The sequence below is a fragment of the Aspergillus sclerotioniger genome (genome assembly GCF_003184525.1).
Source record: "Aspergillus sclerotioniger CBS 115572 chromosome Unknown BO94scaffold_28, whole genome shotgun sequence".
NCBI classification, from domain to species: domain Eukaryota; kingdom Fungi; phylum Ascomycota; class Eurotiomycetes; order Eurotiales; family Aspergillaceae; genus Aspergillus; species Aspergillus sclerotioniger.
The window spans coordinates 1-128,458 of record NW_020291018.1 but is presented as its reverse complement, the minus strand read 5'-3'; the positions used below and the strand labels follow the sequence as shown (position 1 = coordinate 128,458).

At 48.2% G+C, this 128,458-nt stretch overlaps 49 protein-coding genes and 1 non-coding gene across 50 annotated transcripts, besides 1 other annotated feature; 24 read left to right on the top strand and 26 right to left on the bottom strand.

The window, feature by feature from the left end:
• Nucleotides 1–12,551: 12,551 nt before the first annotated feature.
• Nucleotides 12,552–13,402, bottom strand: BO94DRAFT_538444 (uncharacterized protein). Its single transcript, XM_025612491.1, has 2 exons — nt 12,990–13,402; nt 12,552–12,904 (listed from the first exon to the last, which is right to left on the bottom strand). Exons 1-2 carry the CDS (start codon nt 13,331–13,333, stop codon nt 12,781–12,783), a joined length of 468 nt encoding a protein of 155 aa, XP_025464025.1. The 5' UTR covers nt 13,334–13,402; the 3' UTR covers nt 12,552–12,780.
• Nucleotides 13,403–16,853: 3,451 nt separating this feature from the next.
• BO94DRAFT_568476 (zincin) lies at nt 16,854–17,996 on the top strand (the record flags this gene model as incomplete). Its single annotated transcript, XM_025614679.1, has 6 exons — nt 16,854–16,987; nt 17,024–17,057; nt 17,104–17,319; nt 17,510–17,607; nt 17,641–17,685; nt 17,735–17,996. 6 exons carry the CDS (start codon nt 16,854–16,856, stop codon nt 17,925–17,927), a joined length of 720 nt encoding a protein of 239 aa, XP_025464024.1. The 3' UTR covers nt 17,928–17,996.
• Nucleotides 17,997–18,152: 156 nt separating this feature from the next.
• Nucleotides 18,153–19,164, top strand: BO94DRAFT_627122 (alpha/beta hydrolase; the record flags this gene model as incomplete). The annotated part of the gene is made up of 2 exons (XM_025617393.1): nt 18,153–18,337; nt 18,391–19,164. The coding sequence occupies exons 1-2, from the start codon at nt 18,194–18,196 to the stop codon at nt 19,162–19,164; spliced, it is 918 nt and encodes a 305-aa protein (XP_025464023.1). The 5' UTR covers nt 18,153–18,193.
• A 363-nt stretch (nt 19,165–19,527) lies between these two features.
• BO94DRAFT_t252 lies at nt 19,528–19,618 on the bottom strand. Its single transcript has one exon. It is a non-coding gene; the product is annotated as a tRNA-Gln (tRNA).
• A 1,543-nt stretch (nt 19,619–21,161) lies between these two features.
• On the top strand, nt 21,162–22,793 carry BO94DRAFT_568475 (glycoside hydrolase family 30 protein). Its single transcript, XM_025614678.1, has 2 exons — nt 21,162–22,051; nt 22,105–22,793. Exons 1-2 carry the CDS (start codon nt 21,184–21,186, stop codon nt 22,713–22,715), a joined length of 1,479 nt encoding a protein of 492 aa, XP_025464022.1. The 5' UTR covers nt 21,162–21,183; the 3' UTR covers nt 22,716–22,793.
• On the bottom strand, nt 22,770–23,442 carry BO94DRAFT_499358 (GFA family protein). Its single transcript, XM_025609372.1, has 3 exons — nt 23,352–23,442; nt 23,136–23,289; nt 22,770–23,069 (listed from the first exon to the last, which is right to left on the bottom strand). Exons 1-3 carry the CDS (start codon nt 23,415–23,417, stop codon nt 22,876–22,878), a joined length of 414 nt encoding a protein of 137 aa, XP_025464021.1. The 5' UTR covers nt 23,418–23,442; the 3' UTR covers nt 22,770–22,875.
• A 1,512-nt stretch (nt 23,443–24,954) lies between these two features.
• On the top strand, nt 24,955–26,294 carry BO94DRAFT_588879 (ankyrin repeat domain-containing protein; the record flags this gene model as incomplete). The annotated part of the gene is made up of 2 exons (XM_025615913.1): nt 24,955–26,212; nt 26,275–26,294. The coding sequence occupies 2 exons, from the start codon at nt 24,955–24,957 to the stop codon at nt 26,292–26,294; spliced, it is 1,278 nt and encodes a 425-aa protein (XP_025464020.1).
• A 593-nt stretch (nt 26,295–26,887) lies between these two features.
• Nucleotides 26,888–28,816, bottom strand: BO94DRAFT_605213 (uncharacterized protein; the record flags this gene model as incomplete). The annotated part of the gene is made up of 6 exons (XM_025616474.1): nt 28,180–28,816; nt 27,994–28,121; nt 27,843–27,942; nt 27,640–27,781; nt 27,366–27,574; nt 26,888–27,310 (listed from the first exon to the last, which is right to left on the bottom strand). The coding sequence occupies exons 1-6, from the start codon at nt 28,357–28,359 to the stop codon at nt 26,888–26,890; spliced, it is 1,182 nt and encodes a 393-aa protein (XP_025464019.1). The 5' UTR covers nt 28,360–28,816.
• Nucleotides 28,817–29,135: 319 nt separating this feature from the next.
• BO94DRAFT_473835 (putative FAD-dependent oxygenase) lies at nt 29,136–30,716 on the top strand (the record flags this gene model as incomplete). The annotated part of the gene is made up of 2 exons (XM_025608493.1): nt 29,136–29,411; nt 29,469–30,716. 2 exons carry the CDS (start codon nt 29,136–29,138, stop codon nt 30,714–30,716), a joined length of 1,524 nt encoding a protein of 507 aa, XP_025464018.1.
• Nucleotides 30,717–31,801: 1,085 nt separating this feature from the next.
• BO94DRAFT_425097 (HET domain-containing protein) lies at nt 31,802–32,701 on the bottom strand (the record flags this gene model as incomplete). The annotated part of the gene is made up of 1 exon (XM_025607436.1): nt 31,802–32,701. A coding segment is annotated over one exon (900 nt), but the record flags the coding sequence as incomplete, so codon positions are not given.
• Nucleotides 32,702–33,410: 709 nt separating this feature from the next.
• Nucleotides 33,411–34,706, bottom strand: BO94DRAFT_499347 (uncharacterized protein). The gene is made up of 2 exons (XM_025609371.1): nt 34,234–34,706; nt 33,411–34,185 (listed from the first exon to the last, which is right to left on the bottom strand). Exons 1-2 carry the CDS (start codon nt 34,652–34,654, stop codon nt 33,809–33,811), a joined length of 798 nt encoding a protein of 265 aa, XP_025464016.1. The 5' UTR covers nt 34,655–34,706; the 3' UTR covers nt 33,411–33,808.
• A 495-nt stretch (nt 34,707–35,201) lies between these two features.
• Nucleotides 35,202–36,497, bottom strand: BO94DRAFT_559384 (aspartate transaminase; the record flags this gene model as incomplete). Its single annotated transcript, XM_025614064.1, has 3 exons — nt 35,202–35,282; nt 35,306–36,274; nt 36,336–36,497. The coding sequence occupies 3 exons, from the start codon at nt 36,495–36,497 to the stop codon at nt 35,202–35,204; spliced, it is 1,212 nt and encodes a 403-aa protein (XP_025464015.1).
• Nucleotides 36,498–36,705: 208 nt separating this feature from the next.
• BO94DRAFT_538437 (alpha/beta fold hydrolase) lies at nt 36,706–37,604 on the bottom strand. The gene is made up of 2 exons (XM_025612490.1): nt 37,171–37,604; nt 36,706–37,135 (listed from the first exon to the last, which is right to left on the bottom strand). Exons 1-2 carry the CDS (start codon nt 37,594–37,596, stop codon nt 36,785–36,787), a joined length of 777 nt encoding a protein of 258 aa, XP_025464014.1. The 5' UTR covers nt 37,597–37,604; the 3' UTR covers nt 36,706–36,784.
• A 301-nt stretch (nt 37,605–37,905) lies between these two features.
• BO94DRAFT_473990 (HpcH/HpaI aldolase family protein) lies at nt 37,906–38,831 on the top strand (the record flags this gene model as incomplete). Its single annotated transcript, XM_025608502.1, has 4 exons — nt 37,906–38,037; nt 38,085–38,236; nt 38,285–38,514; nt 38,569–38,831. 4 exons carry the CDS (start codon nt 37,906–37,908, stop codon nt 38,829–38,831), a joined length of 777 nt encoding a protein of 258 aa, XP_025464013.1.
• A 226-nt stretch (nt 38,832–39,057) lies between these two features.
• BO94DRAFT_559381 (RraA family protein) lies at nt 39,058–40,254 on the bottom strand (the record flags this gene model as incomplete). Its single annotated transcript, XM_025614063.1, has 1 exon — nt 39,058–40,254. The coding sequence occupies one exon, from the start codon at nt 40,252–40,254 to the stop codon at nt 39,058–39,060; it is 1,197 nt and encodes a 398-aa protein (XP_025464012.1).
• Nucleotides 40,255–40,873: 619 nt separating this feature from the next.
• BO94DRAFT_473823 (uncharacterized protein) lies at nt 40,874–41,737 on the top strand (the record flags this gene model as incomplete). Its single annotated transcript, XM_025608492.1, has 1 exon — nt 40,874–41,737. One exon carries the CDS (start codon nt 40,874–40,876, stop codon nt 41,735–41,737), a length of 864 nt encoding a protein of 287 aa, XP_025464011.1.
• A 254-nt stretch (nt 41,738–41,991) lies between these two features.
• Nucleotides 41,992–43,980, top strand: BO94DRAFT_538436 (aminoglycoside phosphotransferase family protein). The gene is made up of 3 exons (XM_025612489.1): nt 41,992–42,478; nt 42,530–42,920; nt 42,982–43,980. Exons 1-3 carry the CDS (start codon nt 42,041–42,043, stop codon nt 43,947–43,949), a joined length of 1,797 nt encoding a protein of 598 aa, XP_025464010.1. The 5' UTR covers nt 41,992–42,040; the 3' UTR covers nt 43,950–43,980.
• A 113-nt stretch (nt 43,981–44,093) lies between these two features.
• Nucleotides 44,094–44,372: a sequence feature (Protein overlapping with rRNA (BO94DRAFT_605194, PWY76012.1) was converted to a misc_feature.).
• A 1,013-nt stretch (nt 44,373–45,385) lies between these two features.
• Nucleotides 45,386–45,917, top strand: BO94DRAFT_588869 (uncharacterized protein; the record flags this gene model as incomplete). The annotated part of the gene is made up of 2 exons (XM_025615912.1): nt 45,386–45,430; nt 45,531–45,917. 2 exons carry the CDS (start codon nt 45,386–45,388, stop codon nt 45,915–45,917), a joined length of 432 nt encoding a protein of 143 aa, XP_025464008.1.
• A 344-nt stretch (nt 45,918–46,261) lies between these two features.
• On the bottom strand, nt 46,262–48,231 carry BO94DRAFT_568466 (lysophospholipase; the record flags this gene model as incomplete). The annotated part of the gene is made up of 4 exons (XM_025614677.1): nt 46,262–46,835; nt 46,898–47,334; nt 47,396–48,147; nt 48,207–48,231. The coding sequence occupies 4 exons, from the start codon at nt 48,229–48,231 to the stop codon at nt 46,262–46,264; spliced, it is 1,788 nt and encodes a 595-aa protein (XP_025464007.1).
• Nucleotides 48,232–49,524: 1,293 nt separating this feature from the next.
• BO94DRAFT_627111 (FAD-dependent oxidoreductase) lies at nt 49,525–50,857 on the bottom strand (the record flags this gene model as incomplete). The annotated part of the gene is made up of 7 exons (XM_025617392.1): nt 49,525–49,705; nt 49,760–49,857; nt 49,936–49,972; nt 50,032–50,160; nt 50,209–50,458; nt 50,518–50,609; nt 50,684–50,857. Coding segments are annotated over 7 exons (960 nt in total), but the record flags the coding sequence as incomplete, so codon positions are not given.
• Nucleotides 50,858–51,683: 826 nt separating this feature from the next.
• BO94DRAFT_605178 (glycoside hydrolase family 18 protein) lies at nt 51,684–56,644 on the bottom strand (the record flags this gene model as incomplete). The annotated part of the gene is made up of 7 exons (XM_025616472.1): nt 51,684–52,878; nt 52,933–53,047; nt 53,114–53,297; nt 53,374–54,180; nt 54,255–54,353; nt 54,430–54,639; nt 54,710–56,644. The coding sequence occupies 7 exons, from the start codon at nt 56,642–56,644 to the stop codon at nt 51,717–51,719; spliced, it is 4,512 nt and encodes a 1,503-aa protein (XP_025464005.1). The 3' UTR covers nt 51,684–51,716.
• A 691-nt stretch (nt 56,645–57,335) lies between these two features.
• Nucleotides 57,336–58,336, top strand: BO94DRAFT_538435 (uncharacterized protein). Its single transcript, XM_025612488.1, has one exon. It carries the CDS (start codon nt 57,467–57,469, stop codon nt 58,262–58,264), a length of 798 nt encoding a protein of 265 aa, XP_025464004.1. The 5' UTR covers nt 57,336–57,466; the 3' UTR covers nt 58,265–58,336.
• Nucleotides 58,337–59,907: 1,571 nt separating this feature from the next.
• Nucleotides 59,908–61,035, top strand: BO94DRAFT_559374 (LysM peptidoglycan-binding domain-containing protein; the record flags this gene model as incomplete). Its single annotated transcript, XM_025614062.1, has 2 exons — nt 59,908–60,430; nt 60,485–61,035. 2 exons carry the CDS (start codon nt 59,908–59,910, stop codon nt 61,033–61,035), a joined length of 1,074 nt encoding a protein of 357 aa, XP_025464003.1.
• Nucleotides 61,036–61,686: 651 nt separating this feature from the next.
• Nucleotides 61,687–63,521, bottom strand: BO94DRAFT_499333 (MFS general substrate transporter). Its single transcript, XM_025609370.1, has 5 exons — nt 63,022–63,521; nt 62,829–62,955; nt 62,351–62,774; nt 62,090–62,294; nt 61,687–62,029 (listed from the first exon to the last, which is right to left on the bottom strand). The coding sequence occupies exons 1-5, from the start codon at nt 63,464–63,466 to the stop codon at nt 61,731–61,733; spliced, it is 1,500 nt and encodes a 499-aa protein (XP_025464002.1). The 5' UTR covers nt 63,467–63,521; the 3' UTR covers nt 61,687–61,730.
• A 982-nt stretch (nt 63,522–64,503) lies between these two features.
• BO94DRAFT_605172 (uncharacterized protein) lies at nt 64,504–65,429 on the top strand (the record flags this gene model as incomplete). The annotated part of the gene is made up of 3 exons (XM_025616471.1): nt 64,504–64,691; nt 64,753–64,916; nt 64,966–65,429. The coding sequence occupies 3 exons, from the start codon at nt 64,504–64,506 to the stop codon at nt 65,427–65,429; spliced, it is 816 nt and encodes a 271-aa protein (XP_025464001.1).
• A 543-nt stretch (nt 65,430–65,972) lies between these two features.
• BO94DRAFT_499330 (uncharacterized protein) lies at nt 65,973–67,455 on the bottom strand. Its single transcript, XM_025609369.1, has 6 exons — nt 67,232–67,455; nt 67,074–67,178; nt 66,796–67,020; nt 66,597–66,739; nt 66,467–66,534; nt 65,973–66,412 (listed from the first exon to the last, which is right to left on the bottom strand). Exons 1-6 carry the CDS (start codon nt 67,409–67,411, stop codon nt 66,045–66,047), a joined length of 1,089 nt encoding a protein of 362 aa, XP_025464000.1. The 5' UTR covers nt 67,412–67,455; the 3' UTR covers nt 65,973–66,044.
• A 628-nt stretch (nt 67,456–68,083) lies between these two features.
• On the top strand, nt 68,084–70,128 carry BO94DRAFT_627106 (GABA permease). The gene is made up of 6 exons (XM_025617391.1): nt 68,084–68,304; nt 68,377–68,561; nt 68,625–68,704; nt 68,770–68,780; nt 68,828–69,197; nt 69,250–70,128. The coding sequence occupies exons 1-6, from the start codon at nt 68,185–68,187 to the stop codon at nt 70,032–70,034; spliced, it is 1,551 nt and encodes a 516-aa protein (XP_025463999.1). The 5' UTR covers nt 68,084–68,184; the 3' UTR covers nt 70,035–70,128.
• Nucleotides 70,129–70,911: 783 nt separating this feature from the next.
• Nucleotides 70,912–73,306, bottom strand: BO94DRAFT_473718 (uncharacterized protein; the record flags this gene model as incomplete). Its single annotated transcript, XM_025608486.1, has 4 exons — nt 70,912–71,466; nt 71,534–71,819; nt 71,899–72,334; nt 72,415–73,306. 4 exons carry the CDS (start codon nt 73,304–73,306, stop codon nt 70,912–70,914), a joined length of 2,169 nt encoding a protein of 722 aa, XP_025463998.1.
• A 19-nt stretch (nt 73,307–73,325) lies between these two features.
• On the bottom strand, nt 73,326–75,495 carry BO94DRAFT_207351 (putative MFS transporter). Its single transcript, XM_025606128.1, has 3 exons — nt 74,544–75,495; nt 74,212–74,467; nt 73,326–74,130 (listed from the first exon to the last, which is right to left on the bottom strand). Exons 1-3 carry the CDS (start codon nt 75,373–75,375, stop codon nt 73,587–73,589), a joined length of 1,632 nt encoding a protein of 543 aa, XP_025463997.1. The 5' UTR covers nt 75,376–75,495; the 3' UTR covers nt 73,326–73,586.
• Nucleotides 75,496–76,411: 916 nt separating this feature from the next.
• Nucleotides 76,412–77,729, top strand: BO94DRAFT_538431 (Hsp20/alpha crystallin family protein). Its single transcript, XM_025612487.1, has one exon. It carries the CDS (start codon nt 76,540–76,542, stop codon nt 77,569–77,571), a length of 1,032 nt encoding a protein of 343 aa, XP_025463996.1. The 5' UTR covers nt 76,412–76,539; the 3' UTR covers nt 77,572–77,729.
• A 1,055-nt stretch (nt 77,730–78,784) lies between these two features.
• BO94DRAFT_473795 (DUF4267 domain-containing protein) lies at nt 78,785–79,201 on the top strand (the record flags this gene model as incomplete). The annotated part of the gene is made up of 1 exon (XM_025608490.1): nt 78,785–79,201. The coding sequence occupies one exon, from the start codon at nt 78,785–78,787 to the stop codon at nt 79,199–79,201; it is 417 nt and encodes a 138-aa protein (XP_025463995.1).
• A 278-nt stretch (nt 79,202–79,479) lies between these two features.
• Nucleotides 79,480–81,298, bottom strand: BO94DRAFT_549314 (putative MFS transporter; the record flags this gene model as incomplete). The annotated part of the gene is made up of 5 exons (XM_025613437.1): nt 79,480–79,694; nt 79,755–79,859; nt 79,919–80,622; nt 80,681–81,082; nt 81,132–81,298. The coding sequence occupies 5 exons, from the start codon at nt 81,296–81,298 to the stop codon at nt 79,480–79,482; spliced, it is 1,593 nt and encodes a 530-aa protein (XP_025463994.1).
• A 353-nt stretch (nt 81,299–81,651) lies between these two features.
• Nucleotides 81,652–82,117, bottom strand: BO94DRAFT_207215 (uncharacterized protein). Its single transcript, XM_025606126.1, has one exon. It carries the CDS (start codon nt 81,987–81,989, stop codon nt 81,744–81,746), a length of 246 nt encoding a protein of 81 aa, XP_025463993.1. The 5' UTR covers nt 81,990–82,117; the 3' UTR covers nt 81,652–81,743.
• Nucleotides 81,903–83,795, bottom strand: BO94DRAFT_207308 (uncharacterized protein). The gene has a single exon (XM_025606127.1). It carries the CDS (start codon nt 83,619–83,621, stop codon nt 82,245–82,247), a length of 1,377 nt encoding a protein of 458 aa, XP_025463992.1. The 5' UTR covers nt 83,622–83,795; the 3' UTR covers nt 81,903–82,244.
• A 658-nt stretch (nt 83,796–84,453) lies between these two features.
• On the bottom strand, nt 84,454–85,911 carry BO94DRAFT_473925 (uncharacterized protein; the record flags this gene model as incomplete). Its single annotated transcript, XM_025608497.1, has 6 exons — nt 84,454–84,799; nt 84,864–84,959; nt 85,013–85,130; nt 85,206–85,352; nt 85,417–85,642; nt 85,705–85,911. 6 exons carry the CDS (start codon nt 85,909–85,911, stop codon nt 84,454–84,456), a joined length of 1,140 nt encoding a protein of 379 aa, XP_025463991.1.
• Nucleotides 85,912–87,423: 1,512 nt separating this feature from the next.
• Nucleotides 87,424–88,830, top strand: BO94DRAFT_559364 (tyrosinase family protein; the record flags this gene model as incomplete). Its single annotated transcript, XM_025614061.1, has 5 exons — nt 87,424–87,608; nt 87,684–87,846; nt 87,900–88,165; nt 88,223–88,499; nt 88,570–88,830. The coding sequence occupies 5 exons, from the start codon at nt 87,424–87,426 to the stop codon at nt 88,828–88,830; spliced, it is 1,152 nt and encodes a 383-aa protein (XP_025463990.1).
• A 1,281-nt stretch (nt 88,831–90,111) lies between these two features.
• On the bottom strand, nt 90,112–91,340 carry BO94DRAFT_473940 (uncharacterized protein; the record flags this gene model as incomplete). Its single annotated transcript, XM_025608498.1, has 4 exons — nt 90,112–90,525; nt 90,606–90,964; nt 91,023–91,107; nt 91,206–91,340. The coding sequence occupies 4 exons, from the start codon at nt 91,338–91,340 to the stop codon at nt 90,112–90,114; spliced, it is 993 nt and encodes a 330-aa protein (XP_025463989.1).
• Nucleotides 91,341–91,614: 274 nt separating this feature from the next.
• BO94DRAFT_627097 (zinc-binding alcohol dehydrogenase family protein) lies at nt 91,615–92,723 on the bottom strand (the record flags this gene model as incomplete). The annotated part of the gene is made up of 2 exons (XM_025617390.1): nt 91,615–91,924; nt 91,966–92,723. 2 exons carry the CDS (start codon nt 92,721–92,723, stop codon nt 91,615–91,617), a joined length of 1,068 nt encoding a protein of 355 aa, XP_025463988.1.
• Nucleotides 92,724–93,054: 331 nt separating this feature from the next.
• BO94DRAFT_499303 (Zn(II)2Cys6 transcription factor domain-containing protein) lies at nt 93,055–94,728 on the top strand. Its single transcript, XM_025609368.1, has 3 exons — nt 93,055–93,161; nt 93,218–93,466; nt 93,514–94,728. The coding sequence occupies exons 1-3, from the start codon at nt 93,078–93,080 to the stop codon at nt 94,393–94,395; spliced, it is 1,215 nt and encodes a 404-aa protein (XP_025463987.1). The 5' UTR covers nt 93,055–93,077; the 3' UTR covers nt 94,396–94,728.
• A 319-nt stretch (nt 94,729–95,047) lies between these two features.
• On the top strand, nt 95,048–96,261 carry BO94DRAFT_627095 (WSC domain-containing protein). The gene is made up of 2 exons (XM_025617389.1): nt 95,048–95,497; nt 95,572–96,261. Exons 1-2 carry the CDS (start codon nt 95,209–95,211, stop codon nt 95,928–95,930), a joined length of 648 nt encoding a protein of 215 aa, XP_025463986.1. The 5' UTR covers nt 95,048–95,208; the 3' UTR covers nt 95,931–96,261.
• Nucleotides 96,262–96,658: 397 nt separating this feature from the next.
• Nucleotides 96,659–98,717, top strand: BO94DRAFT_523714 (DUF4246 domain-containing protein). The gene is made up of 5 exons (XM_025610230.1): nt 96,659–96,745; nt 96,795–96,868; nt 96,928–97,006; nt 97,053–98,036; nt 98,090–98,717. Exons 1-5 carry the CDS (start codon nt 96,677–96,679, stop codon nt 98,687–98,689), a joined length of 1,806 nt encoding a protein of 601 aa, XP_025463985.1. The 5' UTR covers nt 96,659–96,676; the 3' UTR covers nt 98,690–98,717.
• A 230-nt stretch (nt 98,718–98,947) lies between these two features.
• BO94DRAFT_538419 (amino acid transporter) lies at nt 98,948–100,652 on the bottom strand (the record flags this gene model as incomplete). The annotated part of the gene is made up of 5 exons (XM_025612486.1): nt 98,948–99,521; nt 99,581–99,906; nt 99,965–99,988; nt 100,037–100,500; nt 100,579–100,652. The coding sequence occupies 5 exons, from the start codon at nt 100,650–100,652 to the stop codon at nt 99,087–99,089; spliced, it is 1,323 nt and encodes a 440-aa protein (XP_025463984.1). The 3' UTR covers nt 98,948–99,086.
• On the bottom strand, nt 100,442–100,964 carry BO94DRAFT_538418 (uncharacterized protein). The gene is made up of 2 exons (XM_025612485.1): nt 100,579–100,964; nt 100,442–100,500 (listed from the first exon to the last, which is right to left on the bottom strand). Exon 1 carries the CDS (start codon nt 100,937–100,939, stop codon nt 100,724–100,726), a length of 216 nt encoding a protein of 71 aa, XP_025463983.1. The 5' UTR covers nt 100,940–100,964; the 3' UTR covers nt 100,442–100,500; nt 100,579–100,723.
• An 882-nt stretch (nt 100,965–101,846) lies between these two features.
• BO94DRAFT_499295 (uncharacterized protein) lies at nt 101,847–103,330 on the top strand. Its single transcript, XM_025609367.1, has 5 exons — nt 101,847–102,206; nt 102,262–102,354; nt 102,418–102,636; nt 102,697–102,839; nt 102,890–103,330. The coding sequence occupies exons 1-5, from the start codon at nt 102,039–102,041 to the stop codon at nt 103,308–103,310; spliced, it is 1,044 nt and encodes a 347-aa protein (XP_025463982.1). The 5' UTR covers nt 101,847–102,038; the 3' UTR covers nt 103,311–103,330.
• BO94DRAFT_538414 (GNAT family N-acetyltransferase) lies at nt 103,329–104,026 on the bottom strand. Its single transcript, XM_025612484.1, has 2 exons — nt 103,652–104,026; nt 103,329–103,593 (listed from the first exon to the last, which is right to left on the bottom strand). The coding sequence occupies exons 1-2, from the start codon at nt 104,007–104,009 to the stop codon at nt 103,358–103,360; spliced, it is 594 nt and encodes a 197-aa protein (XP_025463981.1). The 5' UTR covers nt 104,010–104,026; the 3' UTR covers nt 103,329–103,357.
• A 1,988-nt stretch (nt 104,027–106,014) lies between these two features.
• On the top strand, nt 106,015–107,795 carry BO94DRAFT_207024 (polysaccharide lyase family 1 protein). The gene is made up of 5 exons (XM_025606125.1): nt 106,015–106,458; nt 106,517–106,660; nt 106,717–106,842; nt 106,894–107,224; nt 107,285–107,795. Exons 1-5 carry the CDS (start codon nt 106,256–106,258, stop codon nt 107,618–107,620), a joined length of 1,140 nt encoding a protein of 379 aa, XP_025463980.1. The 5' UTR covers nt 106,015–106,255; the 3' UTR covers nt 107,621–107,795.
• Nucleotides 107,796–108,134: 339 nt separating this feature from the next.
• Nucleotides 108,135–108,897, top strand: BO94DRAFT_538411 (zinc finger MYND domain-containing protein). Its single transcript, XM_025612483.1, has 2 exons — nt 108,135–108,601; nt 108,660–108,897. Exons 1-2 carry the CDS (start codon nt 108,145–108,147, stop codon nt 108,689–108,691), a joined length of 489 nt encoding a protein of 162 aa, XP_025463979.1. The 5' UTR covers nt 108,135–108,144; the 3' UTR covers nt 108,692–108,897.
• A 261-nt stretch (nt 108,898–109,158) lies between these two features.
• Nucleotides 109,159–111,160, top strand: BO94DRAFT_538409 (carboxylesterase). Its single transcript, XM_025612482.1, has one exon. The coding sequence runs from the start codon at nt 109,227–109,229 to the stop codon at nt 110,976–110,978; it is 1,752 nt and encodes a 583-aa protein (XP_025463978.1). The 5' UTR covers nt 109,159–109,226; the 3' UTR covers nt 110,979–111,160.
• A 226-nt stretch (nt 111,161–111,386) lies between these two features.
• BO94DRAFT_523695 (uncharacterized protein) lies at nt 111,387–112,827 on the top strand. Its single transcript, XM_025610229.1, has one exon. It carries the CDS (start codon nt 111,441–111,443, stop codon nt 112,689–112,691), a length of 1,251 nt encoding a protein of 416 aa, XP_025463977.1. The 5' UTR covers nt 111,387–111,440; the 3' UTR covers nt 112,692–112,827.
• A 157-nt stretch (nt 112,828–112,984) lies between these two features.
• On the bottom strand, nt 112,985–113,776 carry BO94DRAFT_588840 (uncharacterized protein; the record flags this gene model as incomplete). Its single annotated transcript, XM_025615911.1, has 3 exons — nt 112,985–113,320; nt 113,357–113,605; nt 113,768–113,776. 3 exons carry the CDS (start codon nt 113,774–113,776, stop codon nt 112,985–112,987), a joined length of 594 nt encoding a protein of 197 aa, XP_025463976.1.
• Nucleotides 113,777–128,458: the final 14,682 nt, after the last annotated feature.

Here is a 128,458-nt window from a genome sequence, read left to right as displayed (position 1 = left end):
TAAGTGATTACAAACCTATCAAGATATTTTCTAAGAACCTTGTTAATATATTATTAAAATAACACTGGTACATTAGTAAGCCTAAATAATATAATCAAGTATTTAAAGTATTCATACTTTATTCTGAATATGGTTTTCCATTCTTCACCTTCCATGATGTGTATATGATAATATATATTTGTAATATTAAGCTTAATAAATCACTTTATTCCTTATATCTTGTCTTAGATTTCTGAAATCAAAGATAATAGGTGCTAATCTTTAATTATAATAATATTTAATGGCTGATAATCCATACATAGCTATAAGCTACTGTTCTTTTTTGGTATAAATAGGACTTCATATCCCGCTGGTGACTTTGAAGATCTGATGTTGTCTTTAGCTAGCTGGTTATTAATATATTCTTATAGTATTTATGATTCCTTTTTAGATATCAGATAAATCTTTCTATATACTGGTGACTTTTTTTTCTCTATAAGAATAATATGGTCATGCTTTCCGTGCTGAGATAATTTAGGTTGTTTTAACTACTTAAATAAGTTTTTGAATCTCTTATACTGTAGTGGGATCTATGCATTATTCTTGACTGCAGCTAGAAGTTTCTATAAATCTTCTAGTCTTTAGATAGTTATCTTGATCTTTATATTAGAGCTGTCAATGCTGTACTCGTGGTACTCTTTTATTATTATTAGTATCTATTCTAATAATTTCATAAGCCAATCTCTCTATAATGGCTTGGTTACTGTTATTACTTGTATAACTATACTTAAGATGTTATTTTCCTCTAAGTTACCTCCGATGCCTGGTGTGTTAGGCTTTTATAGCAATCTCAACCTCTTCTTACTAGATTACTTAGTCCTTGTTTCAGCTTCTTGCTGAGTAGCGGGCTGTATAGATCCAGACCCCATACCTAGTCCTTGCTGGTGTTGTCTTAGATAATCATAATTCATGAATTAAAGACTCTCAGTCTTTTAATTAATCTATGAGTTATGATTCTTGAGTCATGAAATTCCTAATATAATATCATACTATTCTAAAGATGTCATATCAAAGTCTATACACTCATAGTGACCCTTTACAGTTATAAATATAATTTCTGACTCAACTATTAACACAAGAGTTTCTAAATTCTTTCTGTTTAGTCTTGTGATTAGTTTAGGTTCTGTTTTCTATTATCTAAATATCTTAAGCTATTATATAAATTACAGGTGTATAAAGTTCCCAGTCATTCCAGAGTCTACCAGTACTTAGACTGGTTAATCTAATATGACTGCTTAGATCTTCAGATATGGTCCCGATTTTATGATTGCTAACTACTATTCTGGCTAGTTAGGTTTTAACTATTATAGATATCTTTTTAGAAATCTTAAACCTTTTATTTTTACTGCATAGTATATCATACACTAATCATTAAAATATATTAGCTAATATATTAATCTATGATAAAAATATCTCTGATATTCTTTATACATGTAATCAAAGATATTATATAAACAATGACTTATCTTAGTCCTAACCACTTCCAGTATCCTAGATCAGTAATTAATAATATATTTCTAATTATAATATATTAAGCATGTGTTTGTGTAGTATACAAGCTAAAAAAGTTTATCATATTTTTAATAATCTCTGCTTTCTTTGAAATAAATATATAAATATAGTTTATTATATTAAAACTCCATTCCTGCAATATTTACCTTCTAGTTAATCTCTAATAACTAATAATAATAATCTGTATTATCTTATCCATATATTAAACAAACTTCCGGGTGATAAGAATATCTCTGTAGATATTATTTCCAAGTCTTATTCTATAATTTCTAATATTTTAAATCCCAATATAGATAATGCTACATAATTATCTTGAGCTCTGGGCAGAATCATGCTAGATTCTTCAAGATCTTTTTCAAGATGCAGTCTAACTAATAAGCAATATTTTCTTAATCATTCTTTTAATTCTTCTTGTCCTTGTCTTACTGTGATAGACAGAGTTTACTAATTTCTGATAAGGATTTTTTAGGAATATCAGGTATCTTACTGAGTCTTTTTTTACTAGATTTAAGATCTTTAAGCAGTATACTGTACTCTTTATCTAATAGTTTATCTTTGTTCTAAACTATACTGGGATAGTTGTTTCTTGAAACTAGCTTATAACTGTTATTATTAACTTCTGTGGTCCAAGCTAATAATATAGATAATCATTAATCCTCTTATTAACTAGATAATACTGTTAACTCATCCGGGGTGATCTGTTATCTCAATCAATCACAGTATGTCCTGTCCTCTAATAGCTAATTATACTGAATAGTATATAACTTTTTATTACTTGATGTTCATGTTATGAATTCTGTTCAAACTTCATGCTAAATGGTAGTAATATCATAGACTTCTCTGTCTTAATCTTGGTTTATAGTCCTCAATTACTTTTAAGGTTATTACTGTTTCTGACTATAGTCCTTTAACTAGTGACCTGCTTTGCCACAGCTAAAGCATAAGCAGTCTTGTTTATACTGTTTGAGTTCCTTCTTAAATACTCGAGTCTCTTGAGTCTGATACTGTGCAGCATCCAGCTCCATGGGTTTCAGCCTATAGGGATCTTCGTATCCCAAGCTCCTAGGTTATGCCGACCTTCTGTTGTTGGCTCGGTAACCTGGCTGGTTATTGTATTAAGATATAGACCCGCTGGTCCACTGATCCTTTTATTATTTTATATTAAAGTTATATAATTTATTATTAATCTTTATAACTGCTTTGATTATCTTGGCCAAGATGTCCGGTTATTCTTGCTAAATGATCTTTTCTTGGATCTCTATCTTAAATCCTTCTTTAAATCATAAGATATAAGTATTATCATTCTAATCTAGATAATTAATAACTTACTGAAACTTCGAAGTATACGCGGATACTGATCCTGTCTGCTTAAGTTATTATAACTTTTATTTAGTATTTTATACTATATTAATATCTCCGAATATCTGTTCAAGATACTGTTTAAATCTAGTATAATTAGTAAAAAGTCATTTTATATCATTATTCTGGTTACTTACTAACTTTTCTTATTACTTGCGGATATATAGTTTAAACCAATTAAATACTGCTCCGGTAAGGTAAGTAGATATGAAAAAGATCTTATTCTTCTTATTCTTAAGCTTTTCCTTGTTCATGTTGAGATATAAGTCTAACTGGGTCAAGAAAGCTCTGAGCTTCGCTCGTTTGCCGTTGAATGACTCGGGTGATCGGATCTTAATAGATTTGACTAATAAGCGACTTTCGAGTAACTGGTTCTTTTGTTCTAAGACAGTGACGCTTTCTTGTAGCTGACCAACCATGTCCATCAGTTCCTTGGTTGTCAGGCCCTGCTGCTGAGGCGCACGCGATGTGTTCGATGTAGTCAACATAATGACTGGTTGTCACTGGGTAACACTCGTACTGACTGGTGCTCAATGTGTCAAACCCTAGGATCGCTTCTCCCTGTTCCTGTTAGCTTAGCTTCCCGTTCCGATACGTACCTTGTGAACTGAATCAAAGATAGTCAGGTTGTTAACTATCTAAAGATGACTTGATCTGAACAGAAGAAGAGAAGTAAGGCCAGATAGTGCCGCGCAGCTATCTGTAAGTAAGTGCAGATAAGTATTATTGCTAAGCTCTACCAAAACATAGGTTACTTAAAGACAATTAGAATTGAGCACGAAGAACAGAACTAACTAAATACAGGAAGAAGTGTCCTTTTATATCCGTTCCCCGTATACTATTCTATATACTATCGGGTCTGTCGTATACCTACTTGATAGTTATAGACCATGATAATATGTTATATACCACATGCTTGTCCGCATACCATGGTCACGTGATCCGTGCTGCCTGACAGTTCGGGTCGGGATCCTCCTCGATAAGAGCACCCTTCCGTCCGGATGTGGCCTTCTGCCTGACATACCCGCCTTACTAGTTGTTCAGCTAGCAGGGGTCCGTAACATATAGTTATATAAGTTATAACAGTAATCAAGCCATCACAGAGAGATTGGCTTATAGAATTATTAAGATAGATACTAACAATAATAAATAAGTACTGAGAATACAGCTGTCAAACCCTAGGATCGCTTCTCCCTGTTCCTGTTAGCTTAGCTCCCGTTCCAATACGTATCTGTGAACTGAATCAAGGTAAGTCAGACTGATGACTATCTAAGAGGTGACTGGTCGTGAACAAGAGAAGAGAAGTAAGGCCAGATAGTGCCGCGCAGCTATCCGTAAGTAAGTACAGACGAGTGTTATTGCTAAGCTTTACCAAACATATGGTTACTTAAAGATAATTGTATTGAGCACGAAGAACAGAACTAGCTAAGTACATGAAAGAGTGTCCTTATATCCTATCCTTCGTCGTAGCATCGCTATGCCATGTCGTAGCGCTGATACGTCTCGTCGTAGCGCTGATACGTTATAGCTTATCGGTGATATGTCCATCATGGTCACGTGCCGTGTAACAGCTCCGGTTGTCGGTTACTCAGATCGGGATTCTACTCGATAAGAGTCTTCCTCTGTCCGGACGTAGCCTTCTGCCTGACGTGTCCGCCTTACTAGTCGTTCAGCTAGCAGGGGTCCGTAACAACAGCATTAACAGTACCAATATAGAGGTCAAGATGACTATTTAGAGGATAGAAGATTCATGAAAACTTCTAACTGTGATTAAAAATAATACACAGATCCCGTCACAGTATAAGAGATTTGAGAACTTGTTCAAGCAGCTAAAGCAATCTGAATTATCTTAACATAGAAAGTATGACCATACTATTCTTATAGAGAAAGAAAAGTCACTGATATATAGAAAGATTTACCTAATATCTAAGAAAAAATCACAGACATTATAAGAATATATTAATAACCAGCTAGTTAAAGAATATCAAGCCTTTAAAATCACCAGCAGAACATGAAGTCCTATTTATACTAAAAAAGGACAGCAGTTTACAGCTATGCATGGATTATTAGTCACTAAATACTATCATAATTAAAGATTAACACCCGTTATCTTTGATTTCGGAAATCCAAGATAAGATATAAGGAATAAAGTGATTTATTAAACTTAATATTATAAATATATATTACTGTATACGCATTGCAGAAGATAAAGAATAGAAAACTATATTTAGAATAAAGTATAGATACTTTAAGTACTTAATTATATTATTTAGACTGATTAATACACTAGCATTATTTCAGTAATATATTAACAAGATTCTAGAAGAATATCTTGATAGATTTATGATTACTTATCTAGACAATATATTAATCTTCTTGAAAACTGAGAAAGAATATATTAAGTATATAAGACTAGTTCTATATAAACTATATCTATATTAATTATAATACAAGCTAAAAAAGTATAAATTCTATATACAGAAAACAGAGTTCCTAGAATATTAAATATTTATAAAGAGAATCTATACTAAATAAGCTAAAGTATAAGCTATACAGGATTAGCCTTAATCCAAGAATCTGAAAGAACTACAGCAGTTTATTAGATTAGTCAACTACTATTAATGATTCATGGACGGATATACTATCTATATAATACCACTCTTCAAGCTTATAAAAAAGTTAAAGAAGTATTAGTAGAAAGAACCACAGCAGAGCATGTTTAAAGATATTAAGCAGTAACTTATTACATCACTAGTACTTATACAGCACAATCTAGAAAAAAAAACCACTATCAAGACTGATATATCGGACTACACTGTTGATATATGTATAACACAATCAGAAGAAGACAGAAAGTCAAGACTGATTATATTTTACTCAAGAAAGTTGGTTTAAGCAGAACTTAACTACGATATCTATAACAAGAAATTACTAGCTATTATAATAACATTCAAGCAATAGAGGGTCTATCTTAAAAAAGTAAAACACACTGTTATTATAAAGATAGACCATAAGAATTTAACCTACTTTACAACAACCAAAGAGTTGACCCAAAGACAGGCACGATAGGCTAAGATTCTATCATAATATAACTTTAAAATTATATATTATAAAAAAAACAGAGAATAGATATGTAGATATGCTGAGCTACAGGCTAAACTATAAATTAAATAAAAAGACTATTAAACCGGCCATCCTAAAGCAAAACACGGATGGGTTGATCAGCTACAATAAAGCCAATCTAGCAGTAATATTAAAAATAGGTAATAATCTAATTAGATAATTAACTAATATTATAGAAAAAGATAAAATACTTTAGAAGATAAGCAAGACCTTACTGAACAAGATTATTATTAATAAAGATAGATTAACATACTTTTACAGATTAATCTTTGTACTGACTGAGATAAGGATAGAGATTATGGCTAAGCACCATGATAAATTACTTAAGAATTATCTAGAAGTTGAAAAGACTATTGAATTAATCACGAGGAATTACTATATTTTAAACCTTAGACAGAAAATACGTGATTATATTAGATAATATAAGACTTATATTAGAAATAAGCTTGCAAGGTACTAATCCTATAAACAAATATAAGTACAGGAGGCGCCACAACAGCTATAAAAATAGATAATAATTAACTTTATTAGTCTACTACTAAAATTAGAAGGGTTTAACACTATCATAGTCATTACTGATCATCTTACTAAATACATCCATCTTATATTAAGTAAGATAATAATAACAGTAATACAGATAGTAGAACTGTTTCTAAGAAACATTATTACATATCATGAAATGTTAAAGTATATTATATTAAATCAAGATAAATTATTTATCTTAAAGTTCTGGAGATCACTCGTAGATCTTATAGAAATTAAAAAATAAATAATAATAGCTTATTATCTGCAGATAAACGAGCAGGTAGAAAGAGTTAATCAGATAATTAAGCAATATCTGAGATACTACGTGAATTATTAACAGAATAACTGGATAAATCTGTTACTAATAGTATAATTCTTATATAATAATACCAGTCATTTAATTATTAGAGTCTTACTATTCTATACTAATTATAGTTACTACTCCAGATTTCTAAAAACACCATTAAGAAAGCAGCAAGTTACTGATATAGCCAAGAATATTATTATATTTATAGAAAACATATATTTCTAGTTATTCTAAAACATTGAGTTTATAAACTTATATAGTAAGATGTACTATAATCACAGATATAAAAGAAAACCTGATTTAAAAAGAGGAAAGAAAGTGTTTCTATTCTATAAAAATATCAAGAAAAAATGATTAAGTCAGAAGCTTGATTATCACAAGCTAGGACTATTTATCATCAAAGACAAGAAAAGACTGGCTAATTATAAGTTAAGATTACTAAAATTAATAAGCAAAATTTATCTAGTATTTTATATCTTATTATTAGAACCTGTACTAAAGAACGCTAGAATCACAGAAAATATGGAGATTGATGATAATACAGAGAAAGAATATAAAGTTAAAAAGATTCTGGACTATAAAAAGATTAGCAGCAGGTCAAAATATCTAGTAAAATAGGTAGAATATGATATCTTAGAAAACACGTGGAAACCTATCAAGAATTTAACAGGCTATCACTAGCTTGTAAAGTAATACTATCAACAGACAAGTCAAAGTTCGCCCAGAAGGAAGGGGAACTAATTAACTAAGTCAGACTAGGATTATCTAATACAGTGGCAAGTTAAACAGCATTGTGTTCATCAGCTAGATGTTCCAGCTCCCGGAGATCCTCAGCACTTGGAGAATCCTCCTTATCCAACTACTCTAACATAGTCAAGTCGTGATCCAACATCCGCTTGCCACAATCTTTTAAGAACTGCTGTTACTTAAACAAACAAGCTATCTTAACAGTAATACAGGCCTGTTCAGCAAGGGCCTCAGTAAGTTTATTTTATATATTTAATTAATTATATTTTAACTTATTCCACTCCTTATCACTGTAAAATTATTTTTCATATTTTCAATCATAATGAGTACAGGCAGCACAATTTCAGTTCTTTAAATCTATAATATAAAAAATACCTCTCAGAAAACAATATTTACAGAAACTCTCAGTAATAAAGCTGTTATTATAAATCTTATTAGACTAACAGATATATTTCTTTACCTGATTATAATTAATACAATAACAAGACATGATAACCCATCATAAAAAAAAGAGAAATTGAAGAAAACTCAACTGACACAGGAGGAACATGCATCTTTATGTTTCTTGAGGATAAGAAACCTTGAAAAAAGAAGAGTGATGTTACAGACCCCTGCTAGCCAGATTACTAGCAGAGCGGACTTATCAGGCAGAAAGTAATGACCAGGCAGGACTCGGGCAACCAGCAACTCTTATTGAGTAAGATCCTAGTCAGAGTAACATCCGAGGCAGCACTATGTTACATGACTATCTACCATCAGATCTACCATCGAGGGTATACAATATAATATACAGGATCTAGAAACATGATTAGATTGACTCTTAATCTATCCTGAATAGTATACAGAATGGTATATAAAAGATAGGATATAAGGACACTCTTTCATATACTTAGTTAGTTCTGTTCTTTGTGCTCAATACAATCATCTTTAAGTGACCATATGTTTAGAAGCTTAGTAACAATACTCATCCATACTCACTTACAGATAGCTGCGCGGCACTATCTGGCCTTACTTCTCTTCTCTTATTCAGGACCAGTCATCTCTTAGATAGTCATCAGTCTGACTTACCTCGATTTAGTTCGAAGGTACGTATTGGAACGGGAGCTAAGCTAACAGGAACAGGGAGAAGCGATCCTAGGGTTTGACAGAATGTTAGACTTCAAAACTTAATAAATAAAAAGTTAGATAGACCTCTTACCATATATATAAATTATAATATCTAATATACAGTATTAATTAATCTATAATTATAATTAATTATTTAATTAAATAAAGATATATTAAAGTAATTTATAAAATTAAGTAACTTAAAGAACTATACTAATAATACTTATAAGATAATCAAATATCTTATTCTTAATTATAGTTATATCATAGTCTAGACTATGTCAAGGTGCGGGCTGGTAGGATGGTAAGATAGAAGACTCAGGCAGGCAGGTTCAATTAAAGCAACTTATATTTAGGCAGATAACTAGTCAGTGTTACAGTCCCCTGCTAGTCAGGTTACTAGCGAAGCGGACTCGTCAGGCAGAAAGTGTCGGCAAGGCAGGTCTCGGACAACCAGCAACTTGTCAAACCCTAGGATCGCTTCTCCCTGTTCCTGTTAGCTTAGCTTCCAATACGTATCTTTGAACTGAATCAAGGTGAGTCAGGTCGGTGACTATCTAAGGTGACTGGTCTTGAACAAGAGAAGAGAAGTAAGGCCAGATAGTGCCGCGTAGCTATCCGTAAGTAAGTACAGATAAGTGTTGTCATTAAGCTTTACCAAAACATATGATTACTTAAAGACAGTATTATTAAGCACGAAGAACAGAACTAGCTAAGTACATGAAAGAGTGTCCTTATATCCTATCCTTCATCATGGCATTGCCATGATATGTTATGTCACTGATATATTATATTATAGTACTGCCATATCCTGTTATAGTGCTGCCATGTTATAATATGTCAGTAACATGTCTGTCATGGTCACATGTTATGTAACCATTCCGGTTATAGGTTGCTTAGATCAGGATTCTACTTGATAAGAGTCCTTGCTTTCCGGTCATAGCCTTCTGCCTAATAAGTCCGCCTTACTAGTCCATTCAGCTAGCAGGGGTCTGTAACACCACTGTTACAGACCCCTGCTAGCCAGGTTACTAGCGGAGCGGACTCGTCAGGCAGAAAACGATGACAAGGCAGGACTCGGGCAACCAGCAACTCTTATTGAGTAGAATCCCGGTCAGAGTAATGTCTGAGGCAGCGCTGTGTCACGTGACCATCTATCATCAGATCTACCATCGAGGGTATACGATATAGTATACGGGATCCAGGAACATGATTAGATCAACCCTTGATCTACCCTAAATAGTATACGAAATGGTATATGAAGGATAGAATATAAGGATACTCTTTTATGTACTTAGCTAGTTCTGTTCTTCATGCTCAATTCACATTGTCTTTAAGTACCATATGTTTTGGCAAAGCTTAGCGACAACACTCGTCTGTACTCACTTACGGATAGCTGCGCGGCACTATCTGGCCTTACTTCTCTTCTCTTGTTCAAGACCAGTCACCTTAGATAGTCATCAGTCCGACACCACCTCGATTCAGTTTGAAGGTACGTATACGAACGAAGTTAAGCTAACAGGGACAGGGAGAAGCGATCCTAGGGTTTGACATTTATCTTATATTTTAAACTAACTTATTTTAGCCCGCTATTATAGATCTTTTATTAATATAAGAGATTATTAACTGATAATTCAATAGTATAATTATCAAAGATAGAACTATAAAATAGAAAGTTAAAAAGATTTTAAATAAGAAAAATATGTTTTAAGAGAAATACAACTATAAAAGATATTTTTAATTAGATAGAAAAATTATATTATACTTACCTGAAAACTAGTTATAGAACTTTATAAAATAAAAAGTCTAGCTTTATATATATTATTTCTGATATTCTTACTTATTTAAGAAGCTATAACGTAATCGGTAAGCGAGTGGCCACCCTTCCCGCGTATTCCGATCAACATACATTTTTGAAGCCGTTTTTCAACATATTGAAGTCATTGAAAATGTATTTTTTTAGTTGATTTCTCTTGTAGGGCAGTGTGTACGTTTATGGCCTAATTGATTACAATCACTACACCGGGGTGGCGCGCGGCGGCGAGGTTGTTCCTCATAGTCAGCTGGCTGGATCACCTCGCCTCCAGGTGCTTCGCCGGCTTGACGAGGCTGTTGAAAAGCCTCAATTGCTTCCTGTACGGTGAGACCATCAAAACCAGTCATTTAGCGATGACTCCTTTTCTTCTTTCTTTCTTGGCGCTCTTTTCCCTCTCGGAGTTGGCGATTTTCGGCTTCAAGAAGGGTTGTTTGATTGATCGCAATCTCACAGCCTTTTATTATATATGATAAAGCAGTCTTTATCGATGTAGACGGCTTTTCGAGAGCTCGCGAAGCACCTTTTTGATAGTAGATTCATGCTTCTTTAATTGTCTCACGTTATTAGGAGTCTTTGGTATCGTTGAAGCTGTACTTGGCCGGCTGGGGGGGGGGGGGGGTTAGTATCACGGAGGCAGTAAACAAGCTGGTTAACCACCTTGGTAGGTGAGAAAGGCACTATCCCTGCGGCGCGAAAAGCACTCTGTATAGTTGCTTTTTTGAAAGCGAATAATTGAGCATCTGGATATGTATTCAAGAAATCCTTCTTATCAACTTTGTGGATTCCTGCGTGGATCAACTTCTTAATCAGCCCGCCGTACGCCTGTTTTAATAGCGAAAAACACGTAATATCTAACGGTTGACACAGGTGTGAGAAGTGCGGAGGCATACAGACAGGAACAATATTATTTTGATTATAGATTTTGTCAAATTCAGGTGTTAAATGGGAGTCATGGTTGTCGAGTATTAGGAGGCTATATTTCCCAGTTCTTCGGCTTTGGATGAATGGAATAAAGTGTTCACGCAGCCAAAAAAGGCTTATTTTATTAGTAGTCCATCTATTCGGTGATATATGAAGTCTCTAATCAGAAGGTAACTTTCTATCTTGATACCATGATTATATATAAACCTTGCCTTTAAGAATCACGAACGGAGGCAAGGCCCAGCCAGCTGTGTTAATATATTCGATTGATGTTACTCACTCACGATTCCCAGGCTGTATAAAGAACGGTCTTTTAATACAGTCAGATCTGGTAATAACACGCGCAGTAGCCACCATTCCCATAACAAATCCAGTTTCATCAAAGTTGTAGATATCTTCATCTGCGATACTGTACTCTGATATAGTAGCTTGAATATGAGAGAACTACTTGCTAATCATCTTTGGATCCTCGCAGCGAGCGCGCTGATAGTTATAACGGCGGGAAAAGCGAGACTTCAAAGTATCATGTTTTTTGATGAAGTTATATACCCATTTCTCTCCTATATCTGTACGGTAGTTCAGATCACGTTTTTGGATTAAGAGAGTAGCCATTGTACGAACGTATGAAGGCCTGGGTGGAAGGCCTCGCTGATCCAAAGAAATTATCCATTTTTTTAAGGCTTCCTCCTCTGCAGGAGTCAATTTTAATGAATTTGCGCATATTTCTGTACGTGATTTGATTCCCTGCAGACGATGCCGGAGAGTTGATCGAGGAACTTCAAAATCGCGGGCTGCTTGGGCCACATTAGGAGTATCGCCATTTTTTAAAGCTTCAATTGCGAGGACGATCCGGCCCTCTTGTTCAACACCGTTTTTTAACGATTTGGACATTTTTTGGTGGTGATATCGCGGATTCAATGCTTTGTGGTTGAAAAAACGCGTGTTTTCGGAACGCGGGTGGCCACTCGCTTACCGATTACGTTATCCAGACAGCTAATTAATTAGTAAGCGAACACGTCACGTGCCTTATCATATTAGCCACTGTGATGTTATCCTTTTCATCCCGCATAGGCAGAAGCCTCCTAGCTAGTCATACCAATATCACTCGTTTTCTTCGGCTTCGTGTCCTAACATAATATTATTCGATATCATTCCTAAAAATCTATCCACCTGTAATTCATCACAATACCTTCTAACCAAATCTCAATGAAAACAGCAGCAAGGATCCAAGACAAGATCAACATATCATTTCCGACAACCCCCCAAACAACCCCAACAAACCATCGCCAACTCTCTTCTTGAGATAAGAAAAGCGCCTAAGAAATCACAGTCTTGACACAATCATCAAAAGCAGAACAGTCGACAGTGAGACACTTTCCACCATAGAGACAAGCCGTGTCCGCCCCACTGGTGGCATACTGTTCATACAGCCATTCAGCACCATTACTGTAGGTAATCTCCAGCCAACCTCCCGATCGTCCGCAAAGAGAGAGCAGGTCGTCAAACACAGTCTTTGACTTCTCAATCACACAGGTGCCAATATCGCCATCGCTCTGGGTGGTAACGAGGATCGCGGCATCGCAGGTATACTGGTTGTCGTCTCCACAAACGATGCCCTCGTAGTAGTACTCCAATGTCTTGGAGGTCACTGCCGCGGCATTCATATCGTCGAGCATTGTGTGCATGGAAGTGACCATACCATCCAGTTGGGTGGTGGTGAGCTCTCGGTAGTCCATCGCGTCGCCGTCGGTGAAACAGTAGGTGTCTCTCACGGTGTAGGAGCATGAGCGCTTCTGCATTTCAGGGGTAGCTGCTGCATGGGTCAGACCGACGGCGGCGGCTCCGAGCAGCGCCTGCATGATTCTTTGGTAGGCCATTGATGTGGTAGAAGAAGATGTTTTGTGCAGGAGATTTGGGTAGACTTTGAAAGGTAAATAGGTCCAGAGAGAGAGAGAGATGATTGTTGGAGATAGACAGAGAATATAACTTGAGGATATCTGCCTCTATTTATGCCTTCACACCATGGCTCGCTAGAATTTATGTTTTAGCTCGTTGTCGACTGTATCCACACTGATGCGGCCTGTCGTGCTTACACTTCCATACTGACATCTTCCAAGTGGATAGCACATGATACGACTTAGGACAGAATTCGTCAGGTAGTTTAACTCTAAAGGCCACATGGTTCATAGCACTATCGGCGTCGCCTACTATATCGTGATTTGATTGGCTACATCGGATGTATCTTCCGCCGGGGAGAAGTTTAAGCCGCACTTTAGATGTTAGGTTCCCCACTCCTGCTCATACTACTATAAAACCACTATGAATCTGCTATAGGACCTTAGATGGGACTGTTCCACGCGTCCGCTGGATACAGCTAGCCTTATCTTTCGTCAGCAAATAACACACAAGATACTGACTCAATGCTCGGTTATTCTTCAACGATAAGGAGACGACCACAGCCTGTTAGCTGTTGCCAGATATAGCACCAGTACGATAGAACAGTCTAGGAATTTTTAAATTACATCAGACCAGTGAGTTCTGGTCCGGGAAGATAACATTGGCACCGGATTTTCAGCTGGGTGTGACGGTCAATTGACCTTGCAGCGTAATCCCTATATACATCTTCCTCCATACAAATCTTTGTAGAAAACCACGGAAAAGCCGCCGACTGCTAGGCCCCTGAAGACCTTGGGGTGCAGGAACGGCCCCGGCATTCCAAATGGCATATTCATTATCTATAGCCACTCTCGGATACAGCGCATCCCGGCGGGACGCTAAGGTAGACCCGCACAGTACGAGAAGCCGCTTCGGTTGCATATTTTCATGTTTTTTTGACCTGCATTAATCGGATAGGTCCCGTTAGAAAGGTGTTTCTTATCTGTATCCCATGTTCCCCTATACATACCTTGATGTGGGCCCCGAAGTAGTTACCCGATGTAGATAAGTCTGTTCTTATTACTACACCTAATGGGGAAACTAGCGCCGGGTTTGATTTTACTACATTTTTAAATGAGCTACAACCCGATTACTCCGCCGGTAAGCCTCATGGGCGAAGAGCGCTTCTAAAAGAGTATCGCGATACTGGTTGAGTGTCGCTGCGTTGAAGATCAATAGATCTGCCCAAACCGATCAAATGCCAATCCATATGCATCTTTGCTGATCTGTTGGTCAACTGGCGTGAATGCAACCTTCTCCCAGAAGACTGCGTCATGTTAGTTCGAGCTTTCTCCAGCCAGGAACAAACGTATCAGAATACGTCTCCGAACAGGCACTATTTTCTGCATCAATCTCCTGTTGTAGCATCAGCTGTACCTTGTTCTATTCTGTGATCTGTGTTGGATGTCCACTTTCAATTTCCTCATCATGGGCTTTCAAGACAGGATCGTTCTGTTCAGCCACTTCTCGAGATTGTTCAACATCTCGCGCCTAATTTCCAGACTAAACAGACTATTCAGCCTTTAAATGGCTGCGGTTAAGTCTCGCACTGCATCTCCGGTGTCCTGATCGGATGGAGCGGGGTCGCTTTGTTCTGGTATGGATGGATCCACGGTTGTTGTGAAGCCGGGGAAAGAGAAGGACAGATGAAGTGGAAACAAGGAAAGGTGTTGGACAGGAAGTGACTGCGCCTCAAGAAGCCAGGGATCCAAAAGCCTTTCCTTCTGCTTATACCCGGGTGTAACCTTCTTATCAGAATCGGGCGGTATCTCTCTCTGCAGGAATTAATTCCGCTTTAACGCATCGCTCGTTGGCTTTCCTCCGACTAACTGGCACAGAAGAATTCTAGGCAGGGAACCATCGATTTAGTCTGACCTTTCCTCTCTGTGACCGTACTAATCTTCCTGCATAGATAGCCCAGTCGGGTGACGAGGGGCTTGACCAGGACTGTGCGCCCTCCCTTCTATCCCCGCAGTTACATCTATATCTCAAGCTATAGGCGCTGTTTAGGTTCGATCCCAAGAGTCCGGCTGCCGATCTAACCTTTTTTTTCTTTTCTGGGCGGTCATTACTCAGTTTGACCAGTCTGCTAGAGAGACCCCTGCGGGATTAAGACGAATGGATGGCATTGACAATGGACCCAGAAGGGTCATCCACGCTAGAGAATCTACAAGATGTCACAGCTAGGCACATCGGGCAATTCGGAGACGACCGGATCACCAGGAGCGCCTAGCAGGGCCCAAAGCCCGGGCAAAGGATGCGGGAGCCAACGGGAGTCCGATAGGATCAGGAACCCGGTAGCTTAAATGCTGTCTAGTGAGCTCTAGTGCGTTGACCCGAGCAAACAAGCTTTCAATCTGTTATCAGTTTATATTAAATGAACAGACAACGTCTATCAGCTCCGAGGTGTTGCCCTCCCATCAATGATAAGGCTCTATCGGAGGTACTCGGTCCAAGAGATACCGAAAGTACGCTTTCCCAGGTATAAAGCGACGCTCGTCTCGACCAAAGTCTCTCCTACCCAGCAATTTATCCAATCCGTTGCAAAGACCAATCCACCACAATGCATTTCCTCTCTCTTACTGCCGTTCTGGCCACTGCCACTCTCACTCGCGCTATGGACTGCATCAAAGGCATCTCCCTGTCCCCCAATTCGACCGACGAAGCCAACCCGCTCTTCCTAGTCGAATCCACCGGGCTCCAGTTCCACAAATATGCCACTGACATTGGCAATGTCACGGATGCGCAAATGGTCGCTATTGAGTACCTCTCCGCCTACGATACCGATACGGAGGGCAACCTGTGGGTGGTCAATGGTGTGAGCTATGGTGTTGCCAAGTTGACCGCTGAATACCGCGATTACTTTGCCATGGGCCTCGATCTATCTCCGAGCGACAAGACTTATACGGTAGAGGCAGACCGGTTCCAGGAATTGCTCGCCACCGTGAGCGAGGACTTGGACCTCCAGGCAGAGGCCCAGGAGTGGGTTGCCGAGGCCAAAGCGGTTTATCATGCGCAGCAAGAGGATAGTCTTGTCTCTCGTTCGTCTTTGGACAAACGGATCATTCGGTGCGGAGCGGATTCGTGTTCAACCGATAAGACCTGTAAACAAACGAGTTCCAAATGTGGACTCTGCTTCCAGTCTGTATGCTATTACAGTCTTGTGGGGGGTGGCTGTTAAGGGCTCTGATGACTGAAGGGGACGGGGTTTTAACATCGGAGGAAAGGAATTGGTCAATTCAACATGGACTGCTGTGACGATATAGAGCTAGTATTTTATCGTGATAATATATGTGGCTTTGGTAGTTCGTGCCTATTGGTCAATTGGCTGCTAGTGTATCCCGATTCCCGCCCCAATCTTCCTCTCTTCTCTTTATCTCCGTTCCTCATTGATCCCAACTTCTTGAAATCTTCCCCAAATTATTTCATACAGTATTTCCCTTTAAAATCACATTCCAGAAGATGTTTTCAATCTTTGCGAGCCTTCTCGAGTTGGAGTTCATTGAGCTGGACAGTGAGAGCGATCTCGTGTGGCATCCGGATGTTCGGATATTCAGTGTCTGGGATGACGAAGCCGAAGAAAACAAGTTCCTTGGGTAGCTTTACATTGATCTACACCCTCGTTCGGGTAGATATGGTCATGCGGCTAACTTTAATCTTCAGCGGGTATGTATCAAAAGCCCTACGCTTGATCTTTTCTAATGCAGTGTAGGGATTCACCGACACCAACGGAAAGCAAAGCTATCCAGCCACAGCATTAGTCTGCAACTTCACCAGACCTACCCCAGTAAAGCCCAGTCTGCTGAAACACAGCGAACTCCTTATGCTCTTCCATGAACTAGGCCATGGGATTCATGATCTAGTCGCGAAAACCATCTTCGCCCACTTCCACGGTACAATGATTGTGAATGATTTTTGCGAACCACCAGTAAGATATTGGAAAAGTGGTTCTGGTCGCCGATGCCATTGCAGTCTATCAGTCAGCATTATCAAACGGGGAACGCATTCCGGACGATATGACTTATAGTTTATTGCAGACTAGGCAGGTGATTATGGCACTTTCCTATCTGCAGCAGCTGTCATTGTCTATGTTTGATATAGTAGTGCACAGCCCTTAGTCTCACGAAGCTATACAAGACATGAATACCTCTCAGGTGTTCAACTTTATTCGGAAGACCGAGGCCTTTGTAGAAGGCCCTGAAGTGCAGCATGGACGGTACGATTAGGGTCATGGAGAAGTGATCTTCAGTCATTTATTAGGGGCTTATGATGTCGGCTATTATGAGTATCTCCAGTGCGTTGTTGATCCCTATCACCATTCCCTCGAATGCTAATCCGTGCAGAGCTGAGCTTTACGCTCTCGACATGTTCTCGACCATTTTCCAATCCGACCCGCTAAACGCGAAGCAAGGCCGTCGGTTCGGCCGAATGATTCTAGAAAAAGGCGGAGGTCAGGATGAAATTAAGAGTTTGCTGGATTATTTGGGCCGAGAGCCGAACTTAAATGCCCTTTATGAGAGATTGGGGATCAAATAGAGTGAGTTTAAATGATGCAAAAGATCGATAACTCAACCACACGGTCTATTATCTTAGGTAAGATCAAAATATGAAGCCGCGGGAATCAAAACATGGGTCGTAGGATGACAAGTAACTATATTAGGCTCGGTTATATGCGGCAATTAATATCTAATTGAGTCACACTCGATCCGATAGATAAGAACCACATCCCTGCACCTAATTACCAAACTACTAGCCTAGTCCCCGATTCCCTCGCGTCAGCACGCACACGCGTCTCCGTCAGCATGGCCCTCAAACCACACGTCAAACACACCCACGTTTACACCACCCACCAAACAACAGACCTCCATCTCGACGTATACTTATCCCAACCGACTGATCCAAAAACCCCCAAACCCATCATCCTATGGTTCCACGGCGGATACCTCGTACGTTTTCCGTAACTCAACCCAATATTTAATCCCCCGCTCAACCATCCCAGATCACCGGCACCCGCACCGCCATCCCCACCTGGCTCCTCAACCACGCCCTCACGCACCAATGGCCCCTAATCTCCCCCGACTACCGCGTGCTACCTGAATCCACCGGCCACGATACAATCTCCGATATCCTCTTAGCCTACAAATGGGTTGCGAAGTCCCTACCCCAACTCCACCCCGAATGTCGCCCTGATATAAATCGCATCATTGTGGCAGGCGCAAGTGCCGGTGGATGGTGCGCTCTTGTCACGGCGTTGCAAAATGCAACGCCCGTTGAGACAATACCAATTCCGATCCCGGCCCCGTGTGCGCTCTTCCTCCTCTACCCGATGACCGATCCCGGGAGTGAGAAATGGGCACAGAGTTTCTCGTTACCTGGGTCTGTGATGGATTCTGATACCGCGGGGATGTTGATAGCGGATATACCGGGGCGGATTTCCCGCGGGGAGGTATCTCTTGGTGAGGAGTTTCCTAAATCGGAGGAAGAGGTGAAGACCAGGAAGCGATTGCCGTTGTTGTATGCGGTTTTGGAGAGGGGGTTGTTTTTGGATTATTTGTCTGGGGTGAAGGGGCTTGGGGGGAGGGTTTTGAGGGAAGGGTTGGGACAGGTGGTGGGTGATGATGATGATGGGAAGATGTTGTTTCCGTTGGATTTTGGGGTGTTTGGGAAGGGGTTCCCGCGGACGGTGGTGGTGCATGGGACTGGGGATGAGGAGGTTAGTTGTGAGGAGAGTGAGAAGTTGGTGAGGAGGTTGGAGGAGGGAGGGCGGGGGTGAGGTATTTTCCCGTGCTGGGGGCGGAGCATGTTTTTGATTTGGGGTTGGAGAAGTGTGAAGAGGGTGAGGGGGAGGAGCAGCCGAATGCGGTGCTTTATAGGGCTTTGGAAGCGTTGGGGGGGGTATGTGAATGCGTGATGTCGGTGCTGTCCTCAAGGGAGTAAGAGTGAACTTCTTTCGAGTCAAAATATTGCATCCAAGGGCTGTACTGACTAAAAGAGGGGTAATTATGGTGTCATGAAGGACATATTCTTATGTCCAGTTCAAATTTTGTAGGAAAATTACAATTGAACAACAGCAAGCGATTGAAAAAAAAAAGACCATCAGCAAAAAAGAGGCAGATGTGGGAGGAAAAAAGAAGAAAGGTCGTGCCCGGGTTCGAACCGGGGTTGTCGGAAATTCTGCAGCACAGAGTACTCAAAATCCGAAGGGATAACCACTACCCCACACAACCGGGTGATGGCCAATCCTCGCAAGAAAGGCTTATGGATTGCAGCCATTTGTTCATGCATCCAACCCGGGCACCGTTGTCTTGACGCATTTCGGACCGTTGGGATTATGGCCAACCTATCTTGGATAACTACTGTCGTCAATCATAACATCGGCTAGTGTTATCGCCAAGAGTGTGTAGATTAGATCCGCGGGTGTGCGGGATTTGACGGTCCGTATATGCCTGGGGCAAAAAATCTATAGAACGGAATGGGTTCAAGAGTGACAGACGGTTGACATATCAGGACTGACCAGCACCCAGCTGTGGTTTTTAGTCTACTTGACAAATCGTGTGATTTCTCAGACGGCTAGCTAACTAGTAGATTATAAAAAGACCCCAGGTAGTCTCAGAAAAATAAAGCTCTGTATGGTATCACTTCCAAGCGGGGGTGGTGTCGGTTACTATGGAAGCGGGCGTGAGCACAGCAAAGCTGGTCTGGCTCAGAATCCTGTTATTTCTTTTTTTGTCTCTGGTCACAGGGCTTTTCCTCGGGATGCCTTATCTCTTTGGGCGAGTTCACAATGCAGTAGGTCCCAGATATGGATTAAGCAAGAATATTATCGTCGACAGGCAAGTATAGGTTGCCTGGTCTCGGGTCGAGTCGAGTCTTGATGAAGACGAAGACGACAACTTACTGCCTGCCTACACGCTATCACGTGGCTGCCGACCACGATTTCTGTCGCCTTCGTTCCTCCGCTCCGGTCTCCTCTCCTCTCCACTGACCTCTCTCCAGTCTTCACATTTGGTAGCAGTGAGCGTCACTATCAAGCTGCACGCGGTAGATATCGAAAGCCCGGACTCATTTGTTTGCCCCAGAGAAAAGAAGCAATTATGAGGGTGTGCGGCATATTTGCGATTGGTTGACAGAAATTCCCCCAACGTTCTCTGCACAGTCTACCAAACGTGTATCTTCCCAGCCCCCTTGACATACGTTTGTTATCATCCCACCAGCCACTGACAAGATACCCCCTCAATTCTAGTTCGATCGATCTATGGCCCCATATTGGTACCACATGGATTCCCAACCAGTCAAACAGGCTTTACAACCCAAAAGTATCCAGAGACAACACACGAAAGCATCTTGGAGAAGCAACCCCGACAAATCCGGCAAAAGCAGCAGGAAACACGGGATGGACTGGGTCTGATAAGATCCCCGCAACCAACCTGCTCCGTACCTAGACCCAGCTTATACGCGCGGGGCGATGTCAAGCCCCTGATCGCCTCGGAATGCGCCGGATCTGAAAGCGGGCGGCTATTATTATCAGGCGAATAAGCTTCCGGGCCCCCACCCAGACCCATTTCCCCCTTCAGGAATCCCGTCTGACATTAAAGTTCATTCAGGACAGAAATCCAAGGCCTGTTCTGCATTAGTCTCGGTATTGACTGGGCTGTCTCACAGCCGCACACGGGGCGGGTGACCGTCCCTGAAACATCAGCTTGGGGGCCAAGAATGCATAGGATATATTCCCGGGCTCTGCCCTGATTCTTCGATTGATTCAGGAACATCCCTTTCCCTAAACACCGAAAACATGGTTATGAGCACTCTGTTGTGGGCTGTTACCGGCCTGGCAGTTGTAGGTCACGCTTCTCCCGGGAAACGCGCGACCGACGCCTCCGCATATTGTTCCAATTCAGCAGGCAACTACAAGCTCTCGTCCATCACAGCTCCCGTACAGGGAAGTGGTAGCCCCGGCTCCGAATCCACCTGGAAGCTCACCATCGACGATACATCTTCCGGTCACAAGCAATCTATTACGGGCTTTGGGGCGGCAGTCACCGATGCGACGGTCACTTCCTTCAACACGTTGTCGAGCTCGACCCTCCAGCAGCTCCTGAATGAGCTGATGACATCAAATGGCGCCGACTTCTCTCTGATGCGCCATTCAATCGGCGCATCCGATTTGTCTGGAGACCCAGCATACACCTACGATGATAACGGGGGTAGTGTTGACACGTCGCTTTCCGGGTTCAACCTGGGCGATCGTGGAACTGCCATGGCGAAAATGTTGGCCTCGATGAAGTCGCTGCAGTCAAGCCTGAAAGTGCTAGGGTCCCCATGGAGTGCCCCAGGTTGGATGAAGTTGAACGGTGTGATCGATGGCAGCACGACCAATAACAACCTGAACGACGGCTACCTCACGAGTGGCGGTACGGGAAGCACCGGCTACTCCAGCGAATTCGCCCAATACTTTGTGAAGTACATTGAAGCATACGAAGCATTGGGCGCTACGATCGATGCGATCACCATCCAGAATGAGCCCCTGAACAGTCAGTCCGGGTATCCTACCATGTACGTCTACGACTACGAGTCCGCGCAGTTGATCCAAAACTACATTGGGCCAGCTCTCGCCAATGCCGGGCTGAGCACGGAGATATGGGCCTATGACCACAATACTGGTAGCTGTTCCAAGTTTGAGAGCTATCTCCGCCTTTGCTGACTATGATTGTAGATGTGACATCCTACCCCCAGACCGTGCTCAACGGAGCTAGTCAGTATGTTGACACTGTAGCTTGGCACTGCTACGCTACGAATGTCGACTGGACAGTCCTTAGCCAGTTCTACAGCTCCAACCCTGGAGTCAAGCAATACATGACTGAATGCTGGACGCCGGCTTCTGGATCATGGCACCAGGCTGCTGACTTCACCATGGGTCCTCTCCAGAACTACGCTTCGGGAGTTATGGCCTGGACCCTTGGCACCAACACTGATGACGGACCGCACCTGACGAGTGGTGGGTGCGATAACTGCCAGGGCTTGGTCACCATCAACAGTGCTGACAGCTACACTCTTAATACTGCCTATTATATGATGGCGCAGTTTAGCAAATTCATGCCTTCTGGCGCGATCGTGCTTAATGGAAGCGGTAGCTATACCTATTCGAACGGTGGAGGTATCCAGTCCGTGGCTTCTTTGAACCCAGATGGAACACGCACGGTTGTGATCGAGAATACGTTCAGTAACGACATCTACCTCACACTGTCCACTGAAAGCGGAGAGGAATGGAGTGGAAACATCCCCAGTGAATCTGTGACTACCTGGGTCCTTCCTGCTTCGTCTTGATTGATTGAATAATGTATCTCTAGGGATCAACACACTTGATAGCAATGCATTTTTCTTGTAAATTACCATTAGAAGACGAGAACCATGAAATCAACGCTATATTTCTCACGTATCATACAGAAGTACCCCAACCCCTCACTCCCATCATCAAACCAGCTTATCAAACATCCAACATCCCACCAAACTGCTCCGCCCCCTCCACAGGCCTCACCCACTCCAACCGCATATCCGCAAAAATTTCCACCTGAGGCTTCCTTTCATTCAAAATAGCGTCATTAAACACTCCCGCCCGAACAATAGTAACACCGTCAGAATCTTCATTAGCCCCTTCCTTCCGCGAAAAAACCGGCGTCCCTATCAAAACACCCCTTCATCAGACACCATTTTCCTTTTCTTCCAGACAGAGGGATGAATGCATACCACACTCCGGACAGAAATAATTCCTATCCGATGACGATGTCTTTGCCACTTCTTTTACAGTCCCGGAGACCTTCAACCCGGAGGTTTTCACAATGTAGTTGTAGCTATAAGGTGCTCCGGTTAGTTTGCGGCAGTCGAGACAGTGACAGAGGCCCTGGTGGATGTTAGATGATGGATATAGGTGGTAGTGTGGATTGGGTTTGGAATTGTGCTTGCCGAGATGAGAAGTTGGCCGGTATATTCGATGCGAATGTTGTTGCAGAAACAGCTCCCGATGGCCATCTCTATAGAATTGTGGAGAGTAAGATGTGAGGTGCTGACGGACCTGGAGCTGGGGTGGGGTGGGGAAGCTGTATGCAGATTGGCGAGTGACTAAGCACATCTCCACTGTTGTGAAGATGAGTCAGCTGTGAAGGTCATTGTGCGCTGCTAGTTTGTTGTCTTGGAAGGGTATGGATTGTTGTTTGCGGATTACTGGATTGTGTTGATAAGGTTGAATGTGTAGAAGATGTCCTGATGTATTTGTGTCTTTATAGCATACATAGATCCCTTTTATCACTGGTACTCACCTGCCAACCTAACAATGGCTAGGTTTCTTGTGACACTCGTCTGCGAGTTCTTCAATACATTTATCCAATCCTCCGGGGATGATCCGACTTTCTCGGAGATGACCGAACTTGAGTCCCCTCGGGTTCAGACTGAATACATGATCCTGGAAACTGGGATGCCTCAGGCCTGTCACTGGTCGGAAACCGGGGGCAGAAAGAAGAAGGCGTCGAGGGGCACTCGCTTTCCTCCCTTCACCACCGCGGCGGCATCGCGGTTCTTTTCAATGGTTCTCAACACAGTTTGTACTTACTGGGCGGCACACTCTTCTTTGACCGGCTGTTTTATCCCTTGTTTTTCGCCCCCGATTTCTTCGGCCGTTGGCATATCCCATCGCCTCAATCCTGCTTACCGAGACTCATTTCTCGTGGACCACCCGTACGATCCTTCCCCGCGATCAAACCCGCTATGTGAGAAGTCCCCACAAGCACCAAAGATGGGCTTCCTTAGCTCTTCCGGCTTCGATACATGCATCGGCCGAAAGTATTCCGAGTCACCTGCCCGCTCCCGTAGAGCATCTCATCGGAGTGCCTCACTACAGCACGAAGGGCACGATCCAGTTCAGCATCATCATGTCTGATGTCGTTGTATGTGGTGTGATGTTGGCTTTCTATCTGCTCCTCCTTTTATCCCAGATTCCCCGATCTCATTTGACGCAAACCTTCTGCCCCGACTTGCGAGACCGTTGATCAGACAGCGAGGAACACGTGTCGAGGATATATCCCCCATGGTCGAGCTACCATTCGGGACCCGCCAAGCATGGCGGATGATAGGCCTTTGGAGATTGCTGTGGTACCTTGAACTCAACGGAAAGATGTGCTTATGCTTATGGCTGTTGGGGGTGACGGCGATGGTGCATTCCTGGCTGCGGTAGCCGTCGGTAGGATGCAACTAGTGCCCGAACCACGCGCAATACAGTCGACTCTCAACCAATCAAGCTCGCTGATGATCGAACTATCTATGCTGGATGACAGCGCCATCAAGTGGTTGCTCGCCAGGATTCAATTTAATTAGCAGGCGAGGTGGAGCAAGGCCATCCCTTATCAGTTATCACGCGCCCGTGCAAGGGGCACCGAGTGGCCCGGGACCCGCGATCGATGGCGGTTGGCGGCTATATAATTCCCCACCAGCAGCCGCGTCTTTTCGTGGTGCTGACGCTGACGCTGACTGCTGACACTTTCGCCTACTTCCCCTCTGGGGCGACCCCTGCACCATGAGCCTCGCTCGCCTGCCCAGAGAGCTGGTTTTGATCATCGCCGAGTTTCTCGATTGCCAGCATGCCATCAATGCTCTGGCACGAACCAGCCGGCTATTTTTCGCCCAGCTCAACCATTTCCTTTACCGGTACCACGTGGCACACCATATCCCAGCCCCCGCCTTGACATGGGCCGCAAGGCACGATAAGTCTGACGTGCTGAAGAAGCTCCTTGGCGCGGGAGCCGATCTCTATTGTCGGTCCTTATGGGGAGGCCGACCCTCACGGGACCGTGGGTCCAAGTCGGGCCCTTCGCACAGACACCCGATATTCATAGCAACAGGAGAGGGTCATACCGGATTTATCGAAGCCTTGCTTGACGCGGGAATGAGTGATAGGTTAACGCAGTCCGATTACAATGCCATTCTAATACGTGCCGCCGCACGAAATCACGTCAACGTTGTCAGAATGCTCCTGGCACGAGGGATAAATCCATGGTCCCCTGGTGGGGCGATGCGCGAGGCTGCCCGCTGCGGGTACACCGTGATAGTGAGAGTATTGTTATTGGATGCTGAGCAGCGGAAGTATCGACCTCCATTCTTTGAGTACCCGGAAATCTGCGAGGCCCTGGTGGAGTTACTGGACAACCCGGAGCCCGGACATGAGGAGACGGTGAGCATGCTGCTGACTGCGGGGGTCGACGGCAATTTCCGAGGGAGGGATAGGCATACATCGCCCTTGGGCATTGCAGCAGGACGGAGACAAGTCCAGATGTGTAGGCTCCTTCTGGAGGCAGGAGCGAACCCAAATCTCGCCAATAGTGACACGCAGGGACCCCTGGCCCGAGCTGTGGGACAATGGCTCGGGTCCCCGTCGCAAGGTCACAAATATCCTTCGCAGGAGGTCAAGAATGCCATGATGGAGGTGGTCTGCCTACTGTTCGAGTACGGCGCCGATCCTGCTCGGGCTGGGGGTGGTTGGGCGTTGCACCGCGCCTTGCATATTCGTCATTACGAGATGGCACGATTTCTGATTGACAAGGGAACCCGGTTACGAATTCCTGGATTGAAACCTTGCGATCAGGCGACGTTGGACCGAGCGGTGACAAAGTACGATTATGAGACGGTGATGAGTCGTACACCGTTGGGCTGGTCGGTGGCTAGCCTGGGCCCGAGAAGATACATGAGTGCAAATCGCAGGCCAGCGATGATGGCCGCGCCATTGGATGAGGTGCCGCTGTGGCGCAAGGGAGATAACAATACCATAAATGAACGAGGTCCGACGCCCGATTGCCTTACTTGGTCCCCACTAACCGATATAGATACGTCATAAAAACAGGAGGAATCAACTACGTCTAATTCGGCCGAGTATTAGCCGACCAACTGACTTATCCTGAGTGGAGGTTGTCAATGACCATATGCGATGTTTAGCATAGCGTACGCGTTGGAAAGGTTCCCGCCCCCATTCTTGTTGTAGCCAAGCCCTCACCAGGTATGCAGAGTAGATCTTCGAGACACTTGTCCTGGTACGTCTTCCCCGCTTCTTGTTGCGTTGGCTCTGAGCCCTAGCCAGGTCCCGTACTGCCCCGGTGGACTCTACCTGAAGGCTAAACAGCTATTCAGCCAACCAGAGGCTCGGGGTTCCTAACCCGATCGTCCGAACAAGGCCAACCTAGCCGCTAGAGTATGCAATGTTCATCTAGTGAAATGCTGGGGCTAAGTGTTCGTGAAGCAGATGCAGGCACGACCTAGGCTTCCCGTGCCGTTTGAACCGCCAAGCCACTAAGTCTGCAGAGCACCTTTCGCCAACCCGTTTCCCGGCATGGGCTTTCCGAAGATCAATCCGAGGCCATCCGGTCGCAGTGGAGTCACCCCGTGGCTAGTTGAGACTAGAGTGACTGGCCATCGGGGCATCTCCGCCGGTGCTGAAATATACACCCCCAATGATGCTACTACCATGTTCCTTGACCACACGGGGCAGACGATTCACTGGGATGACAACTCCGGGTTTCATGGCTGACTTCAACCTGGTTCGAGACTATGATAGTCCCCGGGGCGGGTGCTTCATATGGTCCCAAGGTCTGCAGCTTAACGTCGTCCATCATCCGTTCCTCACTCTCCGTAAATGTCAGGCCCACCGTGATGGGATCCGTGCTGCCCGTTCGACCACGAGTCCGACTGGCCCCTCCATAATTCTCCAACCCCCCGGAGGGCGATTGGTATGTCTTGGGGGACGATTGGAACGCACTACCGAATCCTCGGGCGAGCCAGGTTCGCAAAAGGTGCAACACCATGGGAAGATTGGTGGTGACCACTGCAACAAAAGTCTCTCGCGTCCCCCATTCATCCGCAACCGATGCGCCGTTATCAGGCTCCTGGGCTTATGATCAGAGACGGACCCGCGTTTGAACGAACGAAATTAGAGCTCACCACTAAAAGGAAAACACTTTTCAGCGTCGCGCAGACGAGGACAAAAATCCCGGCCCCGAGTACAAGGGTCACCGCCAGCTTTTTCGGTAGCTTCAGGCTTGAACTCCAAAGCATGGGAAGCGGGATCAGTACTAGGAATGGGTCGGTAATGAGATTCGCAGCAAAGGTCACTGCGATGACCGGCTTGGAAATGGCTGGTTGACAGACATCTGGCAGCCCAACGGTGAGCGAGAATCGGAAGATCGAAAAACCAGAACGAAGGCAAACGACTTACTGCCTGGATCTGGATGGATTTGCCAATTCTTGTGGAACGGCCGACATGCTGCAAAGATGGTTATTACACTAGCGAGAAAGGTTCCACCAACCAGTCCAGACCCAATCCAGATTGGAATGCGATGACGCCGACCGAGGCCCTCCTATTAGCTCAGTCAGTTATCTATCATGATGCGTCTGACTGAAAATCGCCGATAGTCATACCATCAGCCGGCTGTAAAATGCCAACATGGACAACTTTAAAGAGTTGATCATCGCTGAATAAGTGGCCCAACCCGCGATTTGGATCTTAGAGCCAAGCACTCTGTCAGAATTCGTTAACGCCTTAGCTGCTGCAATGGGGCTTGGGACCGACCTGCGTCGAAATTCTGCACTGCCTGCAGCCAATGCCGCCCGCTGGCTGTCCGTCATGCTGTTATTTGCAAGGCCGTGGGCTGACTGGCCCACGCTGTACGCCAGAGCTACCTGCGCTGTGTAGAATGCCTACCCAGATGGTGTTAGCACTCGTCGAGGTGGTGAGAGATTAGAAGGGAGTTTTTACAATCGCGACCCATATCAGGTAGTCATCCAGGCGTAGCCCACGCCAGCCCATGTCTTTCCACCGCGAGTATGTCCTGAGGAGGGTCACTGCACACCCAATCGAATAGAGGGTCCATAGCTGGACCGTGCTGTTCAAGGCAGCTTTGGATGCCTCGTCTCTCGTCCGAAGACCTGTCCACATAGTGTGAATTGGCCGAGATTGCAGTGCGATCTGGACAGACGCGCTAATGTTGGCCTAGGACAGCGAATCGATTGAATATTCTTCTGAGCGCAGGAAGGTCTGTAATAAACAGAAATGGCGAACTGGGAGCTCTTCATCCCTCAGATCGACTTTTGACCAGGAAATTAGCACCCGAAATTCTTGCAGAGCTTTGTTGGTCACCCGGAAATGCATATTTTCGCCAACTACTTGCAATTCCACCCTGCCCCTATGTTTCCCCAATGAATTAATTCGCACCCGAGACAAAACTCAGCAGTTTAATGAAATCGAATGGGATTAGATTGGGGATGCTCCACTCCGGGGGGGCATCGTGCCACCCGTGAGCCCTTCCGCGTCTCCTGCCGCAATCCCCGATGCTAGTCCGACCCACTCGGGGAGAAGGGGCCCTCGTCTGGCCCTTCCAGCGAATGAATTGGTTCAACGGAGGGCGCCCTTCGATTTGGCAAGGGTTTCGACTTTCGAGAGTTACCCAATGTTGCAGTGGAGCTGCAGAATCTGGATCTCATTTGAGAAAGAGCAACCGACGCTAGCACTCCGCAGACTCTGGTCTAATCGGCTAGAAATAGACGAGGGCCCCCAAGGTTCGGAGTGGCAGGCGACAAGGATCTGATCTCCCGTCCCAGTGACTCGTGAGGGCAGTCCGACGGTCACCGAGCCACCCACCGGTTTGCTTTCCCCAGCCTCTTTCTTCTTTCATTCCACCCACATCCTCATCGCTCGGCGACATCTCTGCCGCCATGTATCGCCTCAAGATGGAGGTGGTGACAGCCATCGCCGCGTGGGCTTTTGCCACGGCCTCTCAACTCTTGCCTCGCTCCACCGACGGACTCGACGGTCTCTGTTCCCAACAGGACGACCTCAAGGCCCTCGGAGACAGACTGTCAAGTACCGCCAAGGTCTACTGTCCCGGCTCGACCGGGTTCACGAATGCGACCACGCGGTGGTCAGTTTTGGACGAGCCCGAGGTCAACATCGTGGTGGTCCCCGGCACCGAAAATGACGTCGCGGAGATTGTAGGCTTTTCTCCTCCCGGGTGGAATCTATAGCAGCTAATCGAATCTACGCAACAGGTGCAATTCGCAAACCAGAAGGACATTCCGTTCCTGACATACAATGGTGTCCACGGAGCACTTATTTCTCTCGGGGAAATGACTCACGGAATCGCGATCTACATGGGCCAGCTGAGCAGTGTCAAGGTCGCGGAAGATGGAAAGACCGCCACGATGGGAGGTGGAACCATGTCCAAGGTGGTCACTGACGAGCTGTGGGCTGCAGGAAAGCAGACCGTCACGGGCACCTGCGAATGCGTCAGTCTGGTTGGCCCTGCTCTTGGTGGTGGACACGGCTGGCTCCAAGGTCACCACGGACTCGTCCTCGACCAGTTCGTGTCCATGAACATCGTCCTGGCCAACGGAACCCTGACGACACTTGACGCCACTTCGGACCTCTGGTGGGCCGTCAAGGGCGCGGGCCACAATTTCGGCATCGTCACCTCTCTGACGATGAAGGTCTACGAAATCCAGCACCGTGACTGGGCCATCGAGACGCTGACCTTCAGCGGCGACAAGGTCGAGCAGGTCTACCGGGCCGCCAATAACTACCTGGTCAAGAACGGCACGCAGCCCGCCGGCGTAATCAACTGGTCGTACTGGATGAACATTGTCGATGTGGACCCGACCAACCCGGTTATCGTCTTCTATATCATCCAAGAAGGCGTAACCGCCGTCAATTCCACCTACACCGAGCCTTTCCATAAGATTGGACCCCTCGCCGTGGAATCCAACTCCGGTACTTACAAGGACCTCGCTGCCTGGACTGAGATTGCTGTCACCTCTCCTCCCTGCCAAAAGATGGGCATGGCCAACCCCCGTTACCCTATCTACATGAAATCCTACGATGTCGCGGCCCAGCAGAAGGCATGGGACCTCTACGCAAACGCGACTCGTGGATCCTCTGCCTTCAACAACTCCATTTTCATGTTCGAGGGATACTCCGTTGAAGGTGTGCACGACATTGATAGCCGGTCCAGTGCCTTTGCCTTCCGGTCCGAGAACCTTCTCGCTGCTCCTATGATCAACTACTACCCGAACGGCACGGAGTTGGACCGCAGAGCGGCCAACCTGGGCCAGGAGCTTCGCAACATCCTCTTCAAGGGAACCGGTCGGGATGATATCCGTGCGTATGTCAACTATGCTCATGGAGACGAGACGCCGCAACAGCTCTACGGTAGTGAGAAGTGGCGTCAGCAGCGCCTGCGGGCTTTGAAGGCCAAGTATGATCCCACGGGCAAGTTCAGCTATTATGCCCCGGTGCCGTGAATTCTAGCCCCAGAGTGCTACGTTAAGAGATTATAATACCAATCAATCTAACTGAAGAACTTTGATCATTCCTCGCCATATCCCCAGTAAGCCATGGCGTAGCGGCCCTGATACTAGAAGGAACCTCTGCAGGCTTGATACTTTGATCCTTATATAAACCTAGCTACTGTGTGCAGAATCGGACGTCTGTATAGCTTCGCCTTTTCTTTCTACAGGAGATCGAAACAGAGAAACACCCTATGACAGACATCATTCAGCCCAACCAATCCATCCTCCAAGCCTTAGGCTGTTATTCGAAGCCTTGGGCAAAAAGCCTTCACAGTGGCGTTGGCCGGAGTGTGTAAAACACTGGCTGGTTGTAGTTTTATCGCAAGATTGTAGTTGTTATTGTTCTACTAGTATTCAGATCCAGGCGTAGGGTGCTATATTCTGGGATGCATGTGAGTTTCGGGGGTTTCTCTCGCAGCCACATACCGGGGATTACCACCAGCAGGTTGTGAGATGGTAATGAACTTTTGATTTCACTGCTGATGTTATAGGATAGGATGTGTTGGAAGGGACATGATTGATAAGACACTTCTATACATCAGTTGCATCTATATCATATCTACAGTTTTCTCTGCAGTACCTGTCATGGCGTGCTCGGAAATGACACCAACTCCTATGCGACGGAATGTGGGTATGTCATCAGCGCTCCATTCAGTCCGATTACCCTCTTCAAGTAGCAAGCACCAAAAGAATGGAATCTGGGGCTCCTCATCCCCTGTAAGCCACTTAGCAATGATCAGACAATGTGTCGGTATATCTGCAACGGGACCATCTGGTTCGTCGAGTACCGCCCAACCCATATGTTCCCCTTCGTGTCCTGAAATATCGCAGAGAGCTTGACGCAGACGATGCCGGAGGGTTGTTGGCTCGTATTCCTCCTCCCTGCATGATGCAGTGATTTTCCCTGTTGTCATGCAGCCGGCCACCCGCAGTCGCATGCCGCCATTTAGGATTGCTGTAATAGTCGCTATCGGTTCAAAAATTTCTTTCCCTGCATCCTGGATTGCGTAGTAACACTCTCTAACAGGGCAGACAACAGAAGCCCAGCTCCAAGAAGGGAAGATAGATAGGTCATCAGGCCGACTATAATCCCATCCGTCATTACGCACCTTCCATAGAAGGGCCGTTGGAAGTTCTCCTGTCCAGATCCCCATCACATAGTCGTCTTGTCGGGTCTTCTTGAACTCGTTGGCAAGCCCTTGGATGGCTGCAAGGCGGTCGGTGACATGGCTAAGCGATCGTCGTGAATACTCAGATACAAGCCACAGCCAGTCTGGATATATGTGCATATCCACTGGGTAGCCAATTTGAGATACACCAAATCGACATTCCTCTGAGCTTACACAACTCCAGATCACAGTGCCCGCGACGAAGTGAACAATCCTTCGAGACAGCCACCACTCCTGGGTGGCCCACGCTCTATCTCCCAGGGGGGTAAACGAGGGATGTAGACTCTCAGGCGGGGGCTCTAATTCTATCTTAAAGGAACCAACCACGGCCCCTTCCGAATAGAATGGAAGAAGGAGACCGTCTCCAAAGCATGAAAGAGGGAGGAAACACCCTTCGGCAGGGTTGAGGGCCCCAGATGCCGCGATTACCAGGTGCGCTTTCTCATAGTACTGGCCCATGAGCTCACATTCGTTTTTCCAGTCGCAAGCATCTCCCTGAATGATGCATAGGGCATCAACCCAAAGATATCGTATTCCAAGACTGCGGGTGACCGTAATAGCGTCTCGGTATGTCTTTGCCAAACTTTCGATGGCAATTCCGTTTTTATGCTGTTGCAAGTTGTCATTTGTGGTGCGAAGGGGCCAGTGGTCTGGAGGCCCCCAGCAGTAGCTGAGAGCAGTATAAAGGCCTCGAGCCCCGGTGCTCTCAATGAGGTGGATGACATGGCAGTCTCTACCTTCTCCCAAATCCAAGATCCGCGTTGGAAGAACCGGATTAGGATCAAGTGGTACACCTGCAATGCTCTCTCTGCACCTTTCATGATTGGAGAGGCAGTGGTGCAGACGCTCTTGTATCCATGCTAACGAAGCTGAAGATCCCGCGGGAGGAGGCGGGTTCGAGAACAACTGGCCAGAGCGGTTTTCGGCGTCATCTGTGTCTGCATGTCAATCTCGTTTCCTTTGATATCAAATGATGAGGAGGCTTTCGAGAATTAGTGGGTGACTACTGCCATCCCACTCTACCTGCTGGAACCAAAGATGATAAAGTCAAGCTGCACCTGAGACATGAATGCGTTTTGACCCAAGGTAAGGGAGAGGCTAAACTACCCACCCGAGTTGGTATACAGCCAGCAGTTCGCAAAAAAGTAATCTCTGCCACCCAGCCCAATGCTACATGAATGAATCTTGAACTCATCCGGCCGCACGTAACTGCCCCATAGCGAGATCTTGACAGGGACGTCGAGTGTGCCCAGCACTTCTTCAGAGACTTCATAAGCAGGTTTGCTGATATTCTTGAAGATGAAGGAGCATAGGGTACAGCTCCCGGCCGAGTGACGGAGCGCAGAAACTTTGGGGAGAGGATGCTGGACGTTCAAGACGAATGACTGATAATCTTTAGGTATTAAATGATTCCGAAGCTCGAAGTTTTCTAAAGACAGCGATGAAATCGTTTCGGCAAATGCGGAGCAGTAGTCGCAAAGCATGGCGCTGACCCAGCTTCCAATAGAAAATAGTTAGGGAAAGAAGGACCGTCGCAGGTGAAAATAACTGACAAGAATTATCCATTCTGAAGGGCACCTGCCCTTTGTACAGCAATGGGCATGACCGGAAATGGCTGGAAATGACGTGTCATGCCCTGATTCGCCGAAATTGGTAACTAGGCGTTTTCCAATATTGAATGTCTTGAGCCCACCGTCACTCAGCAGACTCACCTGGATACTGGATGTTGTTTCTCCGTGCCCCAAGCTCTCCCACAGATGCGCAGGGCTAGCCAGGTTTGCCGAGACCATGCCTTCTGGACAATTGCTCAGGCTTTATCGACTCATAGTCAACTTATTCATTGATCAATTGAAAGAGCTAATAATAACCGGCACCTCATCGACAGCAGAACCAAATCTCGCCCCTGCTGCGATACAAACTTCCGCCATCCCCGCCATCCAAATCCAGATTCGCAGACAGCGCATACGCCTGGCCTTGGAGACACCGAAGCACGTCCAGAAGAATCAATCGACCCTGCACTGCGCCATCAGAAGACGAACGCGTCCAGGGATTCCCACGTAACTTGATTTCAAAATTTCCCGAGACGAGGTCTTGGTTGCACCGTTCAACCTTGTCTCCGAACATGTCAATCACCGACCTCGCCAGTTCGAATGGGGCGTCAATAAGATGGATGAGATCATCAGAGTCAAAGGAGACGCAAAGCCAAGATAGGTGGCTCTGTGGCTGCTCCTGCCTCTGGATTACTAGACTATCTACTTTTTGTCAGTAGACATATTCGACTTGGAAGTGTCCGCACTAACCTTTCTCCCCGCTTCCTCCAGAGCTCCTCATCTTTCCCAGCCCCCCGGCACCCGGCAGCACGTACCATCCTTCCTGGGCAAGTGTCTCGAGTATTCCCAGCACGGTCTTTCGAATGGCGATTTTCTCTTCATCCTGACTATACGCGAACGGATTTCCCCGAAGTTTGAGCTCCACGTAGTCGTTTCGACGTCTTACGTCTTGGATTCCTTTTGACCAAATCCTTCGCAGTGTTTCTGATACCACTGTCACAAGATCGTCGGGGAATCGCACGAGTCGGATGCGATCCGTCCCGCTGAAAGATACGAGAGCATATTCATTACTGTTATTCTCCAGAATGGGTCGTTGTGTGTCCTTGAGAGGGGTGGTGGATGCCGGCCCGAAGCGGGTAGCGTCGTGGTAACAAGGTGGTTCATCTTCCATTGTGAGATGTGTTAGGACAGTGACTCCCGAGACAAGTCAGGCCGCCTTGCATTAATATTCAAGTTGGATGTCTCCTCAACCAGGCTGAAGAATTTCTGTGCCTCGCGTCTGATGTGAGATTTTGGTGCGGGGATCGACTGCCAATGAGCGGTACCACATGCGCTGCATTGCTGTGCCACACTCCACCGCAAAGGTTACTGGGATGGGAACTTACTCAGCCTGATCTTCGGACTGGCTTCGGGGTGGCTTAGTTCAGCCAACCATATCTTGAGATTCTGACAAGTTGTGGTGCTCGCATCAGTGGCTTGATGCCAAGGATCTCTGAGTGCCATGCGCCACAATCATTTGACTCTGAATCTTCCTAGTTTTAGGGCAATAATGTAGGTTCATGGCACCCACCATATCAGACTGAAAGAGATTAAGAGTGATCGTTCCTACTCTAAACATTGGGGCACATCCCGTCTCCCTTAACGCAGACAAGAATAAAGCTCAAATTAGAGCAGAATCAACGCATTCAGCAACAACTTACCAACCAAACCCCCTATTATTAAAACCCCGAGCCAACCACCTCCCCAATCGCTCTCGCCACATACCCAACATTCCCCCCATTCAACCCACAAATACTCGCCTACCCGACGGCAACAGATACACATGAAACTCCTCCCTCAGACGAGACACCTGCTCCCCACTCAACCCCGTATAACTAAACATCCCAATCTGACTCTCAATATGAGACCAATCCCCGGAGACCCCACTATCATCCAACCTCCGCCGCAACTCACGCCTCATCATCTTAATCCTAACACTCATCGTCTCCAAATCCCTCTCCCACTGACTCCTCAGCCCCTCATCCCCCCAAACCATCTCCACAATACTCGCCCCGAACCGCGGCGGATTCGAATACTCCGTCCGAGCAAGCGCAATTAATTCCGACCTGGCCCCCTCCGCCGAAAGATACCTCGGTACAACGAGATGAAGAGCTCCCACTCGCTCACCATATAGTCCGAAGTTTTTAGAGAAGGACTGCGCCACGCATAACCCGGGGTGATCTGGCTCACTGTTTAGGATTAGTTGATCCACAGAATAGCGAATCGCCCATGCATCGCTGTCTATATCCCCCGTGGCGAAGCCCTGGTAGGCACTGTCGAAGACAATGAATAGCTTTTTCCGTTTGAGCACATCAATGACCTGTCCCCATTGGGAGCGGGAAAGATCTACTCCCGTGGGATTATGCGCGCATGTTTGGAGAATTACCACGTCGTTGGGGATAGCTGTCTCAAGAACGGAAATCATTCCGTCGATATCGACGGTTCGAGTTGATGGTTCATAGTATGGATATTCCTGGATCTGGATCCCCGTCGTGGCCCATATACTCTTATGGTTAATCCACGTCGGGGATGGAATAAAAACCCGTGTTGGATGCAGATGCCTGGCGAGGAAATGCGCCGCCATATGGTTTGCGCCTGTTCCGGAGACGGTTTGAATAGAGGCGAGGCTCTTGTCTAAGCTTGTGGTGATTTCGGTGCCGAAGGTAAGGGATTGGGCTAGTTTAATTAGTCCCGGAGAACCGGCTATGTCGAGGTATTCGTGTGTTTGGTTAGGGGTGAGGCGGGATTTGGCCTGGTGAATGGGGTTAGTGGGGGTTTGAGATGGAGGGTGATGGGTTATATGGCTGACTGACTTCCCTGACGCTGGGGAGAACCCATGGTTGTCCGGATTCGCCGCGGTATGCTCCTGCAATCAGGGATACTTTGTTTGGATGGGGATCTGCGTCGTATTCGGCCATGAGGCCGAAGGCTGTGTCGGCGGGGGATATGGGGAGGTTTAGGTATTGGGTGGTCATGTTAGTTATTGAGGTGTTGTTAGCAGGTGTAGTATAGTAGAAAGGGGAGATGGGATATGGCGAGGAGGAGTTGATATAGGGTTGGGGGTTATTAGCCCCGGCTATTCTGCCCGATTGCTGTGCCGGCATCCTGACCCTTCCCCGAGTTCTCATCGGGTTAGTATGATACATGGAAAAACCCTTCTATTGCTCTTTGTCTAAATAAACCGTACTGAAAAAGGATATCTATCTATCTTCTACAACCCCACCACTATCCCAACCCAACTCAACCCAACCGTCACTCCACCTCAAGCAACCCTCTCCAAAAACCCCGCAATCCTTTTATACATCTCCACCGGATTCGAATACATCGGAAAATGGCCACTCTCCCTAATCTCCGCCAACTCAACCCTCTCATCCTCCCCCAACCTGGGCAAATACGACAACCCACGATTCTCCTCCCCAAACATGAACATTTTCTCACAGGACAAATTCAAAAACATTCCTAACAAATCCTCTTCATCCGATAACCGTACCATAGATTCGAAAATCGCACGCACCGCACCAGAACGCACCCTTGCCCGCAACGTACTCGCATAGAACGGACTCCCGTACGATTTGGCCGTCGCGGTCCGAGTAATGAACGCGTCCATGAACGCCTCGGGGTCATCGGCTGGGAATTGGAAGATCTGACGACTGAGGAAGCAGTCTTCGGGGCGAGATTTCCTTTGATGTCGATGAAGCTGAGGACGCGGGTGGGGTGTTGATGGGCGAGGAGAAGAGCGGTGAGACCGCCCATTGAGTGGCCGATTAGGTGGAATTGGGTGATTTGGAAGTGCGACAGGACGGCTGAGGCGGTGGCGACGAGGAAGGGGATGTCGGTGGCGGAGAGGTTGTTGCTGCTGGTGTGGCCGCATCCGGGGCCGTCGAAGGCGAGATACCCGTGTGATTGGAAGGAGGGGTGTATGGCGATGTCGGCGAGGTCTTCTTTGCAGGAGCCGAAGCCGTGGAGGAAGAGGATGGGGGGTTTGGTGCTTGTGGTTAGGTTGTTGTGCATGGTGGAGATGGTGAGGTTGACTCCGTTTATTTGGAGGGGGATGGTTGTGTATGTTACTGGCATGGTGGGTGGGTTGGATGTAGGTGGATGGTGATTGAGGGGAGAGGTTAGGTGCATTAGTTGAAGATGGATGATCGGGTTAAAGAGGCCTGGTCGATGGCGATAGGCTCGGCGAAGGGTTGGTTTGCCCGAGTTAAAATTCCGAGGGGCGAAAGTTTGTCGGTCATCGGCCGAGGCATGCTCGGGATGAGTCTGTTTGGCCGATTCTTGGCATTCTGATTCTTGGTGGATATGGCTTATATCGTATCTCTATTTTGGGGGTTGATGATTTATGATAAGCACACTCTATGAAGAATCAAGTATACTGCTACAATGGCAACATCAGTATTCAACCCGCATTTGCGACTGCTCAACGCTCTCCGAGCCAACGCAAAGCCAATCATGACCTTCTTAGGGCTTCCGTCTTTTCGCACCGCCCAGATTGTAGCCCAGACCGGCCTTGATGTCCGTCATTCACCCCATAACTCCTATTCCTAGCTGATGATTGTAAGGGTATCATCATCGACTGTGAACATGGTCATATAAGCGACGATTCTATGCACAGCGCAACTGCCGCCATTGCTTCCATGGGGGTGTCACCGCTGGTGCGTCTCCGCATGACGCACTCGGACTTGATCAAAAGAGCTTTGGATGCTGGTGCACAGTAAGTGACTGTCAATTCTAACATTTCCCTATATTGATCCCGGTTCAGCGGCATCGTCGTCCCTCGAATAAATACCACCGAGGAAGCCCGGAACGTGGTCTCCTATTCCAAGTTCCCTCCACAGGGCCTTAGGGGACAGGGTTCGGCGTTTCCAGCCCTCACTCATGCAATCGATATCCCGACATACATCAAAACAGCAAACGAGACGCTTCTTACATGTATCCAGATTGAATCGAAAGTAGGGGTGGAGAATGTCGATGCTATATGTGCTGTTCCTGGTGTTGTTTAGTGACTATCCCTGGTAATTGGTTCGATGTGCTAATGCATGGAAGATATGATCTTCATCGGGCCCAATGACCTGGCCCTATCGCTGTTGGGCTATGTGCCGGCAAAAGGTGATGGGCCTGAGTTTGTGAATGCTATTGATAAGATTGTGGCTGCAGTTAAGAAGCATGGTAAGTGGGTTGGTCGGTTATCCAACGACGGGGCTCTATGTAAAGAGCATTTGAAGGCTTCTGATACGGTGGCTTTGATTTACGATATTTGGGCCATGCAGAACAGGTATACCCGTGAGTTGGAAGTAGCGCGTGCGTGATGTTTTTGGATGTAGAAGAAAGAGACATGTCTATTGTTAATCATTCAGCGCTTATGCATCATCCCTGCTCACAGAATCTGACATGAATATCGAGTGTATGGACCTATATAGATTTGAAGGGATAGTCATGGTGATTGGATCTTTACTTTTGAGGGTTTCTTTTAATATGCGCCATGCTATGGATTCGTAAGTATAGAATGGCCCCGTCGTGTATGTTTGGAAAGGTCTACTCCTTCTCCTGTCTCTGCAGAGTGTGATATCCCAGCTGCTTCAAAGCCTGGGCAATGGTGGCTCCCCCAGCAATCAAGGCCCGGATACCTTCCTCACCCTTCTCAATCTTTCGAGCCACTTCAACCACCTCGCGAGCTCGGGCTCGAGGACCAATGACCACCCCGTTTGCATCCGCCACCACAATATCGCGAGGGTTGACGCGGACCTTGCCGATACCCACCGGCTCATTAACTCCTCCCACTTGAACCCGACCCTTGCCGGTCCGCATCCAACATCCCGCAGTGAATAGAGGGTAGTCATCGATGATCGCACGATTCACATCCCGACAGACTCCGTCGATAACTGTTCCAGCAATCCCTCGCAGGCCCGCATAGTGAGTCATGGTGTCTCCCCAGACTGTACAATTGGTGCGACCGCCGTTGTCAATCACCACGAAATCTCCCTCAGCCACATCATCGATGAAGTCACTAACACTGCCTGGGGGGTCGCTGGCAGGTACATACCGAACCGTGAAGGCCGGACCCACGGTCACCTTCTGGTAGTTGATCAACGGCATGATCCCGAAAGACTGTCCAGCAATTCCTAGCTTGTCCAGGGCGTCCGAGATGCCGGGGGTATCGGAGTCGGCAAACAGCGCAACCAGATCTTCATCATCCGGACTTGCCTTCTTGGGGTTTTGGAGAGCAGTCGGTGACGGACAACTCTCGCGGATGGCTTCGAATTGTGTATCATGTATGATCTCCGAGAGAGATTTGCCGGATCGAACCGCTTGAAGCACGAGGTTCTGTTTACGACCATCACGCTCAGCACGGCGTAAGGCCTTCTCAATCTGCTGGGCCGGAATGAACACCGTTCCGCAATTGTCCGCGAGCACATAGTCATCCTGGTGGACAGTGACGCCACGCATCTGCAGCGGCGTGCCAGACTCAATCTGCACCACCCGGTTGCGTGCACTGATCATGGTCACTCCCCGGCCGTAGACGGGAAAATTGACATCTCGACTGCCGTCGATGTGCCGGCTCATGCCGTCGATGATGGTACCTCGAATCCCCTTCACTCTGGAGGCGTTGGCGAGAATATTGCCCCAGCAGGCGATGCCCTCGATGCCCCCAGAGATGACAAGAATACGATCGTCCGTCGTGACAGCGTCGATGACCGGGGTGAGCAAGCAGATGGGTCGTGGGAGTTGCATCGGTCTTGGGGCCTACTTTTACTGTACTGGCGCGTCCGACAATTTTGGGACAGTCCTAGAGGGGTCGCAGGCCATAGGTGGCTCCCTTGAGGTTGAGGAAATCCAAGGCATCGGACACGGTGTTGGTGTCCAAGGCGGCGAGACGATCCAAAATGCGGGGGTCACTCATTGTGTTGACTTTGAAAGAGTTAATTATGTTATGAAAGATGAAAGGAGAACATTGAGAGCAAAGGCCATGAGAAGTCTAAAAAGAGACATGACTCGGCGTTGGGACATTATGCCGTCAATGCCTCGGCAGCTTCCGTCGGCAAAATGAAACTCCCCCAATGTATCAAAAGTCATCATTGTAAACCCCGCAGGACAGCAGCCTAGTGAATGCTTTTTTATTCATGTTTGCACTTCAATGGGTAGCAGGCACCAGCGCCTGCCTATCAGGCAGCCAACCCAAGCTCTCTTGGCCTTTTTGTGGTATCAAGAAACACCAGACTTCGTATGAATAAAGGGTTCTCTTCGTTTTCTTCTTCTTTTAGTCAATTGAGACCATATGACACGCCTCATCGTCTTTGCCTATTAATGAGCACCAGCCTTGGCTGTTTGTCAACTCCCCTTTCTTCTAGTAATGGAGTCAATCACTGCATCATCCGACCTCGCGATGGTCCAAGAATACCCTCCTATACCTTTCGTGAACCTCAGACGTTTGAAGAAAATCATCGAATCCAAATACGATAGCATCGAACAAGGCGATGAAAACATTCACCTCACTGTCAGCAATTTCGGTGCGACTGACTTCGATGCAATCCACAGATGGCGCGCTAACTTCCGCAAAGGACTACGGTTCACCTATTTCGGGGACATCTCCACTTGTATTATCAAATGTCCAAGCAGGTTGCAAGAATGTGCCCACGGCTCACTAGGCAGTGCGATCGCGCTGAAACTCATGATGATGAACATAGACTATGGTGAATTTTACCCAAAGGGTGCGACTCTCTACGCGGGACCTTTGGGGTCGTGGAAGCAGGCGAATTCTTCCTGGAAAAATCCCAATATACGGTCTTCGCATACCTGGCCGCACCTGGTTCTGGAGGTCGGCCTGGCGGAAAGTTTACCCCGGTTGAGATCTGACGTAAGGTTTTGGATTGAGAGGTCTCAAAGACAAGTCGAAATTGTTATCATAGTTCAGATCAAGCGGCAGACAAGGGAGGTTTTGATTGAGAAATATGTCCCCGCGCAGCCAAGTTCAGGACCGGTGACTCGCTCTCGTGCGACCAGCTTAAGCTTTGTGGCTCAAAAGGTATCAGAGATTTCCATTTCACTTGACAACCCAACAAACACGCCGGTGGTTCAGGGGGGCCCTCTCATCCTGGAATTTGAAAAGGTACTTGGCCGTGCGCCTCGCCATCCCGAACATGACATTATTTTAACACAGGAGGATTTGATGCTATGGTCTGAGCGGCTCTTCCGCGGGATATTTAGGACTCTGTAGTTGGGACATGCCAGTATGATTGATCTGCTTGGGAACATAACAAGGAAGGTATGGCCGTGCCAGAAAAGAACAATGCATTTCTATTCACGATTCTTCCCTACTAGACGTCCTTTTGCATGATTGGCTATCTCGATTTGCCAAGACCGCCGCAGGGGTGGGCTAGCCCAACCCGGCTAGCTCCATCCCCACGGGCGCCAAGGCCGAGACTTCGATTCTTCCGTATTTCCTTCCGTGTCTGCTGCTGTTTCCTCATTGTTTCTCGACTCGTAACGCGCTGTTGCTTAATGGCAATGAACCCTAGAGATGCAATCCATCCGAGGTCGCCTCTTGGGCAGACCTCTAGGAGCTGCACTTTCCCGCCGCTGTAATACCCCCGATCCACTCCTGGCAGCTTCTCTCATTTCCGGTAATTCCAACATAAATGAGACCAAGGGCATCGCAGATTCAAAGCATGGCCTTGGGGCACTCAATCGCACTACATCAAGCCGCTGGCTTTGGAACGAGCAACAACAACTTGCCAGTCGATCTGTCAAGTTCGACCTTACAGCCCTTCTGCAACTAGCTGCCGCTGCGACCGCATCGAGATCATGCACCCAAGTGTCAAAGATCTCAGACGGCCAATATAACAAAGTATACCAGCTTACCATGGACGATGGACGCGAATTTATTGCGAAATTTCCAAACCCCAATGCAGGGAGACCACACTTGACAACAGCTAGTGAGGTTGCAACTATGGACTTTGTATGCCCTGATCTCTTTCCCCTGCCATTTCGTCGGTTTTAACTTTTCTAGTTGGGAAATGCTTTGAACATCCCTGTTCCGAGAGTGTACGCATGGAGCTCTCGAGCATCACAAAGCCCTCTCGGAGCAGAGTATATCCTCATGGAGAAACTGCCCGGCGTGGTACTAACTGATGTATGGCACACCATGAAAGGAAAGCAGAAAGTCAAGATTCTGGACCAAATTGTGGATATTGAAAGACGTCTGGCGCGTACAAGATTCACCAAGTTCGGATCGTTATACTATAGAGACGATCTACCCAATAGTCCGGATCCTAAACGTACCCTATACCATGATTTAATGGGGAACCAAGTGGGGACCAAAACGTTTGCCATGGGACCGACTAACCACCCTTCTTTCTTTGACTTTGGGAGAGGCCAGCTGACAATTGATCGTGGTCCATGTAAGTTCATCCCCAACTCGTATGATATTATTTTTTGTGCTTAACCATGTACAACCTATAGGGTCAACCCTCACAGATTACATGACGGCGATTGTGCAGAGGGAAATTGAATCTGCAAAGTCAGGTTTCCGATACCCCTTAATGCCTGAGGGTCTTTTCTATGGTCCCCGACAGTATCAGCCTACCCTCTCCAAGAAGCTCTCTGCATTGGAAAACTATCTCAAGGTGGCACCTGATGTTCTCCCAGAAGACAAAACAACACATGTCTCAGTCTTATGGCATGACGGTCTTCATTCCCAAAATATATTTGTCGACTCGGAAGACCCGAGTCGCATTGTGGGAATCATTGGCTGGCAGTCCGTCAGTGCGTGTCCGCTTTTCATGCAGGCTGGGCGCCCAGCATTTCTCGATTACAATGGCCCGACTCCGAAAGATTTGGGGAAGGTGCCTTTACCACCGAACTTTGACTCTATGCATCCGGATGAACAGCGGAAGGCAAAGGCACTCCGCCTAGCACAGACACTGCACAATATCTATCTGGATCGGTGTCTTCAGCAGAATAAACCCGCCTTTGAGGCCATACAGGGCCAGAATACTCTGCAACATCAGGTTAGTGTGGCTCCGGGCTTGGTATCAATGGACTATGAACCACTTCTCAACAGTCTGTTGAGAGATGTCGAGAAGGAATGGGCACATATTGATGCTGTGGGGAACAATGACATCCCTCGTGGAACGCCGTTCCCATTGCGTTTCTCGGACGAGGAAATCCAGGAACAAGAACGGGATGGCGAGCTATGGGCCCAAGGTGTTGAGTTGATGGATGCATTTGTTGGCGACACTGGCTGCTTCAAACATTGGGATGGTAGGGTTAGCGATGCAGACTATGAAAGGTCTAGGAAGGAGCTGGATGAGGGAGTGGAGAGGTTCTTGGACCGTGAAGCCAGGAATGAGGAAGAGCGCATGGAATGGCTCAAATCCCTAGTGTTTGTGGATCAAGGCAACAGCCAGGGAGAGGGTGACTCTCATTAATCGAGTTAATATATCTACACTCAATTCAAGCCCGCTTTATTTGTATATCTAATGCACATCTATACTGTTGAGGATTGCATGTTCAGTAGACATTGAATACTAACATTTATGATAAGCTAGTGACATAGCCGAATCATAATTTTACTAGGTTCTTGGCAGATTTACCGTCCTGTTTTCCCATAACGGTGCACCTCCACCACCAAAACAAACACTGACCCAAGGGCCAAGAAGATTCTCATAACTCAGATACCAAAAAGCAAAAATAAAAATAGATGATATAAGATGTACCAAAAGAAAAACATACAACAGAAGGGATTCGCTGGTGGTCACCCACCCAACTACTAACCTCCCGGCGTGTGGCTTAAGTACGGCTGAGCGGACGGGAAGCCCTGTTCTCCACACCCTATGGTCGTATGTACTTGATTTTCCAACGGAACCTTTTATATTGGTTGTGTGTACAATTATTATACTAACGTAGAAAACATTGGTTGTGTGGAAATAATCACTGCCAACGGTTATCAGGAGGTGGTGGTGCTCAAGTGGCAGACTACTGGACTGACTTCAAGAACCTTATAGCTGGTAAAAAAAAAAGGGATGAAATGAAATCTAACCCATTCGACAAGGAATCCTAGATTTGAATTTGAAATTGTGTGAGGGGGTAAGTAAAGGTTTAGAAGATTTGTAAAGGAAAAAATGCGACTCCTTAAAAATGATATATAAGAGGGATGGAGATAGGTCATAGTATGGTTCTCATTTAATGACGTCGGTTTCTTTTATGTGTGTTCGATATATCTATATGATAACCATAGGGATTTTGGGGTTTTCTCGTTTCGAAATCCATATATTATCCATTGAATATAGTTAAGATCAACAATACAACAGAAAGTCTACCGATGGGAATATTATAATAGTCGATTCTATTAGCAATTATTGTATCTATCTATACAAAGCAGTAGTGAATAGTTACGGATTATTTTCTCAAGGCATAACCAAAAAACAAAGGCTTCAGAACATCCGGTTCCTTTCTTCCTCCGACATGACTCGCCTCAGCTATGTTAACACACCCATACAATCTATTCTTTCAAATTATATTCCCGCAACAGTCGTGTCAAATCCTGCATACCCGGGGCATCATATCGATTCGGAAGGGCTTCCTCACGCTGTGAACCATCAGTGCCTGAAACTCCGAGAGCATGACCCTTGGCCAACGTCCAAAATTCGCATGCGTATTGAACTTGGTTACAGACTGGAAACATCTACCGCAGAGGAAGCGTTTCCAGCGTTCCAATCCCCGCATAATCACATAGATCGCTGTATCGAATACCACTTGTTTTCAGCTCTCGAACTGTGGCATGTGTGGGGGGGGGGGGGGGGGGTTGTACAATTTCATGAACATGGCGTCCAAGCAGAGAATGAAGTGAAGTGAGCCAAGTATCATGCTTTCGCTGGGGTCGTACATGTACCTCATTGTCTCTTCCACCGTGATGAATATAGACCTATCGAACCGTGAGAAATTCAGGGCGTTATGCGATGCTGATTGTCCTCTTCGCTTGGAAAGATATCTCCAACTGAAGGAAGCAGGCTGCCATCAAGACCAGCGTCCGCCAGTTTCTTTTCACCGTGGCTATCCGGGTTAACGAGACCTTTGACATTCTGGCTGACAATTTGGCTGGTGGTGATTACGACTCAACTCAAATAGCTCCTGCTTCTTATTCTCCCATGCAGGGCGACACTATCACTTTCTTGCTCATGGGCATCACCTGTCACTACGAGTATCTGAACGCCGAGCAGATCCACCTCAATGCCGTCAACAGCAATGATACTGTTATTGTTTTTGGTCAGGGTGCTCAGCATGGTATTTACACCTGTACTGACTGCGAGTCCTACCCCGGTGAGTTTGGTGACACCGTGAGGACTTGCTTCGATTATGTCACCGAGTGGCTGGGCAAGAGTGGTCGCTTCTTGTAAGTGTTTTGCATCAGCTGAGTGGGATTTTATTCAATTATTTTTTCCGTGGCCTGGTCTGCACCATGTTTATTCTCTCTCGGAAATCTATCTTAATCATCGTGTATATTAGAGTATATGTAGAAGGCAATTCATATATTACTACTAGAAAACCCTTCAACTCCCCTACCATGATTTATAATCCTCACTGAAAACCAAACATATATCTGTAAACAACTCATCAATGAACAATATAACCCACAATAACTATAATATACATATAAAACCAATCCAAATACAAAATCCATCCCACGCACACCAGTCTCCATACACTGCGCCTCATCTTCCCACCGACTCCCCAACAGCAGCTACTCCATATCAGGATGCTCTTCACTCCACACCTTATAACTAAGCCCAGGCTCCAACGCCGGGTACGGATTCAACATAAAGTCCTCCCCCACACCCGCACTCAAAGTCCCATCCCAGCAATGTTCCTGGAAACACTGCTCGCATGCCTGGGACCTTTGCATCCCCACCCGCGCCAAGCTACGATCAATAGCTGCACAGCCAAGACACTCCACCCAGGTACTGTCCAGGGTACTGTTCCCCTGCGTTACCAGGTTAAAGCTATTCTGCAGCACGCCGTGGGCCTCAGCGTTCGACATGGTATCCGTTGACCAGCTGAAGTTGCTGTACCAGCTGTACGGCGAGTTGGCAAAGTACGCGATGATAGGGGAGGTGGCGTCGCGGGTGGTGGTGAGGTTCGTGTCGCAGCCGAACAGGACGGGCTTGAGGGTGTAGTTGCGGGCTAGCATTTCCCGGACGGGTGGCACTTCGGGGAATGGCAGGCCGTGGGATTTGGCGTGCACGTAGCTGTCCCAGATGTTGGTGCCGTTGTTCCATGTGTAGGGTTCGGAGTCGGAGTCGTCGTCCCAGGCCATGCTGGAGGGTGGTGTTTGTTAGGGTTGATTTGGGGGAAAGGGGGGAAGTGAATGAGGGCTTACATGAAGTCGAGCTTTCGCTCGGGTTGGATGAGCGGTATGAAGGGGATTGATTGTCCTGCTTCGGAGCCGTCGGCTAAGGTGATGTTTTCGTCGGGGTTGAAGGCGTTGGGGATTGAGGGGTTGCTGATCTGGGAGACTGTGGAGTTGAAGTATTCGCTGACAAGGCCATCGATGAACTCGACTAGCTCGTCTGTCTCTGTGTCTCGTTTCTCAATGGCACTGTCGCGCTTGGAGAATGTCCCTAGCGTGCCGTTGGTCACGTCTGAGAGATACCAGTAGTTCCATGCGCTGGCGACAGAGCCGAGGACGAAGCTGGTTTGGTCGAGATTCTCGACGCATTGCTCGGCTGTGTTGTTCTCATTGGGAATGGTGCCGACGTACTTGGTCGGTACGAACCCAGTTGCCCATGATCCGAACTCGAAGGGGTTCCATTCGTACTTTGGGTCGGTTAGTATAGATATTAATGTAGGGGAGGTGTATAAGGAAGGGGGGGGTTACCCATGGGGCCTCCCACGAGGGAACATAGATGCCGTCCTCGACCGGTGAGCTCTTGTTGATGCTGCTGGCGATCAGGATCGGCATGGGTCCACTGAAGTTCTTGAAGCCTGGCAGCTCCGGGATAGACGACCATGTACGGTTCACGCCGGGGATGACCTGGGCGGCAAACCCCTGGCCCAGGAAGTCTGCCACGGTCACATTGAATCCGGCCTCGGCCTTTTCGGCGATGATCTCGAAATAGCTCTCCACGTCGGCGTCGGTGAACCGGTTCACGTCAACCTGCCAGTCGGCGATCATCTGGCTGATGGGCGCATAATTGTGGAAGACGGGCGACGAGACGGGCCACGAGCCGCCGGAGAGGCCGGCAATATAGGTCAGCATCTGGAACAGGCCGCCCACTTTGGCTTCTGCGGCCCCCGGCGTTCGCTCGTCGATGGCCTGCAGCCCGCCCACGCCTGTCATGGATGCGCGCCAGCCGCCGCCGCTGTTGGCCCAGCCGATTACTGGAACGTTGTAGTCAACGTTGGCGCGCACTCGGGCCATGTACTCTGTGGTGTTGAAGCCTTCCAGGTCTAGGTTCGAGAGATACCTGCCCAGCGAGTCGACGATCTGTCCCTTGCGGCCGTGGACCCATTCCGACTCAGCCAAAGAGGTCGCCCGGGGCTGGCGAACGAGCTGGATGTCTTCGGGACAGTCGACGTAGTGTGGTGCATAGCTGTCTGCGGCGAGTGCCGTCGCAGCCGCCAGGATTACTGATGACCCAGATGATTAGCAGGTAACACAGCTAGAACTTGGTTTACGGGTCACTTACCTGGAAGGACGATGTGGGAAATCATAGCTGACTTTCTCCCTTGGAGTGTCAGTGTTGATGAACAAGACAGTCAGTCAATGTCGGATTCCACTGGGGGTTATATACCGCCAACTGGATCCTGCTTATTTAAGACAGACTCACATTTGTGTATGCTCCATTTCAGGGTGGATCTTTCATCCTCCATCGCTCCATCCTGGCGTAGCAACATAGCCTCGGATTTCCTGGGAACGAGAGCGCCGAAGGCATTGTTGGCGGATTCTCACCGCACAGGTTACCCTTTCTGGATGAAATCCCCGCTGATCTCCAGAATAAATGACATCAATTGCCCAAGCTTTTGGAGGCCCACTTGTGTGGGCCCGTCACTTAACCCTATGCAGTCAGGGATCAGGCTGACATCCTGCAAGGTCGCATAGCTCGCTCCAAACAGTAAGCTCTGCGACACGCGCGTCTCAAGTAAGCTTGATTGTATGAACTAACTAGTTAAAATATGCTCTTCTAAAGTGGATGCCTGACCGCTAATCACTCGACCAGTCGGGTGCTGCTTACCCCGTAAGCACTAAGCACAAGGCACAGCCTCGGAGCTCAGGAGCCGCTGCAGCCACGCCCGGATCGCTATTACCACGCATACTCGATTGCTGTCATTCCGATTTAATCGTTAGTGTGGGATTATTCTGGAAGCCGTTTTAACATCTGGCTGACCCACTCCGCCCTGATCATCTGCACAAGCCTTATCTTTCTATGTAACCTAGATACGGTTAAGCGGACAGGATGCCCTGTTCTCCACACCCTATGTTCTAATGTTAAACCAGTTATTTGAAAATCAATGAGCTGGCCTTACCCAATGATCTCTCAATATTATATAAGTTATTGCACGGAGTCGAGCTATGTCAACTGGATGCACAGAGTATAGTACTCACAAAAGCCACCCCATCAATTACCCTCTAAAGCTTGCTTCCATGCAGCGAAGCCTGACTAGACACATCCTGAGACTCCGCGGGAATCCGCGGAAGCAGTACCTTCTCGATACCTTGTTTGTCTACAAATCCCGCAATTGTAGCTGCAAATGCAGCTTCTGCATCATGTTCCGAGAGCCAAACTGTGCTGGCCCTGTTCTGAAGACGGGAGAGGAGCCTTTCTTCCGCATCCACATCAGCCGTATCAGACTGGCCGTGGGTGATTTTCTTGTGCACAATACGAAGCAGACGCTCCGTATGAGGCTGTCTGGCTTGACTGTATAGTTCGAGTGCAGCTTGGATGTTCTTTTCTGAGACCGGCTGGTGTTTGAAAAGATGCGCGAATGCGAGTCCGAGAGTAAGTGCGTCATCTAACGCGAGGGAGCCTCCCGCCGCAAAGGCCCCTCCATGTGTATGGGCTGCATCACCGATCAATGTCACTTGGGAGGCGAGGACCCATGTTGATAGAGAATCACCTGAATAGTTGGGATAAAGCTTGGTGTAGGGTGTGAGTTCTGTTAGACGTTTGACGATAGGGTTCCAGTCCTGCGACATGCGGCTTAGTCGAATGGACATTCGGTACAGGGCCCAGAAGAGTACCATGTATCTTGCCCTGAGAAACTCGACGGTTCCTTCTTGGTCCCAGGTGACACTTTTCTCGACCTCTTCGGTGCTGCGCGGGTCGTTGTAAGCGCCGACTGTTGTGTATTGGCCCTTACATAGGACCGGTTAGCCAACGAATAAATATCACTTATTGGGATGCGTAGATAGATTACCTAGACGAGAAGCGAAAAAAGTATCTTCCAGTCCCCACTATTTGCCAGTTAGCAGTGAATGATATGAAATGGGGCGGTAATGGGTTTTGTATGTACCCAGTGAACTGAATCAGCCGGCAGAATGGGAACTTTGCCCTCCACCAGAGATGCATCAAATGTCGATCTCATAAAGACCTTTCCACTGAACCGTAGTTTGTATTCTGGAATGAAGGATTGACGGACTTTCTATCTCTCCATTAGCCCAAGGATGAAGCAAATGGGGATAGTATCTACCGATCTGATACCATCTGCCCCGATCAATATGTCCCCATGAGCACTGGTCCCGTCATCAAAGTACAGGGTGACACCCTTGTGATCGGCTGCAGCGCGAACCGTCCTCTTTCCCAAATGAATGGACTCGCGAGGAACGTGCTCAAGCAGCGCGGCATGCAAGTGGCCCCGGTGGAAGCGCGTGGTAATATGCCGAGGATCAGGAACATTGACGTGTGTGTCGACTGAATGAACTTGGTTTGTCTTCCAATGGCTGCAAAAATTCAGTTAGTGTAATCGTTCACGGGAAGGGTCATCGGATGAGAAACATACCGAATGATCTGCGGAATACCACTGGGAGTTCTAAATCCCACTTCATCCGAGAGAGCATTGTGTACACCAAGTTTCTCCAGAGTGCGCATCCCCTGTAAGAATAAGAGAAGTGTCTCAGCCAGGTGGTTCCAATTTACTCGTACCCACAGTCAACGGAAGTCCATACATTGGGACTCAATGCAATGCTAGCACCGATTTCTAAGAGCTCTGGAGCCTGTTCATACAGAAGGATGTTGAGATTGGGAATAGGTGTTTGGCGGGCCAGAGAGATGGCAGCCGCCAGCCCTGCTATTCCGGCTCCCGCAATCAGCACACGGGGGCCTTCGTTATTTTTGGTCATGTTGCGGAGGGAAATGATCTTTAAAATGGATATGTGAGACAAGGGGGGTCTTGGCGAGGATGCAAAGAATGTTGTTGTCGAGTCGAAGTCTGAACGGGTGCGACATGGTCCTTTATCGGCCGGGTTTTAAGCACGTCAACAATGCAGCGGTGACGCGACCACCGACTACCACGACGACTCTGGTGATTGGCTCATATTAGCCCGATAGGAAACCCGAAGTCTTCAAGACAAGAAGATGGTTTGATTTTTGGGCTCTGCGCACATCGAATTGCTGTTATTGAATGGGCCGGTGTTGTATATAAAAGCTGATGCTAGTGCTGATCTGGTAGTGGGAGAGCCATCAATACGCTCGACATTCCCTCAAGAAAGAGCCATCTCTATCAGAGTGCCGGAAATAGGAAGAGTAAACTGTGAGAAAGCCCCGATGCGAGAGGCTAGGTAATCGAAATGCAAATTGGCAGCGAAAATAAAGAAGAATTGAATGGCAGCCACAAACCGGTCACGAGATTGCGGCGGGGCAAAGATTTATGCAGTGGTGCATAAAAAGATTAGTCATTGTTTCTGCTGTGCGACTCCATATGTCATGATGCCTCAGGCAGTAACATCAGGCAGCACATCTTTACTGCCTTGGTTAGACCTTCAGCAAACCAGGATAGCCATTGAGAAGAGTAGCATAAAACCAGTACATATACATTCTCATGCTTGCAGGTCAGCCTCGGGAAACATGCCAGTAACACAACAGTGCAGGATCATCATAGACTCTGCATTGCTAAGCACAAAGCATGGTCCCTGAGGTATATACGTCTACCTCTCTCAAACGGTATCTATATACATACAATGTGGATCAGAACAATCCATACTAATACAGACCCCACTCAACCTTCTGGCTACCTGTATTACCATCGCATTTCATATACCCTTTCGCCCCGACCAGACCGTTCGAGGCGTACATCGAGATGGCCTCGGTGATGATGTTAACAATATCCTGACTGCCGGTATGATAAGTCACGTCTCCGGTAACACCAACATTCTGGACGCCAAAATTGCAAGTGCCAAATTTGGCAATGTCACGTTGGTGGTCGATACCAGTCGTCCACTCGCCGTTGGTGCCCTGGATGTTCTTGATGATGGTTTGACAGTCGGACACCTTCGGGGAGGCCGACGAGGTCTCGTCCTGGTAGGTGTAGCCGCTACACTTGGTGATGCCTTGCAGCGGGTTGCAGGGATAGTACTGGGCGCTGGAGTTGGACTGGGATGGGTTGGACCACGAGGCCCAGGCGACTTGGGCACTGCACACTGGCAGGCGAATATAGCCGGGAGTGGTGATGTCTTGGTTGGAAAGATCATGCAGAGTATCCTTGTCCATGGGGTTGGCAACGGGGCCTCCGTTGGCATTGCCGTTGGCTTCGTATGTTCTCACAGACCCTTCAATTAGCTCGGCCAACGTAATGTTTCCCCAGAGGCCGGGGCCCAGGTCGCTCAGGCCTGGGGGAGCAGTAAAATAGGTAGCATCGTCCCCGCAGGTTGAGGTTGAGCCGCCACAATCGTTGCAATCGATCTTCGCAATTTCTTCATCGGTACAACCACTCCACTTGCCATCGGGATAGACCAGGTAGTACAGTTTGTCCTTGTAGCATGCATAGGTGGCTTCTTGGGTGGCGTTGGTCATGTACTCGGTCAGAGGGTTCTGCGCACTGCAGTCATAGCCCGAGTCCAGGACAAAGGCGGCGGTGCCCGAGACCTCCCAGACCGATGGGATGGCGAAGCCGAAGAAGGCCTTGCTGATGTAGCCCTCGATCCTGGCGTTGGTCTGGGGGTCGGTCTTGTGGCTTACCGATGGGCTGCCGCCGCTGCCCTCCATGAGATTGCCATTGGTAATCATGCTGGTGAGGAGAGAGATGGAGGCATCGGATCCATTGAACAAATACCAGAGTTGATTCTCGGCGATTGCAGCCCAGCCAGAGACGACCGACCCCAGAGTGGCAGTGAAACTCTCCTGGGAAGTGGCTGACCATTGGCCCCTGCATGAAATGGATCAGCCGATTTGGAATTTCATAACAAGAAAGGATACTTACGGTGCATCGGTGGGGAGTACATCGGTAGTAATTGAGACCCCGTATGCCACCGTGGCACTGGTGAGACTGGTGGCAGTGTTGGCATCCCCAACAAGAGCAGGTAGACTTTCATAAACTATGGACGATCAGAATTGGTGGTCCGGGCGATGCAAGCGGAAAAATCGTGCATATCGCTACTTACTGTCATCGAAAAACGGCCCGGCAACCGCCGTGATGCCGAGACCTACAAGGTTGAGCAGGATCTCCAGCCACGTGTTGCTTTCAGTTGGAGGCACCGGGGAAAAGGTGGTCTCAAAGTACTGGAGCTGGGTGTCGATATACGTTCCAGCCACAGCGTCGATGGCGGCATGAAATTGCGAGTACGCCTGGGGGAGGAGGAGGTTCGTCAGCCACTTTGATCGCTCTCCGGACAGGAGTCGCGAGACTCACCGAGTTGATCACGGTGAGGGAATCATAGATCGCCATCGCCGCGGCCCCCGAATCCCCGGTGCCCTGGCCGAAGCCTTGAAACCATCCGCAAGTTTGCGAGGTGAAACAACTGCCCCGTGGAGCGACTATCCCACAATACGTGTTTTCACCGCCGTGGAAAGTATTCATGATGGAAATGGAGAAATCCTTCTCGACACCACTCATTCTCGGCTTATCAATGTTCTTCCAGACGTTGATAGCATCGGACCAAGCGTTGGAAGCGTCCAGCTGCGCCCAGCGCTGGGCACATGGCATCCACAGGGCATCCTGAATGGCTGGATCCGAACAAGTCAAGGATGTCCAGTTGCCAGTTCGGTTCCCCTCTTCGTATGGGTCTTTGTCCAGGACCACGTCGTCAATGAGGGCCTCCCAGCTCTTGGCGATGAAAGGGGGATCATTGTACTTTTGCAGGTCGGTGGCCCAATCGGTGGTTCCCCCCATGGCGAGGCCCTTGTAGAGCGATTTCCGTGAGGCCTTGACCCCATCACTCATCCAGCCGACCCATTGAGTCTCGTCGTAAACAAGGATGTTGGTGTTGCTAGTGGGGTCGATATAACTCTGGGTGACCCGGCTCGAGTTGGCCAGGATGGCCTCGATTTCGGCATTGGCGATGTATCCGGCCGTTTGAGTGCAAGGCCCCGGCGCCGCTTGCGAGTCATCGGCTGAACCCAAGAATGTGCATTGAGGCCCGTAGCAGCCCGCTTCAGACATGGCGAAGGAGCGTCCGTAGCTAGTCACGCCGACGACGACCTGGTTGGAGGGGACACCTGCTTTGGTAATCTGGTGGCACAAGAGTATGAATAAGTGGTGGGGAATGCAGTGGCTTCCAGTAGCAACAGGGATCTTCAACTCACCATGACCAAAGCGCCGATGGTTTCGGTAAGGTTTACATCGGAACGTAAACAGTTGCCAGTCGGGCAGCCAAGCTGGGACCATTGGTTGTTGGAATCCCACTGGAGAAGAGGAAGTAAACTTCAGGTCAGTCCTCCTTGCCAGGCGTCGCAGTATCAATCAAGAGAGGGGCCATACCTGTCCGTGCAGATCGTAGGTCATGTAGATGATGTAGTCCAGGAGCGGGGCCATCTTCTTGATTGGAAAGCCCTTCAGATACCAATAGGACGACGGCGCCGCAATCGTAATTTCTTTGTCGCCGAGGAGATTCCTCAATACAGCAAGGAAAGCGAGATAGTTGTCCCCGTCATCAGTACTAGCCGCGGGGATGCCAGGAATATCCGGTGCCTAGAAAGACAAGAAGGAGGGCTTCATTAGCAATTTAGACAGCCAGGTGGGAATGAGCAAAGATTCCTACCCCCGGATACTCCCAGTCAATATTGATACCATCGAGATCGTTATCCTTTATGAAGTTGGCAATGTTGGTGGCCATGGTCAGACGGTTGGTGGCCGTGACGCCTTCGCGGAAAATCATGTACGTGCTCGGGTCGGTAGAAAATGCCCACCCCCCAATGGACAGAATGCGTTTGACGCCTTGGAGCTCTTTGAACAGGTTGAACTCGTAGGTGGTTGTGACGTTAGGGATCTGGACCTCGTAGGAGGAGGAGAGCACGCCAAAAGAGAAATAGATGTGGGTGTAAGCCGAGATGTCTAGCTGAGAGATGTCCTGGTAGAGGCAGGGACGCTGCAGGTTGAACCCTTCATAGAAGCCAATACTCCGGTACGTCACCGGAGCGCTACTGAGCACGATGTTGGTGCCACAGTTGGAGATACAGCCGTTGGTGCCATTCGCGGCGGTCCCAGGGGCCCCCGTGCCGGTCTTGGTGCAGAACCCGGCCGTGGTACCATACTGACCCCAGACATCGCAACACGCATTCAGCGGGCACTCGTTGAGCAGGGAGATATTCGTCCCACTGGGAGGGGTCGGGGTACCGGGCACTTGTGGCCCGCAAATGGCATTGGCGACGGGGGCGGGCATGGGGGGATTGCCGGTACTGATGCAGATGACATTATGAGGGTAGAGGCACGAGCAGCCATTCCAAGCCCAGGTGTCGTTGTTGAACTCGTTGATGTCATCCACGGTGATGCTGTAGGTAGCGGCAATCGTGGAGCAGCTGTCATCGGGCTGGATGGTGTAGGTCGCACAAGTGCCATTCGCCTGGGGCTTGGGAGCGAAGTCGGGCAACGTGCCGGCCGAACAGCAGACGTGCTCCCCCGGGGTCAGAGAGGAGCACTCGTTCGACTCGGGGTTGTACTTGGTGAATTGAGCGGGTGTGATTCCACATTTCTGCGCCAAGGTACTGCAGCTATCACCGGAGACGACCTGAACAGTAGAACAAGTGGTCCGCGGGGCGAGGGCCCTGCCCCGAATCGAGGTCACATTGGCGTATGTCGAGGTGGAGTTGGGGCTGAGGGTCTTGGTGGAGGAAGACAACAATGGCGTTGCTAGCGGCACAGTGCCCGTGACGTTCTGGACTGACGGGATGGCCAGGCATTCGGCCTTGGACCACGAGCTGAGGGCATCTTGCACGGTAGCAAACATTCCATTGCCGGTGGCCATGAGGCCAAACACGTGGTGAGAAGTTTGACCCGGCTGGCAGAATTGCATGGCCACACTCGCCGACAGGCTGGTGTTGGATGTTGCCATGGTGTTCTCCAAGTATGCCAGCGCGATGTTCCCAATGCCCTGGCTCTGCAGACCTTGGCCAATGTAGAGCCCAACCGAGGTCGAGCCATAGCTGGCGAAGAGAATGGTCGGATGATTTCCGGCGCCGAATCCGTTGGACAAATATTGGCGGAACTGCTTGGTAAGGGTGGCGAGAGACGATGAGACCGAAGAGCCTGGAGTGGAGGGCCACGATCCAATCTGATATGTGCCATTCACTGGGGCTGGGGCACCTTCGGACTGCGAGACCAGGCTCGATGTGTTGGCTGGCAGATTGGCCCAATCGGGGCCGAAAGAGGTGCAGGTGTAGATGCGATGGGCAGTGTCCGGGTCATCGACGGGATCAACAAAGGAGAAGGAGTAAAAGAGAGACTCATCGCACAAGGCGAGTTGGTCGAAGTTGTGATAGAGGGACCAGTTGGCCGGGTTAGGGCCCGAGACGGCACATCGCGCGGGACAAGCAGCTGACCGGCCTTGATACCCGAGACTCGCGGGGAGTCGAACGGGCACCGTGATGGCGGACGAAGTGTGAATAGAGAATGACAAGGTGACAAGAACGAGAGACAGGAGGGTAAGGAACGGATTGCGTGGCCGAAGCCACGCCGAAAAAGGGGAAGAGAAAGACATCTGGCCACCGATGCGCCTGATGATCCCATTATTGGGGGGCGATGGGAAGGTGGATTTTATACTGGATGCTGGCAACTCACCACTCGGCCAAAAGGGCATGCTCTCGGCCTGGTCAACCTATCAGTAGTTGGCCTGACAGATGCTGCTGCTGTAATTTCCCCTAGACGGTGGAATCAGCTAAGCAAGCATCGCGAGGCTGCACTTGCGAACAATGTTCCCTCGGAGTCGGACACATCTCCTAAAGCCTGATAGAGTGCCCTACAGGGTTCTCATCCTGGGCCAGGCGGGGCTTGCAAGGGTCCTGGGACAATTCCGGAGCCATAATATAGTGTAGTATACAAAAAGTGAAGGCGATGATACCCTCCCCCCCACCCAAAAAACAAAAAACAAACGATAAATAAATCAGTAAGTAATAAAAAAGTAATCATAGAGTGGTAACCCAAATGGAAAGAAAAATCACAATAATAATAGAATCGAAATAAAATAATGGGCGGCTTCTATCGGACCCTATGCGACGCTAAGAGGGCGAGGCTGCAGGGATCGGACCAGCTCGGGCGTGACCAGATGAAAAGTCCTGCAGCAGCCTGATGCCGTGCCTCCCGTTTATCCGCCTGAAAAAAAAAAAAAAAAAAAAAAAAAAAAAAAAAAAAAAAAAAACCCCTGGAGGCTTGTCTTCTTTCCTTCTTCATCCCTTTAACGTTTTTCCTTTTTTCAATTTCTTTTCTCCCCCCCGCCCTATTTTCATGATCGTTCGTTACTCCTAAAATCAGCTGAGCAGGTGAACTTCATTCCTTCCACCTTCATTTAAATTGCCCCTTCAGTATGAATCGCCTTCGCTCTCTTGCATGGACCGCGCTGATGACGAACTCGATGATCGCAATGAGCTATGACACTTCAGTCTTCAGTCCGGGCATCTTCGAAGTGGACTTGATATCCCCACGCAACGAAACCTACACCCCCTCGGCGCTGTTGCCCATTGTATTTGCGCTGCAAAATCCGACTCTGGTTCAAGCTTTGGAATTCTTCATCATCTGGGAGTTGTGGGAGGGCAATAACCATACTTCCCCAGGCTCCGTCACCAACGGGGCACTTGAGCCGGCGTTGTCGAATCTGACGTCCTCCGACCCTCTCTTTGTCACTCGCTTCATCGACACTACCCCCTACCCGGTCGGCTTCTGGACCTTTGCCTGGAGTCTCGTGGTTTCGAATTGCACTCATAAGGGCGGCTACGAAGGTGAAGACATCGCGACAAACGGTGCCATCGTCTTCACTATCAGCCAGTCAGGGCAGGCCCCCAATCTCACATCTTCTGAAAATTGCGGCTCGATGGATGCCTATGCGTATAACGTAACTTCTGATGGGGACGCATGCGCCATCCTTGGACCCAGTCCCACCACCAATCCTTGTGCAGCGACGGTCAATCCTTCCGCAGCTTCCAGTATCATGGCAGCAGCCACCGCGTTCGCCTGTGACCCTCTCGAGACTTCAATCTACCCCAATGTCACTTGTCCGACTTCCACGGCCAAATCCTCGAACAGCGCGAGACAATGTCGCATGGCTGCAGCGTCCACGTGGCTTACACTGTTGACCATGATGACTGCCTTGATCCACTTCGGATGAGAACAATGTGCATAGACTACCAGTGGCGAGTCCTTTTCATATGTAGCAATATTATTATCGAGAGTATCGGATCACAATGGTTCTAGTCACCCTTCCACTCGTAGTGCAGCACTACATGTAAGCACAAAAAGCTTGTGCATCGGATGCCACGGGAAGACAATGGGGTGGCCCGCATCCTGTTGGAGCGCAAGGAGGGTTCCAAGTGGATTCTCCCGTCCTCCCGTGAGCTTGTCTGCCTTGGCACCCACGTTAATCTTCCGTCCATGAGATGCCCGCTCGACCGGAACCCAGCGTTAGGCAGGAAGGAGTCATTGAAACTAATTGAAGACGGCCCACCTCGATTGCTATGTAGGATTCTTTCATTCTGCGAATCCAGACATTGTCATGTCCGAGTCGGCCGGGAGTTGACCGGCTGGTGAGTGGCGCGCCTGCTTCACGCGAAATTTTCTCTTCGTTTGTTCTCAGCTTCTCAGGGGTCAGGGGTCAGGGACTTCCCCACATGTAAACCTACTGAAATCTCACCAATCGCAGGGTCTACTAAGAAGTCGGACCCTCGCATGGGGGCGTAAATACGGGGCAAGCTGATTGGTATCTGGGGTCTACGCTAAGCCTTGCGAGGGTTTGTGCGGCTGTACCCGACCCTCCCCCAATTTGCGGTTGAGGCTTCTGGTTGGCGCGATTGGAGTCGGGCCGATAAATCCGAAATCCGGATGACTTTTCGCCCAGCCTTATGGAGTATATGGGCCATAACATCACTTATCACTACATTGTAACTATTGTTTGGCATGAATTAGCCTTTACCACTATCCCTAGGTGGGACAACAGTACCGGGGATTATCTTCCCGTGTTCATAATTAATCACGTCCGTAGGAGTCTGTCAGCCCATATAGCTATGTTTCTATTGCACCATCGTGCCAGATTGTACGTGACACCAATCTAGTGGTCAGCCAAACAAGACAATAGCCATTGTGATATTTTGAAGGCCATACTCGACTATGTAACCAGATTCTGCTTTCTACCCGAGATAGGTAGATGCAATCGAGATATAGAGGCCGCTACAACGTTATTGCTTAATCAAATGCAGCTAGCCCTCACATCTAGTTGATAAGAAAATTTCTCCCTCAGTGATCATATGAGAAGGTCCTTCCTATCCACGCTTGGTGCTGATTTCATGCAGTCTGTTAATCTTCATGTGGTATACTTTATGTATGGTTCTGGTAAGTGATCCATGCTCCTTGTAAGTGTCGCTTGATATTGCACGCCCCACCATCCTCCTACAAGGTCCTGGCGGTTTCCACATCGCCCAGGTCCAGATGAGGGGGCTCTTACGGACTCCGTCCATGCGTCCGATAATGTCTCAGTTCGGAGTACTCCGGATATCCCCTCGAATTATCTCTTTCCATCTCGTCCTCGGAATTGGAAGGAGCATGCTATCCTCTATACCATACATGGCCTGAAATACTATGCTAGATAGTGACTGCCTTGATATAGCTATCCAGCTGCGCGGCAAAATATAAAGAGCTTTGACTGTCACATTATATTCTTCCCGTTCCAACAGAGCAGTGGCTCGTTTTTTCCCAATTACTGCCTTCTCAGTTGCTCTAATACAGCACTTATCTGTTCTCAAACAAGCATCAACCATGATGGCGCCAATATCTTTCAAGGCGGGCCTGTTCCTACTCCCACAGCTCCACCTGGCATGGACGATGACCCTAGCCCCCCGTCAGCAGGTTAGTTGTAGCTATGAGTCTGCTGCCAGTTCCGGAGATACTTGCCAGACCTTCGCTGCTGAATGGGGCCTGAGCGTGCAGACCTTCGAGTCTCTCAATCCGGGCGTGACCTGCCCAGATCTCGTGGCCGGTCAGAGCTACTGTGTGGTCGGCACAGTTTCATCCAGTGGATCAACCACGACCTCTTCATCTCTTACCACTTCCACTTCGATCTCCTCTTCCATCATCTCCACCCTTTCTACCCTTTCCACTTCTTCCACGTCATCAACGACCTCATCGTCATCATCGGCCCCCTATGAGCCACAAAAAACGGGTACTGTCGCCAATTGCGACAAATTCTACCTAGTTGAACTCGGGGACTCGTGCGGAAAGATCGAAGCCCAGTTCGACATCAGTGCGAGCGAGTTCCTTGACTGGAACCCATCCATCAACTCGGGTAGGTCCTACACTTTCCATGAACTACTGTACTTGTATCTGACCAAACATCTAGATTGTACCAACATCCCGGCCGGCTACTACTACTGTGTAGATGTCCCTGGTGCTACTATTATTCCCGCCACCACTACTACCGTACCAGCGACGACAACCACTCCCGCCGATGGCATCACTACTCCCACGCCCATCCAAACCGGTATGGTAGACAATTGCAACAAGTTCGACCTCGTTCAATCCGGCGATAGCTGCGCAGCCATCGCCGCCAAATACGATATTCCCCTCTCCACCTTCTATACCTGGAACCCGGCCGTTGGCTCGTCTTGCGCTGATCTCTACCTGGGATACTATGTCTGTGTCGATACCATTGGTTACACTGCGCCGACTACGACCACCTCGGCGGGTAATGGCATCACCACCCCGACGCCTTACGAGCCGGGCATGGTGGATGACTGTACCACTTTCTATTTCGTAAATTCGGGTGACTCGTGCGCGAGCATTGCTAGCAGTCAGGGCATCACAATTGCGGATATTGAGCTGTGGAACCCCAAGGTGGGAACCGGGTGTACGGATCTATGGTTACACGAGTACATTTGTGTGGGTGTGTAAAAGGGATAGCGCATATCAAGGAAAGTGGGCGCATTTGATACAGTAGCTTTCATATGTAGGGGTAGCGTTGATGGATGGCGGTCACCGTGGGAATATATACTAATAACATATGATGTACTTTCAAGCAGTTCGAATCAAGTGTATAGCAACTTTACCGTAATATATGTATGATCTTCCACGATTAGTTCAAGTGACTCGGAGGCATAAAAGCTCGCCCTCTTTCCAAAGCTCAGGACATATGTAGACCTACATTACATAGTAACCTGCCGTCAAACACTCTACGAACCTCATAATTAACTTCGAGGTTAGAATACACACTTACTTGAAAGAGGAGGTTCACGTGCCAAGCGACAACTAAATGTCCGTAGATTGCACATTGGAAAGGATCTATTGATGCAACTGCCTTTCTGATTATATCCCGGATATACTCTATCACCGAGGCATGCGGACTCCAACAAATAGATTAGTTAGACAATTAGGCATGCGCTGTGTTCCATGGTTTGCGCAGCTTTCACACCACCAATATCCTGCATTGAGCCCTTTATACTGAGTAATGGTCTCACAGAATCATTTTTATGCCTATAAATTGTTAGGATATATCTTTAATCTCAGCGGACTACAAATTATGAGCAAAATAATATACAATTTAATCTCAACATAGGCATCCTTGCTTAACTAGACAACCCACCTTGCCTCTAAACATCACCCACAACCCCATTGATCCCACGCTCAAGACGAATCATAAAAATCACAGCAGTCATCGACGCACACAAAGCAGCTGAAATCAAATACGGCATTCCCAACCAAACACCTCCCAGATTCATCCCCAATCTAAAGGCCCACGCCATGGATGGCCCCGCCAAGAGAGATCCAATGGTTTCCATAATCGCGAGAGTGCTATAAAGTACTCCCATCATAGTAGGATCCATGAGAGAGCTAATGAGACTTCTGGAGAATGTACTAAATCCCGATCCGACCGTGTAAATAGCAATGCCTGTTGTAATGCGGCAATTAGATACTGGAAAATAGGGCTGAGGTTGCGAGGGGAGCTCACCAAGCATGGATAGGCCAACGGTGGGTGCGAGACCCAGGGCAGCAAAACCTATTGTCATGATGGTGATGCTGAAGCGGGAGAGGTAAAGGTCCTTTTCTTTAGGTCGGGTTTCGAAGCGTTTGCGCATGGTGCGGTCAATCCATGGTAGGATCAATATGAATTGTAGTAATTGCGCCAGGGCACGGAATGAGAGCATGTAGCTTGTCTGGGGGGTATGGGCTAGTTAATTATAAGAGTTTGGTCTGGGAGGGATGATTATACCTTTGCGATGGGCCAAGAATAACGATTTGAGATGTATTGTAACAGGAAAGCCATCGAATCACGAGCAAAGTTTGCGACCAGAAAGGAAAGAATCAGCAGAAAGATATTACGCTGACTGACGACGACACGCAATCTCTGCTTCAAGTTGTCAACCAGGGAAATGGTCCTGCTAGGTTCACGTGGCTCTGAATGGTCTTCGGCATATGCTGTCGTAGGTGTCTCGGTATATGCAGCATTTGCTTGTTTGACAGCATAGTGCCGAGTCTCTGGCATATACCAGGATAGAAGAATTGATACTCCACAACATGCGGAGTTTATCAGAATCGGAAGCCAGATACTGTGCTTCATCAAGAGGGAGCCAACAGGAGGGGATACTATCTCGGCCAGGAGAACGGCTGCCTCGAACCACATGAATATTTGGGACCTAAAAAGTATTAGTATTAGCCCGAAGTTGAATAAAGGCCATAAGGGAGTTTACCTCTTGATCTGCGGCGTTGAATCAGTAATGACCATCATCACCACCGATGCGGCCACACTGCTTCCGCCACCCACGATGAGGAAAGCAGAAGAAAACCAGATCACTTTGATTGGAAGCCTAAACCAGCCTATGCTAATATGTGAATCGAGTGTTTCTTATGGTCTCCGACTGAAAAATGAGGAGTTTGACTTACAAACGATCAATATCCATGCAAATCCCGCGAACTGGCCCATGAAACTCAAAGTTATGATCAACCGCCGTCCATACCTGTCGGCCAGGATACCATACGGTAGTGCCAGGAGAAGACTAGGGATGTTATCAAAGAAGGATTGCCATCCGACTAACTGTGCAAGTGCCGCTTGCACGGGGCCTGCCTTGCACATATGCTCGGGAATCCCAGATCCGTCAGGAAGGGCGTCACTGTCTTTGTAATACTGCTGGCAGATGATGGACTCGAATAGACGTAACTGAGGGGCGGCACTAATGAAGGATCCAATTCCCATCACCAGGAATAAGAGACTGCAAATAACGGTGGGATGCCAGTAGACAGTAGTGTTTTGGTCCTTGGTGGTGTTTGTTGGCTGGTCAGCCAACAGGGGCCGGAGGAGATCTTCATCATGTGGCTCAACCTGGACCATGCTGAGTACGGTAATAGACGGTTCGGCCCTAACTGTGGGTACTCAATAAGTTGAAGAAGTCGAATGAGAGAGTCGGAGCGGCAGGAAGGGTGGGTGGGGATGGGCGATCAAATATAAGGCCGCCCCTTATCATAGCGCTGATCGATTGACTGCCCCTGAATTGCGATAAGGATCAGCGCCTTCCAATGAGATGGCGGCCATTAATTCCGACGAAGAGGAATCCGACCGTCGATTAGGTCGAGGCTAAACTGCGTAAGGCTCGGTTAGCGTGCCGGGAACAATCCCGCATCTACTTACCAAAGTACGTCGTGCCCTAACAGTCACACCCTTTACTCAGCAACGAGACAGCCGATGATAAGAATTATGTCCTGACAAATATAAAGCAACCATTGAAAATGTTTCTACTATATATAGATTGGAGATTGCACCGCCGTTTATTTAGAGATGATTTTATCCAACCCCCTCCTCGTGATGATGACTATGAAGAAGAAGAAATGGCCTATTTTAGTTAAATGCTAGTAGCCGAATGTCGCATATCGCGTCATCCATATTGACGAGATTGTTCCACAAGATTAAAGGCAATAGCCTAGTCTTTCCTGCTTGAATCCCCGTGGTCAAGACTTCAGTCCCTCCTACGAAGAACAGTGCCCCGTTGGATTCCGAGGCACGTCCCTTGAGGCATTGAATAATCCTGAGATCTCCAGACACTATCCCATATCTATAGCGACTTCCACAAATTATTGTGAAATGCAATAAATAGGCATTGAGATAGGGAAGGAACCGACTGCTTTGTTCACTCTATCTATACCCAAATTGTTTCTCTGTCATTATCTGTTTGTTCATCGCGAATCTCCGCTTAACGCCCCTTGACATTTTTTTGCAACATCCTTTCAACTATGGCAAGCTCCAAGGACATCCAGATGATGCTTCCATGGCATTACTTTCCGCTGCTCTTTAAATAGGATCTTTTCCAAGTCGTTTTCTTTCTCCTACATGTTGGGTTATGACCGAATACACGAATCAAAAATTCATTCAAGATGAAAGAATTAAGCTTAAGCTTCCGTGCTTCGGATTTCGAAAGCTTTGGAGACTTCACAGACCACATAAAACAGATGGTTTTGACAGCCTCAAATAGTCTCGACGTGACTTACAGTGATGTTCGACCTGTCTGGAGTGACTACATCTTTGACATACCAGACCCTGTTATCAACGACAAGAGGATCAGGTAATAAATATTCTCACAACCCATACCATGATAGCTTAACTAAGATATCATCCTCTGACAGAAAGAACTACAACTCCCGTACAGAGACATTCCATATGAAGATCATGCCACCCCATATCCACAATTGTCACCACGCGTGGCAAGTCTGGACTGCTGGGAATTGGCGTACTTCTGGACTACTAACAATAGATGAAAAGCATAATTTGACTAATATAATTGGGACCAGTATGTTTCTCCTTCTCTAATTGAAAATATCAACTAACGCTCTGTATAGCTTTGAACTTCACCCACGGCCCATATTCCAGGTCTAGAAAAGAGCCTGACTTTTGTATGATTCCTAGTAGGCATCATCTACCGTCCATCGCAGTTGAATCGGGATGGTCTGAGAATTATAACCAGCTACGAGCTGATATGGATTTGTGGCTTGTTGGTGGGATTACGATCGTTCAACTTGTCTTTATACTCAACTGGACTAAACGTTTACAACACGTCAGTGGAACTGTTGAAGTATGGTCTTTACACCCCAATGGTATCCCCGTGTGCCGACAGACTGAGACCATTTTCCCTCGTCCACGTAACAACCAGACCCAGGTCATCAATATCACCCACAGGCAGCTTTTTTCCGGACACTGTTTCCCGAACTGCAGACCTGACGGCGTCTTACCCTACAGAGTCGATGACTTGCGGACTGCGGCCGAAAATGCACTCTCCTACATGGATCTCAAACCCGCTCAGTAGCGGCGATGCCTGTCGTGGATCTTTCGGCTTTTCTCATTTTCTCCGTTTATTCTACCTTTTCCATTTCGGGTTCTGATCTTCGGACGCTGAGTGATTGTTTACTGCAATTTTAATGTCGATTTATCCTGGATAGTCACATATCTGTGCGCTGATTCTTGTATTCGATGAACAAGTCGTTATATTTCATGTAGGACGCTCCGTGCACTGAACGGGACTGAGCTTTAGAGACCCCTGACCTTATATAGGTAAAAGGACAGTTCTGGGCTCTAGCTTCAGGTTCTCCAGCGATGAATGATCAACATCAGCCAACAGGCTGTGGGCTTGAGGAACACGTGATATAGTGACCACGTTAAGACCTAGTAAGAAATAGGTAGACTGGGCTACAGGTAAAGATGATTTGAATGTGAATCAGAGTCACTGGATATATTCAATCCTTCGTTTTGCATTCTGTTCACCAAACACGGCTACGTATGGGAAGGCCTATGAGAAAGGGTTAAAGCAACCATTAAAAGTGGCTACTCTCTATGTGCGAATGGCAATAAGCTGCCATAATTCTTGTATATGAAGACAAAGGAAAAAGGGGGAGGCAAATGGGAGAGAGGAAGGAAGTTATTGCTACCGATCCTCCACCTCAACCGTGATATCCACTGTCATCAATACGCCATTACCGGTGTTTTCCTCCGTCAAGTGTTTCATACTATCACTCATACTCGACCTTCGTATCACAGAGTTTTGATTTCTCGACATAGAACCGTCCAGTGTCTCCAATCCCGCAAGTGCCTTTGTATTGCTCCGGGTCGACCGAACGGTGGATTGGCGTCCGTATAAATAGGGATGCTTGAGCTCGACCTCATCGGGCAGTCGGGTGGTGATCAATCCAGAGTGGAGACCTGCGAAGATGTGGTAGAGGGTTGGCAGGCAGGCAATGATCACGGTGGTGCAGATCATGGCTTGGGCGCATACTGTTGGGATAGTGACGGTCCCTATAGTTGGGAGTTCTTAGTGAGAGTGAAGGTGAAGAGGAGGGGAGGATGTACATGTAACATCTGTTGAGTGGAGGAAAGAAGGCAGGACTGATAGGTGGGCGATTCCGAGGGCGATCACGCTGTGATGTGTTAGAGAAACAACAATCGTAGGCATGGGATGGAACAGCCGAAAGCGACGCACAGGGTTCGTGCTGAAAATGAGGCCAGGATCTTAACTCTCGTCATCAGTTTTATCTGCACGTTGCGCATCATGAAGAATGGGATGGCCACGATGATGGCTTCGGTTAAGATCTGAATCACCGAGATGGGATAAAGGATGGCACCCTGGTATGTGATCAGGAATATGCAAAGGAAAATGAAAGACTGTGGTTATTATGTACCTGTCCAGCACAGCGTGAAGGGTTGTAGATCCATGGATCGGGCATCTGACATTGGAAAGAGACGCCAAAGAGTGCAAATATGGTCCATGCTGCTGTCAAGCCGGTGGTGATGAGACAGGTCCGGCGGATCCCGTCATGAGGGGTCAATTTCCAGACGAGAAGGATGGTGGAGAGCTGTGATAGAGAAAGAATGACAATTTGGAGGAGTTGTGCAGCATAGAGGTACTTCACTGAAGTTTAGAGGACACGCTCGTCGTGGACGATTGGGGTTGGCTTACCTTGCTTGCGGTTTGGATGGCTGCCTCCGCGAGAGTGTCGAGATGTCTACCTATCCCGTTGTTGACAGCCTGTTGTATTACGGCAACCTCGATGAGCAGAAGAACCTGGAGCAATCTGTCATGAGATACCAACTGCTTGTTCTTGGAGCGTCACCTACCAGAGCTAGCCAGACGGGCGTATTCACGGCCGAACGACGCTGTTTGAAGTAGAGCACCGAGCCTAGCTTGGCTGCGACAAATATAATGGCGGTTATGAGGAGAGCCACCGACACGAGGGTGATGATCGGCCCATGATCATCCTCCGAGAGGGTCTCGAAGGGGGCTTTGGGATCAGCCATGATCACGGCGGTAGAGTAACATAGTCGAGTGAATCATGAGCGGAGAGAAAAATGGGAGGGAGTCAGGGAGACAGCTGGGAAGCTACCATTCCTCTCTGGCCACCAGGACTATAATCCCTGTCGTGGTGGTCGAGATATAGATTGGTCTGGATCCCACCAATCTTACGACCAGGACACAGCTTGGAGCTAGCTTCGATCATCGTCCTGTCACAATCATCCATTCAGCCGAGCGAACGCGCCATGGAAAGTGCATTGGACTAGCGACCAATTTCTCCGAAGAAACTACTTTGGTCTCCACTGGGCCGCGCCATTCCCGCGCCATTCCCGTGTCAATTCACCACGGGTGGGGATGATGCTGAACCGGTGCGAGTCCGGGGATGGGGCTAATGCAGCCTAAACCCTTCCGCGTTGCCCTAAGCCCCTGTCATGCAATCTCAAGTGCTGACTGTTAATCTCCAACCCATCTCGCCGTAACGCCAGTCGCCGATAGCTGCATATGACGCTGGCTAAATTGACCAGGATGCTGCAGGGATGCAGCGCCAGCTTGCCACTTCGGGGCAATGTCCGAGGGGGTCCTTCAGCAGGCTAGTCTCAGATGACATCCCTGTATTTATTTCTCTCCTGCCGATGCCAAATGCTTGTGACTTTGCCTTCCCCTCTTTTTTGTTGGTCGTCCTATTTTTCCTTGTCTGCGGTCGCACTCTTTCTCCTCTATTCTTGTGCAGTTTCCAACAACGCCACTGGTTTGAAGTCCGGAAATAACGCTACTTACGATGCTGGATGAGGAAGTTGAGATGAAAAGCGGCACCGCCGTCCGATCAACGGTCGCTGATAGAAGCCCTCGTGGGCGTGAAGGGGGCAATGTTGAGTATCGCCAGCGACAGAGACTGGATGTACGAAGCAACCTCTCCCGAAACTCATTTTTCTTTGTTTTTTGTTTGGCTTTCTGACGTGGCACACACCAGAGATATTTAAATTTCTTCTCGTCGCTGGCATTCTCCGCAACCCTGCTGGCGTCGTGGGAATCGGCTGGTGGGAGTTTGCAAGCTGGTCTGTACAACGGAGGGCCGGCGGCCATCGTGTATGGGATCATCATCAGTGGACTGGGAAACCTGGCCATTGCCACTTCATTGGCCGAACTGGCCTCAGTGTATGGACCATCATCCACTGCCCTAAACGTGTGACTTATAAGTGACCATGATCGCATCAACAGACACCCCACGGCCGGGGCCCAGTATCACTGGAGCTACGTCCTGGCTCCATGCTATCGTCGCTTCATCAGTTTCTTCCAAGGTCAGACACTTCTTCCCCTTTCAATTCATTGAAGACAGCGACTAACCGGCAATGCGCAAATTCAGGATGGGTCACGGTATGATATCCTCCCTCTAGTCTCACGCAGCCCCTAACCTGCTCCAGGTCTTCTCCTGGTGTGCCCTCGTCTGCATCTCGCCCTACTTCATCGGCACCGAAATCGAAGGTATGGCAGTCCTCGCCCATTCCCACTATGAGGCGACGCGGTGGCAAGGAACCCTCCTCATGTGGGCTGTCGTCCTGATCCCGATCGTCATCAACATCTTTGCGCGACGCGTCCTCTCCGTCATCGAGGTCGCCGCGGGTGTGATGCACGTCGTCTTCCTCCCCGTCACCATCGCCACCTTTGTCATTCTGGCGCCGCGCAACTCCAACGCTTTCGTCTGGGATACTTTTGTCAGCGGTCTCAGCGGCTGGCAGAACCCGGGTGTTGTTTACTCGGTAGGACTTCTGGGCGTCATCACCCCCCTAAGCGGTACTCCTTCCATTCCTATCCTCCTCGCCGATTCCCCAGCTAACCACCCCAGGTGTCGACGGCATCATCCACATGTCCGAAGAAGTCAAAAACGCCAAAACCGTCATCCCCCGCTCCATGATCTACGGCACCATCATCAACTCCATCATGGCCTTCGGCTACCTCCTTGCCATTCTCTACTGCATGGGTGACTACACCGATGCCCTGACCAGCAAAACAGGCTACCCCATCATCACCATTGCCTACCAAGCCACCGGATCCAAGGCAGCCACATTCGTGCTAATGGCCATGGGCATGCTTCCGGGTTGGATTGCACTTTTTAACGGTCTCGCGTCCGTGACGCGTCTCACCTGGGCCTTTGCTCGAGACAATGGTCTCCCCTTTTCTGATTTCTTCGTCAAGGTCGATCCCCGATACAAGATCCCCATTCGGGCGCTATTCCTCGTCACGACTCTGGTTTTCCTCCTTTCTTTCATTCAGATCGGATCCACTGCTGCGTTTAACGCCATTCTGTCCCTGAGTACCCTGGGATTATACATTTCGTATCTGATCCCGTTGGTGCTACTGGTCTTTAAGCGATTGACGGCCCCCGGGGATATTCCTCAGGGAACCTTCTCCTTGGGTAAGTGGGGATTGCCTATCAACTTGGTGGCTATTCTCTTTGCCACGTATTTCGCCATCTTCTTGCCGTTTCCTGCCACTTTGCCGGTGACGGGAGAGAATATGAATTATGCGGGGCCGGTGTTGGGCTTCATCATGCTGTTTGCCATTGGAGATTGGGTGGTTCGAGGACGGTATAAGTGGAATGGACCGACCATGACATATTCGACGGAGTGAGAGCGTTCTCTACTGTTGGTTCATTGCTTGGGTTCATGTTTCTTTGGTTGAGTGATTCTGTTGCCTAGCATAGACAGTGAAAATATATATACCCTTGTTTCGTCTACTCAATTTCAAATACATGGTGCTATTCCGGGTGTATTGTCACTATCAGAATGACATACCTATTCTGACCTCTGATGTTCTCGTTACTTTGAAAGGTTCAGCAATATGATTCTTTGGGACTGCAAAGCCGCAAGACACGGCATGCATTCCTCGACATCGCTCCTAATGGAAGACCAGTCTACGTGAATCGGTGTGTTGGACAGTCATGTCTCATAAGTACGTTGTAGTCGACGTCGACTCACCGATGGAGCTGAAGCTTGGCGTGGAAACATGTGGGTGAACGTTATCATGGTTAGTATTGAATCATGCATGTATAACTGTGTTCCTCCCCAACGGCTCAGTCCCTCTCGTTGGATAAGACCAGATATCCGTCTACCTGTACCCTACACAAGCCTGCTGTTTGCTTTTTTATTGATCCTCTACCCCTTGATTGCTCAATTTTACTTATGTAAACAGAGATCAGAGTACTAGGACCACGATCTGGGAGGCGGCACGGGTTTAGCGTTGTTGGGAGAATATTAAGCTCCACATCCCTACTATACTAACCAAGCACTCTCGGGGATAGCTGTGAGAATGTAGACCACAATTGTCTGACGGGGCATCGAGTTGGCATTATATCTAACAACAAAACAAGCTGAGCATGGCACCGTAACTCTGGGGTTGCCTCTGGAAGAAGATTGGTGTTCTCCACCAAATTCACCATGGGAAACAGCCATCAACAATACCTAAGAATGCGGGGCAACGGGTCACCTTTTTTGACTTAGAGACTGTATTATGACTTGTCGGGAAATAAGGGCCAGCCCTCTCCCCAGGGGTGGCTATCCCAGGAGAATCCATCCAACCAGTTCACACAATCCTCGGAGGATACAATATCGGCAAGGTCCGGAGGAAACCCTGTATCGACTGTCTCTCCATGAAGAGGGTCGGGACCGGTGGTCATAGTCGGAAATGAAGAGGCCACCAGTTGGGATGATTGCGAGTCAGTAACCCCACTGAAAGGAGAGGCCGCAGGATTCGCAGTGCGCCTGGCACGTCGACCCGCCGCAATGCTGAAGTCTGAACCCGTCTGCTCGTCGACGGTCAATGTCATTTGTGGACCGAGTAAGACTTCATCGAGCAGCTTGCTGATGAGGGCACTAATCACCAAGCAGGTCCGGTACTCGGGTCGATTCGGAAAGACGGAGCCTTCAAGCCAGGAGATCAGGACGCTCAAGTCGCGAATGATCCTAGGTCGGCTTTCCGGGACAGGGAATGGAATGTCGGCGGTACTGCATCGGTGCAGCTCGGAAACGAGACTCCCGGCCCCCGGAAGACCATAAAAGAGGAACTATACGATCACCGAGGGATGAGTTAGGGATATGTGAAGACCAGATTGTACCAAGGACCGGTCTTACCACCCACATGTACCTCCTCTGTAAAGCTATGGTCTGCGCTTGACGTCGTGCAAAGTCGTTCATCGCCGCAAGTAGTTTTGTTGCTGCCTCTAGGAATGGCCCCCGACTGTCTTCATTCTGCCGCAGGCGCATTCGATGTAACTGATAACCCGTATAGCAATGGTCCAGGTACACGATCAAGCAGACCACCCAGCTGTGTGGATCGAGTCGGTTCCAGGCATCATTATCGTAACGGTATTGCTGTGGCACAGCCTCCCAGGCCTTCTGGTAATCCTCCACAATGCCACTGGATTGGGATTAGCATGACTAGACGAAATCGTGAGAAGTGGACGGGGAAGGAAAATAAGAAAGGAAAAGCCTCATACGGAAGGTGGGCCTCTTGATCTGTTCCCCTGTTCCCCAGTGATAATCGCAGGACCTTCTCTCGAAGAATGGCCATACCGCATCTGAGACGAAGCCCGGTGACTGAACGTAGTGATCGTACGAGACTAAATTCATTGGTCTTCCAGCCATCACTGTCGAGGCTGTTTCCCTGCGGTCCAGGAATATTTCCCGGTTCGGTGAGTTCGTCGTCGTCCAGATCCAGGGGCAGCAACAAATCACAAAAGTGCGAATCGATCAAGGGTGGTCTCCCCAAGTATGTTGCCAGGTTCTTATCTCTGGTGAAGGTGGCCGCAAAAATTCGCTTGCGCGTCTCGGATAGGAAGAATGGCACTCTTTCCTGCAGTGAAGACTGGCGATGAAGGCCCATGGCGAATATCTGGCACACTAGGTCACTCAAGCATCGATAGACGAGATTACCTGCCCGCAGATAATTGATTAGACAGATATAAACAGGCAAGGGGCAACCTTGATGGAATCAAGCAGGGTTGGGAGCGTACTGGTGTCGCCAAACAGATTGGACGCCAGAGCCACGGTCAAATAGCGCAGCCAGATGGATAGGTCATTTAACTGGCTGCATTGCTCGCAAATTTCGATGCAGGTCTTGCTTGCTGCAAACATCTCCGTCGCAAACTCGCCACTCTGGTATGGTTCCCCGGCTTCGGGATACGAGGCAGCCAGCCCTGCGAATGCGAAGATAATGCCGACGAACTCCCATCGGAGGGACGAACCGGAAAACGAGGCGCAAAGGTCTTCAACTGTCGCATCTACGGAAGGAATGGGAAGGCGCGTCGATGACATCCTCGACAGATCCTCAATCAAGGTCTCCTGCCGGGCACCGCTCCGGTTATGCTTCCACTTCTCCAGGTAGGACCCGGTCTTGAACAGCGGGTTCAGTACGAGGTTGCGCGGGACGATTGAGAACTGACCGCGCTGATAGTAGTTGACGACCAGGTTCTGGTACTCCGTAAAGGAGGAAATCAGCTCGAGCAATTGGGAGTGGGCGTAGGAGACCTGGGCGGAGCAAAACTCCGAGGGCAAGGAGAGGGAGGGCACACTGGCCACGTCGCTGGGGAACAAGAGTTCTGGTCGGGGAAAGGCGGATACAAAGCTGGTGGACCCCAGATAGCCCGGGGTCTGGGGGATCTCATCGTCCCTGGTGGTCACCGGGGTGTGTCCGGCTGGACTCGACGATACTGTCGCGCGGGTTCGTCTCGATGGCCTAGGGCCAGGGTTTCTGTGCGCGCGGGTCAGAGGCGCGGGATGGTAGAAGCACTGGGACTCCTTCTGGCGGGTCTGGCATCGGCCGCAAATCGGGCGTTGATGATCACAGCGAATCTTGGACACCCGGCAGGGCTCGCAGGAGACCGGCTTGCCGTTGCGTCGAAACATTTTCATGAGACGGAGTGGAAGCAGTCTCGTTACTTGCACAATGGCATTCCGGGCCCTTTATTCCGACTCGGGGACGTGGGGGGATTTATTCCGATTCCGAGTGCAGCGCCACACGCTAACCCGCTTTAATCAAGCTTACGTGAGGGGAGATCGACAGCTGGATTTGATGTTGTATAGCTCATACCAATCCAGACTACCGCATCTTGCCGGGTGGAATATGACGACCCTTGTTGAGGACCGAAGTCTTTATTATGGCCCTACCATATACCGGCCTCCCACATCACTTGCCTTCATTCCCAACAGTGTGCGAGCCGGTCTCCTCATCGGACATCCGACGGTGGTTGTTCGGAGTGAGCTGGTGCTGTCTTTGAGCCCGACCATCTTTAGTCTGCAGACCATCGTCGCGAACAAGGACACAGCTCAGCAAGCAGAGCGCCATCAAGGGAACCTGCAGAATGAACACATCGTGGGAAGAACGTGCATATGCATTCAGAATACCCGTCCAGTCTTGCTCGGGGATGCCGGATCGCGACGGCAATGTGTACGTGGAATCCGCGAGGTACTTGTCTCGGTCAGGAAGATTCGCCTTCAGACCCTCCTGTAGAATGGCGGCCGAAATGGCAACTTCACAGGCGCCCCCAAAGCAGCGGAAGAAATTCCGTTCAGGGATGACGACCGCTTGTTGCACCAGCGTGACATGGGATTGAATGGCGATCAGGCCAGGCTGGAAGGTGAAGCCAATTCCCAGCCCGATGACAATGAGGACTCCGGCGATCACCCCTTTGCTAGTTTGGTTGTTGAACAACAACGCAAGGCCTGCGCCCCTGTACATGACAGAGGGGACATGAAGTTAAACCAATGTCCGAAGGCTTGATGACTCAACCCGTGTGAGAATAGCAGCTTACAGAGTCCAAAGGATATAGCCAGTCCACAAGACCTCGGAAAATCGCTTAACCAGGGACATGTATTGTCCTCCGGAGATGGAAGCAAGTGACTGAGGAATCACCATGGGCAATATCATCGCTGCGGATACGAACGGAGACCACTGCCGCGCATTCTGGAAATAAAGAGGGAGGTAGTACATATAAGACTGATAGCTCGCGCCTAACAGGAAAGTTTGTACCAGAAGGGCGGCGACGGTTCGATTCTTGAAGAAGGATACTGAGCAATATCCCACGCAGATTAGCTGTAATACAACGAAAAGACTCAGAATTAGACGATTCCCATCCTGACTTACAAGGGAGCATCGGCAGAACAGCCACCTTCCATTCAATGACAATGAACAATACCAGCATCAAGCCACCAACTGCCAACATGCTGATGACGAGGGCGGAGTCCCATGCGAAGTAATCGCCCCCTCCAGACACTGGGATCAGCAGAAAGATAACACCCAACGAAGAGGTCACAGCCCCGAGGTAGTCAATGATACCCAGGCTTTTCCAAATATCCTTGGTCGTCATCTTATTCGGCACCAGAAAATAGGCCACCACTGCTCCGCAACCGGAGATTGGGGCGATCAGGTAGAAGAATCCTCGCCAGGTGGACTTTTCAACAAAGACAGCCGCGATGAAAGGGCCGGTGACGTTGGCGAGACCAATAATCGATCCGAGGATCCCTTGGTATTTGCCTCGATCCTCGAGGGCCACGATATCCGAAACAATGATCGTAGTCAACGAAGTGACTCCACCCCCTGCGGTGCCGGCAAATCCTCGGAAGACGTAAAACATGGTCGGATTCTGTGCAAATCCACACAGCAGGTCGGAGATGCAAAGGGAAACCAAGGTGGCGATATACACGGTTTTTCGGCTGAAAATATCGGACAGACGGCCATACAAAACCGAAAACATTGTGTTTCCAATCAAGGATGCTGCTCCAGCCCAGGCGATCGTGCTCTCGGCCCCCAGGTCCCTGCTGATGGTGAGAAGCGCCACTCCTATGGCGTTCTGGTCAATGAATACCACGAGGAGCGAGCCTGAGAGGGTGCACAGGACGAGGATGAGCTGCCCGAGCGAGAGGCGGTTGCTTTGGTCATGCAAGGCCGCTTCCGCGTTGTTTTGGCGTCGAGGCATATCGGGAGATGGCGATGGGTCACGGATAGTTTCCTCTAAACGAATATCCGGCTATGGAGGGAAACCTCATAGGGATCTTAATATACCCTGACACTCACTCAAAGTAGAGACTTATGTAAAGATTTGCAGCGAGATCGGAATGGGCAGGTTACCAAAGAAGCCCGGAATAGAACACCGCTGGCCGCAGACTAACGCGAGGTGTTCGTGGGCCCGGTCCTATAGAGAGCCTCGAGCTGGTGAATGATGATACGGACCATGCCAAAAAGCGTGCTTTTCACTCTCCGATGGCCATTCCGATCCCGAGCCCGTCATTCTGATCCCTGTCATTCCGTTGCCTCCCTATTGGTCCAAGGAGTACGGAGTACAATCCCTCACATTGGATCATTTCAGTGCATTGGCCGGTCTCCGGTCAGTCGTACTACCTGGTAATGCGATTTGCAAGGTGCTGCAGGCGCCCTGGGTTTCATAGTCAACGTGACCTAGTCTGGGTCAAGATCTCCTCCAATCCTTCGAGCCCTGCAGATAACGCACGGCGGAACGTCTGACCCGACGCTAAGCTTGCTCAAAGTAATCATTCCATACGTGTCAGCTCTGACTCATGCGGCAAAAGTAGCCTTGCTGGATTCGAGGGAGCTCTTCACGTGAAAGCGCCACCGGTGGGGACCATCCATAAGGCTCGGCTGCGGGGATTGCGCTGTGGCTGCAGTCGTGGCGCAGCAACTGAGGCGCAAATCTCGGTTTAGCTTACTATATGTAGTATCTATGTCCGTTACGCCCGAGGATGACTCACCATCACGAAGTAGAGTAAACCCAATCAGGCTAGCTTCGGTGACGTGGATGGAAAACCCCGAGGAACGATTGGATGTCCGAGGCTGTGGCCTCAATCTCCGAACCGTGGCGAGAACACCAGGCGATGGGGGTTACGACAACAACATGGCTGTGGCGATGTTCATCAAGTATCGCAAGCATCGTTGCCTAGAGCAAGCGTTATAAAAGGGCCTGCTGGACCTGGTCTTGGTGATCCTCAATCTCATACTCACTTCAACCACCTCAACCTTTACTCTCCCAACAAATCCTCCTCTGTTCCCGAACCAAGTCTGCGATCAACAAAAAACCTGTTTCTATACTTCAGTCACCAAAGCAACTCTACCACTAGACATCATCATGGCCACCATCCGTGAACTCAACCAAGCTGCTCCCTTTTGGGAATTCATCGCCAACGTGGAAGAACAAGGCCTTCCTCACCCCTTCTTTGCCGGCTTCAATCACAACCACATCTCCCACGACGAGACCGACAACGATAAGCATTTCTCCGGCCCCGGAGGCTTTTCCCTTCCTCATCGTGGCCGGCACGGCCCTCATCACCGCCACCGTCACCACCGCGGAGAGCCCATCACTGAAGACGAAGAGCCTACGCAGGACGAGGCCCACGAGGAAGACGACTCTGCTTCCTCTTCCTCAGAGGATGGGGATGAAGACCACGACGAACCCAGAAAGTGCAAGCGCCACGGTCGCCATGGCGGTGGTTTCCACATGAAGGGAGGAAAGGGCCGCCACGGACGCGATGGTCATGGACCCGGACCCCGGGGCCCCGGTCCATGGGCCGGAGGTAAGTTCGACCACCCACACCCGGCTGCCTTCGGACCTTGGGGAGGTGACTTCCACGGACCTCACGGTGGCTTTGGTCACGGACCTCACGGCCGGTTTTCACCTTATGGACGCGGCAAGCACATGCGCGGCGGATTCAAGCATGGAGGCCGGGGTGGACCGCGTGGCTTTGGTCCTTTCGGATTCAGGGAGCACGGCCACAAGCACCACCACAAGCATCACCAGCCCGGAGCCTTTGTCCACCCTGAGGTGGATGTTTTCGACACTCCCGACATCTTTCTCGTGCACGTGTCGCTACCCGGCGCCAAGAAGGAGGCAGTGGAGGTCAAGTGGGACCCGAAGAAGTTCGAGCTCAATGTGAGCGGCTCGATCGAGCGCCCTGGGGATGAGGAACTGTTGAAGACGTTGGCGCTGGATGAACGTCGCGTCGGGACGTTTGACCGGAAAGTGCGCCTGGGGAGTGTGTACCAGCCGGTGGAGATCAATGTTGAGGGGATCACAGCCGAGATGGAAAATGGCGTGTTGAGTGTGAGGCTGCCGAAGGTGGAGGCCGATGTGGTCATGGTGACCCGGGTGGATGTGCAGTGATTTCAACATCTTGGGAATTTCTGAGAGTTTGGAGTTCGGTTTTCTGCTTGGATACTAGCTGAATAACGTTCTGATCTAATATAAATGGGTCTTTGACCCTACCTCAACATCTTTGATGGCTCTCGCCGCCTTTCCGGCTGGCATTCCGTAGTCAGTCGCGTAGCCGGCGGACCACATTTGGGCCGGTCTTTTCCCTAGCGATGCGTAGTACCATTAATTTGGATTGAGGTTGTCAATATGTGTAGCTTTCACGGCAATGCAAGCATGGCGAATAATATCACAGTACAGAGTACTCGCACGATTATTGTTGCTGTGAAGGATCCAGGCTTCAGGCGGTAGGGCCTGCTTCCGGCCTGAATGGTCAGGTGATCTATTTGCAGCAAACAGCAAAAAACACATCATAGTCTTAAGCCATTAATTTGAGGCAAGTCAGTTCGTAGTATAAGATAGTATCGCATCATTTCGTGAATCTACTCTTATATTGCGTTATGGACGCCCGGATCGCCAACACTGCCCGCGATACGAAGATGTCGTCCTGATATATATTCAATTGTGAGATAAGAGCCTGGAGGACAAAGCCTAGCTTATGTGGCTGAAAGACAGTACCATGAAACAAGTACATAGAGATCTGCCATATCCCCTCAGTTGTTTTTCTACCTTACGTACGGTGTACACCATGTATCCACCGTCTACATGGCTGTCATTTGTGAGCTCGTCTATACACCGGGACACCAACCAGAGCACAGAACAATACCGGGACCGGCTAAGCGGGGGAGATTGTTCCGGTGTCCGACCGGCCAGTCATCGTGTTAGGATGGTCAGCACTACTCCACATGAGGACTAGTAACTTAGTACCTGTCTGCCTGGTTCAACTCCGGCTGGTTCAACTCCGCCGTCAGCTTCGCATCTTCGTCCCGATCCTATCCATCCACTGGAAGCAAGCAGCACTATGGCACTTATAAAGCGCCCCCCCTCTGGCATCAGCCAGACTTTCATTTGCTACTCAACCTTCACTTTTTTATTTCCCAGTGCTGCTTCTGGAAACGTTTCAATTTCTGGTGCCACCGCAGAATATATTCCGAGTTCCCGACTGTGCGAAGTGGGTCGCGCAGCTCCCCAGTATCCATCCATCTGTCTACTAGAGGAATATGCTGACGCAGGGCCACATTCAGCTAGCCATCATACTACCCCCGAGAAGCAACTCGATCGAGATATGACCACTTTCAGTCCCATCCCCGCCTATGTTCTGGGCACTTTGATCCTGGCCCTCGGCACCAACGCCATCGGTCGCCCTGGCCCCGAATACCCGCGTTTTGGCCTGCCCTTCGAACACGCTGCCACCGTCCCCACTCACGCCAACCACTCTCCCCCACCGGGCGCCGTGTCCCCCCTCATGTACCTGAAAGGCATTCGGGAGACGAGCTATGGTCTGGCGCTGATTGCCCTACAGTACCAAGGCCAAGACACCGCCCTCACCACTTTCGCCGCCATCCTTGCCCTTACCGCGTTCGCCGACGGCCTCCTCGTGTGGAGGCATGGGGGTGATACACTGAAGATGAAGGCTTTTGGACACTGGCTGACATTTGTCGGATTGGCGGGGTGGTCCTGGTGGAGATCCTCGTACGCTTGAAGGCCCCTGAGTGCCAATTCTCGACAGGGAGCGTGTAGTCGTCATGTGGAGGTACAATCTACTATGGAACGGCACCGACTTCCCCGGCATCCTAGTCTGCCGTTCACTGCTTAGGAATGGATCTCCTACAATGCAGGGGTGAACGGATATAGACACCCGATCATTATGATTGAGCGCGTACTTGATGCCAGCATAAACTGAATAAGGCGCAACGGATATCGTTGACAACGTGTGACGACAGAATGAACCCATGGTTTCGGTAGATTCAATGTCGCTGGTTACTCTCCAACTTCCCGATCATCCTTCCAGAAGACAAACTGAACAAATGGCCACTTCATCGATGCCGTCCGGATGGATCTTCCCCACAAATATAAAGGGAAGAAAAACAGCAGGCAACCGCCCGAGATGCCGGCCATGGCGCCAAAGGCGGCCTCATACCCCGATTCAGCGATCCACGGGTTGGTGTAGAAGGATAGAAGAAACCCAAAGCACGCTATGACGGCTGGTTAGTGATGACAAATCGCATAAAGAAGGCAGAGAGATTGGTTCCTACATTTGAACGCCAGCTGGGTGACGGCAACCTCACCGGCCACCGGACGATAAGAGTCGACGCAATAAACGAAGGAGACGTTGGTTCCCTGGCTGATGGCAAAGGACACTAAACGCATCGTCAGTGACCTCCTCACAAGAAAACCCACACGCTCGGGACCGACTTACACAGTCCCAGCCCGATCGTGGGCACAATCCAATGCCAGCCGCGTCCGATACCAAACCCATACAGCAGCAGAGCCAACGGGGCCGCAATGACACTGGGAATAATGGCGGGCAGGCGCATCTCCGGCTCCCGAATGCCTCCGTTGCGCTTGGTGAGAACATCGGCCACCCAGTCTGAAAATGGCCCCCCGGCAAAAGTACCCAGGACGCAACCCAGCATGCCGGCGATGAAACACAAGCCACTCTGCCAGGCGGCAAATCCATACACCTCGCTGAACGCACTCGCAAAGTTCGAGGTGACCGCCACTAGGAAGCCGATGGTCACGGACATGACGATGGTGGCCCAGAAGATGGGGGGAAGCAGAATGAGCCCGAAAGGACGAACGAACATGCGCCAGAGCGATTCATCCGTGTATGTCTGTCCCGACCAGAAACGCAGACTCTGCAGGTAGCCCTGCTTCTGCTGGAGGACCTCGGATCCCCGGGACTCGACATGCTCGGCATACTTCTGGGCCCCCAGGAGATCGTCCGGGTTTGTAGATCTTACGAAGGCAGTCTCGGGGAAGAAGAATACGACGATGAGGAGAAGGCCACCCACTAGCCCACAGCCGACCCAGTAGATGGCGCGCCAGGAGTGGTTGATTGTGACCAGGCCGGATATAATAATCCCAAAGGAGACGCCGGCACTCAATGCCGAATTATAGATTCTGGTGGTGAAGGTTAGTGGGCGCGGTCGCTGACACGCTGTCGGCAAGGAGAACCTACGCCATGCCATATCCACGCTGGTGAAGATAGAAGACATCCGCGATGGTGACCGGTGCCAGACACTCACCAGCGCCGGCACCCACTCCCAATAGCGTGCGGGTGGTGAGTTCGCCGGCATAGGTCTTCGCCAACCCGGCTCCCAGGATCATGAAGAAATAGAGCAGGTAAGCCGAAAGATAGATGGGCCGGCGCCCATACTTATTCAAGAGCGGGACCCAGATCAAGTTGGAGACTCCTTGCAGCAGAGCGCTGTTGTTGAAGAAGTAGGCTGCGCGAGACACGCTGGCGTTGAAGTCGGCAGCGACGTCCACCATGGCGACGGTCGGGCCGGCTGACATGAAGTTACACATCACCATGGCGAGAGAGACGAGGATGGCGATGTAAATCTTGTACGAGGTAGACCTAGTGGTGCGCGTCAGCAGCGAACTCTGGTGAGAGACCAAGCACATACCATCGCAGCGGATCGTTTGGGTCGTCCGAGGGAGTAGGGACCAGAATAACCTCGTTGGTCTCGTGGTGGCGCAAGCGTACGTGACCTAGTGAACGATGAGGGTGCTGGTCCTCTTCCTCAATTTTCTGCACCGTCTTAACCGAGAGACTTGGAATTCCTGCCGCCATCTTATTGTTGGATCGTGCCGCGTCCAAGGGTGTGCTGACCTAGGAGATAGTCTGATGGCCAAGCGCTTTATAAGTCGTCTCTTGGCCCCTCGCCTTGGCTATTTCCCTACGAAGGCGACCGAGGGCTAGATCGACGTGGTGTATCAAGGGATGTGGAGCCCAAATCCGGGGTTTGCCATAGGGTTGTGGGGGGGATCTCGGGAGACCAGCTATGCGGGGGAGAGACGAGGGATCGGCCCTGAATCGACGACCACCGCCCATACTCCGTGCAAGAGGGGCAATTAGGAAGCCTTGAAGTGGCGGGCGGCCGCAGGAAGAGGGCTCAGGGCCGCGTCGATCTTGAACTGGCCCTACCTTGCCTTATCACAGTCAAGCGACCAACCGGATGTACCGTCGGGTGAGACGAGCCGTCGACCACAGGGATTACGGGATGAACAAATGGACCCTAGATTAACACCCCGCAGGGCTTGCGTAATGCATCGTCGTGGCTCTCCGCTTGTGAAGGGCGTCGACGCGGCTTGGGAGCCTGGACCCAACGCCACTGCTCGCTAGACCAAGCCAGGGCTGTGATAGTCTCATGGTGATGAGCGAGGGCCGCTGTTCTAGTCACTGTAGTGTGACGGGAAACTCTGGACATGCCCGAGTGGGCGAGTAGGACTGTGTTGGAGACAACCGGTTTCAAGGCCATCATCAACCGCTAGCCCTGCATTGGACATCTGCATATGCCTTACTACGCACTAGGCATGCTCAAAAGTTTTATTGGACGATGAAACGTGGTTGATTTGATTGAGTCACGGCCATTGGCACTAGTTACATGTTCCCTAAATGAGCCACCAATCATATTTCTCGTCACACCTGCTCGTCACGAAAAAGGAGTTTCCATGCCAATCCCGCGCAGCCCAGCCCCGAGCGTCGGTCATCACTCTGTCAGGCAGAAATGGATCGACTAGTATGATTGCAACCGTCCCCCACCCGGAAGCGACGTGTTTGTGGCCTTGAGCCATGCGTTACTAGAGGAGGACGCGTTGTAGTAGATGTTGTATCCCTGGCTCTGGATGTTACCGTTCGTGGTGTCGGCATTGGTGAAGTTTTGCAGATAGACGTTCCTCGTGAGCGTCCAGGTGGAGGTGGCATCAAGCGCGACCCCCAAGTATGCGGTCCCTCTTCCAAATGATGCAGCTCCCGTCCAGCTCGAATACTCTGCCAAGTTCCAGGAGATCGAGCTGCTGTTGTAGGCCACGATGTCTCCCTTGAGCGAGGACTCCGTCACGGACACGGTGACTTGTGCGGGCTGGATGCTCGCATTCTCTTCCCAGCCGACAAAATGGTCGAAGGATTGGGTGATCTGGGACGCATTGGCAATGACCAGGATGCCCGAAGTGGTGTTTAGCTCGGTCGCATGGAGCGTGGCCGATGCGATCAGATTCCCGAACCAGAGGGCGGGCATGTCGTCGCCCAGCGTGGTCAGGCGGGAGTTGGAGAATGTCAGAGATGCACCGCTGGACCTCGTTGAGGATGAGAACATGACTGTCCCGGCCAGCAGACCGGCCGTGAAGTCGACATTCTTGAAGACGGAGGTCTGCGCGCCATCGGAGAAGAGACTGGGCGCTTGGTCGGCCTTTCCCACGACATCCCTGCCATAGCTCTCCCCCAGGGTGTAGAAGATGGCGCTGCCGATTCCGGCCGTGTGAGCGACGGCATCGGTGACATAGATATACCCAGCCGGATTGTCCCCCGAGAAGGAAGAGCAGCGCTCGCCACCGGAATAGTGTCGCAGGTTGGAGCCATAGATGGTTCCTTTCCCGCTTGCATAAAGGCCGTGAGACACAGGGCCCGAACTGTACAGGTCCGTGTCGCTCACATAGACGGTCGACCCGGTACCATAGGAATAAACGTTGGCGGCGCCATTGTGCACGGTGATGTTGCTATGATCGATATAGGCCGTGGAGGCGTTGGCCACATTGATGGCGGCGTTGACTCCAAAGAAGCTCGCCTGGTTGAGCCAGGTCGAGTAGCCTTGCTTGATGATGTCGGTATAGGATACATTAACGACAGCGCCATCCGTCGCGACCAAAACGCTGGTGTCGTTGGCATCCACCGATAGGGTCTGATGGGCGACCTCTCCATCCTCGTCGGCATAGTAGTGGGGGCCCGTCACATTGTAGAGGAGATATGATGGGCCGCCGTTGTTGGTGGTGTAGTCCACTTCCAAGGCGTTGTCAAAGGCATCTGCGGCCAGATCGGCATAGTCGCTGGGATCGACCACCGTGAGAGATGCCAGGGCCAGCGAAATGCAGGCGAAGAGGAGTGGAAGACGAGCCATGATGAACAAGGAGAAGCGTGGTCAGGTGGTCGCAAATGATCCTTAGTAGGGCTGCGCCCCCGATCTATTTATCGGTTGCCATGCCCTTGATTGAAGCTTGCACGAAGCCCCGGACCACGTCATGCATCATTGATGGCAGGGAGTGGAGCCGTCTATTTCATTGCGGGGAAGGCATCCTCAATGTGAGCTGCAGGGCTCCCATCGGACGCCGTCCAGGGATGGCAGCTACTGTCCGAGTGGAGGGATATTGCTGTGTGATTGACACGTACCAGCACGTGGACAGACGACTCCTTGAGTGCCCAGTTGCTGTTCTGGATTATCGGGAGGGAGTCTGGTGGAGCCGAACCAATGTGTCCATCCGACCTTCGGGCAGTGGTATACGCAATCCCTTCGCGGCGAGGAGGAGTAGCAACGCCTGCAATTGGTGGCGCGCGGGCCGCGGATATTGCTCTGCATGCGAATAACATCCTGGCCGAGAGATACACGCACACGCAGCTGATCGTGCTGGAAATTGACGATGGACCTTGTCTCCACCAACCCAACAGCAGTTTTCCTCGGGCACGAGGTGTCCGTACGACCAGCGAGTGCTGTGGAGATTGGTGGCTCAACGGGGATTTTTGGACTTGAAACTTCACCAGTCGCAGGTTACGAATTTGGGAAGGAAAAACACGCCCGGTGGCCCGAGGTTGAATGGACGTTAGGGGTATGCGGTCTGGAAGATTGGCGTACGCTTCTTGAATGGGGCACTGGCAAAGTGCAGTAAGCAGACATCCTCCGGTGCATTATAAAAGCTGAGCAATAAACTAAGAGAGACAAGACCACTTGTGACACATTAATCGCCATGAGTGTGAATCACCACCTCCGTTGTCTTCATAATGCCGGGCTCAGTCCGATGTAGCCTTTGCTCATCACTTTCCCGCCGGCTTCCTGAATCGCTGTCAGAACTTGCTACGACTGATGCGTCGTGAGTGATGTCGTAGGGTGACGGTCGCGTCCTGGTCACCGACTTCAGGGCGATGTCGGTGCTGTGTTGGACATAGTAGCCGTGCGTGTTGTAGTGGTAGGAGGTGGCGTTGCGACGCCCGCTGGTCAAACTGCGGGTTCCATCGAGGATGGATTTCAAAAGAGGCTTGATGCTGGGGAGACAGGCCGCGAGAATGGCGACGTTGAGTTCGGCACTGAGGATAACTACTGATTAGCCTCGATGTGCTCCAGATTTCCATCCAGTGTGGCGTCACAAACCAGTTCCAGATCATGAATGTGTCGTGTCGGTACATATTTTGCTCTTTAAGCACCTTGACTTGTGAAATGATCTTCACAATACTAGCGACGCATGCTCTAGTTGGAGGGTTAGTCGTCGCAATCATGTGGACCATGGTGCATCAACTGACAGGTATCCCAGGCTCAAGACTCCAATGAGCGACACTTTGGTTCGCCAATTGACCTGGATGCCAATGAAAAGGGGCACGGGCAGGGTGGCGAAGATGACATCGGTAACGAGATTGGTGACTATGCAGGTCATAAGATGGCCGCAGAGGTCAGATATATCATTCAATTCATGCAGGGAGACAAAGGCAATCTCACTGCTATTCCAAAGACCAATGGCGGTAAAGGTATCATTGTTGAAGCAGCGAGCATGAGGCCGCAAGCTTGTATCCCACGCCGCTGCCACGGGAATGCACTGGAGGATCAGCGTTAAGCCGCAGGCAATGGTAAATGCAACGAGAAAGACTGCTAATCGTCAGTGTACTCCTGGTCAATGTTGGGGTTAATCCTTCGCGGTGGATGAATCTACCCATCGACGCAACCAGCGCTTTGCTCAGGAGGCTTTGAGAAAAGCGTCGTAGAAACACAGCCAATGAGATCTTGACCAAACTGAGACCGACCATAACGATGATCGAATGGCAAAAAACCAGTTTCGACAACATTTGATTATCCTCGTCAGAGATATCCTTGCTATAGCGACCCAAACCATGTTGGGCTTCCAGCACGAAGCAGATCAGGACACCGATGGCGCACAACTATCAGCACTGATGAGTTAGAGGACCCTCCTTCGTTGAGACGAGAGACTGGAGCGACCTACCCATGCCGCAATAATGATGTGCTCCTCTGCATTGAAGCGTCGAAGAAGGAAACCTCGCACATAGCAACGCAGGAACAACACCAAGGTCGACAATCCGGTCAATGTGCCGACTATCGTGAGAATCCCCGCAGCGTCGGAGCCATCCGACCCATCTCGAGACCAGAGCAACGGCCGTGGGTCCCCGGCACCGAGATAAAGGGGAAACATACTGGCCGCAAACTGCTGGTCCTATTGAGAAGGACACGCAGAGAGTTTAGACATCCATGAACTCGGGTCGGGGACGCAGTCATGCCGCCTTTTCTAGATTCAACCGGCCCATCGTCCTGGTGGAGGATTGAGGGCACGCGAATACGGGCTTGGCTTTGTGCAACAGGGCGCATCAGCCTAGAAGGGGGGGGATTGAGTTCTGGGCCGGTTATGACCTATTGTGAATGGTGACCCCTGGCATTTCGGTCAAAGAGCGCAGCATCCCACCAGTCATCGCACAAGCCGAGGACCAAGTGTACGAAAAATAAATTAATCGCACCAGGGGGGATTCGGCAAAAGCAGAATGGAGCCACTTCTCAGAATCTGTGGCGACTAGCAGGGGTCTTGCAGGATCTAGTGCCATCGTTGAGGAATCCCGGCACCGAGTGAGGGATGGACATCTCCGGCAAAGCGAATAGCGCAGCAGGAGAACGACAGACTTCATCCAGGCCTGAAATTGGAACTTCCTTGAGGATCATCGCGATCCCCAGCCCAATGGAGAAAGACGATAGTGAACAACTGGAGCTACGCGTGGGAGCGATGAAGTTATGAGCTTGTTGCGACGATCGCTGGGGGGGGGGGGGGCCGACTCACAGGCCAGAAGACGAACATTTTCGAGGGGTCGGCCTGACGGCCAGGTGGAAACGGGCTTCTGTCGGAGGCCCGGAGATTGGCTCGAGAAGGGGTGGAGATGCCAGTCATTTATAATCTATATTGGTCTCTTAGCGTGTCGCGGACCTCTTCCGGCGGCTGGTTCGGATCCGACTGGGGCCTTGGCTGTGGCCGAGTGGCTCGGGCTCATGAGATGAGATGAGGGCTTGCTTTCCGCTGCCCTGGTTTCCTTGGGAATCCGACGTGCTTCCAAAGAAATCAGGCCGGGTGTCAGATGCCAGGATTGAATTCCTTCCGGCCCCAACTGCCGCACTGCGATTGATAATCTGACAGACCTGGGGAAATCTCCAGGGTTCTGGCAGCCATGGATCCCAAACCCTGTCGATGAGGCCCACTTGGGCTCGCTTGGAGGCGCGCCGGTCCGAGACGGTCACTCTTAGCCACTCTTAGCCTCCTGCGCGATGGCCAGTTACACGCCACCACCACTTATCTATCGCTCGCCGGACGGTCTCCGCGGCCGGTAGCGAAAACGCCGGCCAGAAAAATAATATCCGTTGTCTATGTCCAACGGCCGACTTGACATTATCGCCCGGCCATCTCCACCTACCATGACCAAGACACCACTAGTAACAGCCTAGACTCTGACCATGGCTAGGGATGGTGTGCCTGCATCGTCTGAGGGCTACCATGCCGGTAGCCGAGACGGGTCTTCGTCGGGATGAGCCTATTGCCGTTGCATTGGCCTGCAGCGATGCACGTGGGGAGCCAAGGGGTATATAGAGGTCGCAAAGGACCGCCTTCCAGTGGACTTCTCCGACATCACCCACTCTCACGGTCCAGAGAACTGCACTGCCAAGCACGATGCGTTTCTCGATCCTTTCTGCTGCCATCGCAGCGCTGACCGTCGCTCCGGCGTCGGCAGCCTCCGCTGACCCTGTCGATGCCCTGGCCAGCAAGGCCCTCGCAACCAAGCTCGCCTATGTGGCAGCTCAGGGGGCTTCCAACTCCAGCTGCAACATCAACAATGCAGCCGTCCGCAAGGAATGGTACAGACGTCTTTCCGGATCTTCAAAAGACGTTGCAAAGAGCGAAATGTCATGCTAATTCTTCCTCTTCCACAGGGGCTCCCTTGAACCCGCCGACCGCAAGAAATACACCGATGCCGTGCTCTGCCTAATGTCCAGGCCCCCCAGGTCCGACCCCAACTGGGCCCCTGGAGTCCGGAACCGTTACGATGACTTTGTGGCCGTCCACATCAACCAGACGCTGTACATCCACGGCACGGTATGTTTTGGAGCCATACAATTGGAATATTCTCCTCTGACCTAAAAGCATAGGGCAACTTCCTGACCTGGCACCGCTACTTCACCTGGGCTTATGAGAATGCCCTCCGCACCGAGTGTGGTTACGATGGCTACCAGCCGTACTGGGCGTGGAACAAGTACGCCGCCAACCCCATCAACTCGCCTGTCTTCGATGGCACCGAGTACAGTATGTCGGGAAACGGTGACTACGTCGCTCACAATGGCACCCCAGCCACGGCCTACACAACCATCCCGCCGGGCGTGGGTGGTGGCTGTGTCCGCAACGGTCCCTTTGCCAAGTATGATTCCCCTTCGACACAGAACCATGTGCCCGAATACTGACCAGAGGCCAACAGCATGACCGTCAACCTGGGACCCGTCGATCCCACCCTCCAGATCCCCGGACTCGTGGCCCAGAACGGTACCGGATTGGACTACAACCCCCGTTGTCTGCGTCGTGACATCTCGCCCTATGCCGCCCTTGGCTGGACTAAGAGCAGCGATGTCATGAGCCTGATTGAGGAGTGCGATACTATCTCCTGCTTCGAGTGGACCATGCAAGGGTTCTTCGAGGAAGGGTTCCTGGGCGTTCACACTGCCGGTCACTTTACCATCGGTGGTGATCCGGGTGGTGTAAGTCTGCCTTCTTTTTACCCCGAGTGGCATAGAAGGTGCAAAGATACTGATATACAACTTCTTATAGGATCTGTACGCCTCTCCCGGTGACCCTGCCTTCTACCTCCACCATGCCATGATCGACCGCACCTTCTGGATCTGGCAGAACCTCAACCCGGCCAACCGGACCTATGTCGTCAAGGGCCCCGACTTCATCGATGGCCTGATGCCGTCGCCCAACACCACCATCCATGACATTCTACCCATGGGCAACCTGACGGTGTCGCGCGAGATCTACGATGTGCTGGACACCACGGCCGGTACGCCGCTGTGCTACATTTACGAGTAAACTTCACTCCACCACAGTGATCATCAGCAAATAGCACAACATAATGAGCACTAACCTACAAGATTAATATTAATTATATTGTGTCGGAGGCTTTCCATTTCCTTTTTCCTCCTATACTCAAATTCCTCCCGGACTTTCCTAAGACCTTTGATATGTTTTGCTCGTTCATTCGAGTGGCGGGGATTCTGTTCGCTTCAAGCACAATCTTCGATAGTCTATATCTTTTCTGGACAGCTCGCGCACTTCCCAAAACAGCCCATTTTTCGCTCGGTGCTTCCAATATCTGGCGTCCAAAGGCCAACCAATACCCTGCTGCAACATACACAAATCCTTATATCCTAGCAGATCCATAATCATGTACTGTAGCTCGAGCGGGAGTGTGATGATTCGGGACCGCACAGCGAGAGAGGATCCCTCCATTTGCCCCTGAGTTTCAACCTTGGTTCGGCATTCTTCGATTAGTTCGTGGACGTGATCGAAGTCTATTCGATTATAGTTAGTTTCATCACATTAACCCCTTCTAAAAGGCAATGCTGATTGCATCGCAAAGCGCCTCTTGTCTTGGGTATGGAGTTATCTCCTACCCATGTATCCCATCAACTTCCTGTGTTTCTCCAATGTTGCTGGCAGCAAGAATGACCTTGGGATTCACCAGTCGATGTGCCTCGGGTCCGTCGCTAGGATAAATGGTGACGACGCCGTCATTTTCATCCCAGTAAGAGATCGCGAGGATGCCCTCGGTTTCATCCCGGGGAACAATGTATCCATCACTTTGTCGAAGTTCCCGATGGGCTACCTGGGCTACCCCGGAGAGCTGGTAAGCTCGTGACTCGGGGTCATACATGACTGTTCTCGATGTTAAATTGATCTGTTCGAATCACTGGGGGGTAAGTAGAAGAGGCCATACCCAAAAACATGTACCTCTTCACCCGGAGTGCGAGAAGGGGTACATATTCTCCAGTTCCTTGGCTGGGTAGAATCTCATGGGGCCGAGGCATGCCTTGAGGGCTAGGATGTAATCGTCCATCAGGGCATTCATGGTATGGCCACAGATATAGCAACGGCGTTGGATTTCGTATGTAACGGGGGGTGGATCAGGACCGATTCTAATGCCCGCCATTTTGCCGGATGATATATATAACTGGTAGGTCCACCTGGCAGGTGCATGTCGATCTGGCAAGATATTTGGTGAAAAGAATGTGTATCCTGATGTCTTGTTGACACCCAAGGATGATAATATTTTTATACGTCACCAGCATGAAACTATTACATAGTAGCTCTTCAATGTTCCTCCCTTGCTGCGTCATACTGAGCCCCTATTCCCCTCAACACTTCAAAAAACCGTCTTCGCTCCCCTCCCGTGGGGCTAGATTCGAGCAGTTCCAACCTCAAACACAACCAGCGCCAATCCAGCTCCTCGTCCTGGATACTCTTGATCTCATCGAACGAGAGCCTATGGAGTCTATGTTTCCAGTATCCAGTCCCAACATCCCAATTTATCCCTCTCAACATCGCACAGACGTCATGACAATCAAGCAGATCCATAATCATGTACTGTAACTCCATTGGGAGGGTATGCAGTCGACACTGTGTTGTCAGGGCAGTTCTCTTTATACGTACTCCCATGGCCGCTCGCTTTCTACACTCTGTCACTAGTTTGCGGATGGTGTTTATACCTAGAGGGTCTGGATTGAACTTGTCTATTGGTATATCAGATCTATGTGATAGGAGAGGGGGAATCTACCACATGTCCTCATCAACTTCCGAATCTCAACATTGCAACGGCTTATCGGAAGACTCAGGCTTTCATGCACTCCCCCTTTCACCCAGTGTTGGATAAGCGTTTGGGAGAGAATCCGCAGATCATCCGCCGAAGTGGGTCCATTGATGAAGCGGAGGAGATGTCTCCAGCATAGTGCATGCATTAGATACCCGGCTAGTGAGGTCTGGGCTTCGATGTTCTCAGAGGGGAGAATGACCCGGGGATTCGCAAAGCCTTCCTTTCGACGGTTATTGAGGACCCAGTCGTCCTCGTCCCAGGGGGCCATATATTCGATTCGCTGCAATGGGGAGGCGAGGGCGTTTTGGGCTATTCCGGAGAGGCAGTATAGTTGCTCTTGGGGGTCGTAGAGGACTGGGATTTATTATTCTTAGAGTCGGGGTTCAGCAGGGTAGGGTAGTATGGAACATACTCATACGGTAGAGAGTGCGCCAGCCTGCGTAGTTTAAAGAGTATATCTTCTCCATTTCGCTGGCTGAGTAGAAGAGCGCATGTTCCTCGTGATTCCAACCTATGATCAATTAGTGCTGGTAGTTTGCATGCTAGCAGGCGCTCGTCGTTGATCAAAATAAAATGAAGTCTGATAGGGTACAACATTCTTTGACATACCGTTTAAGGGGGCATGGTCCATTGGCATCCCGATGGAATGACTGCCGCAGATATAGCAGAATGGGGGTAAGGCGTATAAACCCGACGGACACTCCGACCAGGAGAGGTCCGAAGTGGACATTATGGTGGATTTGAGTGGGTGCTAAAAGTCATCTTACGACGGCGTTCTATTGGGAGCCTTTCTCCTATGATGTCACTGTGATCTCCCTGAGCCATCACCTTGATAACAATGACGAGGAGGGCGGGGTTGTGGGAATTATATCCGATCAATTTCAGCAACGCTTCTGGAAGCTGGGATCATGGAAGTAATTATCTATGTATAGAGATTGCTACCAATCAGTTCCTCATTAACTAAACTCTTCATGGCTCGTGGATTGCACAGCTGAAATACCCAGTTACAACGAAACGACGACCTTCTTCGCAGACAAGCCCTGCTTATGATAGTCTATGGCCCCTTGGATCCTCTCCAACCCCTTTCCATGCACGACCTGTTCGGGAACCACCTTATATCGACCCTCCGCCAGCGCCGTCGGGAGGAAGTCGGCGAAGATCATTTCACCAATCCCATTGTCATACAACGTGGAGGCAAAAATATAGTTGTACTGGATGCCCGCAGTGCGGGATTTGATCCAGTAGGAGAGACTTCCGCGGAAGAAGGAGATCATTGTCCTCAGGGTGGTGAAGTACTTGGGAGGTGCGACGGCACTGGGTAGCTGGCCATGGAGACGAAGCAATTCCCATTGCACTGTGCCAGGATGGCCATGCAACTGTCTGCGGCGTTGGAGCCTGCCGCCAGCGCCCCGGCAAGGGTCTTTCCCCGACATGCGGCGATCATGTCAGGCACGATGGTCGAGCTCTTGTAGTCGAATACCTTGGTTGCGCCCAGGATCGTCACGTACTTGAAGTTGTGGGGGGACGCGGTGGTGAACACTTCGTACCCGGCCGCGACTGCGAGTTGGATGGCGTTGCTGCCCACGCTGGTGGATCCGCCCCAGATGATGACGGTCTGGCCGGTCGGGGTTGGATTGGCAGAGGGATAGGACAGGTTGAGTTGGTTGGGTTCAAAGAGGCCACAGGCAGCAGTGGCGATGCCCAAGGGCAAGACGGCGGCCTTTTCATATGACAGGGACGCTGGACTGCGGGTGACCATATGCGTCGCCAGCACCACGTAGAGCTGAAACCCGCCCTGGGATGGGGTATTGATCTTCTCATTCTTTCCACTGGCGTCGCCTAGCACTCGATCGCCCACTCGATACTGGGTGACACCGGGGCCTACCTCGACTACCTCGCCAGCGATGTCGGTGCCCAGAATGCAAGGATAGGTGAGCCAGCGAAACATGAGGGAAGTGCCTTGGCCCTGGAGGGCCCAATCGATGGGATTGATGGCCACGGCGTGGTTGCGGATGACGATCTCGCCCTCGCGTGGAGGCGTGTAGGGCGCCGACTGGACCTGTAGTAGATGGGCTCGGGAGGCCATCAGCCAGGCGGCTTGGTTGGTGGGCATGATGATTGTTAGGGAGGCTATGTGACTGTCACTTGAGAGGGGTTGAGCTGGGATGGTTCCGAGTGACTGGGATTGATCTCATCCATGTACCCAGATGTCGCCGGGAATTTATACCATCCATCGCATGCTGAGACTGAGATGAAGCCGATGTGCGCGGCGGAGTTTAGCTGTTTAGGGCGGAGATCCTGGCCGGATGGTGGCGGCCAATCATGATCGACTGCATCCGAATGAGGGTCTAGTGCTGACAACTGGCAGCCAACTTTGTTAGTCAGGATGGGACATGTCTGTCCATCTCGTCAAGTGCAGACCATCTCATTGTCATCAGAACTACCGCCTAGAAGGTTTTCCACCGTCATGGACCATCACGACCGGCCACGGAGACCAGCCCACCGAAGATCCCGACGGGGTTGCGGCAACTGCAAGCTCCGAAGCGTCAAAGTAAGTGGCCCTGGGACTATAGCCCTCTCCGAAATCCGATGCTGATAGTCGGGCAGTGTGACGAGACCAAACCCGTCTGCCGGAGATGCCTGGCGTATGGGGTCTCATGCACCTATGCCTCCACGGGGCCTCTGCAGGCCTCGGTGGAGCGCGTGGTCACCATGGCCCAGCCCTTTGGTCTCTCGTACTGGGTGGACACGAACGACTTTCTGCTGAGCCGGTTCCAGGTGCGAACCGCTCTTACCGTGTCCCATGGCAGATCTAGACAGGTTCTCCAGAACGAAGTGATGCAGCTGGCGAGATCGGTGCGGTCCATGTTTCCCTTCTTGTGTCTGCTAGCTGACAGGGCTAGACCCCCTACCTGAGACATGCGATTTTGACATTGGTCCTGATGCATGACCGTCACGCGCTGGATGGTTCACGTCCAAGCATGAACCTGGCCGAGTCCGACCACTGGGATCGGGCCCTGACTGGGTTTAATCGCAAGATGTCGCTTGGCTTCCCGCCCAAGGAGACGGGGGCAGTGCTGACCACGGCTGCCATCCTATGGTTCCTGGTCTTCTGCCACGTCGAAGCTCGTACCCCAGAGGATGCTTGGCCTCTCCGCTGTACGGCCGCAGTGGGTCCAGCCTGGCTGCAAATCAATGGCGGGAAGGAAGAGATCTGGCGAGTGATGCCGTCCTCCTCATCGGACCCAGTCGCGGATGCCTTGGCCCCATATCAGCTGAGCAAGCTGTTCCCTGGAGAACCGGAGGCGTTGGACCTCAGCAAGGTGCCCATGGCATTCACACGCCTCTTCGGGTTGAGCACGGCGTCTCCCGGAGTCGATTGTTCGCCCTACCGTGAGGTAGCTGTTGATGTGGCGCAAGCGTTGTACATGGACCGACCAGTGTTCACCAACATCCTCAGCTTTGTGAACTGTCTCCGGACCATGACCCCCCGGTTCAAGCGTCTTCTTTTAGAGCGAGATCCGCGAGCCCTCCTGTTGCTCGGGTGTTGGTATTGGAAGGCGCGCCAGCTGGGGGTGTGGTGGATGAATCGACGCGCCTGGCTGGAGGGCGATGCGATTTGCCTCTATCTCGAGAGGCATTTCTCAGATATTGACGACATCCACACGATCCTCTCATTCCTTCGACAGGGTTTCGATAGGGGGCAAAGCGGGCTCTCCGTAGAAGGTGTCGGCAGTCCACCTGCTCACCAACCGGTTGGGAGACTAGTTGACGCCATGTTGTAATGGAGCTGAGAGGATGCTCAATCCGGATGATGACTGGCTCGAGTGCAGCAAACAGGATTGTGGGGATAATACTAGCAGCCTAGCACCGTATCATGTAGAGGATCTCCTCCTATTGAACGGGAGGGGCTGAGAGTGGACCAGGATAATATCACCCTCTCCAAGCCTCGATATTCAGCCTCATTGAATTAGTGATTATGCAGGGGATTTATGTGATGGGCGATCATCGTCGACTTTTGCATGGAACAGCTGGTGTGAACTTGTGAAGGGGACTAGGGCACTAGTGGCAGGCCCGAACCACGGTTAGGGCCCGGGGATGGACAACAGCTCAACCGCATGACATCATACTCAGCTGGGTCCAGGATGATTGAACAGAATGCATAGCTACTGTGTAGCAGAGGAGAATGCATTATTCACTCTTATTATTCTCCCCGAATCCAACGACTCAACGAGAGTCGGGCAGTGAGGGATCAGGGTCCCGCCCGAAGGATCAGTTGTCGGGGCCTCGTGGGTCATCTCCGATCCAGGCCCCCATTCTGATACGCTTGGGTTCGGGGTTCGGCCCCTGTCCGGTTAGCGAGTTGGCCCTAGGCTGCTTAGCTCGAGCTAGTGTGTGCTGATGGTGATTCGTTCAGGGTCTGCAATCGATTTCAGGGTCCGGCGTTCGTCGCGCCTCACTTAAGAAGCCCCGTTGCCTCTCCTCCCTCGACCACCTTTTCTCCTCACCAGTCCCTCGTTATCATTGTCACAACTCACAACAGCCCCTCCAGTCACTCTTTCCCCCATTGAAATTGAATCCGACCGACCGCTCTCACGATGAAGGCCGCCTTCTCGCTGGGCGCCCTGCTGGCCCTCTCGCTCTCCGCCACGGCGCAAATGGACACCTACATGGGCTGCCACTCCTCGCCCGGTAACCTGACGGATCAAGGTTCCAACCAATACCAGTCGGTGGGATTGTGCGGTCAGGTGTGCGCCAAGGTCGGGGCGCCCTTTGCCGGTCTACAGGACTCGCACTGCTGGTGCGGTGTCTCGCCCCCGGTCCCCTCCACCTTCGTGTCGGGCAAAGAATGCAACACCCAGTGTCCGGGCTACCCAGCTGATACCTGTAAGTGGGGTCCAGAAAGTGAAACCATTTCCCAGGTTCGGTGCACTGGCTAACGCGACCGTGGGATGACTTAGGTGGTGGCACAGGTGTCTGGTCAGTGTATCAGCTGGGCATCACAGCTGATCCGGATGACGGCGGAAACGGAGATGGACCCCCGAATGGCAACGGTGGTGGCCCCAATAATGGCGATGGCGATGGCGATGGCGACGGCCCGGGATATGGCAGTGGGAATGGCCCTCCTGGCAATGGTGGCGGTCCGGAAACCACCACGGCCTCGAGCTTCACGGTGTATCCCACCCCGGCGGTGGCCTCGACCACGGCCAGTCAGTCGGCTTCTTGGGCCAGTACGTCGGCCATTGTGTCCACTGCTCGGGCATCTCCCACTACAGCTACCTCGGGGGCAAGTCGTCGATTCCGGTTCTTGTTCTTCTAGATACCCTCTGCGAGACTGATGGATATCCGCGTGATATGGGCTAAGCTGTAGGCTGTTCTCGATTTCCTCCGTACAGGAAATCCGCGAGAAGATGCTGTTGGCACAGTAATTCCAGTCGAGATCGTAGCTGCTTCTTGATCGTCCATTGGCTTCGTAATTGCTGTCTAGAATATACTGATGTACTGACCTTGTTACTATGTGCCGAGGATATAACCCGACATCAGCTGCCCCAGGAATTAGCATGGTCGACTACTAGCAGGTGCCCTTTTCCAGGTGTATCCCATTTTATAGTATGCGATAGACATCCTCAACTGTCAGCATTGGAATATCTAAGACCTGTAATCCTTCAATCATTCACGGCATTTCAGTCCTTCACGGTCGGGGGACAAACAAGCATTTGCACATAAATACCCATACAGCTCACCAGTAGACGAACCCGCTCTTTCTGACTCGAATTTGAATGGTTTCAAGACGAGCACAAGAATGTGCGGATCGACCGTGTGCCGCACATTGGCGACGGCTTGGCAGGCACGCCCAGCAAACCTTAAACTCCCCGAAAGACTCGCCAAGAGGGGCCCGCCAAGCCCGTGCCTAATCCTGCCTGGCCCTGCCTAAATCTTCAGGGTGGTTGCCTGCCAGAGAAGGCAGTGATCGCCCTACTGACCAACATGGAAAGAACCCTATAAGAAGCACATATACCTATCCTTTATCGACATACACATACAAACCATCACCGTGTCGACACCATGGGTTCCGCACATACCGCACCGATCCAACTCCCCGGGTTTAATCTGCCCTTGAACCACAAGCCCAAAGTACGCCACATTCTTTCCATGCACAGCGAAGATCTGACACAACATACAGGGTAAACATAACTGGGATATGACCCTCTACCCCAATGCCCTGGACTACGCCAATATTCACGACGGCTACGTGGGGTAAGCGTGGCCCAGCCCCTTTCCACCGACCCCCGGCGTTGATATACTGACATCCGTAGTCACATCAACACCCAGCGAGAACTCACCATGGTTCAGATCATGAATGCCATCTCGGAAAAGCCCGACTGGGAACGCAAGGTCTGTACCTCACCTGTGGCCTTCCTATCTGAATTAACCCAGACAGGTGTTGGACGATGCCATCACGTCCAAATGGGAGAAAGAAATTATGGAATCTGGTCGCAACGTCAGCCCCCGGATGATGGAATGGATCATCAAAGAAATGCATTGGAAAGCGGACACCCTGAAACGCCAGGGTTTAGTGACCGTGTTTGATATTGGAGTCGTTCGTTCCGATACCGCCGTGTCGTCCGAGGTGCAGCAGGCCTTGCGACATGCCGTGGCCCCGTTGGAAGATATCCCAAACGAGCAAAAGGATTACCACCCCGGCTCGGATGGGAAAGTGCTTGATCTGGTCCACCCATCGCTGTTTCCGCTCGTCTATGGGCGCACCCGCATTCTGCCAGACCGCGTCATCACCGTCGACGACTGCATGGGCAGCATTGGCGAGGGCGTGATTTTGGCTGTCCCCCCCGAGGAAGAAGCCGGTCTGGGAGCCGGTCATTCTGGACGATGGATGCCATGGCAGATGCGGGGAATGCACCCCTACAGCCAGAAGTTCCAATGGCTGCCCTGTAATGTGCAGTTGCCAGAGGAAGGCGGATGTCGCATCACCTCCTACATCAACAATCTGTCCCCGACGAAGCACCAGCCTCTGTACCAGGTTGTTGAGAAGATCATCGACGCCAGCATCCCTCTCTGGGACACCAGTCTGACCGAAGTCCGTGGGTTTCAGAACGAGAGAATTCCCTACGAAAAGGTCGTGTATCTGGACCACCCGGAGCCAGAGCCGGAGCCCAAAGACGAGGAGGAAAGGTGGAGCGATGAGTTCTGCGAGCGCCACGACGAGTGGCGCCGATCAACGCCCATCCAACTTCCGGAGCCCAGCACGAGGTTCTCACCTCCCCGACCCAACTGGCGGGGCCAGGTCAATCTGCGCGAGACCTTCCGAGAGCAGGGACTCCAGGTCATTGTCAAATTGGCCAATATCGAACTCACCCCCAAGAGTCCAGAATATGCAGGGGGATCGTGGCACATTGAAGGGCAGTTGGTGAGTGCTTCCCCGACGACGGCCAGGAGTATACTAATCACTGGTGTTATCAGAATGAGCGCATCTGCGCGACTGCGATTTACTACTACGATAGCCACAACATCACCGACAGCCAACTCTGCTTCCGCCAGCGCGCCTCCACAGATATGTCTGATATTAACTATGATCAAGACCAGCACGAGTTTCTCCAGGCCGTCTATGGATTCGGGCCCGATGTGCCCGGTTCTGGGGATACCCAAATTACCCAAGATCTGGGTAGTGTCCGATGCAATGAAGGCCGGCTGCTCACGTTTCCTAATGTGGTGCAACACTGCGTAGCGCCGTTTGGGCTGGCGGACCCCTCGCAGCCCGGTCATCGCAAGATTCTGGCTCTGTTTCTGATCGACCCGAACCGGCGCATCATCTCCACGGCAAATGTACCCCCACAGCAGGAGGAGTGGGCGCGCGAGAGACAGGAGGCGGTCCAGGAAGCCTTGTCCCCACGACTGCCCGCCGAGTTGCAGAACATGGTGGCGCAGGATATTCCTGAGGCGTGCATGACCCTGGAGGACGCCAAGGAATATCGACTGGAGCTGATGGACGAGCGGCGGTCTAAACAGGATGCGCAGAACGCGGCGTTTGAGACAGGGGATTTTGGGTTGTGTGAGCATTGATAAGCTCAGGATAGGATGAATGGAGTATAGATTAATTAATGTATATTAATGAGGACGCTAATTCGGAGCGGTCTTTATGCTATCTGCAGAACAACCGTAGCTCGCCGACGGAGGACTGATAAGAAGCAGCCGTGAAATCTCCGCAAATCAAGCAAGGGCCAATATGTCTTCCAGACTCGATTGTTAACTCAGTCCGAGTTAGAGCCATCCTCTAAGAGATAAGAACTAACAACCGGGAATTCTATGATGTGTAGGGAGTCATATTGTGCTCTAGTAATTCTTCACGTACATTTCGTAAGTCCGAACCTTTCTATACGAACTACCAATATATATACACCCCTTCCTCCCTCGCAACATCACCACAATCCACACATTGCTAACAAAGATAGAAAAAGGACTACTGCGCCACCCTCACCCTCGTCACCGGCCCCTTATACACCTTCCGTGCATGCAACGCATAGTACACCAACGCAAACACCACCACCGCCCCGAAGATGACAATCGCCCAGTTGAACTCCGACGGGGCGGTGTCATTGGTCAACGGGAAGAAGGTGAAGACGAAGACGATCGCCAACACCAGGAGCGAGACTGTATCCACGAACGGAGTGAACCGACCCATGCTCCAGCGTGCTGGGGGGAGCGGTTGCTTGCGCCATCGACGGAGTCGGACGCAGCTGATGGAGATGAGGTAGGAGGAGAGTAGGGCGGCGGTGCCGAGGGACATGATGGCGTTGAAGGCGACGGAGGAACCGATGTTGATGAGGGAGAGCAGGGAGACGATGACGAGGCTGATGCAGAGGGCGTTGAGAGGGACGGTGAATGTGGTGTTGACCTTTTGCAGTTAGTTTCATCCAGGACAGGATTGAGGATAGGATGGGGTGTGAGAAGCACCTGAGCGAAAAAGTTGGAGAACGGTAGGCCTTGGTCGCGGGCAAACGAGTAGATCTGTCGAGATGTCGTGGCGACGTTGCTGATGGTGGCACAGAACTGCATGATCATGATCACGACTGTCATTCCCGTAGCGGCCGGCACTGATCCGGTCGAGTTGAGAAACACCTGGATGAATGCGAAGCCGGTGGTCGAGGCCATGACTTTGTCAATGTCGCCGACGCAAAAGGCGAATGTCACAATCATCACGAAGCCGGTGGCGCCATTGAGGAGGAGAGTCCAGACCATGCCCAGGGGGAGCACGCGCGACGCGTCCCGGATTTCCTCAGCTATGCACTTGGTTAGCATTGATGGGTATTGTTATACTTGGCAGTAAAGTTGACATACACATATGTACTGCTGAATCGGGACCTACGGCTAGTCAGTCTCAAGTCTGCTATTCTGCTGCATGCGACTCACCGATCAGGGCATAGATGGGACCCACGACACCAACCAAGCACGAGAGACCGTTATTGCCCCATCCTCCGCGGTCGACAATGGATCCAAAGACCTCCGACGGTGCTACTGATGGAGACAGCACCCACAGGGGAATGAGAATGCCAAAGAAGCCAAAGCAGTGGACGATCAAGATGATGCCTTCGATCAGGGCCAGCTTCTGGGCCAGCAAGGTGTTGAAGATGAGCGCTGCCACCGCCACCGCAATGACCAGCAGGGTAACGTGCCACGGTTGATAGACGTAGGAGTCCGGGTAGTTGATGGCCAGGAGACCGACTAACATGTTGGCCACGGTGTAGCAGCAACCGGCAATGCCCGTGTGCCATCCCAGCACGCACACCCAGCCGGTGATGTAGCTGAGCAAGCATTGGCAGCTGGGAGGAGCGAACTCGGATACCCAGTGGTACTGCCCGCCGGAAGTGGGAGCCCTGGATGACTCAATGTCAGTCATATGGTAGAATTGAATGTATTCGGGCAAATCGAAAGGGCGGGCATGGGAGGCATACATGGAGGCCATCTCGGCCATGGACAGAATGGGAAAACTAAATCCGCACAGAACCCCTAGGTAGGTGTAGATCATACCCCCTTTGCCTCCATCTGTGAGACCGTAGGATGCACCACTGACCGACATTAGCCATTGTCCTTCAGTCTTCAGTCCGGATCGATCCCACGTACAAGAGGACGGCCTCCCAGGTGCACATCAACACGGCACTGAAGCCCAGCACCGAGAGGAATCGAAAGTTGCGCTGGTCCGGTCAATGATGGTAACACCAGCGGGGGTCTGCCACCTACATTCAACTCCTGGTCACGGCCCACCCGCCACATGTCGTGGCCATCCTGGGTGGTGCCGCCCTTGGTTGAGGGCATGGAACCCTCGTCCGGGGCGGTGGTGTAGACCGACTGAATCGCTTTCTCGGGCCACATTGTGTTCAGCAGCAGAGGTTGTTTGATACCACGGACAGAAATCCGGAGGATTAAAGGGGGGAAATCGGAGCTTAATCAATACGTGGGACAGACGCAGTTGGCGGTTGCGCTGGCCGTGACTAGCAGGAAGCTAAAGCCCTCCGTCGATGCAGCTGCAGGGATTCCCGGCCAAGCGGCAGCCCACCGTTACATCGTGTCGGTCATCCCTGTTAGACTCCTTTAGCTGTATGCACCTAGATAACTTTGGTAATATCATCGGATTGGATCAAAACGTCCGACTGCGGGCCTGGTTGGTTCCGTGGCCACATAAGCTAAGATACTACGCAGTCTGGGAACCTTGGGAGTCGTACTTTTGGAAGGTACCCCGAGCTGACAGATATCGAGACATCTTGTGAGTCTGGGCCTTTCTTGCTACAATGAGGATGGTATTAGCAACTGTATACTTTGACGTGACCCAAGAATAGTCGACCCAATGTTATATAAATCACCTACAATCATATCTGCCTTGGGTAGACTTTTACACCAGTAAGGACCGGAAGTGGCATATAAGTTCAGAAGAATCGTATGATCCATCTCCATTGTACTCAATAGCTCTGGAGATTGAGCAGAAATGGTTTTCATCGCCAGTCTCAGAGAGGAAGGACTGGTGCAGGGGTTCTGCTCCGGCTCGGGGCGAATCCGAGGGTTTCCCGCGCGGGTTGAAATTGCGGCACAGCATCGCCCAAGCCTAGACCAACCCCCCGGTCACGCCAAAGATAACTAGCACCAGGACTAGCTCCCCTGCTGGAGGCAGATATCATGTCGTCTTCATTTCCGGTCGGGACACCGGACCGGGGTGTTTCCGCTCGACGACTAGGTAGCTCACGCGAACCCTCAGCCGCAGTGTCCCCCTCAAAAGACTACTACTCCTTGGCACCAAGATGCCTGCTCTCCCTAGGAGTCGCTTCCCTGCACCCCGGTCGGTCGTGCTCTATTAAGAACCCCCCGACATCCGCATAGTTTCCGAGATGCCTCTGTCATCTTCCATCCTTCTCCCCGACGCATGGCGGCCCCGTATGCGATCACCCCGACGGACCGGAGCGGTGTGATTGTGATCACCGCGACGCTGTTCATGTCCTGGATGCTCTTGGTGTCTTTGTTTCGGGTTTATATGCGGGTCGCCATGAACGGACCCCCCGGGTGGGACGACGCGGTGGCTTGGATCGGAGGGGTAAGTCGATGTGCCCTAAGAATCATTCCACGCTGACTGGGCACTGAGCGGGCAGGCGATTGGCATTGGAAACGTGTGTGCCATCATGAAGAGCGTGTCGCATGGCCTGGGACGGGCCGATCCTAGCGACGGGGAGGACGCCATCAAGGTAAACCAAACCCATGAAATCAACATCTGATCTCCGAGGACTGACCCGCCTGTCACGGGCCAGGCGTTGTATACCGCCGAGATTCTCTTCCTCGCCAGCCACTGTGCGGCCAAGATGTCCGTCTGCCTGCTGCTGCGACGACTCGGGCGCGAACGGGTCTATCTCCGGCTGTGCATCATCAGCCTGACCATTCTTGCCAGCTGGGCCGTTGCATCCATCCTGGCCGTGGCGCTACAATGTGAGCCTGCCCACTCATGGGAGCTCACCGGGTGCCGTTCCTTTGTCAGTCGACTGACCCCGTTCGCTCATTCCACCGTCAACCGTTAACACGAAGAGTCTTAGGTTGTCGGCTGGCGCGCCATCACGGCCTTTGATGTGGTTACGGAAGCCCTGCTGGTGGGCCTGAGTATCCGACTGGTGTGGGGGGTGCAGATGCGCCGCGCCCAAAAGGCCACCGTCATCGGGGCCTTTGGGACTCGCCTGCTGTACGTATCTTGCCAATCTCTTACCTCCGAGGGTGACGCTGACCCGCTAGGATTATCGTGCTGGTCCTTTGGCGTCAATGCTATCTCAACCAAGTCGGCTTCGAGCACTTCCTGCTGGGCATATCGGACGTGGTGGTGGCGACCGAGGTGCTCCTCCATTGCAGCCTGATGGCCGCAACGGTGCCCTGTCTCAAACCTTTCGTGATTGCCTTCAACACGGGCTGGGGCCAGGGTGGGCAGAAGGAGGGCTCGTACCTGCGGTCGGCCACCAGCGGAGGTACCCCATCACAGCCCCGGTCGCATCTGCGCAGCGCCGACGACGAGATCACTATGTTGCCTCCGGAGGGAACGAGGGGGAGGGCAAATCCAGGGGAGGGGGCCAATGGGTTGGTCATCCACGAGACGCGCGAGTGGAGTCTGCAAACCGAGTACATTGAGATGCGGCCACTAAAAGGCAGTGGAGAAGGATAGGCAGTAGTAGGAAAAATCATCAAGCTCTTTATATTATCAACGAAATGCTACGAGGCATCCGCCGGGATCGGATCCCGGAGCATGGAGACAGCCCCCTCGGGGGTGACCCCAGGCACACTGACATCGCGAAAGCCAAAGCGCTGGTATAGCACGGCCCCCTCCGGGCTGGCATCCACCCAGATGGGGAGCCCGTCGTGATCGGCCCGGTCGCATCCCCAGCGGATCAGCATCGAGCCGGCCCCTTGCCGCTGGTAGCCGGGGTGGGTGAGGAGAGTGTCGAGATCTGTGGTCCATTAGTCTTGGTAGAGGTGCATGGCAATGGGAGCAATAGGAAGACCGACAGTAGTGCTGCCGCGTGCCCATAATCTTCCGTCGCGCTTTGTCGATGGACCCGAAGAAGGCGTCGCAGAAGGCTCGGTCGGACTCGTCATGCCAGGCCGGGAAGCGGTGGCCCGGCGCGGTGGTGTTGAAATCCCACTTGACAATGGCCACCAGAGGCGACGATGCGCTGTCCAACGTGATTTTGAGATAGTGTTGATCGGGGCTGTCGAGGCTGACCCGGTGATAGCCCTCTAGCCAGGCACGTACGCCAGCGGTGTCGGGGAAGAGACGGAGGTTGATGGGGATGCTAAAGCTATCATACCACAGAGCCACCAGGGCAGGCAGGTCGTCGGCTGAGAGGGGATGCAGTTGGAACATGGTGAGAATAATGAGGCAAGCAAGTTGGAGTGGGAAGGGTTGGGGTTGCGATCGGGACCACCCCGGATATATAGTAACTGGCTACTAGTAGTACTCACTCGTTATCTGACTGACAGTGAGGGGTAGATTAGTCAGGCACAGGTGAATCTGACATGAGTGGAAGGGCACAGAACTCGACATCATCTAGACGAAGCCAGTATACATACATACAGGCAGGTTTCGTACACAGTCTATGAAGTAGGGCTTGATGCTGCTCTTCCGTGAAGGGTAACCACGATCCAGCGTATCGATGGCGGGGTCAACCCTTTCGGTATCGGGCAACGAAACCTCCAGGATGTTGGCTGGAGCATGCGCCGGTGATTTTGCTGTTATTAATGCCGCTGTAAGATGATCCTCCATGTTGGCCTACTCTTGCAGGCTGATTGAGCCCAGTAGATCCAAACCGCCGGGGGGGGGGGGGGGGGTCGAACTGCAACAGCTCCGCTGAAGAACCATGTGCACTAAACAGATCAAAATCATCCAGGAGGAATTAACTAGGCTGGAGACCCTCGATAGAATTGTCCGCGAGGTGGACGGGCTGATCCCGATCCCGATCCCAGGCTACTACTAGAGGGGAGGCTGGGACCTGGCAGGCGGTCGCATCGCGGGCAAAGGCCATCTCCATCTCACAACCAGAACATTTATTGAAGACCGATCCATAGCAGGTGGATAATACCTCGCGACGGGTTGTATTCCCTCTCGGTTCCTCGGGCCGATACGAAGCTGCGCCGGATCAGCGCTCGTTGGTTGGCCCTGGGTGAGATGAGTCGATAGCCAGCACAATCTTGAGTAACTAGTAAACTAATGGAGTGAGCTTAATAACTGTCCTCAAGGTCCTTGTAAAAAGGATAACTGGGTGGTATCGTATGTGTTGCATAATATATGAGCCTGATCATTGAGGCAGACTGGCTGCAAGGCAACTAGGCAGCGACAGCCTCAGGCAGAAAGGCAGCAGCCGGTCGGGGGGCCGTGCGTGTGAAACGTGAAAACTCTGTCCGCCTGGAGCCACGTGACCTGGACGCGGACAGTACAGTACGGTCACCCTTCCTCCTGACATCATAATCATTCTTCAAACTTCAAACCTTGTCTCCTGATGGAGGTAGCTAGCATGTTTCCGGATGTCTTCCGTGGCCACCCAGGGGTATGCCCTCGGAATTGTCGGATCGATAGGCCACCAGGTATCTACTCCGTACCTGTCAGCACGTGGTGGACAGACCTGCTCTGGCCCACGCTCGAAATAGACCAGTTCATTAGACCCTGCCCCACTTTATAGGGTCTGCTGTTCGGAATCCGCACCGGCGCTGCACCGTGGACAAAATAACGAGACATGCCCAGCGGCCATCCTGGCTCGGCCATTTGAGTAACTCCATTGAGCAATTAATTCTACTCTGTCGCATGAAGCAAGTCGAGGTCAGGCTCTTTCGAGGAACTATACAGAGCCCGCAGATATCTCCCAATCATTCTCTCAATCAAGATGCCTCTGGGAATCATATTGAACCCTTGGGGCATCGCTCCATCCTGGTTCGAGTCGAGAACGGACTAGGCTCTTGGGAATCCCAGCCTAAATTTCAGAGTGAGACCCTGCATGATTGTGGTGGCGGCAGTGGATCAGGTTCCTCCCAGACACTCACAGGTACCAAGGATGTACCAAGGCTCCATGTCCACAACGCCAAGCAACCCGATAATTCACCGGAGCCGGGGGACTCTTTCCTCGACGCAGTTTAGGCACAGCGTTTAACTTCACCACTTTCTGGAAGGATCCCAAGCCCGGCTTATCCGGACCATGGCCAGTCCCAACGATGTACATCAACGGTACCTGGAAGAAGCATCGTTGAACCAACAACAGAGTATACGGCTTCCCCACCGAAGAACGTTGGATTCCGAACCCTAACACAGATCCATCGTCTGCCAAGCATCAACTGCCACAGGGGTTAATCTCCGATGGAACGATGAAAAGCTGACTGCCAAGCCGGACGAGGGGTGGTCCGCGATGTTTTAATTCATTCCAGAACATGGTATACCCCCGGGCAGCTTGCCCCCTGCCAGCTCCACCATGCCGTCCAGATTCTCTATATAAGCTCGAAACTTCCCTCTCCTCTGGTCTGGTCATCAGACTATCACATTCATTCTTTACAATTCACCTCTGTCATTCTTTCCACCCCTTCATTCTTTAATTTTCTTACCTCTTCGTTTCTGCTTTCTACAACATGAAGTACGGGTCACTTCTTGCGGCTGCTGCCGCAGCCTTTGCGAGCACCGTCAGCGCCGTCGGGGTCGTTGGCGCTGCCGAGGGTTTCGCCCACGGCGTGACGGGAGGAGGCAGCGCCTCTCCTGTCTACCCCACCACCACCGCTGAGCTGGTCTCCTACCTGGGTGACAGCGAGGCCCGCGTCATCATCCTGGACAGAACGTATGTCAACCATCTTGATGCAACTTGTCGGGGGATGCACTCTAACAGACCCATGCAGCTTCGACTTCACTGGTACCGAGGGTACCGAGACCACCAGTGGTTGCGCTCCCTGGGGAACTGCTTCCCAATGCCAGCAGGCTATCAACCTGCACAACTGGTGTGACAACTACGAGGCCAGCGCTCCCAAGGTGACTGTCACCTAGTAAGTTTTATTGACTCCTCATATCTTGTGGACTGGACATGCTGACCTCCATCTAGCGACAAGGCCGGTATCCTCCCCATCACCGTCAACTCCAACAAGAGTATCGTTGGTGTGGGCTCCAAGGGTGTCATCAAGGGTAAGGGTCTCCGCGTCGTGAGCGGTGCCAAGAACGTCATCATCCAGTGAGTGTCTTCCACCCATCTTGACCCATCGTCCCTGCTCACAACAACCAGGAACATTGCCGTCACCGATATCAACCCCAAGTACGTCTGGGGTGGTGATGCCATCACCGTCGATGACTCCGACTTGGTCTGGATCGACCACGTCACCACTGCCCGCATTGGCCGTCAGCACATCGTCCTCGGAACTGACGCTGATAACCGTGTCACCATCTCTTACTCTCTCATCGATGGTCGCTCTGACTACTCTGCTACCTGCAACGGCCACCACTACTGGGGTGTCTACCTTGATGGTAACAACGACATGGTGACCATGAAGGGCAACTACTTCTACTACCTCAGTGGCCGTATGCCCAAGGTCCAGACCAACACTCTTCTCCACGCTGTATGTCATCCAGTGCTCTGCGCTCACCCTGTCTTATCTAACATGCATGCATTAATATAGGTCAACAACCTCTTCCACAACATCGAGGGCCACGCATTTGAGATTGGCACTGGCGGCTACGTCCTCGCCGAGGGTAACGTCTTCCAGGATGTCGACACCGTGGTCGAGGCCCCCATGAGCGGCCAGCTCTTCAGCTCTCCCGACTCCACCACCAACGCTCAGTGCAAGTCCGTCTTTGGCCGCTCCTGCCAGCTCAACGCCTTCGGCAACTCTGGCTCGATGTCCGGATCCGACACCAGCATCATCAGCAGGTTCTCTGGCAAGACCATTGCCACTGCTCACCCCCCTACCAACATCGCCCAGTGGACCATGAACAACGCCGGTCAGGGCAAATAAGCGCACACTCTGATCTCAGAGGGTGTCTGCGTATGGTTCTGAGAACAGTGCTCACTTTTGTACATAAGTAGCTGTTGTTCTCTGTCTCGTCGATGCCAGTCATCGAAAATACTCCGGGGCACAAATATGCAAATATACTACATTAGAGAACACTATATATCTGACTCTAGAAGGCCTTCACATGTGTCGTGATTAACTGTACTTCCAACCTCGTATCGTAGAGTCCTTCTGCCACCAGAAAAGATCGACCGGTTCAACATAGCCGGCTAGTATCAAGCGTATTCGCGTGCCCTCACAGAATAGGAACTATTCTTACACCCACCCGATGCCTAAGCCATGGTCCCCGACACACCTTCACCCAAATCCCAGAACAGCTCCGGTGCTAAGCGACCCGCTGATGCAGTGAAAGACCACCCGTTGCAGGGTTTCACCCCGCCCTTTCACGTGACCCCCAGTCACTAGTAGTAGGACATCATGACTGTCTTCCCCTCCTTCCTTCTAGTCACACCTCCCTGGCACTCACCATGTCATCAACCTCTGTATCCGAGTGTGCCAACTGCGGGGCAGAGGCAACGCTGCAGTGTGCTGGATGTCGAGAAGCTCCCGAGTATCAGCCAGGCGATGCTGGTGGGGTCTATTACTGTGGGCGGGACTGTCAGAAGAAACACTGGCCGAGCCATAAACCACGATACACCGCCATGCGTGGACGAAAGAAGCTCCTCCGGGCGGCCCTCGTGCTCAAAGCGGCTTTTCTGAGCTACCGACAGATGGTGTTCGATATCCAACTCACCACGATTGAGGTTCGAGCTGGGACCCTCCACCTTCACCAGATCCTACGAGCCCCAACGACCCTACACAAACCGGGGCCTTTTCCCGATCATCTGACCACCAACGCCGAACACCGAGAAGCAGCGCTCACAGTCAATCAACGTACCCTTGCGATGGCATTATTGGGTCCGTTGACCCGGAAGCTTCTTGCCGGTAACATAAACTCCCGTCCCCAAAGCTCCCTCCTCCGGCTAATCTTGACGTCGTGCAGGATGCCGATCTGCTGGAGGGATCGAAGGCTGAGTTCACCGATAAACTGGAAAAATTTGCATTGGCGGTGAGGCACCATATGGGGAACCTATAATGCGGGTTCGACCAGCATCCAGCTTGGAGTGGGTTGTGGAAACATCTGTAATTCTGGATGGTGTATCATTGGCGAGGAATGTTCAAGCGGAAGAATTCTCCAGAGCTTCGTGTCGATCCCAGTAGAGATAATCGTGGCAGTGCTGCTGTCGGCCGTGTCCGGAGCGGAACAATAATCTTACAATGTCATTGATGGGCATTTGATGGGCATTGATTACTCGTCATGGACTAGTGCTGATGTTGAGGCCTTCGCGATCGTTGCCTCATCGGGCAAGTAACATGTCCGGCCAATCAGCATCCGCCGGGGCTGTGTACCGCTGGAGGCCTTGGACAGCACCCACGGCATCCACGGCATCCACGGCATCAGCTCCATCCTTCTGCCACAAGGTTGACATTCCACTGCATATAAAATGATGTGTTCCTGCTGCATCAAAATGTCCACGCAGTACCATCTCACACAGCAGCCGTCTGCACCATGATCTTCTCCCGGTCTTCTCTCCTGCTCGGGACGCTCTGCGCCTTGGGCCTGGCGAGCCCTCTGCGATCAAGCAACACCGCTCCCACAGTCCATCTCCCTGATTCCGATGTCTGGTTCACGGGAACCACCGTGAATTCAACCGAGTCGTTTCTAAATATCCGCTTTGGTGAAGACACCAGCGGCAACAACCGCTTCGCTCCCCCCAAACCATATGCCTATCCGTCCGGGTCAGTGGTGAATGCCACCCAGTCTGGAGCGGCGTGTCCGCAGCAGAAGCAACCCCTTCCCGATTTCCCGCTCTTCGACAATGTGACCAAGATCTCCGAGGACTGCCTGACGCTGCGGGTCGATCGGCCGGCCCACACCTCGGCCTCGGACAAACTGCCCGTGCTGGTCTTCATCTTCGGGGGCGGCGACACCATCGGCCAGATCTATGATTCCGCCTACGACCCGAAGCTGTTGGTGGCCGGGGCCGCGCAGAAGGATGTCCCCGTCATCTATGTGGCCATGAACTACCGCGTGGGCGTCTTCGGATTTGCCTCATCACCGGCCTTGAACGAGTCCGATTCGCTGAACGCCGGTCTGCTGGACCAGCGCTTGGCTCTCTGGTGGATTCAGGACCACATCGCGGCCTTTGGCGGGGATCCGGACCAGGTCACCATCTTCGGGGAAAGTGATGGCGCGACGGGGGTGGGCCTGCAGATGACGGCGTACGGCGGGCAGGTGGCCAAGGTGCCCTTCCGCCGGGCCATCATGGAATCCGGGGCGGCCTCGGGCGATTCCGGCACCGCGTTTGATGAGTCGGGCCAGCACACGGCCGTCCTCATCGACCGCATCAATTGCACCGCGTCCACCAGCCAGGAGGAGCTGGAGTGCCTGCGCCGCCTCCCCATGCTCACCCTGCTGAACACCGCCTACGCCTATGAGTTGACGCTCAACTCCATGGGCGGCATGGATGTCTTCAAGCCCGTCTCGCCGTCCTCCTTCATTCCCGATCGCCCCACCCAATTGCTCAAATCCGGGCGTTTTGCCCGCGATATCGATCTCATCTCCGGCTGGTGTGAGAATGATGGGGCCTTTTTCACCTCCACGGACCTGAAAACCTCCGCCGACGTCGCCGAGAATCTGCGGGAAAGCTATCCGCGCCTCTCCAACGCCAGCATCGCCAAGGCCCTGCAGCTCTATCCGCTCTCGGATTTCTCCAACGATACCACCGTGGACCCCCCGGTCTCTGCGCAGTACTTCCGGGCCAGTCAAATGGAGCGGGATCACGGGTTTACCTGCCCGAGTCTGCTGGCAGTCGAGACCAACGCCCAATATGCCTCCCATGGCCACGTCCGGAACTACCTGTACTCCCTGAACCAGACCGCGTTTGCCGAAGTCTTTGCCCTGGAAGGCCTCACCTACTACGGCGTCCCGCACTTCAGCGACATCCCGTACATTTTCAACACGGTCACTGATGGCCTGCTGGCCCCGGTGTCCACCGCGTCCGATCGCCAACTTGCGTCCGCCATTGGGGCCAGCTGGGCGTCCTTCGCCACCTTTGGGGATCCGTCGCATGCCAACGGCACCGTCAGTGGCTGGTCCCAAGCCTGGTCCTCTAGCAACAGCACCTCCGCGGCCCCCAAGTTGCGCGTCCTCGGCGGACCCGACTCCCGCTTTACCGGTGGCCGGGGCTATCATGAGAAATTGGTGCAGCGCTGTGCCTTTTGGAACTCCGATGAGGTGACGGCGGCGTTTGGTGTCTAGCCTTCCACCTCCGGTCTTTGCTATGCTGGATATGATCATGTAATAACGCATATTTTAAGATTTTCCTCTAGTTGATCTTTACTTTGTACAGTCAGGCGCGAACTTATTTTACTGAGAGAAGGGATAATATATATTGAATCGTGACACACCCATTTTTAGGCTTTCTCCAAATGAAACAGAAGATAAACCGTCTTAATCTACCAATCCAATCTATAGGAACCCATAATCACTTAGGATTAGATTAATTGACTAGATAGTTCCCTCAACACTGCAATAAGGCCACACTATAATTCCCCAGGTGGATATGTGCATACCGACACCACGTGACCACACAATGACCAAGCCACGTGATGCTCACTGGGAAACCCACATTCCCAATCCAGCATAAATCCCCCCCCTCTGGGCTGTCTTGCTGTTGCACACACCCACCAGGAGTTTATCCACCCGCCACCATCTTTCTCCATGGCCCCTTCCCCAAACAAACATGACCCCTCCAGGGTGGCCCGCATCCTGCTATCCCAACACTCCCTGGAGCTCATCTCTTGTTCCATTCTCCAAACACTTTGGGCCGGCTATGGCCACATCTGCGCCATCACCGCCCGCGCTACTACAACGGAAGCCGAAACGCATCTCAGCACGCTATGCGGAGTGGAATCCCAAGGGGTAGGGACAATCTACCCGCTGATCCTCAAGCTCATTGCCCCACCTCGGGGGACAACGGGTCGAGAGGAAGACGAAGGCCACTTAAGGAAGATGTTCAGCTATGAAGTGGAGCAGGTCTTCTATAGTGAGGTGGTTCCGCGCTTGGGGGATCAGGTGGCTGTGGCTGCCTGTTTGGCTTCCACGCGTGGGATGGCGGAGAGCGAGGAGGACTTTCGCGGTCTGATGGCCACCATCATGGTTGACCTGCGGCCGAGGTTTCCGGTGGCGGGCGGCAGGAGGAGCGCGTTGACTCCCACGCAGGTGCATGGTGCCCTGGATTGGCTGGCTGGGTTTCACCGCTGCTCGTGGAATCTACTGCCTGAGACTTTGGATGCGTATGTATTGCCGCCGCTGCAGGAATCGAAGAGACGGGAACTGGGGAAGGACGGCGGGACTGGATTGTGGCTCAACGGAGGGTATACGTACCTGGAGACACGACGGAAGGAGTATGCCTCTCTCGCGCAGGATGTGGATTCGGAATGGTCCGATGCACTCTGCCGGGTGTTGGATGGTGATTTGGTGTCGGTGGCTGAGATGGTGGCCCTGGTCTTGAGTCCTTGCGGACGCCCGATGGAGTCATATATCCATGGCGATGTTAAGTCGGAAAACCTCTTCACCAACACGCAGGGCAACAAGGTGGCATTCTTTGACTTCCAGTATGTCGGGCTCGGTTTGGGGGTCTGCGATCTCGCGAAACTGTTTACATGCTCGGTTCCTCTTGAGATGCTGGTGGATGACGAGGACCCTTTGCCTGAGCAATTGACCATGCAGGAGGGCGAGAGGCGGCTGCTGGAGTGGTACCGCACAAGTCTCCTGGAGAGGGAAGAGCCGGATCGGTACGGATGGGATATGTTCAAGCGACACTGGGAGGTGGCGCTGGTGGACTGGTGTCGGTTCCAGGCTTCATGGGGATTCTGGGGGAACACTGAATGGCTCGAGGCCCGTGTCAGGTCCATTCTCAATGACCGGGAGTGGCGGAACTGGTTGAAGTCGGATATCAGCAGTAGATAGAAGTGGTTTATATTTAGACACGGCCTATCGCACAAGGTCACCATCATGAAGACATTTGCTTGTGTTCTACGACTTTCAAACATACAAAGCAGTCGCAGTTCAAGAAAGCAACATAATTTGTATATTAACATAGCACAGAATCAGATAAATATGATATGTCAGGGAGACATTGTTAGAAAGACACAGCTGCTCTCCGATGCCTAGTCAAGATATCAATGAGGGCGGCCATTGACATAATCCAGGAAGTACCTCTGAAACAGACCTCGACTTGAACTTCTAAGCCACCTCAAGTCTCAAGCGCTGCCATACAGAATTCCATAGACAAACTCCTCATACGCTCCTCTTCCCTCATAAACCTCGCCCTCAATTCCCTCGATCTCTCCAACCACCCTCCCCAGCGCCCGTGCATACACTCCCATATCATGCACCACCACCACCTCCTTCGTGAGATTAGCGACAAACACCGCTCTACCTCCCAGGTTGTACCGCACCGTTAGACCATCCGCTGCCGCAATCCCCGTGGTGGGTGGATATGTCGCATTCGCTCCGACTTGACGCACCTCGACAGCCGATTCCGCGCAGCTGGTGAGAAGAATCTGTCCGTCCTTGGCCAGGTAGGCGTACGCATGCTAGTTATCGTCATAGTCGAGAAGGTCGTACCAGACCAGGGACAAAGGTCCCAGAGTTGCGTGACCCCAGTCCCAGTATTTCGGGCTCGTAATGACCGAGGCATCGCCCCAGTTCTTATCATGGTACCCTGTACTGCCTGCGGGAAGGTGAAAGGCCGTGCCGTTGATGGTCAGGTTGGCGGATGCATGGGCGTCGGGGACCGCGTTGGCCCAATGAAGGTGGGGGAGAAGAAGCGTGTTGAGGAATGGGAAATTGGGATTGCAAGGATAGTGGGGAGGTGCTTTCTAGAGATAGTAGGTGAGTGGTGAGTGGTGAGTCTTGAGTGCAGCGGTGGTCCGGTATATCACGGGCTTAGGAGTCGCTGGCTCAGGGCATCACATGGCACGGAAAACAACTCCCCACGCGTGAATCAAATTTTTGAAATCTATGCCACAAGCAAGGCTTACAGGCTCCATACTTTATATAGTTATATTTAATATGACTAGTAATATTTTAATATTACTTTTACAAGGTTTTATCTTGTTATAATATTAACAAAAAGTATGTTAAATAATTATGTAGCTAGTTGTCAAACCCTAGGATCGCTTCCCTGTCCCTGTTAGCTTAGCTTCACTGGTATACGTATCTTCGAACTGAATCGAGGATGTATCAGACTGAGGACTATCTAGGGATGACTGGTCATGAACAAGAGAAGAGAAGTAAGGCTGTATAGTGCCGTGCAGCTATCCGTAAGTAAGTACAGACAAGTATTGTTACTAAGCTTCCAAACTTATGGGTACTTAAAGACAGTAAGATTGAGTATAAAAAACAGAACTAGCTAATTACATGAAAGAGTGTCCTTATATATCCTATTCTTTATATGTTGTTGTCATGATATGTCATACCACTGGTATGTTATCTCTTGTCACTGCCATATCCTGTTATAGTATTAACATGTTATAACTTGTCAGTAACATGCTTATTATGATCACATAATGTGTAACTGTCCCGGACATTATGATGATAATTTCCAATAACAGTTCAGTCTCACCCGAGCACTGTCCTTATCAGTGCTTTCTACTTGATGAATCTGTCTTACTAGTCATTCAGCTAGCAGGGGTCTGTAACACCACTCTTCCTTCTTTAAGATTTCTTATTCCCAAGAAACATAAATCTGCAGTGCCCCCCTTTAAGATAAATATTTAGTAACATTCCTGATTTCTTTTTCATCCAGATCTTTAATCATATTATCCAGTTCTTTTATTTGTAAGAAGAGTCTTTGCCGGCAGATCAAAAACAAAGGTTTTCTTATGGTTTTTCCTTGTGAGTGTTGTATTTGCCTGTACAAAAATGTATCAAATCTAAGAGCTCTGATTATTATAATAAATATATAAAAGTAAATAGTATTTATTATAAAATATCTGATCCTTTCTTCTCTGACACTGAGTAGAAACATTTAGTTAAGACTTAAAATTCTATTAAAGAAGAAGAAGAGATTATCCTAGCAAAGCTTCTTCAATTATGGAAGCAGCAATAATTATTATAAAAACAAGCCAGTGACTTCATAGCTCGTGATATGAAGAAAATTAAGGAGCTAGAGAAGCTTGAGAAGTGAGAGCAAAAGGAGTATAAAGTATAAGAAAGGCTGCGTGATTAAAAGGCTGCAGTATCTGAGGCTGAGATTAGTACTGCCGTGAGTAGTAAAGTTGAACTAGCTGCTATATCCGAGCTTGATCTTAATTTATCTCATTTGGTTAGCTTTTCTTCTTTCTAGGCAAACTTCAACCTGTCTGTTGATGGTACTGCTCCACAAGCTAGTGGCAGCCTGTCAAATTCTTGATAGATTCCCACGTGTTTTCTGAGATATTATATTCTTCTTATTTTACTAAGTAATGTAACTTACTACTAATCTTTTTATGGTCCAGGATCTTTTCAACTTTGTATTCTTATTCAGTATTATCATTAATCTCCATATTTTTGTCAAACCCTAGGATCGCTTCTCCCTGTTCCTGTTAGCTTAGCTCCCGTTCCGATACGTACCTTGTGAACTGAATCAAAGGTAGTCAGGCTGTTGACTATCTAAAGGTGACTTGATCTGAACAGAAGAAGAGAAGTAAGGCCAGATAGTGCCGCGCAGCTATCCGTAAGTAAGTGCGGACGAGTGTTGTTATTAAGCTCTACCAAAACATAGGTTACTTAAAGACAATATGGATTGAGCATGAAGAACAGAACTAGCTAAGTATATGAAAAAGTGTTCTTATATATCCGTCTCTTGTATACTATTCTGTATACCATCCTGTATATCCCAGGCATATACCATATATCTGACCATATATCCTCTCATATACCCGCAGTCACGTGACTCATGACATGTAGCAGCTCAGTTCGGGTCTTTCCTGATAAGAGTTACATCTTTCTAAGTACAGCCTTTCTGCCTGATGTAACCATCTTACTAGTCTCTTTAGCTAGCAGGGATCTGTAATACCACCTTCCTCCCTTCAAGGTTCTTATCCTCAAGAACATAAAGGTAAGTGCCCCCGTGTGCGTGTCTGACTAGGTTCTTCAGTTCTCTTTTTTTCTTAAGATAGGTCATCATATCTAAACGCGACAAGTACGCTGATAATAAACATTTGGTTAATAGGATTGAAAATTCTGGTCATCTTGTTAACACTCCTTGTGCCTTCTGCTTTTCTTAAGATAAGGTCTGTATTATAAGTTCATCTGCTTAAAGTAAGAAGTATTTAGCTTATGTCTTGCACGGTCATAAGTGCAAGAAACAGTTCTATAATAATCAAGAATAGGATAAGCTCAAGCAAAATAAGTAAAAAGTTGCAGCTGATCTTGCAGCAGCCTAACAGCAATTTTTACAGTATTCTGAAAAGATGAATCAAGTAATGGTAAAGATCATCCGCTTGCAAAAATATCAGTAATTTTTAAAAGATTATAATAATCAGATATTAGATCATGACTCAAATATGTTAGATTAACTAGATAATAAGGATCCTCCAAGCACTGAGGATCTCCAAGAGCTAGAGTATCTGATTAATAAATATAATACTGCTTAACTTACCGCTGCATCAGACACTCCTAGTCTAACTTAGTTAGTTAGTTTTCCTTCTTTCTGGACAAACTTTGACCTGTTTATTGATAATACTACTTTACAAGTTGATAACAGCCTGTTAAGTTCTTAATAAGTTCTCACATGTTTTCTGAGATATTATATTCCTCTTATTTTACTAGATACTATAATCTACTGCTAATCTTCTTATAGTCTAAGATCTTTTTAACTTTATATTCTTATTCTATATCATCGTCAATCTCTATATTTTCTATAATTCTAGCGTTCTTTGGTGCGGGTTCCAACAATAAGATATAAAATACTGGATAAATTCTGTTCATTGATTTTAGCAACCTTAACTTATAGTTAACCAGTCCTTTCTTATTTTTAATAATAAATAGTCCTAGCTTATAATAATCAAGCTTCTGACTTAGTTATTTTATCTTGATATTTCTGCAGAGTAGAAACATCTTTTCTCCCCTTTTAAGATCAGGTTTCCTCCTATGTTTATAATTATAGTATATCTTACTATACAAGTTCATGAACTTAATGTCTTAAGATAACTGTAAATATATATTTTCTATAAATATAACAATATCCTTAACTATATCAGTAACTTATTACTTTCCTAATAATATCTTTAAAAACCTCGGGTAATATCTGTAATTAGCATAAAACAATAATATTCCAATAATTAAGTAACTAGTATTATTATATAAGAACTGTGCTATTAGTAATAGATTTACTTAATTATTTTATTAATAGTTTATATAATATCTCAGATATTACTTAATTACCTGATTAACTCTTTCTATTTATCCATTTGTCTGTAGGTAGTAAGTTATTATTATTTATTCTTCTATTTTTATAAGATTTGCAAGTAATCTCCAGAACTTCAAGATAAATAACTTGTCTTAATCTAATATAATATACTTTAATATTTTATAATATATAATAATGTTTTCTAGAAATAGTTCTATCATCTGTATTACTGTTATTATTATCTTATTTAATACAAGATAGATATATTTAATAAGGTGATTAGTAATAACTATAATAGTGTTAAATCCTTCCAATTCCAGTAATAGACTAACAAAGTCAATTATTATCCATTTTTATAACTATTATAGCACCTTCTATACTTATATTTATCCATAGGGCTGATATCTTGCAGGCTTATCCCTAATACAAGTCTCGTATTATCTAATATAATCATATACTTTTTATCTGAGGTTTGGAATGTAATAATTCCTCATGATTAGTTCAGTTATCTTTTCCACTTCTAGATAATCTTTAAGCAGTCTATCATAATATCTAGCCATAATCTTTATCTTCATTACAGTTAGTACAAAGATTAATCTATAAAAGTATACTAGTCTATCTTTATTAATAATAATCTTGTCTAGTAAGTCCTTACTTATTTTCTAAAGTATTTTATTATTTTTTGTATCTTCAGTCAATCACTTAATTAGATTACTACCTATTTTTAATATTACTACTAAATTAGTCTTATTATAACTAATCAATCTATCTGTATTTTGTTTCAGGATGGCCGGTTTAATAGCTTTTTTATCTAATTTATAGTCTGGCCTGTGACTCAGCATATCTACATATCCATTCTCTACTTTCTTATAATATATAATTCTGAAGTTATATTATGACAGAATCTCAGCCTATCATGCCTGCCTTCTAGTCAACTCTTTGATTATTATAAAGTAGATTAAGTTCTTATGATCTGTCTTTATAATAACAGTGTGTTTTACTTCTTTAAGATAGACCCTCTACTGCTTAAACACTATTACTATAGCTAGTAATTTCTTGTTATAAATGTCATAGTTAAGTTCCGCTTGGACCAACTTTCTTAAGTAAAATATAATTAATCTCAGCTTTCTATCTTCTCTGGATTATATTATACGCATATTAACAGCATAGTCTGATACATTGATTTCAATGGTTATTTTTTTCTCTAGATCATGTTATACAAGTACTAGTGATATAGTAAGTTACTGCTTAATATCTTTAAACATATTTTACTGTGGTTCTTTCTACTGGTACTTCTTTAACTTTTTTATAAGCTTAAAGAATAATATTATATAAATAGTGTATCTGTTTATAAATTATTAATAATAGTTAACTAATTTAATAAACTACTATAATTCTTTCAGATTCCTAGATTAAGACCAATCCTGTATAACTTATACTTTTATTTACTTAGTATAGATTCTTTTTATAGATATCCAGTATCCCAGAAACTCTATTTTCTATATATAGAATTCATACTTCTTCAGCTTATATTATAATTAATATAGATATAATTTATATAAAACTAGTCTTATATATCTTACATATTCTTTCTCAGTCTTTGAAAAGATTAATATATTATCTAGATAAATAATTATAAATCTGTCAAGATATTCTCTAAGAACCTTATTAATATATTACTAAAATAATACTAATACATTAATAAGCCTAAATAATATAATTAAATACTTAAAGTATCTATACTTTATTTTAAACACAGTTTTCCATTCTTCACCTTCCATGATATGTATATAATAATATATATTTATAATATTAAGTTTAGTAAATTACTTTATTTCTTATATCTTATCTTAGATTTCCGAAATCAAAGGTAACAGGTGTCAATCCTTAATCATAATAATATTTAATAACTAATAATCTATATATAACTGTAAACTGCTGTTCTTTTTTAGTATAAATAGGACTCTATATTCTACTAGTGACTTTAAAGGCCTGATATTATCTTTAGTTAATTAGTTATTAATATATTCTTATAGTATCTGTAATTTCTTTTTAGATATCAGGTAAATCTTTCTATATATTAGTAACTTTTCTTTCTCTATAGGAATAGTATGATCATGCTTTCTGTACTAAGATAATTCAGGTTACTCTAGCTACTTGAACAAGTCTTTAAATCTTTTATACTGTGGTAGGATCTGCGTGTTATTCTTGATTACAGCTAGAAGTTTTTATGACTCTTCTAGTCTCTAGACAGTTATCTTATTCTCTGTGTTAGAGCTGTTAATACTATACTCGCAGTATTTTTCTGTTGTTGTTAATATCTATTTTAATAATTCTATAAGCCAATCTTTTTATAATGACTTAGTTACTGCTATTACTTATATAACTATACTTGAGATATTATTTTCCTTTAAGTTATCTCTAATACCTGGTGTGTTAAGCTTTTATGGCAATCTTAACCTCCCCTTGCTAGATTGCTTAGTCCTCGCTTCAGCTCCTTGCTGAGTAGCGGGCTGTACGGATCCAGATCTTATATCTGGTTCTTGCTGGTATTATCTTAGATAATCATAATTCATGAATTAGAGATTCTCAGTTTTCTAATCAATCTGCAGGTTATGATTCCTAAGTTATAGAATTCTTAATATAATATCATATTATCTTAAAAATATTATATTAAAATCTATATACTCATAATAATTCTTTATAATTATAAATATAGTTTCTGACTTAATTATTAATACGAGAGTTTCTAAATTCTCTTTATTTAATTCTATAATTAATTCAGATTCTGTTTTTTATTATCTAAGTATCTCAAGCTATTGTATGAATTATAGGTGCATGAAGTTTCCAGTTATTCCAGAATCTATCAATACTTGGGCTAGTTAATCTAATATAACTGCTTGGATCTTCAGATATGGCCCTGATTTTGTGACTGTTAACTACTATTCTGGCTAGTTAGGTTCTAACTATTATAAGTATCTTTTTAGAAATCTTGAACCTTCTATCTTTACTATATAATATATTATATACTAATTATCAAAACATGCTAGCTAATATATTAATCTGTGATAAAAGTGTCTCTGATACTCTTTATATATATAATCAAAGATATTATATAAATAGTAGCTTATCTTAATTCTAACTACTTTCAATACTCTAGATTAGTAGTTAGTAATATACTTTTAATCATAGTATATTAAGCATATATTTGTGTAGTATACAAGCCAAGGAAGTTTATCATATCTTTAATAATCTTTACTTTCTTTAAAATAAATGTACAGATATGATTTATTATACTAAGACTCTGTTCCAGCAATGTTTATCTTTTAGCTAATCTTTAATAGCTAATAATAATAGTCTATATTATCCTGTCCACATATTAAGCAAACTTCCAGATAATAAGGACATCTCTATAGATATTATTTCCAAGTCTTATTTTATGATTTTTAATATTCTAAATCTTAATATAGACAATACTGTATGATTATCTTAAGCTTTAGATAAAATCATGCTAGATTTTCCAAGATCTTCTTCAAAATATAGTCTAACTAATAAGTAACATTCTTTTAATCATTCTTTTAATTCTCCTTATCCTTATCTTACTGCGATGGACAGAGTTTATTAATTTCTGATAAGGGTTTTTCAGGAGTATCAAGTATCTTGCTAAGTCTTTTCTTACTAGGTTTAAGGTCTTTAAACAGTATACTATACTCTTTATTTAACAGTTCATCTTTATTCTAAACTATATTAGGATAGTTATTTCTTGAAACTAGCTTATAATTATTATTATTGACTTCTATAGTCCAAACTAATAATATAGATAATTATTAATCCTTTTATTAACTAGATAGTATTGTTGACTCATCCGGGATGGCCTGTTATCTTAACTAATCACAGTATATTCTGTTCTCTAATAACTGACTATATTAAATAATATATAACTTCTTATTATCTAGTATCTATATTACAGAATCCGTCTAAACCTTATATTAAATAGTGATAATATTATAGGCTCCTCTGCCTTGATCTTGGTATATAATTCTTAATTACTTCTGAGACTGTTACTGTTTCTGATTATAGTTCTTTAACTAGTGATCTGCTTTGCTGCAGCTAAAGTATAAGCAGTCTTGTTTATACTGTTCAAGTTCCTTCTTAGATACTCAAGTCTCTTAAGTCTGATACTGTGCTGTATCCAGCTCCATGGGTTTCAGTCTATAGAGATCTTCGTATTCCAAGCTTCTAGGTTGTGCTGATCTTTTATTATTGGCTCAGTAACCTGGCTGATTATTGTATTAAGATATAGACCTATTGGTTTACTGACTTTCTTGTTATTTCATATTAAAGTTATATAGCTTATTATTAATCTTTACTACTGCTTTAATTATCTTAACTAAGGTATCTGGTCATTCTTGCTAAATGATCTTTTCTTAGATCTCTATCTTAAGTCCTTCTTTAAATTGTGAGATATAAGTATTATTATCCTAGTCTAAGTAATTAATAACTTGCTGAAACTCTGAAGCATATACAGATACTGATTCTATCTGCTTAAGTCATTATAACTTTTACTTAATATTCTATATTACATCAATATCTCCGAATGTCTGTTTGAGACATTATTTAAATCTGGTATAATTAATAAAAAATTATTTCATATCATCATCCTGGTGTTACGGACCCCTGCTAGCTAAAGGGACTAGTGAGGCGGTTACGTCAGGCAGAAGGGCTGTACTCGGAAGGATGCAACTCTTATCAGGAAAGACCCGAACTGAGCCGCTACGTGTCATGAGTCACGTGACTGCGGGTATACGAGAGGATATATGGTCAGGTATATAGTATATGCCTGGGGTATATGGAAGGGTATACAGAATGGTATATAGGAAATAGATATATAAGAATACTCCTTCTTATACTTAGTTAGTTCTGTTCTTCATGCTCAATTCTAATTATCTTTAAGTAACCTATGTTTTGGTAGAGCTTAGTGACAATACTCGTCCACACTTACTTACAGATAGCTGCACGGCACTATCTGGCCTTACTTCTCTTCTTCTATTCAGATCAAGTCATCTTTAGATAGTTAACAACCTGACTATCTTTGATTCAGTTCACAAGGTACGTATCGGAACGGGAGCTAAGCTAATAGGAATAGGGAGAAGTGATCCTAGGGTTTGATACATTGAGCACCAGTCAGTACGAGTGTTATCTAGTAATAACCAGTCATCATGTTAATTATATCGAACACATCGCGAGCGCCTCAGCAGCAGGGCCCGACGACCAAGGAACTGATGGATATGGTTAGTCAGCTACAAGAAAGCATCACTGCCTTAGAACAAAAGAACCAGTTACTCGAAGGTCGCTTATCAGTTAAATCTGTTAAGGTCTGACTACCCGAGCTATTTAACGGCAAATGAGCGAAGCTCAGAGCTTTCTTGACCCAGTTAGACTTGTATCTTAACATGAACAAGAAAAAGCTCAAGAATAAGGAGAACAAGATCTTTTTTATATCTACTTATCTTACTAGAGCAGTATTTGATTAGTTCAAACTATATATCCGCGAGTGACAAGAGAAGTTGGTAAGCAATCAGAATAATAATATAAAACGACTTTTCACTAGTTATGCCAGATTCAAACAGCGTCTTAAACAGATATTTGGAGATATTAATGCGGCATAAAATATTGAACAAAAGTTATAATAACTTAAGCAGACAGGATTAGTATTTGTATATGCTTCAGAGTTTTAGCAAGTTATTAGTTATCTGAACTAGGATAATAACACTTATATCTCATGATTTAAAGAAGGACTTAAGATAGAGATCCAAGAAAAGATTATTTAGTAAGAATAACTGGATATCTTGGCTAAGATGATCAAAGCAGCAGTAAAGATTAATAATAAGCTGTATAACTTTAACATAAAACAATAAGAGGATTGGTGGACTAGCAGGTCTATATCTTAATATAATAATTAGCCAGATTACCGAGTCAATAACAGAAGGTCGGTATAACCTAGGAGCTTGGGATACAAAGATCCCTACAGGCTGAAGCCCATGGAGCTGGATGCTGCACAGTATCAGACTCAAGAAACTCAAGTATTTAAGAAGGAACTCAAATAGCATAAATAAGACTGCTTGTGCTTTAGCTGCAGCAAAGCAGGTCACTAGTTAAAGAACTACAGTCAGAAACAGTAACAGCCTTAGAAGTAATTAAGAACTATGTATTAAGATTAAGGCAGAGAAGTCTATAATATTATCACTATTTAGCATGAGGTTTAGACAGAATCTGTGATATAGATATTAAATAATAAAAAATTATATACTATTTAATATAGTTAGCTGTTAAAGAACAGGATATATCATGATTAGTTAAGATAATAAATTATTCTAGATAAGTTAACAGTACTATCTAGTTAACAAGAGGATTAATAATTATCTGTATTATTAGTTTAGACTATAAAAGTTAATAATAATAATTATAAGCCAGTTCTGAGAAATGACTATTCTAGTATAGTTTGAGACAAAGATAAATCATTAGGTAAAGAATATAATATATTATTTAAAGATCTTAAACCTAGTAAAAAAAGACTTAACAAGATATCTGATATTCTTAAAAAATCTTTATTAAAAACTAATAAATCCTGTTCATTGCAGTAAGACAAGGACAAGGAGAACTAAAAGAGCGATTAAGAAGATATTACTTATTAATTAGACTATATCTTAAAGAAGATCTTAGAGAATCTAGCACGATTCTGCCCAGAGCTTAAGATAATTATGTAGTATTGTCTATATTGGGATTTAAAATATTGAAAATCATAAAATAAGACTTAGAAACAATATTTACAGAAATGTTTTTATTATCTAGAAGTTTATTTAACATATGGACAAGATAATACAGACTATTATTATCAATTATTAGAGATTAGCCAGAAGATAAACATTGTAGAAATAGAGTCTTAATATGATAAATCATGTCTGTATATTTATTTTAAAGAAAACAGAGATTATTAAAGATATAACAAACTTTCTTGACTTATATACTACACGAATACATGCTTAATATATTATAATTAAAAATATATTATTAACTACTAATCTAGAGTACCGGAAATGATTAGAACTAAGATAAGCCACTGTTTATATAATATCTTTAAATATATATATAAAAAATACTAGAAACATCCTTACCACAGATTAATATATTAACTAGCATGTTTTAATGATTAGTGTATAATATACTACGCGGTAAAGATAAAAGGTTCAAGATTTCTAAGAAGATATCTACAGTAGTTAGAATCTAACTAGCCAGAACAGTAATTAGTAATTACAAAATCAGGACCATATCTGAAGATTCAAGTAGTTATATTAGATTAACTAGTCCAAGTACTGATAGATTCTGGAGTAACTGAAAACTTTATATATCTAGGATTTATATAACAGCTTAGGATACTTAGATAATAGAAAGCAGAATCTGAACTAATTATAGAACTAAATAAAGAGAATTTGGAAACTCTCACGTTAACAGTCAAGTCAGGAACTATATTTATAACTATAAAGAATCATTACAAGCACATAGACTTTAATATGATATCTTTAAAACAGTATAATATTATATTAAGGATTTTATGACTTAAGAATCATAACCCACAGATTAATTAGAAGACTGAGAGTCTCTAATTCATGAATTATGATTACCCAAGATAACACCAGTAAGGACTAGGTATAGGGTCTGGATCCGTACGGCCTGCTACTCAGCAAGGAGCTGAAGTAAGGACTAAGCAATCTAGCAAGGGGAGATTAAGATTGCTATAAAAGCCTAACATGCCAGATATTAGAGGTAACTTAGAGGAAAATAACACTTCAAGTATAGTTATACAAGTAATAGCAGTAATTAAGCCATCATAGAAAGATTGGCTTATAGAATTATCAGGATAGATACTAATAATAACAGAAAAGTACTGCAAGTACAGTATTAACAGCTCTAATATAGAGATTAAGATGACTGTCTAGGGACTAGAAGATTTATAGAAACTTCTAGCTGTAGTCAAGAGTAATACACAGATTCTACCACAGTATAAAAGATTCAAGAATTTATTTAAGCAGCTAGAATAACCTGAATTATCTCAGCATAGAAAGTATGACTATACTATCCCTATAGAGAAAGAAAAGTTACTAGTATATAAAAAGATTTATCTAATATCTAAAAAAAAATTGCAAGTATTATAAGAATATATTAATAATTAGCTAGTTAAAGATAATATCAGGCCTTTGAAGTCATCAGTAGGACATAGAGTCCTATTTATACTAAAAAAGAACAGTAGTTTACAGTTATATATGGATTATCAGCCATTAAATGCTATTATAATCAAGGATTAATACCTGTTATCTTTAATTTCAGAAATATAAGATAAGATATGAGGAATAAAGTGGTTTATTAAACTTAATATCACGGATATATATTATTATATATATATCATAAAAGATAAAGAATGGAAAACTGTATTTAGAATAAAGTATGGATACTTTAAGTACTTGATTATATTATTTGAGCTTATTAACATATTAGCATCATTTCAGTGATATATTAATAAAATTCTTGGAAAATATCTTGATAGGTTTATAATTACTTATCTAGATAATATATTAATCTTCTTAAAAACTGAGGAAGAATATATAAGATATGTGAGACTAGTTTTATATAAATTATATTTATATTAGTTATAATATAAGCTGAAGAAGTATGAATTCTATATATAGAAGATAGAGTTTCTAGAATATTAAATATCTACAGAGAGAATCTATATTAAGTAAGCTAAGGTACAAGTTATACAGGATTAATCTTAATCTAGAAATCTAAAAGAACTACAGTAGTTTATTGGATTAGTTAACTATTATTAATGATTTATAAACAGATATGCTATCTATATAATACTATTTTTCAAGCTTATGAAGAAGTTGAAGAAGTACTAGTAGAAAGAATTATAATAAAGCATGTTTAAAGATATTAAGCAGCAACTTATCATATTATTAATACTTATACAGCATGATTCAGAGAAAGAAATAATCATTAAAACCAATATATCAGATTATGCTATTGGTATATGTATGACGCAACCTGAAGAAGATGAAAAGTTAAGACTGATTATATTTTATTTAAGAAAGTTGGTTTAAGCAGAACTCAACTATGATATTTATAACAAGGAATTGCTAGCTATAGTAATAATATTTAAGCAGTAAAGGATCTATCTTAAAAGAATAAAGCATACTGTTATTATAAAGACAGACTATAAGAACTTAACCTACTTTACAACAATCAAAGAGTTGACCAGAAGGCAGGTATAATAGGCTGAGATTCTGTTATAATATAACTTCAGAATCATACACTACAAGGGAGTAGAGAATAGATATATAAATATACTGAGCTGCAGGCTAGACTATAAATTAAGTAAAAAAGCTATCAAACCAGCCATCCTGAAGTAAAACACGGATAGGTTGATCAGCTACAATAAGACTAACTTAATAATAATATTAAAAATAAGTAGTAATCTAACTAAGTGATTAGCTAAAGGTATAAAAAATAATAAAATATTCTAAGAAATAAGTAAGGACTTATCAGACAAGATCACCATTAATAAAAATAAACTAGTCTATTTTCATGGATTAATCTTTATACTAATTATAATAAGAATAGAGATTATGGCTAGATATTATGACAGACTGTTTAAGGATTACTTAAAAGTGGAAAAGATAATTAAACTAATTATAAAGAATTATTATATTCCAAACCTTAGACAGAAAGTACGTGATTATATTAAACAATATAAGACTTATATTAAGGATAAGCCTGTAAGATACTAACCTTATAGATAAATATAAGTATAAAAAGTATTATAACAGCTATAAAAATAGATAATAATTAATTTTATTAGTTTATTACCAGAATCAGAAGAATTTAACATTATTATAGTTATTACTAATCACTTTACTAAATACATCCATCTTATATCAAGTAAAATAATAATAATAGTAATATAAATAGTAGAACTGTTTTTAGAAAATATTATTATATACTATAGAATGCTAAAGTATATTATATCAGATTAAGATAAGTTATTTATCTTAAAGTTCTGGAGATTACTTGCAGATCTTATAGAAATAAAAGAATAAATAATAACAACTTACCACCCGCAGATAAATGAACAAACAGAAAAAATTAATTAAATAATTAAATAATATTTAAGACACTATATAAACTACTAATAAAATAATTAGATAAACTTATTATTAATAGCACAGTTCTTATACAATAATACTAGTTACTTAATCATTAGGATCTCATTGTTTTATACTAATTACAGATATTATCTGAGGTTTCTGGAAACACTATTAAAGAAGTAGTAAGTTACTGATATAGTTAAGAATATTATTATATTTACGGGAAATATGTATCTATAGTTATTCTGAGACATTAAGTTTATGAACTTGTATAGTAAGATATACTACAATCACAGATATAGAAGAAAACCTAATCTTAAAAGAAGAAAGAAGATGTTTTTACTCTGCAAAAACATCAGGATAAAATGACTAAGTCAGAAACTTGATTATCACAAGCTAGGACTATTTATCATTAAAAACAAGAAAAGACTGGTTAACTACAAGTTAAGGTTGCTAAAATCAATGAGTAAAATTTATTCAGTGTTTTATATCTCATTGTTGGAACCCGCACCAAAGAACACTAGAATCATAGAAAATATGGAGATTAATAATGATATAGAGAAAGAATATAAAGTTAAAAAGATCCTAGATTACAAGAAGATTAGTAATAAATCATAATATCTGGTAAAATAGGTAGAATATAATATCTCAGAAAACACGTGGGAATCTATTAAGAATTTAATAGGCTATTATCAGCTTGTGGAGCAGTACTATTAATAGACAGGTCAAAGTTTGCCCAGAAAGAAAGGGAACTAATTAACTGAGTCAGACTAAGAGTGTCTAATATAGCAGTAAGTTGAGCAGTGTTGTATTTATTAGTCAGATACTCTAGCTCTCAGAGATCCTCAGTACTTAGAGAATCCTCATTATCCAGTTAATCCAGCATATTTGAGTCGTGATCTAACATCTAATCATCACAATCTTTTAGAAACTGTTAATATTTTTATAAGTAAATAATCTTTACTATCACTTGATTTATCTTTTCAGAATACTGCAAAAATTGCTGTTAGGCTGTTGCAAGATCGGCTGCAACTTTTCACTTATTTTACTTGAGCTTATCCTATTCTCAGTTATTATTAGGGTTTTTAGGGCATTAGGGTTTATTAGGGTTTTTAGGGTTTTTAGGGTTTTTAGGT

What these genes read in the sequence shown, in the direction of transcription:
- BO94DRAFT_538444 (XM_025612491.1), bottom strand. Translation starts at nt 13,333, where the DNA reads ATGGCCTACCAAAGAATCATGCAGGCGCTGCTCGGAGCCGCCGCCGTC. An exon ending in AGCGATGGCGATATTGGCAC is followed by an intron (nt 12,905 to 12,989) that starts CTGTGTGATTGA and finishes GAGATTACCTAC; the next exon opens with AGTAATGGTGCTGAATGGCT.
- BO94DRAFT_568475 (XM_025614678.1), top strand. Translation starts at nt 21,184, where the DNA reads ATGGTTATGAGCACTCTGTTGTGGGCTGTTACCGGCCTGGCAGTTGTA. An exon ending in GGCCTATGACCACAATACTG is followed by an intron (nt 22,052 to 22,104) that starts GTAGCTGTTCCA and finishes CTATGATTGTAG; the next exon opens with ATGTGACATCCTACCCCCAG.
- BO94DRAFT_499358 (XM_025609372.1), bottom strand. Translation starts at nt 23,417, where the DNA reads ATGGCCATCGGGAGCTGTTTCTGCAACAACATTCGCATCGAATATACC. An exon ending in CCGGCCAACTTCTCATCTCG is followed by an intron (nt 23,290 to 23,351) that starts GCAAGCACAATT and finishes AACATCCACCAG; the next exon opens with GGCCTCTGTCACTGTCTCGA. An exon ending in TTATTTCTGTCCGGAGTGTG is followed by an intron (nt 23,070 to 23,135) that starts GTATGCATTCAT and finishes GTGTTTTGATAG; the next exon opens with GGACGCCGGTTTTTTCGCGG.
- BO94DRAFT_499347 (XM_025609371.1), bottom strand. Translation starts at nt 34,654, where the DNA reads ATGGAAGATGAACCACCTTGTTACCACGACGCTACCCGCTTCGGGCCG. An exon ending in TGGAGGAAGCGGGGAGAAAG is followed by an intron (nt 34,186 to 34,233) that starts GTTAGTGCGGAC and finishes GACAAAAAGTAG; the next exon opens with ATAGTCTAGTAATCCAGAGG.
- BO94DRAFT_538437 (XM_025612490.1), bottom strand. Translation starts at nt 37,596, where the DNA reads ATGCCAGTAACATACACAACCATCCCCCTCCAAATAAACGGAGTCAAC. An exon ending in CGAAGACTGCTTCCTCAGTC is followed by an intron (nt 37,136 to 37,170) that starts GTCAGATCTTCC and finishes GATGACCCCGAG; the next exon opens with GCGTTCATGGACGCGTTCAT.
- BO94DRAFT_538436 (XM_025612489.1), top strand. Translation starts at nt 42,041, where the DNA reads ATGCAATCCATCCGAGGTCGCCTCTTGGGCAGACCTCTAGGAGCTGCA. An exon ending in AGGTTGCAACTATGGACTTT is followed by an intron (nt 42,479 to 42,529) that starts GTATGCCCTGAT and finishes TAACTTTTCTAG; the next exon opens with TTGGGAAATGCTTTGAACAT. An exon ending in GACAATTGATCGTGGTCCAT is followed by an intron (nt 42,921 to 42,981) that starts GTAAGTTCATCC and finishes TACAACCTATAG; the next exon opens with GGTCAACCCTCACAGATTAC.
- BO94DRAFT_538435 (XM_025612488.1), top strand. Translation starts at nt 57,467, where the DNA reads ATGAATCGCCTTCGCTCTCTTGCATGGACCGCGCTGATGACGAACTCG.
- BO94DRAFT_499333 (XM_025609370.1), bottom strand. Translation starts at nt 63,466, where the DNA reads ATGGTCCAGGTTGAGCCACATGATGAAGATCTCCTCCGGCCCCTGTTG. An exon ending in TGCATGGATATTGATCGTTT is followed by an intron (nt 62,956 to 63,021) that starts GTAAGTCAAACT and finishes ATATTAGCATAG; the next exon opens with GCTGGTTTAGGCTTCCAATC. An exon ending in CGTTGGCCTATCCATGCTTG is followed by an intron (nt 62,030 to 62,089) that starts GTGAGCTCCCCT and finishes GCATTACAACAG; the next exon opens with GCATTGCTATTTACACGGTC.
- BO94DRAFT_499330 (XM_025609369.1), bottom strand. Translation starts at nt 67,411, where the DNA reads ATGGCTGATCCCAAAGCCCCCTTCGAGACCCTCTCGGAGGATGATCAT. An exon ending in CGCCCGTCTGGCTAGCTCTG is followed by an intron (nt 67,179 to 67,231) that starts GTAGGTGACGCT and finishes AGATTGCTCCAG; the next exon opens with GTTCTTCTGCTCATCGAGGT. An exon ending in CCATCCAAACCGCAAGCAAG is followed by an intron (nt 67,021 to 67,073) that starts GTAAGCCAACCC and finishes ACTTCAGTGAAG; the next exon opens with TACCTCTATGCTGCACAACT.
- BO94DRAFT_627106 (XM_025617391.1), top strand. Translation starts at nt 68,185, where the DNA reads ATGCTGGATGAGGAAGTTGAGATGAAAAGCGGCACCGCCGTCCGATCA. An exon ending in GCCAGCGACAGAGACTGGAT is followed by an intron (nt 68,305 to 68,376) that starts GTACGAAGCAAC and finishes GGCACACACCAG; the next exon opens with AGATATTTAAATTTCTTCTC. An exon ending in CGTCATCACCCCCCTAAGCG is followed by an intron (nt 69,198 to 69,249) that starts GTACTCCTTCCA and finishes TAACCACCCCAG; the next exon opens with GTGTCGACGGCATCATCCAC.
- BO94DRAFT_207351 (XM_025606128.1), bottom strand. Translation starts at nt 75,375, where the DNA reads ATGCCTCGACGCCAAAACAACGCGGAAGCGGCCTTGCATGACCAAAGC. An exon ending in TGTTCTGCCGATGCTCCCTT is followed by an intron (nt 74,468 to 74,543) that starts GTAAGTCAGGAT and finishes GATATTGCTCAG; the next exon opens with TATCCTTCTTCAAGAATCGA. An exon ending in GGCTATATCCTTTGGACTCT is followed by an intron (nt 74,131 to 74,211) that starts GTAAGCTGCTAT and finishes TGTCATGTACAG; the next exon opens with GGGCGCAGGCCTTGCGTTGT.
- BO94DRAFT_538431 (XM_025612487.1), top strand. Translation starts at nt 76,540, where the DNA reads ATGGCCACCATCCGTGAACTCAACCAAGCTGCTCCCTTTTGGGAATTC.
- BO94DRAFT_207215 (XM_025606126.1), bottom strand. Translation starts at nt 81,989, where the DNA reads ATGATGGCCTTGAAACCGGTTGTCTCCAACACAGTCCTACTCGCCCAC.
- BO94DRAFT_207308 (XM_025606127.1), bottom strand. Translation starts at nt 83,621, where the DNA reads ATGGCTCGTCTTCCACTCCTCTTCGCCTGCATTTCGCTGGCCCTGGCA.
- BO94DRAFT_499303 (XM_025609368.1), top strand. Translation starts at nt 93,078, where the DNA reads ATGGACCATCACGACCGGCCACGGAGACCAGCCCACCGAAGATCCCGA. An exon ending in GCAAGCTCCGAAGCGTCAAA is followed by an intron (nt 93,162 to 93,217) that starts GTAAGTGGCCCT and finishes ATAGTCGGGCAG; the next exon opens with TGTGACGAGACCAAACCCGT. An exon ending in TGATGCAGCTGGCGAGATCG is followed by an intron (nt 93,467 to 93,513) that starts GTGCGGTCCATG and finishes TGACAGGGCTAG; the next exon opens with ACCCCCTACCTGAGACATGC.
- BO94DRAFT_627095 (XM_025617389.1), top strand. Translation starts at nt 95,209, where the DNA reads ATGAAGGCCGCCTTCTCGCTGGGCGCCCTGCTGGCCCTCTCGCTCTCC. An exon ending in GGGCTACCCAGCTGATACCT is followed by an intron (nt 95,498 to 95,571) that starts GTAAGTGGGGTC and finishes GGGATGACTTAG; the next exon opens with GTGGTGGCACAGGTGTCTGG.
- BO94DRAFT_523714 (XM_025610230.1), top strand. Translation starts at nt 96,677, where the DNA reads ATGGGTTCCGCACATACCGCACCGATCCAACTCCCCGGGTTTAATCTG. An exon ending in ATTCACGACGGCTACGTGGG is followed by an intron (nt 96,869 to 96,927) that starts GTAAGCGTGGCC and finishes TGACATCCGTAG; the next exon opens with TCACATCAACACCCAGCGAG. An exon ending in AGCCCGACTGGGAACGCAAG is followed by an intron (nt 97,007 to 97,052) that starts GTCTGTACCTCA and finishes TAACCCAGACAG; the next exon opens with GTGTTGGACGATGCCATCAC.
- BO94DRAFT_538418 (XM_025612485.1), bottom strand. Translation starts at nt 100,939, where the DNA reads ATGCCCTCAACCAAGGGCGGCACCACCCAGGATGGCCACGACATGTGG.
- BO94DRAFT_499295 (XM_025609367.1), top strand. Translation starts at nt 102,039, where the DNA reads ATGGCGGCCCCGTATGCGATCACCCCGACGGACCGGAGCGGTGTGATT. An exon ending in ACGGGGAGGACGCCATCAAG is followed by an intron (nt 102,355 to 102,417) that starts GTAAACCAAACC and finishes GTCACGGGCCAG; the next exon opens with GCGTTGTATACCGCCGAGAT. An exon ending in GCCTTTGGGACTCGCCTGCT is followed by an intron (nt 102,840 to 102,889) that starts GTACGTATCTTG and finishes CTGACCCGCTAG; the next exon opens with GATTATCGTGCTGGTCCTTT.
- BO94DRAFT_538414 (XM_025612484.1), bottom strand. Translation starts at nt 104,009, where the DNA reads ATGTTCCAACTGCATCCCCTCTCAGCCGACGACCTGCCTGCCCTGGTG. An exon ending in GGGCACGCGGCAGCACTACT is followed by an intron (nt 103,594 to 103,651) that starts GTCGGTCTTCCT and finishes AATGGACCACAG; the next exon opens with ATCTCGACACTCTCCTCACC.
- BO94DRAFT_207024 (XM_025606125.1), top strand. Translation starts at nt 106,256, where the DNA reads ATGAAGTACGGGTCACTTCTTGCGGCTGCTGCCGCAGCCTTTGCGAGC. An exon ending in CCCAAGGTGACTGTCACCTA is followed by an intron (nt 106,661 to 106,716) that starts GTAAGTTTTATT and finishes ACCTCCATCTAG; the next exon opens with CGACAAGGCCGGTATCCTCC. An exon ending in CCAACACTCTTCTCCACGCT is followed by an intron (nt 107,225 to 107,284) that starts GTATGTCATCCA and finishes GCATTAATATAG; the next exon opens with GTCAACAACCTCTTCCACAA.
- BO94DRAFT_538411 (XM_025612483.1), top strand. Translation starts at nt 108,145, where the DNA reads ATGTCATCAACCTCTGTATCCGAGTGTGCCAACTGCGGGGCAGAGGCA. An exon ending in GACCCGGAAGCTTCTTGCCG is followed by an intron (nt 108,602 to 108,659) that starts GTAACATAAACT and finishes GACGTCGTGCAG; the next exon opens with GATGCCGATCTGCTGGAGGG.
- BO94DRAFT_538409 (XM_025612482.1), top strand. Translation starts at nt 109,227, where the DNA reads ATGATCTTCTCCCGGTCTTCTCTCCTGCTCGGGACGCTCTGCGCCTTG.
- BO94DRAFT_523695 (XM_025610229.1), top strand. Translation starts at nt 111,441, where the DNA reads ATGGCCCCTTCCCCAAACAAACATGACCCCTCCAGGGTGGCCCGCATC.